Source organism: Hibiscus syriacus, unplaced genomic scaffold (genome assembly GCF_006381635.1).
Source record: "Hibiscus syriacus cultivar Baekdansim isolate YM2019G1 unplaced genomic scaffold, ASM638163v2 tig00117056_pilon, whole genome shotgun sequence".
In the NCBI taxonomy this organism is placed as follows: Eukaryota; Viridiplantae; Streptophyta; class Magnoliopsida; order Malvales; family Malvaceae; genus Hibiscus; species Hibiscus syriacus.
The window spans coordinates 4912834-5057012 of record NW_024063539.1 but is presented as its reverse complement, the minus strand read 5'-3'; the positions used below and the strand labels follow the sequence as shown (position 1 = coordinate 5057012).

General features: G+C 34.6%; 6 protein-coding genes, 5 long non-coding RNA genes and 4 pseudogenes across 12 annotated transcripts; 6 read left to right on the top strand and 9 right to left on the bottom strand.

Moving 5' to 3' along the window:
* Positions 1–25557: 25557 nt before the first annotated feature.
* Positions 25558–38809, top strand: LOC120197868 (annotated as a pseudogene).
* A 560-nt stretch (positions 38810–39369) lies between these two features.
* On the top strand, positions 39370–41414 carry LOC120197869 (protein Abitram-like). The gene is given in 7 exon segments (XM_039199266.1): positions 39370–39714; positions 39790–39838; positions 39923–40049; positions 40336–40406; positions 40486–40500; positions 40502–40556; positions 41057–41414. Coding segments are annotated over 7 exon segments (684 nt in total). The 5' UTR covers positions 39370–39488; the 3' UTR covers positions 41198–41414.
* LOC120197867 (UPF0496 protein At1g20180-like) lies at positions 41396–42962 on the bottom strand. Its single transcript, XM_039199264.1, has 2 exons — positions 42803–42962; positions 41396–42697 (listed from the first exon to the last, which is right to left on the bottom strand). The coding sequence occupies exons 1-2, from the start codon at positions 42834–42836 to the stop codon at positions 41646–41648; spliced, it is 1086 nt and encodes a 361-aa protein (XP_039055195.1). The 5' UTR covers positions 42837–42962; the 3' UTR covers positions 41396–41645.
* Positions 42963–52900: 9938 nt separating this feature from the next.
* LOC120198560 (protein FREE1-like) lies at positions 52901–65344 on the bottom strand. The gene is made up of 11 exons (XM_039199870.1): positions 65315–65344; positions 64556–64567; positions 62111–63058; positions 61790–61876; positions 61553–61684; positions 60614–60745; positions 60429–60494; positions 60229–60339; positions 53528–53654; positions 53185–53255; positions 52901–53092 (listed from the first exon to the last, which is right to left on the bottom strand). The coding sequence occupies exons 3-11, from the start codon at positions 63023–63025 to the stop codon at positions 53015–53017; spliced, it is 1719 nt and encodes a 572-aa protein (XP_039055801.1). The 5' UTR covers positions 63026–63058; positions 64556–64567; positions 65315–65344; the 3' UTR covers positions 52901–53014.
* Positions 65345–87964: 22620 nt separating this feature from the next.
* On the bottom strand, positions 87965–88468 carry LOC120198334. The gene is made up of 2 exons (XR_005523359.1): positions 88166–88468; positions 87965–88049 (listed from the first exon to the last, which is right to left on the bottom strand). It is a non-coding gene; the product is annotated as an uncharacterized LOC120198334 (long non-coding RNA).
* Positions 88469–95392: 6924 nt separating this feature from the next.
* LOC120198281 (60S acidic ribosomal protein P1-like) lies at positions 95393–98912 on the bottom strand. The gene is made up of 2 exons (XM_039199627.1): positions 98893–98912; positions 95393–95825 (listed from the first exon to the last, which is right to left on the bottom strand). The coding sequence occupies exon 2, from the start codon at positions 95812–95814 to the stop codon at positions 95473–95475; it is 342 nt and encodes a 113-aa protein (XP_039055558.1). The 5' UTR covers positions 95815–95825; positions 98893–98912; the 3' UTR covers positions 95393–95472.
* A 120-nt stretch (positions 98913–99032) lies between these two features.
* On the top strand, positions 99033–100375 carry LOC120198279. Its single transcript, XM_039199625.1, has 2 exons — positions 99033–99102; positions 99217–100375. The coding sequence occupies exons 1-2, from the start codon at positions 99090–99092 to the stop codon at positions 99726–99728; spliced, it is 525 nt and encodes a 174-aa protein (XP_039055556.1). The 5' UTR covers positions 99033–99089; the 3' UTR covers positions 99729–100375.
* On the bottom strand, positions 100271–101381 carry LOC120198283. The gene is made up of 3 exons (XR_005523350.1): positions 101171–101381; positions 100926–101075; positions 100271–100654 (listed from the first exon to the last, which is right to left on the bottom strand). It is a non-coding gene; the product is annotated as an uncharacterized LOC120198283 (long non-coding RNA).
* Positions 101382–102202: 821 nt separating this feature from the next.
* LOC120198284 lies at positions 102203–103801 on the bottom strand. 2 transcript variants are annotated; one of them, XR_005523351.1, is made up of 5 exons: positions 103497–103801; positions 103330–103409; positions 103133–103249; positions 102930–103042; positions 102203–102857 (listed from the first exon to the last, which is right to left on the bottom strand). It is a non-coding gene; the product is annotated as an uncharacterized LOC120198284 (long non-coding RNA). The 2 variants fall into 2 exon arrangements; XR_005523352.1 differs by having other exon boundaries at positions 103330–103401.
* Positions 103802–105997: 2196 nt separating this feature from the next.
* On the top strand, positions 105998–107367 carry LOC120198286. The gene is made up of 3 exons (XR_005523354.1): positions 105998–106082; positions 106705–106889; positions 107305–107367. It is a non-coding gene; the product is annotated as an uncharacterized LOC120198286 (long non-coding RNA).
* A 159-nt stretch (positions 107368–107526) lies between these two features.
* On the top strand, positions 107527–112659 carry LOC120198282 (annotated as a pseudogene).
* A 284-nt stretch (positions 112660–112943) lies between these two features.
* On the bottom strand, positions 112944–113309 carry LOC120198285. Its single transcript, XR_005523353.1, has 2 exons — positions 113264–113309; positions 112944–113169 (listed from the first exon to the last, which is right to left on the bottom strand). It is a non-coding gene; the product is annotated as an uncharacterized LOC120198285 (long non-coding RNA).
* A 16372-nt stretch (positions 113310–129681) lies between these two features.
* On the bottom strand, positions 129682–130584 carry LOC120198438 (annotated as a pseudogene).
* Positions 130585–131403: 819 nt separating this feature from the next.
* LOC120198437 lies at positions 131404–133726 on the top strand (annotated as a pseudogene).
* A 1905-nt stretch (positions 133727–135631) lies between these two features.
* LOC120198278 (thaumatin-like protein 1) lies at positions 135632–137075 on the bottom strand. Its single transcript, XM_039199624.1, has 4 exons — positions 136968–137075; positions 136224–136887; positions 135829–136052; positions 135632–135790 (listed from the first exon to the last, which is right to left on the bottom strand). Exons 1-3 carry the CDS (start codon positions 137020–137022, stop codon positions 135830–135832), a joined length of 942 nt encoding a protein of 313 aa, XP_039055555.1. The 5' UTR covers positions 137023–137075; the 3' UTR covers positions 135632–135790; position 135829.
* Positions 137076–144179: the final 7104 nt, after the last annotated feature.

Below are 144179 nucleotides of genomic sequence, written 5' to 3'. Positions count from 1 at the left end.
ACTAACAAACTAATAATATAATATATAACTTAAACTAAGACACTAATATACTAATATAATATATAACTTAAACTAACAAACTAATAATATAATATATAATTTTTTATAATATAACTTCAACTTCAACGAACAACCTAATATACGTTTAAAGACACTATCAAATTAATTAATATTTTTTTTATATTTAATAACTTAAACTAAGAAACTAATTAACTAAATTTTTATATAATATAATATATAACTTAAACTAATAAACTAATATAATATAACTTAAACTAACAAACTAATAATTTATACTAACAAACTAATTAACTAGATTTTAGTTTTACCCTAAACCCGAAACTAACAAACTAATAATTTCATATAATAAACTAAATTAAACAATAAAAAAATTACCTCACGAACTATGTTTGAGCCTTTATCTTCTTTTCTTCTTCTTCATTTTCTTTCTCTCGGCAAAGTTTATATGTGCTTATGCTTCTGGTTCTGCTTGTGCTTCTACCCTAAACCCCATATCCTTTATATAAAGCAACTGAGCGTTGGACAGAGTCATTAAATTTGACTGTTGAAGCAAATAATATTAGCATTGCATCATATAACTATTGAGCATTGAAAGGCTGCAATTGAACAATAATATTTGATGCATTTGGCAGCTAAATTAACGCTGCAATAACGCAACTATGGATGCAACACATACAGCTACGGATGCAGGAATCTCCCAGCTATGGATGCAACGCATGCAGCTACGGATGCAGGAATCTCCCAGCTAGAATCTCCCAGCTATGGATGCGTTGCTATGGATGCAACGCATGCATGGATGTAACGGAGCTTGGTCGCCGAGACTCCATGGCGACCTACCTACACGGCGACCTACCAAGCTCGCCGTGACTCCATGGCGACCTACCAAGCTCGCAGTGACTCCATGGCAACCTACACCGTTCGACGTGCATGGCCCATGCACAATTCCCACGTCCCATGCACAGCTCCCACATGCATCCCACAACTCCCCCATGCATGCTCCAATACTATTTGATTGCATGGCGACCTACACCTGCTACTTTGCAAAACACAACACAGGTCGCTCGGATGCCATAGCGACCTCCAAGGTCGCCCGGATGCCATGGCGACCTACGACTGCACTGTAGAATTCACCCCATTTCAACAATTAATCTGGGATGTGCATTATCTCGTGAATAAAAAAGTTCGAGAACATTATCTCGTGAATTCACCCCGAAATATCATCATATACGTAATAATTATTTGTTAAATATCATTTTTTTTATTTTTATCAATTTAGTATTTTTTTGACAAGACGCAGACCATCATCTGCTTCTTTGTGGGATTTTGTCTGAACTGATATCACGTCATGCAAGGCGTGAATGGTCATCCACAACTTATATGAGCTGGTGCCACGTCAAGATAGGTGCGGATCGCCATCCGCGCCTTTCTGGGTCATCTGACACGCGCACATAAGGCGCGGATCACAATCAGCGTCTTTCCTTTAATACATCAACCGTTCACACCTCCTACATTTATGACAAATTCGACTACCCCTCCCCTCTTCCTTCAAACACAACCAAACAGAACATCCAAAGCACTCTCAAAGCTCAAATTCTCTCATTATTCCATGTATAATTTTTTATATTAAGAAGGTAAAATATTTTTATTGTATTATAATAAATCAATAATTTATTATTTTATTAAATTTTATTATATTAACTTTTTACTAATTTTTTCAGTTATAAAATAAATGTGGTTTGTTACGTTTAGATGAACATCATATCTCGAGGCATTTTGTTAATATAGTAACAATTTTAAATTCTTTTTTAATTTAGTCATTGTTAAAATTGTTTAATATTAGTTTATATTTTAATTTATATAATATTTAAATTATGAGAGATATTGTATATTAGATTCATTCATTCTGGTAGAGATAAGAGTTCCTCTACGATGTCGACATTTAAGTCGAACAAGCTGGTAGTTGCATGGTTTTCCCTTAAACTTAAAGGTATCTAGACATTGAGGTCGAAGAATATCGCAGTTGAATGCCTCCCCTTGGAGCTTGAAGGCATAACGTCAAATGGGTATTGCACAGATTGTTGCGTCGAGGACATCTCCATATTCAGGTCAAAGAAATTGGCAGATGAATGCCTTCCCCTTGAACTGGACACGATATTTCCATACGGATTGTTTGTGGAGTCACCTCGGTACAGATCGTAAGAAGTTGCTTATGAATGTCTCCCCATTGAACTTGATGGGATGACACCATTATGTTAATTTCCCATTAACGAGATAAAATCATTACATATTACTTGAGTTTGGCTGTCAACTAGATCAGCTTGTTGAGTCAGTGTTGGGATTTGCGAAAGCTCGAATCAACAACCGGGACGGTTTACAAAGAGGGGTCGAAACGATTTTTGTGTTTAGGGAGTAAGGAGATTGAAAGATAGATAATTGCACATCAATTTATAGTGGTTCTACTTCTCAACCAAGTCTACATCCACTACCTTAGCTCCTCACCAAGGATTTTCCAACAAATTTACTAATTTTTTTTACAGGACAAAGAGATAACATTTACAACTCCCTAGTTTTTCATGAGCTAAACTAGAACCTTATCCCTAGCTTTTCAAGGGCTCAGCTAGAACATTTCCCCTTTACAAAAGGATAAAAGAAGTAAACAAATAAACCCCTTAAAGGTAGGTGTTTACAAGAATTAAGCTCATAAGAACAAAAATATTTACAAGAGAAATATGAAATAAGAATGAAAAACTATTCTCTTGTGTTTGATTGCTTGGATAGTTGTTCTCTTACTTCTTCAAGTGTCATCAGCTTGTATTTATAGCTTGGAATGTGTTTGAAGTCATATCTAGCCGTTGGGGATGTTTTGTAGCCGTTTTAGGATGATTTTTCTACACAAATAAGCTACCCATAACATGAGGTATTGGTACCCCTTCAAAGGGTATTAGTACACCTTCATTAAATTCAAATTAAACTAGTCGTTACTAGCTGTTGCAACCAGGGTGTATGGATACACTGCAGAGTGTATCAGTACAGTAGTGTATGGATACACTACAGGGTGTATCGGTACACTAATTACATTCGATGTTTAAGCAATTATAGGGGTATGAATACACTACAGGGTGTATCGGTACACCAGTGTATGGATACATTGTATAGTGTATCGGTACACTTTAGCATTTTTTCTCAAATCTGAATTTATTGGACTTTGAATTATTTTTGAAACCTTTTTAAAACTTTGAATAAATTCAATTCAAGTAAAAAAACATTTTGCCTTAAATTTGTTATATCGAAACATAATTCAACAATCTCCTCCTTTTTGATATAACAAAACATTTGAAAATTTGTTTTTGGCAAAATTACCCCTTAATAAAATGTTTAATGAAAAAGATATCAATTGTTACCAATTATTGGAAAATATATGAAAATGTTAAGCTCTCCCTTTTTCATTAAAAAATTGAATTTTTCAAACCAAACTTCTCAACTTTTTTGTTATATCAAAGATAATTCAATATTTGAAGTTCAAAATAACTTTGGAGAGTAAGTAGTAAATTTGACATTTAAAAATCATTTGAAAAAAAATCAAAAGCTCTCCCTCAATAAATGTATTCCAAACAAAATTTAGCTTTAAAAACATGCCACTTAAACAAAATTGAATTTCAATAAAAAATAACAAACATGTTTGTAGTACATAAAATTCAATGTATCTTAGTCTAAAATACTTTATGCAATATCAATTATTGAAATTAAGTGCATATGCATAAAGTCTTCCAAAAATGTTATGCATTTGAAAATTTTGATATCAATTGTTAGAGATATATAATTTTCATTTAAACCACATGCATAAACATTCAAATTTAGGTCAAAAATTTAAAATATGTAAAATCAAAGTATTTGAAAAATTGATATCAATTGTTAGAGAGATATCATTTACATTAAAACCAATTTTAACCAAAATTTTATTATGATGAACTAAAAATTCTGAAAAATCATTAAAACTTTAAAATGTTCATCATAAAACCTTTTTTTAACATACATGAGATTAAAAAAATAATATATAATCATTTAAAACAAAAACTCATGCATGATTAAAATCAAATGAGCAACCAAATAACCAAAAATAAAAGTATTAAGCTTAGAGGTTACTCATTCCTTTTTCATGTGTGACTGAGCATCTTGAATATCATCACGTTCATCACCATTGCTCCCACACACATACAAGAGACATTTAAGTGGATTTTGGTATCCAAATTGCTTTGGATCCTTGAACGTTAGTTTCAATGCCCCTTATTCCTTTCAAAACCTATACTTGTCTAATTTTAAAACGTTTTCCTTTCTTCAAAGGACAATTATGTTCATTGTGACCATGAAAATGACAATGTGAGCATTTTTGTCATTTCTAAACATAATAGGTTGTTTTTAGAAATTAATTCTTTTTCTTTTGTTATTAACTTTTAAATCAAAATTTACTTTTTTCTAAATCATTTATTTTGATTTTTGAAAACTCTAAATCATTTTGCAAAATTTCATTTTGATTTTCAAAATCAATTTTTACTTTCAAAATCAATTCATCTTTAATTTTTAGTTTTAAAATTAATTTCTTATATTTGGAGTTCATGGTCTCAAATCCCAAATACAACCTATTATAAGCATCTTGTAACTCATCAAAAGTGAATAAATTAAATTTATTTGAGTTAGAAGTTACCTCGAATTCTTCATGAGTGGCCATTAGACATACGTTGACTACTTTATCATCATTGGAGTCATCTTTATCACTCCAAGCTGCTACATATGCCTTCTTCCTGGAAGATCATTTCTTTCTTAGAAGGGGACAATCATACTTAACATGCCCCATTCTTTGACAATTGAAGCACACCAGGGGACTCTTCTTCTTGGTTGATTCATGCTTTACTACCTTAGAAGTAATGAATCTCTTTAACTCTTTTAAGAGCTTGACCATCTCATCTTCTTGTTCATCATTGTCTTCATCCACCTCATTACTTGAATTTTGATAGCTTTCATTGGTGGATTTGAAGGCAATGTCTACCTCCTTATTCTTCTTGTTTTTCTTTTTTTTTCATATTTTTCCTCTTCCTTCAACATGGTCTCATGAGTGAGAAGAGAACCAATCAATTTATCGAGAGTGAGAGACTTTAGGTCTCTAGCGATAATAGAAGTCTTCTTAGATTGTCACGAACTTGGAAGAGATCAAATCATCTTCCTTACAAGCTTCTCATTAAGGATTACTTCCCTAAATCCCTTGAGACCGTTGACAATCACAGAAAATCTATCCGTCATAGCTTTGATGTCTTCATTGGGTTTCATCTTGAAGTTCTCGTAGCTATGGTTGAGAAGACTTATCTTTGATTCTCTCACTTCGTCGGTTCCTTCATGAGTGACTTGAAGCTTATCCCAAATCTCTTTGGTATTAGAACAAGAGAACATTCTTCCATATTCATCTGACCCTAAAGCACAAAAGAGAATATGTATAGCCTTAGAATTTAGCCGAAACTTTTCTTCTCTTTATTACTCTAATCGTCGTATTCACCGGGTGGAGTGAAGTAACCATTCATGATTGATTTCCAAGCTCCAAGATCGTAGGCTCGAATAAAGTACATCATCTTATTCTTCCAATGAGCATAATTTGCTTCATTGAAGAAGGGTGGCTTGTTGACCGGTTGTGAATCCGTAATAGGTGAATCTTTAATGTAGTAAGCATCGAAGGTTGAAGCCATCTTTTTGTCGATTGCATCGGAAATCGATAGAGCTTATTCGAGGATCGTCTCAAAGATGTTAAGCTTTCTAACGAGACAAGATCTGATACAAATTGTTGGGATTTACGAAAGCTCGAATCGATAACCGGAATGGTTTGCAAAGAGGGGTCGAAACGATTTTTTTGTTTAGGGAGTAAGGAGATTGAAAGATAGAGAATTGCACAGCGATTTATAGTGGTTCGACTTCTCAACCAAGTATATATCCACTACTTTAGCTCCTCACCAAGGATTTTCTAATAAATTCACTTATTTATTCTTTCTTTTTACAGGACAAAGAGATAACATTTACAACTCCCTAGTTTTTCACTGGCTAAACTATAACCTTATCCCTAACTTTTTAAGGGATCAGCTAGAAACTTTTCACTATACAAAAGGATAAAAGAAGTAAATAAATAAAACTCTCAAAGGTAGGTGTTTACAAGAATTAAGCTCATAAGAAAAAAAAATTTATATGAGAAAGATTAAATAAGAATGAAAAATTCTTCTCTTATGTTTGATTGTTTGGATAATTGTTCTCTTACTTCTTCAAGTGTCCTCAGCTTGTATTTATAGCTTGAAATGTGTTTAAAGTTGTATCTAGCCGTTGGGGATGTTTTGTAGCCATTTGGTGATGATTTTTCTATAAAAATAGGCTGCCAATAACATGGGGTATCGTTACCCCTACATACGGTATCAGTACACGTTCATTAAATTCAAATTAAACTAGTCGTTGCAGCCATGGTGTATGGATACACTGCAGAGCCAGTGTATGGATACACTGCAGGGTATATCAGTACACTAATTAAATTCGGTGTTTGAGCAGTCATAGGGGTATGGATACACTGCAGGGTGTATCGGTACACCAGTGTATAGATACACTGCAAAGTATATTAGTACACTTTAGCATTTTTGCTCAAATCCGAATTTAATGGACTTTGAATTATTTTTGAAACCTTTTTAAAACTTTTAATAAATTCAATTCAAGTCCATAAACATTTTGCCTTAAATTTGTTATATCGAAACATAATTCCACAATCAACCCATAGTGGGAGCATAATGATATATCATGAACAACACGTACTTCAATAAATTTCACATCCATTTGTATATAGGTGTCTGAATAATGATTTTGATAATCAATCATCATAGCAACATTGTCATCGTTGGATAATTTGAACGTTGTATAAGTTAACGGAAATATTGCGGTTGGAAATCTATACTAAAGTGATGACAGTCTTCTAGTACTTCCAACATGAACATTCCTTGAATTTTTCGTTATTAATTCCTTTAGAGTTATGTTTCTCTTGAAGGATATTCTGACAAAATGATTTGATGCGAAGATGACGTCAGTTTCATCTTCCCGAATTTCTCCATCATAGTAAACAATAGTTGAAATACTCGTCATTCTGAAAGTTTGAAAGATTGAGAGTCTTATATTTGCAAAAACAATAGTTGAATTACACCTAATTAAATAAATAGTATATAAATTAAAATATAAACTAATAAAAAATTAAAAAGTTTCACAATAATTTAAATAATATAATTTTATATTGTAACTGTATCGGTAAAAATGTCTCGAGGTATGATTCCACTTTCTAATTTTACAACCGCGAAAAATAGTAAAAAAAATTAGTACAATAATTTTCTTCAAATAATCGTATGTAAAATAAATATAATATAATAAAAAATAATTTTACCTTACAATAAAAATAGAAAAAAAATTGATAGAGCAAAAATAAAAGGAATTGATGTGGTGATGTTTGCGTAAAGGGGGTGTTATTTATAGGGGATGAGAGGGTTTAAAGGCCTAGTTGTTCGGGTTGTACCAATAATGAAAAGCGCAGACGGTGATCGGCGTCATACGTACGCGTGTTAGAAACCCCAAAAAGACACGAATGACGATCTACGCCTGTCTTGACGTGGCGCCAGCTCGGTCAAAATTCTACAAAGGTGCTGATGATTATCTGCGCCTTGTCAGAAAGGGTGCTAGATTACTAAAATTAGAAAATTGGGTGCCTGACAGGTCATGGTGATATTTCTGTAAAATCGCCTAATTATAAGGTTTAAAAATAACACATAACTTTAATAAAATTGGTTAGCACGACTGAAAAAATTGACTTATATCTAATATATTAATTATAATGACATAATTGGTAAATTTATTTAATCGATAAGTATCAATACTTTCCCACAAATGCATATACTTTTGAATTAAAAAATAAAAATGAAAAGGCTACAAAGTATAATTATTTTCCACAAATATCGATATTTTAATTTTTTTTAAAAATATAGAAAAATAGAAGGTCGTAAAGTTTCAATATTTTTTCATAAATATCAAAACTTTCGAATTAAAAAAACATAGAAAATGAGAAACTGCAAAGTATATAACTTTTTTTAAAATAAATATCGACACTATGATATGATGGTCAATACTTTAATATTTGATGAATGGTAAAATATCGATACTTTTTCTATTATGTTCGATACTTTAACATTTGAGAAAGTTGAGCGAAATTAAAATATCGATACTTGTTTATTTGAAAAAATTGTTCAAGTTAAGATCGGAATCTACTTATTTAAAAATTTTCAATAAAATATCATTGTAAACATATTGATAGTGTAATAATAATTACGACATAACCAGTTAAAATAAAATAGGTGCAACCTATTACGTTAAACTAGCTACTGGTTTGTTTAAAGGTATAATAATAATGTAAATGGTAAAATAAAATAGACGCAAACTGTTACGTTAAACTAGCTATTGGTTTGTTTAAATGTATAATAATAATGTAAAAGGTAAAATAAAATAGGCACAACCTATTACGTTAAACTAGCTACATGTTTGTTTAAAAGTATAATAATGGTGTAAACGGTAAAATATTTACAACTTAACTGGTTAAAATAAAATAGACGCAACCTATTACGTTAAACTAGCTACCGATTTGTTTAAAGGTATAATAATAATGTAAACGGTAAAATATTTACAACTTGACCGTTTGAAATATTTTTTCTAAATTCGAAAGTATCGATATTTTTTAGTTGATGAGGGGGAGTTCATCAACTTTTTCAAAAATCTCGATACATCAGATATCAATTATCGATATTTTAATATTCATCAACTTTTTCAAATGTTAAAGTCTCGATAACAGTCATAAAAAAATCTAAAATTATTAAGTATCTATGTTGAGTATTAATAATTTCCTGAATACGCATCGATACATATACACTAAGTATCGGTATTGATAATTTTCATACACATACACTAAGTATCGATACTGAGTATAAGAGTTTAAATACTTTTAATCAGGTTTTGCCTCTCTTTTTTATCGGTTACCTTAGTGTCCGCTATTTGTGAGTACTATAAATGGGTGCGAATCTATGTGCAAGTATGCACAGTCGAATAAGTAATACATTGATAAGTGAGTATCGTCTCCACATGGATTGGAGGAAATCGAATAAGTTATATCAAAGCGCTTTACTTTGTCACCTAAGTAATGTTAGTGATGGTATGTACAAATGATAATGTTATGGCAAAATGAGATGGATGTTGTGGAAATGGAATGGTAGTGGTATGGTAACAAATGGAGATGTCTTGGAGAATTGAATTGTGTTAAGTGCAAACAGATGAAATTGTCAATGCAAAATAAAATGCAGATACATGATTTAATTGATATAACTTTGTCTTTCTCACACGACAAACTACAGTGGGAATGAGTGATAGGAGCCACTAAGAAAAATCTAAGTCTAGGAAATGTCTCGACAATACCTTTTTGCGGCATCATTAACATCTAACCTATAGCTCATGCACAACTCTTTTTAGTCGAATGAAATCATAGCTTTATCTCTAAGGTGGATTAGGCCTATTTACTATCTAGAACCCTTTGCTTATGTGGTTCCTCCCTAGTTTCTTTTAAACACTAAGGATATGTTACCTAGGTATTCTCTCGAACCCTAAGAATCTTCTAAGGAAAGGCTACTCTCGTAGCTCCTGCAACCTTAAAGCACTAAGCTTCATAAACAAAACAGATTATAGGATAGAAAAACAACCATTCATTGAAGTAAAACGTAAATATCCAAAATGAACTCCCACCAAATAGGATTAGTTCATGGTGGGGTTCGAAATAAGCAAGCATAAAGCAAGTTTATCCGTTCCTTACAACCCAAATGATAAAATATGAAAGCAAATAACAAAGGGAATGAGGAAAAGCCTTCGACGTGCACTGCCGGAGCTTCCCTCGGCCACCATGAATTGCCTCCAACGAACTAGCTCCTCTCGGACTCCTAGAACGCCACTCCCTCAGGCTTGTCACGGAGAAATTCCACGGCAAATAGGATTGACGGAGAAAGATGAGACCTTTTTTCTTTGACTTTTTAAGCTCAAAACGGCGTGGAACCAAAGTTTTTTTCATTGTGGCTTCATCCTCTATTTATATGAGAAAATTAACCCTAAGACTTGGTGTTGAAATTCCTAGGATACCCCAAACCATGCTTAATTCACGTGAGGATCGGGCAGAGCTGGCAGTGATCCAGCCTGGGTTGCTGGCAGAGTACCCGACAATATCCCGTTGCAGAGGGTTAAGAACAAACAGGATCTGCAGAGCAGGCGGAACGGTCAGCAAGATCGGCTGTAGCAGCGCTGATCCCTCCAGGCGGATCCTCGAGCCAGATATCACGGTTAGAGGTCACGTGAAAGTAGGGGACAACTGGCTTCAAAAATATATTCTTTCACTTTGTTCGCTCTCGAAATGTCACTCAAACTCGGCATTTTTATTTTGCTCAACATTCTCCTTATGTCACGACATTTCCTTTTCTCTTTTCCTGCACATCACCAAACAAATACCTTCCTCATAAAGCAACACCGTTTACAAAATAAAATGTCGCGACAAACCTAATTCCACCACATGCAACTATATGCTCCTAAATGCATCTACATGGTCCTAAATGAGCTATTAGACATTCAATAACTTAAGTGAAAAGGTCCCAAAATGTGACCTTTTCATGAAGTTATCACTTAGTTAAAACAATAACGATTACTTATAAGGAAGTAAGAGAAACCAAAGTATTGATATTCTCCGTAAGTATCGATATTTTTACAAATATATTTTAATGAAAATTTTTAAATAAGTGACTTTTGATCTTAAAATTTCATTTTTTTTTCAAATTAACAAGTTTTTTAAAATGGTAAAATATCGAACACCATAGAAACAATATCGATATTTGCTAAAGTATCAACCATCAGATCACAATAATATCGATATTTATTTTAAAAACAATTTCCATCCAAATATACAATTACATATTAAATCGCTACCGATTTCATTAAACAAAACTTTAACATTCCATATTGCAACTTACTTCTTTATTCACAATAATATTATTGAGCGCAACCTAATATGTTATATTTATTTATAACAAAATAATTATTTAACTTATTTTGTTGTCGTGTGATTTCTAAGTTTCCATCAGCTTAAATTTTAGTAACATTTTAGTGACAGATGATAATATTTATAACAAAACAAATAATTAATCTATTTTATTATCGTGAGATTTATAAGACCCCATCAACTTAAACTTTTGTAACATTTCAAGAGCAACCTAATGTGTTGATAATATTAATATCAAAATAAGCAATTAATTTATTTTGTTATTGTGAGATTTCTTATTCTTTATAATATTTTAGGCGCAACCTGTTATGTTATTATGGTTGATAATGTTTCTGGTAATTAACCTAAATTATTAAAGTTAATTTTTTTACCCATTTTACTTACAACGATAGCATTTCCGATTATTACTATTATTATTATTATCAACACAAATTAACATTTCCGGTGAAAACATATAATATTTTCGATAACGCTTTTAATCGAGCATACTATTTTATAACCGTATTTTAACCACTTCACAGCAGAACCTCTCCTTATGTATCTTTCTAATTTTTAGGTAAAAATGTCTCGAGTTCCTTTTTAGTTTGAGTAAATAAATTCTTTAGAAAAATAAGTAATTTAATTCTATTGTTTTTTAAAGTGAACAATAACAGTAATTGATTATGACATCAATGTTTTTAATTAATTTAATTTTAATATATATATATATATATATATATATATATATATATATAATATAAACTTCAAAATATATATTTTTACAATAATAAATAAAGAGACATCAAACATGGGTTAAGAAGTTGGAGAAGAAAACCAGTCCCCACTGCTGTCAAGTTACACTTCCATCGACTATGTCAACAAAGCTTGTACATTAAATCGATGAAGACCGACTAATACTTACATATATCCTTTGAAAGTTTTTCTTTTACTTCATATTGATACGTGGGAGATATATGTCATTAACTTTTGATAATTGATACAATTTTATCTTGTGTATAAAAAATATATTTTTTACATTTTTTTCTTTTTACTCCTATTGTGAGTGTCATGTCTCATAAATTAGTGGTATTTAATCCTCATCTGAATTATTGATATAATAATGAATTATTCCTATTCAAATTATTAATATGATAAAATTTAATTATTATATATATATATATATATATATATATTGATATTCTTCAGTAAATATTGATTAAGCTGATAAAATAAGATGTGTCATAATTATCCTTCGAAGAGAGAGAGAGAGAAGAATAAAATTGTTGAGATGGTAGGGAGGATGCCACGAGTAATAGAAGGACAAGTGTCACGTGATGTCTTAAGGGGGAGTTGTTGGGTTGGGTTGGGTTCGATTCAATGATTGCAATTGTTCAAATCTCATAGCTTCTGGTCCCACCGAAAATGAGGTCCTAAAACATTGCGATAAACGAAGCTACCGTTTCGAATTGTGTAAAAGCAAAAGGCAGCCGTTGCCTTTCTCTGGTTTCGATGCAGTTGCGTTCGTGGGGTGCAAGCCAGCGCGATTGCCGATCGTGTGGAGTTTGTTTTGGGACACCCCGCGCCGTTGTACACAAGTTTGGTAATTCTCCAGTGCGTAATGTGAATGGCTTGGGGGCCTGTATTGGTGGTATGACATGATAGATTTTTATAGAAGGTAGTGGAATGCATGTGATTTTTAGGTTTTTTATTTTTATTTAATGATAAAATTAGAAAAATATCATTATTACAAAAAATTGAAGAGGATGTTCTTCAAAATTTATTTAAGGATTTAAAGTAATTTTATGATGATTAATAAAATTGTTTATAGATAACAATGATTTTAATAAGATCATATATAATTATCGATGACTTTGTTCTACATTTTTTTAAATATAACAAGAATACATATTTATTATAAACTTATGTGAACTGAATTCAGTTTGAGATGATGTAGTTTCTTATGATTATACAAAAATTCATCTCTTGTGGATTGAATTCAATTTGAGATGACGTCGTTTCTTATGATTATATAGAAGTTCATCTTTTAACTGCATAAATCATATACATTTAAAAAATAACTTACTATCTTTTATATAAGTTCATATATCAAAGATATAACATTTACTCCCATTTAAAAATAATATAATTTGGATAAATATTTAATGTTATACAAATGCAATGCATAAAAGATATTGAAATAAGAATTGATCTCATATAAAAACCAATCATAATTTTATTATCAAAATATTTTATTTCAAGTGGTCGATCATAAACTTATACTTTAAAAAATAAATAAAAATATTATTTTTTAAATTTTGAAAAATATGAAAGAAACAAAAGAGTAATATAATTATCGATGTGAAAAATGATAGTTGTTATGATAGCATAAAAGATATTGAAATAAGAATTGATTTCATATAAAACAATATTAATAATTTTAATATGAAATATTTTATTTCTAGAGATCAAGTATAATTCAACAATTTTAAAAAATAATAATAATAAAAGTAAATATCATTTTTTAATGTTTAAAAACATTAAAAAAACGAAAATAAAATTGCTAAAGATGTTGACATGAGAATATATATATTTTTAACTAGTGGCTTAACTTTAGAAAAATAAAGGTCTCTAGTAGAGTTGTAAAGTTATGGAAATCGTTTTTAGTTTGAAATGTATTTTTCTTGAAAACCACATTTGTTTTGATAAAATTTAATCATCATTGATTATTTTAGACTACGAATGGTCAAATAGTCCTAAAATAATATTTTGAAAAGATATTTAAAAATTCGTTTTTCTTAAATGACAAGTTTAGATGTTTGGGTTAAAATCAAATAAAAAAAAATGAGTTTAAAAGTCGATTATGTGCGTGAAAGATTACAACACTCCATAACGTTAAAAAAATTGTATCTTTTTAAAAAGGTTTAATGTAAAAATAAGTACTTAAATTATACCCTAAATTAACTTTAGGTGTCTAAAATATTTTTCGTTAAAAATATATGTCTAACGTTTTCGACGTTACACTTTTTTTGTGCCTAGGCTGTAACAACCGTTAAATTCGGTCATTATCTGACACGTTTCATGTATATATATATATATATATATATATATTTTAAATCTTTAAAAGTTGAAATATTATTTAAAATTATTTTTTTAGAAAAAAAATCCCCTCCTCCCTTGTGCGCAATTTTTTCCCTCCCTAGTTGCATCCAAAACTATCCTCCATCGTTTCCATAAATTCCTAAAGTTAATTTAAGGTAATAATGATAAATTTAGGATTGAAAATAGAGAATCGAGTATTAGGTTTAGAGATTTAAGTTTGGATTTATAGATTTAAGGTGATTCGGACAACAACAACAAAGACAGTCAGCAGTGGAGGTTTGACAATGGGTAAGTGATCGTTCGACGATGATAAAGGTGATCGGTGATGATCGACAACAATTGATAATGAGGTTAAAATGAGAGATTTTAGAGTTATATATTTTTTAATTTAAATTTTTAAATAATATTATTAAGTTTTTTAATAAAGATTTTAAAAATACATATACATGACATTTGTCACGTAACGGTTTTTTTAACGATTGTTATAGCCTATGCACATAAAAGCCTAAATGTTAGAAACGTTATACACTTGTTCTTACCGAAAAATTCTTTAGGCACCTAAAGTTAATTTAGGTTATAGTTTGAGCATTTATTTTTGCATTAAGCCAAAATATAAACAAGACACGTGTCATTTAACGGTTTTTTAATGGTTTTTACTATGTAGTCACCTAAGAATTTAACTAAGCAATTGTTAGACATCTAAAAGTGTAATGGAGAAAACTTTAAGCACCTATTTTTAACGAAAAAATCTTTGGACACCTAAAGTTAATTTAGGATATAAATTAAGCACTTATTTTTGCATTAAGCCTTTAAGAAACTACATATTTTTAATTTTCAAAAAGGAGTTATAAATATGAATATGAATTTAATTGATGAATCATTAAATGAATGCAATATTTATTATAAATATAAAAAAAGTTAATAATAATATAAAATAATTAATAACAACAAATAAATAAATATAATGAGGTCTAAATTGTAGAAAGATATAAGTAAAAGGGTAAAAATAATAAGTAAAATATGAAAAAAATTAAATTAAACTACATGGAAGAATGGAAGGATCAAATATGTATTTTAACCATTAAATGGAAAAGCCCAAAAAATTACGCTCAAATGCCAGGCTCATTTGCTGTGGGTTGAAGACAATGGTTAAATTTGGGCTTGGGTTGAGCTTACTCCCTCCTTGGTTTTCTTAATCGGATCGGATCTCCTATGCCAAGCCTAGGCCGAACAGTTATCTACAAAATGCCGAGTATGTGTTCATCCAACAAAATTTGGAATTATTGTGGGCGGATTTTAAAAAAAGATAAAATAACCTCAGTGACAAAAAATGCCTTATAATATACGATTTTAATCAAATTTTTTTAGATTTGCCAAAATGACCAACTAAATCGCAATGCGATCGATAATTCGCAATGCGATCTCCGGTATCGCAAATTAGTTTCCAGATTCGCAACGCGATTCTGACTATCGCATTGCGATTTCCCAAATTCGCGTTGCGATTTCCCTAATTCGCAATGCGAATACGTAAATCGCAACGCGATTACGTAAATCGCAATGCGAATTAGGAAATGCGATTACGTATTCGCATTGCGATTTTCCTAATTCGCATTGCGATTTACGTATTCGCGTTGCCATTTTCATAATTCGCAATGCGAATACGTAAATCGCAACGCGATTAAGTAAATCGCAATGCGAATTATGAAAATCGTAATGCGAATACGTAAATCGCAATGCGAATCTGACTATCGCAATGCGATTTACATAGCGCCATTCGTATTAACGCGTATTTTTTTTTCAAATTCCAAACACGAATTTTTTTCTTAATATATCGGAAACTGAACCGTCCACAGTAATCACAACTCATAACCTCAAACCTAAAATCACAACACTCAGTCCCATCTCCATCTCTCACTCTCTACGGCGAAATCCGTCCCCATCTCCGAAGATTTCCGTCCCCATCGCCGACAAAATCCCTCACAACCATTCACGGTCAGAAATCCCTCACAATCATTCAGAAATGGAAAATCAACATCCGAGGGTTAGTTTTTTTAATTATTTTTATTTTGAAATTTTTGCATTATTTTAGGTTTTTCATATTGAAATTGATGATAAGTTTACTGGTAATTTCAATAATAGATTAACCATTTCACTTAGATTTCTTATTAAATTCATTCGATTGCTGCCAATACTATTAAACTATTTAGTATTTAACACTGTGAAGTTAGTATTTATCTTTGTTTTGTCTTTTGGTTGAAGTAATGCAGAAGAAGAATAGTTTCGAGAATGAAAATCGCAACGCGAAATGAAAATCGCTGCGATTTTCATTTCGCGTTGCGATAGTCATTTCCGCGTTGCGATTTTCATTCTCTCGTTGCGATTTTCATTTCAACCAAAAGACAAAACAGTGTTGCAAATTTTAGTTTCAAGAATAAACTACTATTTATGTTTATTGTTTTTGGTATATCTTCACAGTGTAGTTTTTGGTATATCTAACTTGGTATATTTATTGTTTTTGTAGAAATTTTTTTCGGCTTCATTGACATTAAGGAATAAAGTTAGCCTAGCCACTACAATTGCTTCGAAGCTTTCATCTGCACAAAGAAAATTATTTGAGGAAACCTGCTTCGGGCCATGGCTGAGAGTACAGCATCCGGGTGGAGATGCTAATTTGACCCATTTGTGGCTTCAGACCATTACTAGCGATCTACCCGACAGTATACAATGTGGTGAGGAAGAGATATGGTTTCATTTTCCACCGGCGTATACTTGTTTTGGGCGGAATGAGTTCTGCTTAATCACTGGTCTACGATTCAGACACGATGATGTAGGCCGGTACACTCGTCATATCACCCGCCCATCATGGTTATCCAGGGTTTTTCCTGATGAGTCAATAGAGAAGCCGAACTTACACGTCGACAACCTGAAGAAATTGTTTAATAAGAAAGATGGTTTTACTCGGATGAATGACGTCGATGTTGTCCGAGTATGCCTTCTACTACTTTTGTATGCCGGCTTTTTAGGCAGAGAGGCCATACAACCTATTCCTCAGGAGCTAATATTATTGGTAGAGGACCTAAATGCATGGAATCTATTTCCGTGGGGTTCGTATATATGGAAAGCTACCTGGACTAAGTTGTCGTCTGCCTTTGATGACCGCAAAAGTTTGCGGGGCGATGGGTCGAAATACACTTTGTCAGGCTTTGTTTGGGCCTTTAAGGTAAGAATTTCTATATAATGTTTTCAAAATTATAATTAATTATTTAACAATTACTAATGTTTGTTATTATATTGTTTGTAGATTTGGATATTCGAAGCTTTCCCCAACATGCGTACATATGTATTAAAAACCTCAAATGATATTCCTAGGGCTATTTCCTGGAAGAGGAAACGTCTGTTGGATTGGGAAGACTTAATACCATATGCAACAATAAATAATGTAAGTTAACACAAATACTATCATATATAAACAAGTTATTAATAGTAGACGTTTAACTTTGTTTGAGTTTTTATATTTTTAGGAGGCCAACACTCGATTAATGAGACTGACACCCACGGAGGCTGAGCTTGCCACTGATTGGTGGCAAGCTAGTCAGCATTTTCTTGATGGCACGAATGATGAGCAACCTCCACTTCCTCCACTTCGAGAGCCATCACCTAATCGACCCGACTATACACCTCTACAACGAGAGCCATCACCTATCCCGTCACATCATCGAGCCTCTTCTCTACCATCACCTCATGATAGGTGACCGGCAAAGATGCCATGACTTCTATCTCCCTGTTCTCCACCTCCACCTCCACGGGATGATTCAAGGGAGTTACGTGATGAGGTCAATGCCTTGCGTGAGGAGATCGGTACTCTACGCGATAACGATGGTGCATGGCGTGTGGAGGTGTCTACTTTACATGGTGAGGTTGCCGCTCTACGTGAGATGGTAGTATCGTTGCAGAATGAGGTTCATACTCTACACAACGAGGTAAGTTTAAGATTTTCCATATTTAACTTGATGATAAATTTACTCGTAATTTCACTTAGATTAACCATTTCACTTAGATTGCTTAGTAAATTTATTCGGTTGCTGCCAATACTGCTAAACTGTTTATTAACACTGTGAAGTTAGTATTTGTCTTTTGGTTGAAGTAAATTTATTCGGTTGCTGCCAATTCTGCTAAACTGTGTATTCTTTAACACTGTGAAGTTAGTATTTGTCTTTGTTTTGTCTTTTGGTTGAAAGTAAATTTGTTCGGTTGCTGCCAATTCTGCTAAACTGTGTATTCTTTAACACTGTGAAGTTAGTATTTGTCTTTGTTTTGTCTTTTGGTTGAAAGTAAATTTGTTCGTTTGCTGCCAATTCTGCTAAACTGTGTATTCTTTAATACTCTGAAGTTAGTATTTGTCTTTGTTTTGTCTTTTGGTTGAAGTAATGCAATCCATTCAAGTTTCAATTTGCAGAAGAAGAAGAAATAGTTTATTCTTGAAACTAATTTAGTAACACTGTTTTGTCTTTTGGTTGAAATAAAAATCGCAACGACAAAATCGCAACGCGAAACTATAATCGCATTACGATTTTTGGTTTCGCGTTGCGATTTTCATTTCGCGTTGCGATAGTCATTTTTCACGTTGCGATTTTAAGTTCCATTCTTCTTCTGCAAATTGAAACTTGAATGAATTGCATTACTTCAACCAATAGACAAAGACAAATACTAAGTTGACAGTGTTGCAAGTTTGAAACATATTTGCCTTTGTTATCTGATGTATTTTGTGAACTATGATAGAATAATGACTTGGGTGAATTCAATGCAAGTTTGAAACATATTTGTCTTTGTTTTCACTGTTTAAATATCATGTCTGTTTATTTACTGATATTTGTATTTAATTATTTAGCGGCCCGATAAAGTGGATGCTTTACGTCAGGTTTTTCTTGCACGACAGAGTTCACGCATCAGACGGCGTGCACGTGCTATTAAGTCTCCGTACACCCCAATAGTACGAAGACACCGCAAGAAGAAGCCCGACTCGCATGTCATCCCTCAAGAGTCCACTCCTATCGTTGAAGAGGCCCCTATCATTCCTCGAGAGTCCCCTCTCACCGTTCAAGAGGCCACTGTCATCGTTGAAGAGGTCCCTCCCACCATTAAAGAGCCCGATTCACATGGCGTCATATGTAGGATTCTTGAGAAACCCTCTGACGTGCCGGACATGATGGATTCAAGTTGGCTTTCGTATGAGTTACCGGCCAGTACCACACCGGTATCTGAAGTGGAGAGGAGACAACTACCGAACACAATTCTGGATAACACCCTTTGGGCTAAGACCGCAGTTGATTTTTATCTACATGAGCGGAGCCAGGGGTGTTTCACTGACATATGCAAGCTCAATGATGATATCTATTTGTTGCTTTATCGGTCTTGGTGGGGCGTATTATTAGGGGTCGAAGACAATGGCTATTTCGATGGAGGGGTAAGTCTTATATTTTTCTTATATTTCAATTTGATTATTTTTTTTAAATTTATGTAAGTTACTAATATATGTATTTTTTTGTAAAACAGCATATCGATGCGTGGGTGTCACGTCTTCTAATAATTAGGAAACTTAAGGAAAATAAAAGAAATACACGATATACAATTATACCGACGTCTTTTAACGTCGTTCACTTGAAGAATCAACTAGATGAATCATTTGCGTTGGGCAATGAACAAGCTAAACTTTATCCTGCATGGTGGGAGGTCGATAAGGTTAATATTTATTTTAGATTGAGTTTAAAGGTATTCATAAATAAGTGCGCAAATGAATGAATTATTACTTATGATTGCAAGTGTTTATCCCTATTTTGGAACGTAAACATTGGCTTCTCGTCGAGCTTCAGCTCCCATCCCTTAAGGCAATAGTATATGATAGCATGATAAATTACATATCATTGGCTGATTTAAGAGATATTATTAAGGGATGGAGCTCTCATTTGGCTAAATTCTTGGATGCGATAAATTATTGGACTCGTTCTGGAAACAAGAAGCCAAAGAAGCTCAATATTACAGTTAGCAGAGACGAGACCGCACCACAACAAACGAAAGGACCCAGAGGGGATTGTGGTCCTCTCGTATGCTTGGCGTTGGAGCGTTTGATCATAGGAAGTATAAAGTATCTACCTCCCACCGATAGAGATAGAGCTGCAGTAGGCTTGTGGTTTCGGCATTATATGGCTAGATCGATATATACGAGACGCTGCCTACCTGCATCCGCGTTATAAAAATGTTCATAAACAATTGGTAAGTTTATAGGCTTGTGGTTTGAAAATGTTTGGTTAAGTACCTAGAATTCAATAATTTGCTGTTTGTAGGTTTTAGATATGTAGAAAGTGTTGTTTGAGCAAATGTTTAGTTTCTGCAGGTTAATCTCAGAAGTGAGCTGCGTGAAAACGATGTATGGCTGCAAAAGTTGATTCAATAGTAGATGAGGAAATAAGAATTATTGTTTATTTTTTGATTGTTTAATTGATTTGTAAAAGATGATTTGTAAAAGTTGATTTGTTTAATTGGTGTGAACATAATTCTTATTTGTGCTTGTTTAATTGATTGAAATGTAATGGTTGATTTTGTTGATTTCAATATGCATTATGTTGAAGGCAAAAATGACTATCGCAACGCGAAATAAAAATCGCAACGACAAAATTGCAACGCGAAACTTAATTCGCGTTGCGATTTTCATTTCGCTTTGCGATTCCCTCGTTGCGATTTTCATTTCGCATTGCGATTCTCTCGTTGCGATTTTCTCGTTGCGATTTTCATTTCGCGTTGCGATAGACATTAAGATGATTGCGAACGTCATTTCCGTGTTGCGATAGTCAAATGAATGCCTAATAAGTGATAACAACTGAACATATCATAGAAATTTTCAAACTAAAGTTACTAATACATGCCTAACTGAAAATGTTAAAAGTTCACACATAAAATCCACATAATACAACGTTTGCATTTAAAAATCACCTAAGTTAACAGTCCCAAAAGGTGAAGCCGGTTGTGATTGGGATTTTAAAGATGATTGCGATTTTGATTGCGTTTTGCTTGACACCATATGAGCTTTGGATTTTGATAGGATCCATTTTTTGGTAGAGGAAAAGATGATTGTGATGGCACTGGTGATCCACATGTCAACCTTGTATGACCACTTTCCTTACACCGACTACATGTCGATCTCTTCTTCTTTTCACCCTTAGACGGTATACGATCGTGACTTTTTGGTCGGCCAGGTAGCCTTCTGTCCATGGCTGGTGGCAAAACTGTTTGTAAGTCATCAGGTATGTCCCACTCAGAAGGATGTGGAATAGGGTAGACAATCTCGCCATAAGTCTGCCGATATACTTCTGTAGTGTAGCAATCCATAGCGTATGCGCTTGAATCATCTTGATTTAGATGAAGAGAAACTTTTATAACATGGCCACACGGATAACCAGATGTCTGCCATTTCATACAACTACACGTCTTTGCATTTAGATCGACAAGCCCATTTAAGTTATTATCCAGTACTTCAAACAAAGTGTTTGAACATGGTTCAACTCTCCATGACGTTGACTTCACAACACGTTTCGTTATCTTTTTTTCTGTCCATGGTGTAACACGATGTTCCAATGTTCCTGTAAATTTAAATAAATAATACTTAGTAAAATATATGATAAGTTACGAATTTAAAGAAATAATACATGCATGGTTTCTTTTCTTGTAGTACCACTGTTGAATAGAGGCTCGAAAAAACTCCATTAACATAGTAATGGGTAATTTCCGGGAATGACGACTTAGAGCGTTGATTGATTCTGCACTATTAGACGTCATGAAACCATATCTTGCTCCAAGTTGATGTACTCTTGACAATCTTTCAAACCCGACATCTTCTAGTGTTTGAGCACACTGAGGCAAAACACGTCTTAAACAGTTTATATGCTTATTAAAATCCACTTCCCGATAAGCTTTTACAGCCTTCCGGTATGTCCATTTGTGATTTTTTATACCAACAGACCTTGATTTTAGATTTCTATACAAATGAACACAACAAAGTCCATGAAAAGCATATGGGAAACACCTTCTAACAGCGTTGTCAATTGAGTTTGCCCTATCGGATATGATTGTCAGATTGCTAATAGGACCTATGCAATCCCTAAGATTCCCCATAAACCATGTCCATGAATCAGAGGTTTCAGATTTTCCAACCCCGTAAGCTATTGGCAGTATCCCATTGTTAGCATCCATGGCTACTGTTAATAAGTTTACTCCAAGGTATCGACCTTTTAAATGTGCTCCGTCAACTATAATAACAGGGCGCATGCAATTAATAAACGAACGAATCTACAAAATCATATACACAAGAAATATAATCATTTAAATGTGAAATGCATGTAACTAACAAAAATGAGTCAACAAAATTATATTGATTTACTAACCGCAGCACCAATGGCGATAAACAACAACTCAAAGCATCCATCTCTATCTGTTTTGATATGAGTTACTGACCCAGGATTTTTCAGCTTTAAATTGTGACAATAAGCCGGCAGTTGGGCAAACGATGCTTCTGGCGACCCCCTTAACAATTCCAATGCATAACATTTGGCTCTCCAAGCTTGAGAATATGAGATACTAATCTTGAACTGAGCATTCATGTCAGTCATAATTTCATGTCCCCGATATACCCTACCATTCAAAAACATTAACTCAGCCAGAAAACCACCCAACACCTTTTTGTTTGCCTGTCTATGGTGAGGAAAAACTTGGGTTATTGAACATGTATGTTTATCAATAAAAGTCCTAACTTGAAACATTTCGCAATCTTTTATCCTCTTTGCAATCATACGCCACATACAGTTTTTGTCAATCATATACCTTGTTTCGAAACGATCTTTGCTTGATTTGTTAACTTTTAGTTGATAGTCATCTTCCACTCATTTCGTATACAAAGCTATCTTCAAGTCTTCCTTTGTATCAAAACAATCATCTTTCTTGATACGAATAATTTTTGTGTGACAATCAACTGCTATCTTTACCAACTCTTCTTCTGGTATCTGAAGTAATTCTGGCATATTCCAGTTATACTCTCGTGGCATTTTCTTCGGGGACTTTTCTTTGGGGATTTCTTCTTCTTCTTTTTCTTCTTCAGTGTTATATGAATTACAGAAAGGATGTTCAACATGTTCATTTACAGTCGTAACTTCCTCCTCATTATCATCAACAACATCTTCCTCGGCAACGGTTGTTTCATCATCAAAATTCGGGTATTGACCAATATTAAAATCATTACACGCAGGGTCTGTTTTTTCTTCTGAAAAATCATCAAAATCCTAGTATTGACCAAGATCAAAGTCTGGGTATTGACCAAGATCAAATTTCGAATACTGACTAATACTCACATTTTTTTTGTTGGCTCATCATCGTCTAACTGGTCAATACGAAAACCAGAATTTGGTGCTGAAAGTTGATTGGGATTTGGATTAGGGAAAGGTTGTGGGTTTTGAGATTGTGTTTGGTATTGGAAATGTGGTGAAACAATATTTGCTTGGTGATGAAATTGTGGTAGAACCATTAAATTTTGAGCATCATAAACTAGGGTTGAAAAACTTAGTTGATTACTACCCGCTACTGACCCAACTTCACTACTTATAGGTTCAACAACATACAATGTAACATCATCACTTGAAACACTAATGTAAGCAATGAATCGTTCAACATCTTCATTGTCGGTTAACAAATAAACTTTACCATTTTTCTGATAAGATAGCCTAAATCCACTTAGGGGCTCTAAATTCAATTTATTTGCAACACGTAACATTAGAGTTTCATAAGTTAACTTTTTTAATGACAGTTTTAGTTGAAGATTCATGGGTAAAGGCATATATTGTAAAACACCATGAACATTCTCCCATGACCCTCCAAAATACAAATCTATCCAAACATGATCAACATTAGATGATTTCATTATTGTAAATTAATTTACTAAACAAACGAGATGTGAAACTAAAACTTGTTGCTGGATGGAGAAGGATGTCGTTGGATATAGGAACGGATGTCGCCGGAGAGAGTGATAGATGGAGATGAAATGAGTTGTGATTTAGGGATTTAGGTTATGAGATGTTGCTGCTGCGTATTTATATACCCAAAACATTTGTGTTGCGAAATTAAAACCTGTTGCAAATTCAGAAATCGAGTTGCGAATTTGAAATTCAGTATTGCGATAATCAGAATCTCGTTGCGATTTACTAAATCGCAATGCGGTTACGTAAATCGCAATGCGGTTACGTAAATTGCAATGTGGTTACGTAAATCGCAATGCGAATTAGAAAAATCGCAATGCGAATACGTAAATCGCAATGCGGTTACGTATTCGCATTGCGATTTTCCTAATTCGCATTGCGATTTACGTATTCGTATTGTGAATTAGGAAAATCGCAACGCGAATTTGGGAAATCGCAATGCGATAGTCAGAATCGCGTTGCGAATCTGGAAACTGATTTGCGATACCAGAGATCGCGTTGCGAATTATCGATCGCATTGCGATTTAGTTGGTCATTTTGGCAAATCCAAAAAAAGTTGGTTAAAATCGTATATTATAAGGCATTTTTGGTCACTGAGGTTATTTTCTCTTTAAAAAAAAGAATATCGATGTAATGGTGTGGAAAAATTATTTTAGGATTTAATTAATTTGTTATAATATATGTGAAATTCATTGTTTTTATTAATGAGTATTATAAAATATATTAAAAAATAAATTTATTATATGAGTTGAAAAAAGTTAAATAAAACTTGTCATGTTCTTATGATGAGTTTTACTTATTTAGTATATTTTATAAAAGTTGTCATCTCCTCATGACAAAAATAATATTTTTTTTACTGCTAAATCCACTTAATAAGTTAATTATATATATATATATATGTGCACAATTAGAATCTTGTCTTTTATTCGGTCACAGTAATCCCATTAAAAGTGTGACGGATTAAGGGAATATAATGGAATCGGATGAACTGGATAGACGAAAGAGTCGGTTAGGGCCGTTTTAGAAGATATAAAGTAACGAGAAACATCTTGGAGAAAACGGCTTTAGGGCGTAGAAGAAAAGAAAAACAAGCTGTAGAAGAGGGCTCTCTCTTGGTTGAGCTTATTCCCCCACAATATTTACCTTCACTACTCCCCCTTAAAAAAATCTTCAGGTAATTTCCAGATCTAATCTCCGTGCTTCCTTTTCGCTTTTTCTTCTGTTTCTTCATTCATCTAATTTGAAATTTCCATATTTGTTTGTGGGCTGCTTATATTGGTTTTATCTTCTTCTTTTGGCGGTTTAAAGATGGATTGTTATCAGCGAGTGGAGAAGCCGAAAGCATAGATACCCATTGACGAGAATGAGATTCGGATTACCAGTCAAGGCAGGATGCGCAGTTACATCACTTATGCCATGACACTGCTCCAGGTTTAACTTTCTTTTTCTTCGTGTTTAATTGCTGCGTATTTCGACCTTTATAAGATTTGGGGCTTTGATTATTTTGAGAAATGTGTTATTTCTCAAGTGTCTGTAACCCTTCTGATAGGAAAAGGTATCGAATCAAATAGTTTTGAAAGCAATGGGAAGAGCTATTAACAAGACTGTGACTATCGCGGAGTTAATTAAGGTCATGTTTTAACATTTATCTATGTGAATGGTTTTATTCGTTGGTTGTTTATTTTTAAGGTGGCTGACATTTTGCTCCATTTACTTTTATTGCAGAAAAGAATTGTTGGTCTACATCAGATTACATCGATTGGATCTATGGATATAACAGATATGTGGGAGCCTCTGGAGGAAGGACTCATTCCGTAAGAACCATTTGGTTTCTTGTTGTTCATTTAATGTCGTTAATATACTTCGTTAGAGAAGTTTAGTAACCTTTGTTTATGTTGAAACATTTTGATATTTCGATATAACAAATTAAGTTAAATGGATTTTAAGATTTTCCAAATGATTTTCTAAGTATATTCGATATAACTATTCGAATATCAAAACATTACTCCAAATATTTCAAAAATCATTTTAATCCTTACTTAAGTGTAAAATTAAGTTTTAATCATAAAACAATTTCAAAATAATTTAGAAAGTATTTCGAACCAATTCAAAGCCAAAAATTCCAGATTGCTCAGAGGGAACCGATTCCCCCTGAATAGTTTTGCTCCGAGAATTCCAGTATGCTCGGAGGGAACCGATTCCCCCCTTGTACAACGGTCGAAATATTTGAATTTTACACTTAGGGAACCGATTCCCTATGAGAGGGAACCGATTCCCCACACGCTCCAAGCTGTTTTATTAAATGTTTTCACACTAAAACGGCTATAATATCTTCTCTAATCATCCCCAACGTTCAGAAGTGATCCAAGGTGTATTTAAGCAAGCTTAGAAGCCATTGATCAACAACAAGAAAAATCAAGCAACTAGAATCAAGAGAGAATCAAAGAGAAAGCATCAAACCTCAAGTTTGAGCATTTCAAGCCTATTTTCATTCAATATTCATTTTGCTTTCAAGAACACTTTTTGTGCTCAATTGTATTCATCTTTGAGTGTTCTTTTCTTTGTTCTAGAATTGTGCAAACATCTTACCTTGTGAGGTTTTCTTGTAAGTTTGCAAATTTGTAATCTTCTCTTTGAGAAAAGAGTGTTCTCAAGAGTTGGGGTATACTCTTGAGGGAATTGTAAGGTTATCTCTTTGGCCTCAAAAGAAAGAAAAAATTAGTGAATTTGTTGGAAAATCCTTAGTGTGGATAGCTAAGGTAGTGGACGTAGACTTTGTTTGAGAAAGTCGAACCACTGTAAATCGCTGTGCAATTACTTTCAATTTTCTGCAAAAGCTTCCACAAAATTTTTATTGCCAATTCACCCCCCTCTTGGCCAATTTCGTCATTCGATTAACTCAACAATTGGCATCAGAGCCTAACTCATTTGAAGGTTTAATCGCCTCTTGAGTCGATCCGGGAAGAGTTACATCGATTACAAAGTCATCAATGGCCTCCACTTCAAACTTCGACTCCGGTCTCGATTCGATGCCCGTCAACAAGCCTCCTTTCTTCAATGGAGCTAACTATGCCTATTGGAAGAATAGAATGATGTACTTCATTCAAGCAAGTGACATGGGAGCATGGAATGTTGTAGAAGAAGGATACATCAAACCTCTCACTCATCCAAGGTTGTGGAGTGAAGGAGAGACAAGAATGTTCCAGCTCAACTCCAAAGCCATCCATATTATTTTTTGTGCTCTTGGACCAGATGAATACGGAAGAGTTTCATCGTGTACAACCGCCAAAGAAATATGGGACAAACTTCAAGTCACACATGAAGGTACAGATGAGGTAAAGAAATCAAAAATTAGTATTCTAACGCATAGCTATGAAAATTTCAGGATGAAACCAAATGAAGACATCAAAGCTATGACGGATAGATTTTCAACGATTGTCAATGGTCTCAAATCATATGGAGAGATCATCTCAAATGAAAAGCTTGTGAGGAAGTTAGTCTACTCCCTCCCAAAATCATGGCAATCAAAGAAGACGGCAATCATCGAGTCTAAGGACCTATCATCCTTAACTCTTGAAGAACTTATCGGTTCACTCCTCACTCATGAGATGATGCTTGAAGATGAGGTGGACCTTGATAAAGTTGAAGAGACACCAAAGGAGAATGAGAAGAAGAAAAACATTGGAGTTGCTCTCAAATCCACAAAAGATGAGAGTGATTCTAATGATGATGATGATGACGAGGAAATGGCATTGTTTGCCAAATGGTTCAGAAAAATGATGCGACCTTACCGAGGAAGAAAATTCAAACGAAATGAAGGCCTCAAAGATGAACCAATAGAGAAGGACCCGATCATTTGCTATGAATGCAAAAAGCCAGGGCATGTCAAATATGATTGCCCACAATTGAAGAAGAAGGGTCAATCAAAGAATAAGCACAAGGCTTATGTGGCTACATGGAGCGATGAAGAAGGTTCCGATGAAGAAGAACAAGAAGTAGCAAACTTGTGCTTAATGGCATTTGGGGAAGATTCTAAGGTAACCTCTAACTCATCTGATTTTGATGATTTATCTTATGATGAGTTATTAGAGGAATATAATGGGTTGGCTTCGGATTATGAGAAATTATTTTTAAAATATAAAAATGATGTTTCAAAGTTGAAAAATGAAAATAAACTCATATCCAAAACCAACAATGATCTTGAAAGTAAAATCAAAGATTTACAAATCAAACTAGAAGAGTTTGAAAAGAAAAATTTAGATTTGCAAAATTTACTTTCAAAGGTCAATGATGATCATCAAAAGAAAATTGATGATCTTAAAACTTCTTTTGATAAAGTTGGAACAAAACGTTTTGAAAAAGGAGAAAATTCAAAATCCAACTTTGTTAGAAAAGATTTTAGAAACTACAATCATAGAAATCCTCAACGAACCTTAAATGGTAAAATCTTTAAAAGTATATGGGTTCCTAAAGGACTCATTACTACTAAAGATAAAGATATCCTACACAAATGGATACCTAAGGGGACTAGGATTTTGGAAACTAATGAATATGGACCCAAAAGAATTTGGGTACCAAAAATCAAAAATTAATCTATGTTTGTAGGGAAAGGAGCATTGCTACAAGGCACGAGAAACAAATTCAAATTCATGGTACCTTGATAGTGGATGCTCAAGACACATGACCGGAGACAAAAGCCGGTTCATAGAGCTTAACGTCAAAAATGGAGGAGAAGTGACTTTTGGTGATAATTCAAAAGGTCACATTGAAGGTATTGGTACAATAGGTAATACCTCTTCCATACAAATTAAAAATGTTTTATATGTGAATGGATTAAAGCATAATCTATTGAGTATTAGTCAATTATGCGATAAGGGATTCAATGTCTTATTTGAAATTAATGGTTGTAAAGTCATTGACATTGCATCTAATCGAATTATGCTTGTTGGTCATAGAATAGGAAACATTTACATGGTGCATTTAGATTCTATTGATATGACTAATTTATGCCTAGTTGCTAAGGATGAGCATGATAGTTGGTTATGGCATAGGAGACTAGGTCATGCTAGTATGAGTGTTTTGCAACGGTTAATTCAAGGAGACTTAGTAAGAGGGTTGCCTAAGCTTAAATTTGATAATGATAAAATCTGTGATGCTTGTGCTAAAGGAAAACAAAAATGAGTTTCTTTTAAATCTATTAATGATGTATCAACTAGTAGAGTATTACAATTGATCCATTTAGATCTTTTTGGGCCAACTAGAACTACTAGCTTGGGAGGAAAACAATATGCATTTGTCTTGGTAGATGACTATTCTAGATACACTTGGGTTCTATTTTTAAGTACTAAAGATGAAGCATTAGAAAATTTCATCACATTTTCAAAAATAATCCAAAATGAAAAAGGTTACTCTATCACTAGTGTTAGAAGTGATCATGGAACTGAATTTGAAAATCTTGGATTTATTGAGTTTTGTAATTCTAATGGTATTAGCCACAATTTTTCAGCACCTAGAACCCCTCAACAAAATGGAGTTGTTGAGAGGAAAAATCGAACTTTAGAAGAAATGGCTAGAACCATGCTTTGTGAAAATAATTTGCCAAAATATTTTTGGGCGGAAGCCACAAATACTGCTTGTTATGTTATAAATCGAGTAATGATTAGGCCAATTTTAAAGAAAACTCCATATGAAATTCTCAAAAATAAAAAGCCTAACATTAACTATTTTCATCCTTTTGGATGTAAATGTTTTGTTTTAAACAACGGTAAAGAAAATCTTGGTAAATTTGATGCTAAAAGTGATGAAGGAATTTTTCTGGGTTATTCCTTAAACTCTAAAGCTTATCGTGTATTTAATAAAAGAACTTTAGTTGTAGAAGAGTCTATACATGTTGTTTTCGATGATAATCCCCTTCCGAGGAAGGATTCTTCTGTTAATGATGATGTAGGTATTGTACAAGCAAATGACGTTAGACATGACGTTGGAGAATCATCATCAAAGGAAGAAACAAAAGATGAGGAAACTCATGATCCCCTCGAGAATCCAACCATTGAAGAAAGGGAAGTATCTTTTCCAAGAGAGTACAACTATGTCAAAGATGGTGAAATTATAGGTGATCCATCAAAAGGGGTAACTACTCGATCTTCTCTTAGAAATATCTGTAATTATGTTGCATTTATTTCATGCATAGAGCCTAAGAACATCAAAGAAGCATTAAAAGATGAACATTGGATTATGGCTATGCAAGAAGAATTAAATCAATTTGAGAGAAGTAAAGTATGGACATTAGTTGAAAGGCCTAGTAATAAATCTACTGTAGGTACTAGATGGGTTTTTAGAAATAAACTTGATGAAAGTGGTAATATAGTGAGGAACAAGGCTAGACTTGTTGCTCAAGGCTATACTCAAGAAGAAGGCATAGACTATGATGAAACATACGCTCCCGTAGCTAGGATGGAAGCAATTAGAATGTTATTAGCATTTGCATGTTTCAATGAATTTAAATTATATCAAATGGATGTTAAAAGTGCATTTTTAAATGATTTTATAAAAGAAGAAGTGTACGTGGAACAACCTCCAGGTTTTGAAGATTCAAATTTTCCGGATCATGTTTTAAAATTGACAAAAGCTCTTTATGGTTTAAAACAAGCTCCTAGAGCTTGGTGTGAAAGATTGTCAAATTTTTTAATTGAAAAAGATTTTTTAAAAGGAAAGGTTGACACTACATTGTTTTTAAAGAGAAAAGGTAAAGATTTATTAGTAGTTCAAATTTATGTTGATGATATAATATTTGGTTCTACTAATGATGTTCTTTGCCAAGAATTTTCTAAGCTAATGCAAAGTGAGTTTGAGATGAGCATGATGGGGGAGCTCTCATTTTTCTTGGGACTCCAAATCAAGCAAAGAAAAGATGGCATCTTCATTAATCAAGCTAAGTACGTCAAAGATATGCTCAAGAAGTTTGGACTGGAAAATGGGAAACCTCATAACACTCCAATGAGCTCTTCAACAAAGCTTGACTTAGATGAAGGAGGTAAATGTGTAGATGTTAAATTATAGGTCAATGATTGGCTCTTTGCTTTATCTAACTGCAAGTAGACCGGACATTATGTTTAGTGTTTGCTTATGTGCTAGATTTCAATCATGTCCTAAGGAATCACATTTACTAGCTGTTAAGAGAATCTTTAGATACCTTAAGGACACTCCTAGTTTAGGACTTTGGTATCCTAGAGACTCTAGTTTTAGCTTGCATGCTTTTTCTGATGCGGATTATGGAGGATGCAAATTAGATAGGAAAAGCACCTCCGGTACTTGCCAATTCCTTGGAAATATGCTGATTTCTTGGTTTTCAAAGAAACAAAATTGTGTTGCATTATCTACCACTGAAGCGGAATACATTTCAGCCGGTAGTTGTTGTGCACAAGTTTATGGATGAAACAACAACTTTTTGATTATGGAATTGAAGTAGGTACTATTCCTATCAAGTGTGACAATACTAGTGCTATTTGTCTCACTAAAAATCCCATCCAACACTCTAGAACTAAGCATATTGAAATAAGACATCACTTCATTAGAGACCATGTCACTAAGGAAGATGTAGTTCTAGAATTTGTTGATACTTTGCATCAATTAGCGGATATCTTTACAAAACCCTTAGACAAGGAAAGATTTTGGACACTTAGGAGAGAATTAGGTTTGACCAACCTATCTTCACTAAGTGTTTAAAATAATTTTAGCACTTTTAATAAATCTTGAAAAATGCTTATAATAATAATTTTTGATTGCATTCTTGCTATTAGTTAGGGGGAGTTTGTGATTCTTAGTGAAAATTAATTTTATGTTCAAAAATCGATTAAAGATTAATTTAATTGTTTGAACATAATTAATTTTTGATATATGAGTTGCCAATACCACTAGAAAAGATTAATTTAGCATTTTGTGCTTAAAAATTCGGATTTTAGCATTTTGGTGCAGAGGGAATCGATCCCCCCCTGAGGGAACCGATTCCCCCTTTGAAGGGGAACCGATTCCCCCCATAGGGGAATCGATACCCCCCTGGGGTTCTGTTAAAATCGAACAGAACACCCCAAAATCCCAAACCCTCATTTTATTATCTTTTCCGCCGTTCTTATCTCCTACACCCTCAAATCTCCATTTTTGCCTCAAATCAACGATATTAATCGGAATTTGCTTCATAAATCATCTTCTAAACCTGTTGGAATCATTAAAATCGTGCAAACAACATCTAAATCCCCTCAATCTTCATCTTTCAAGGTAAATTTTTCTAAACTCTTTATTTCATTATTTTTGAACATAGGATTAGTTTCAATTAGTTCTAGGTTGAAATAGTGATCGGGCATTGATTATTTAGTGATTAGAAACTAGATGTTACAACTAATTTCATCAAAAACACAAGAATTTTTCAATTTTTTTTAAATTTTCGAAATAAAAAAAATGTGTTATTTTTCAAATTATTGTGTTTTGATTAAATTATGTTGTTGTTGTTAAAAACTATACATATATTGTTTCTCAAAACCATATTTTTCAAAAGTTTTTCAAAAACTTTGCCCATTAGGATTGATTTAGAGAATCTTGAAATATTGAGGACTCATTTGAGTTTTGGGATTAATTGAATTGCATACATTTGTTTTAAAATTGCAGGTTATTCTATCTATTCCGATTTCCTTCACCATGTCAAATCCTAAACGTCCTAGGTCTTCATCTAGTCGTTCTAGTCGTCAACCAAATCCACCTCCAAATCCTCATTCTATTCCAATTTCTAATCCCAATCCCACTGATCCTAACTTGACTATCCAAAATTCGTGTTTCAATCATCCTGGGTCTAGAAATCACCGATTTTGGTATTATCAATATTTCGATTCTTACAAAATTCGGGAAGAACGTATTCCTTCTTGTCAAGCTATGTTAGCTATCGATTTTAAATATCTTCCCATTTTACAAGAATGGAAATTTGATAAACTATTTGATCTTGAACCCATCGTTTACCATCAACTTGTTCGTATATTCTACTCTAATGCCGTTTGTGTTAAAAATCAAGATGAAACCGAAAACTATAGGAATTCGTTCCTACCTTCTAGGACAATTCTTATATATTGACCCGACATATATAGCCAATACATTTGGATTAGATAATGATGGTATTTCGAATGAAAAACAAATTTTAGGTTCTCGTTATAAAAGAAGAGATAGTGCGAGTGTCTTAGACATACATGAGCGTTTTCTTCATCTAATGATTTCTTGGTGGTTTCGACCATCCGGAGGTCGTTATTCTACTCTTAGAGCTTTGGATCTTTGGTGGTTACATTGTTTCGAAAACCGTATTAAAATTAACCTACCTCAGATTATTTTTGCTGAAATTGTTGAAACCGTAAATCTTGTTCCTAACAAGAAACACTGTTCATCTCTAGTTTACGTTTGCTTTTTGAGTAATCTGTTTTCCAAAGCTGGGCTTAGAGTCGGTCTAGATGCCGTTTTTCCTCTTAAGAAACAAATCAATCTTCTTTCCTTAACGAGAGCGGGATGGGTAAAGAACAAAGAAACCGGTGAATGGGTTCGATCTTCTACTCCGGGAGCTAGTTCTTCACAAGCTCCACCCGAAGCTGACGAAGATCCCGAGCTTGAGCAATTAATGCAAGATATCGATGAAGCCGAAGATGAGCCTGATCAGCCCGAAGAGCAGCCCGAGGAGCAAGCACAACAAACGCATCAAATGCCTCCATATTTTCAATCCTTTATGGAGACATTCGATTTCCGATACGCTATCATGGACTCGCGCTTTTCCTCTATAGAGTCTCATTTATCCACAATGGGAGCTCAACAATTAGAGATTCTTCGGGAGATGCGTGCAAACAATGAATCAACCAACGCTCGTTTCAATGAACTAACTCATGAAATGGCCGCTATGCGAGCCCGTTTTCCTCCTACCGATCCGGATGTTTGATTATGTGTTTAGTTTTAAAACTTTGAACAAAAAGAATATTGTTTCAACATTTTGGATATTTTGGATTGTTTGATTTTGTGGATTGTTGGATTTTGGATAAATGAATGGTGTGAACTTATATGTTTGGTGTTTTATTCATTTTTGCATCATTTACATCATCATTAGCAATATGACCAATTTTTCCATATCACATTATTTATGAATATTGATTTATGAAACTAATGGCTAACCTCTCTTTTGATTGTGATCTTAGCAGCTTAAGCTTATAATTAATAAATCAATTGACTAAATGATTTCAAAACCTTGTTTTACAATGTCTTTTTGATTTAACAAAAAGGGGGAGAAGAATAAGTGTTAAATGTTTTACATGATAAAATAAGTGTTAAATGTTTTACATGATAAATTGAAGGAAGTGTTAAAGTAAGGGGGAGTAATTTCAAAACTTGATTTCAAAAATCTTAAAATTATTAAAATGTTTTGTTATATCAAAAAGGGGGAGATTGTTGAAACATTTTGATATTTCGATATAACAAATTAAGTTAAATGGATTTTAAGATTTTCCAAATGATTTTCTAAGTATATTCGATATAACTATTCGAATATCAAAACATTACTCCAAATATTTCAAAAATCATTTTAATCCTTACTTAAGTGTAAAATTAAGTTTTAATCATAAAACAATTTCAAAATAATTTTACAAAGTATTTCGAACCAATTCAAAGCCAAAAATTCCAGATTGCTCAGAGGGAACCGATTCCCCCCCATAGGAGGAACCGATTCCCCCTGAATAGTTTTGCTCCGAGAATTCCAGTATGCTCGGAGGGAACCGATTCCCCCCAAGGGGGTACCGATTCCCCCCTTGTACAACGGTCGAAATATTTGAATTTTACACTTAGGGAACCGATTCCCTATGAGAGGGAACCGATTCCCCCACGCTCCAAGCTGTTTTATTAAATGTTTTCACACTAAAACGGCTATAATATCTTCTCTAATCATCCCCAATGTTCAGAAGTGATCCAAGGTGTATTTAAGCAAGCTTAGAAGCCATTGATCAACAACAAGAAAAATCAAGCAACTAGAATCAAGAGAGAATCAAAGAGAAAGCATCAAACCTCAAGTTTGAGCATTTCAAGCCTATTTTCATTCAATATTCATTTTGCTTTCAAGAACACTTTTTGTGCTCAATTGTATTCATCTTTGAGTGTTCTTTTCTTTGTTCTAGAATTGTGCAAACATCTTACCTTGTGAGGTTTTCTTGTAAGTTTGCAAATTTGTAATCTTCTCTTTGAGAAAAGAGTGTTCTCAAGAGTTGGGGTATACTCTTGAGGGAATTGTAAGGTTATCTCTTTGGCCTCAAAAGAAAGAACAAATTAGTGAATTTGTTGGAAAATCCTTAGTGTGGATAGCTAAGGTAGTGGACGTAGACTTTGTTTGAGAAAGTCGAACCACTGTAAATCGCTGTGCAATTACTTTCAATTTTCTGCAAAAACTTCCACAAAATTTTTATTGCCAATTCACCCCCCTCTTGGCCAATTTCGTCATTCGATTAACTCAACAGTTTATTTACCACAGTTTGAAGACCACCAGGCACGTGTCAATGATCATTATAACCCTTTCGAAAAAAGAATTGAATACATCCTCTGTCGGGTAAGTTCCAGTACTTGTTTCTCTTTAAAAAAGAAGTGAAGGTCAATTGTGTTCTCTTTGTTAGTCATACTTGTTTTTTAATTACATTTTTATGAATGTTGGAAACTAAAGAATATATGCATATGGAAGGTTTTATGCTTCTAATGATTCTGGTTTGATGTTTTATTTGACATGATTCATGAATAACTTCCTCATTCAGGTACCAGCCTCCATTACCAGCTGATCAGGTGAAGGCATCCATAGAAATCGATCACGAAGGAGGTAGGATGCATTTCATTACTCGCAGTCCGCACATCCATTTGTTTTTGGCGATGTTGAATGACTATATTTGGTTTTTATAATTTCTTTTTGTTTGGCAGAGGGCTCTCCGAATGGCCTGGGTAGGGGCGGTGGCAGTAGAGGAAGGCCAAGGAGTAGAGGTACTGCCAATTTTGATTATTGATATGCATCCTGTTAGATGTTATTTTTTAGAGAAAATAACCTCAGTGATCAAAAATGCTCTATAATATACGATTTTAACCAACATTTTTTGGATTTGCCAAAATGATCAACTAAATCGCAATGCGATCGATAATTCGCAACGCGATCTCCGGTATCGTAAATCAGTTTCCAGATTCGCAACGCGAACATCGACTATCGCAACGCAAACTTCGACTATCGCAATGCGATTTTTCAAATTCGTTGCGATAGTCCAAGTTCGCGTTGCGATTTATTCCAAATTCGTTGCGATAGTTCAAGTTCGCGTTGCGATAATCCAAGTTCGCGTTGCGATAGTCCAAGTTCGTTGCGACAGTCGAAGTTCGCATTGCGATTTATTCCAAATTCGTTGCGATAGCCCAAGTTCGCGTTGCGATTTATTCCAAATTCGTTGCGATAGTCGAAGTTCGCGTTGCGATTTATTCCAAGTTCGTTGCGATAGTTGAAGTTTGCGTTGCGATTTATTCAAAATTCGTTGCGATAGTCCAAAATCGCAACGACTGGTGGTATTGCATTTGTTTCTTAAGAATTTTCTCTAAAAAGATAGTATTCGCGCGGACGTGTCGAAGACACGTATTACCACGACCACGACCCGAGACGGACGGCGGCGGCGGCGGCGCGCGAGAGTCCCCCTTGTCCTCTATCACTCAACAAGGAAGTGGGAAAGTCAAACATTAAATAACATTCTCAATAGTGTTTCCAATACTATGTGGGATTGAGCATTACCAACACTTGTTCCCAATACTATGTGGGATTGAGCCTTAAATAGTGAAATTATTTGTGAATTATAGTTAATGACTTTAGTATTTGTATGAAAAATATTTGTGGTTCGTTTAGTTTTCATGCAATTCTAATTTATTTTCAATTTATTGTAATTGCACGATAACAATTTTTTTTATTCTCGCGAGTGATGCAATTTTTTTTTAATGTTTTGCTTAAAATTGCAATAATCGCGATTGATTGTAGATTGACTTTTAATTATGACATATTTAATCATATAATACTAATGCAATTGGTTGTTGATTCAGTTGTTTTAAGGTGCATGATTGTTAATTGTTTCCTGAATAATCACATAGTATTGGAAACAAGTGTTGGTAATGATCAATCCCACATAGTATTGGAAACACTATTGGGAATGGTATTTAAGGCTTGGCTTTCCCACTTCCTTGTTGAGTGATAGAGAACAAGGGGGACTCTCGCGCGCCGTCGCCGTCCGTCTCGTCTCGGGTCGTGGTCGTGGTAATACGTGTCTTCGACACATCCGTGCGAATACTATCTTTTTAGAGAACTTCGACTATTGCAACGAATTTGTAATAAATCGCAACGCGAACTTGGACTATCGCAATAAATTTGGAATAAATCGCAACGCGAACTTGGACTACCGCAATGCGAATATGTAAATCGCAATGCGATAGTCGAAGTTCGCGTTGCGAATCTGGAAACTGATTTGCGATACCGGAGATCGCGTTGCGAATTATCAATCGCATTGCGATTTAGTTGGTCATTTTGGCAAATCCAAAAAAATTTGGTTAAAATCGTATATTATAAGGCATTTTTGGTCACTGAGGTTATTTTCTCTATTTTTTATTATGCTAGGGGCATGGACATGGTTTGGCATGGCTCTGAATTTTAGTCAATGTAATATGAGATTATTTTAAGCAAATATTTAGTTGTGTTTGTCAGGGAATGGTTTTGTCTCTGCTGAGTATGAGGATGGAGGTTGGGACCGAAGTCGTGGCTATGCTAGGGGTAGAGGTCGAGGAAGAGGATGTGGTGTCAGAGGCCGTGGACGTGGAGGATACAATGGTCCTCAGTTTGACAGGCAGCAAGATGATGACTACAATTATGAAGCCCCTCCCCAAGGCGGTCGTGGTTAGTTATCTGTTCTATTTTTCTCAGTTTTAATAAAATCTTAACATGTTTAATAGTTTTCCACATTAACTGTGGTATGCATGTCAATTATCACCAATAATATTGTACTTTGTTCCCCTCTTAACATAATGCAATTTGAACTATTTCGAACTTGGAGAATCAAAGTGCACTTGGAATACAAATAAAATGATGTAGGGCTTGAAGAAGTTAATAAGGAGATGCAATTATTGATTTGTTCCTGGCCTGAAATTTCTTATTGTCCGTCAATTGCAATAAATAAAACATTAAGCTATTAAACATTATGCCAGCTTTGGGAAGAAAGACGGTGAATAAACAAAGAATATAGTTTCTGATGGTTACTGAAAGACGGTGAATAGGCAAAGAATATAGTTTCTGATGGTTCCTTGATTTTCTCTTTGAAGGCCGTGGCCGTGGCAGGGGGTATCGTGGAAGGGGCCGTGGATTTAGATCTAATGGGCCACTCCATGCAACTGCATGAGGTGGTGTGTGGCAGTCCTTGAACGAAATGGAATGACGGTGTTGAATTCATAACCAGTCATGTTTATGGTTTTTTTTTGGCTTGTTCTTTATTTCTTCTATAGCGTTAGGTTTGCACATTTTTTTGTTCGTTGTTAAGTGCTAGCAGTTTAAGTCTAGGACGTGTTTGAGTTCGAGTTAGTGTTGATGTTCATGAGTAGACATAGAATAGTTGCATTTCAGGTTTCTACTAGTGCAGCGGCCGCCTCACACTATAGGAGGCAGAATGTCTTCTTTTTTGTAGCCTTAGCTTATATGTTTTGAACAATTGTAAACATGATTTTTCCCCTTTCCGTGATTTAACTGTTTGGTGCAATCAATGAACGACTATATGCTTACAATTTTATGAAAAACGATTTTCATCACCATGGATTTAATTTATTGAGCTATTTGTTAATGCCATGTTAAGTTTGAATCATTAAACTTGATTTATTTGAAATACACATGATTAGAGGCCTACATCATTTAGTGTTTGAGTTACGCATATTCAAACAACTAATGTTTATGGTAAAATACAATTGGATTGAATTTAAATTGTTTGAATTTTCAAAATGGAGTTGGAATTGACATGCTTAGGGCAATACTAATTAAAATAACGAATCCATATTTTAGGGCCCAAACAAGAACTCCAATCTCTGTAATCTGGAATAATAGGAGAGATCAGTGAAGAGAGCATACAACACAAAATTGAGAAGAAGAAAAAAAGTGAAAAACCCTCGCTCGCTCCCCACGTTTAATTCCATCAATGCCGGATATCATGCTCGACCAAGCACATAAACCGGAAGAAGCAGCCGTTCCGAACAACTTACAGCAACACCACAAACAAGACGAAGAACAACAGCAATCAGTAATAGGAAATGCAGAATATGAAGATGAAGAGTTACATAAGCTTCTAGTCCCTGACATAGCCCAACTTCCTCTTACTCCCCCATCTTCTGTTGAATCCAACTTTGCCTCTTACTTTGCTCCAGGTTCTTCCATTTTTTCCAATTCGTATTGAATTGTCTAATTCGTGTTGAGTGTCTCCTCTAATCAATTTTTTAAAGATTTTATGAAACCAGGGAACGACCAGTATGTTTATCGACATCCTAATGGGTAAGAATTCCAAAATTTCTTGGTGGTTTTATTGAAAGAATGGGAATTTTGAGTTGAATGAACTTAAGTAATCTAAATTTGTAGATTGTGTGTTGTTGGCTTGGCTTCGACCCACTCGGCATTTAAGGATAAAGGTGGGGTCTCTGCCGTTGATTTCAATATTGGCAAATCCAATCGCAGTGGTATGAAGGTCACCGGAAAGAGAAAGAAGGCAAGTCCCTTTTATTTCTGTAATTGATTGGAAAGCCATTTGATTATTGTTTTATAATCGAAATCCCTCTTTTTCTTTTTCTTTTTGGGTGGGGTTGGGCGGGGGGGGCGGGGTTTATGTGGTTTGTCTCTGTGATATTATTTATTAGTAATACGTTTAAATTGTGAAACAAATAGAGAATTCATTACCACTTTTTATTATGATTTCAAAGAGTTTAATTTCTTTCATGGAGTCTGAGCATTTAGCTTTGACAGTCTTATTGAAGTTAAATATGCTACTCTTGTAGAAAGCTCAACACTTCGAGTCCAATACAACTTTGTGCATAGTTTGTACAAATGATGGTTCATATATTATAAGGTGGGTATGATTATTTTCGCTCAGCTTCTCTCCCTCTCCTTGTTTTTTTTAAATCTAAACGAATAGCAGTTTCGCGCAGGTGTTGTGTTAAAGGCTCTTTTGGAGGTGAATGAAAGATTGATCAAACAGCCAGGCCTGCTTAATTCATCGGTGAGTATAACTTAGCTACTCTCTTTTTACTGGTTTCTCAATTCATGTGTGTTCACAAATTGGAATCTTGTGATTTGCGGTAACACGTCTTTGTCATCGCCAATACTTCATGTTCTCAATAATTCAAAAGGCATATGTTAAGATAAGTTGGTCAAGCATATAACCTACAGCATTGGTGTAAATGTCAATAAAGAGATGTCCAAATTTCTTCTTCCGAATCAGGATATGGAAGAGTGCGGAGTTATAGCTAGTAACCTAAAAGGCTTGTGATCTCTTTGTTACAAAGGTTGAGCGTGTTGAATAAAAGGTTATAAAAGAACACAGTTTTTGCTACTGAGTGCCACAACTACAATTGCTTAAAACTTCTTGGATAGAATCTTATATGGCTGTCTTATTGTGCGGAGTTAATTTGGAATTCTTTTAGTTCGACAATTTGTCTAAGTGTGGCAAAATTTATCCAGTTGTTAAAAAACCTGGATTTTTGTTATTGTTGTATGCAGGCAGATAGAGAAGGATACATAGCAATTATAATGCCAAAGCCAGCAGACTGGCATAAGGTCAAGGCTTCCTTGTTGAGCCTTGGAGAATTCAAGAAATTGAGAGAAGCCGGCTCTATACTTCCATCACATAATTCAAGCTGAAGGAATCCCTTTTTTTTTTTATAGATTTTTGCTGGGTTAAGTTAATCACTGTGACAAACTCTATACTTCTCCGGCTCTAGATTCCGGCTGGCTGAATTATGTAGCACTGCTCCATTTTTCTTTGTATTTCCTTAAGCTAAATAGTTCAAGAACAAAACTTTGTTTTGTTGTCCTGTCCCATGAAATGATAGAAGCAGAAAAGTAAGCCATTCTTCAACTTCTTGATCCAAATGATTAATGATGTTTACATTTAAAGTGCGCAAATACACACACTCAAAGAACTAACAATGGCTAAACTCTATAGCAGTCAATTTCTTTTACCCTGATAGCTGTAAAGCCGAAGAACTGACAAGCTTATAGCCTACCAGGCACATTAATTATGCCACGATCAATGCTTTAACTACACAAAAAGCATTACAAAGAATTCTTCATGAATGACAAAGCTAGTCTATGGCTGTGAATCAACTATTTCTTCTATCACGTGCCTTCTCGATTTGTTGATTGTGTGAAAACATAGCTTTGTATGTTCTTCAAGCTCTTTCAGTTGTTCCAAGAAGCTAGAATCGTGCATACGGAATTCTCTAACAACCTCCTTTAGTACCTCAATCTTCCCATTTCTAATGCACATATTAGCAATGGCTTTACGGTGCTCGATCTCGTCGTGTAGTCTCCATACTAGTCTACTTATGGTATCGAAATCGTTGATCAAAATGTAAATCCCTTTAGCTGAGATGTCAAGTTGCTCACCAAGTCTTTCCAGCAAGCTTGGGGTAGGTCCTTGCTTATGAGACGATGACAGGGTTTTCTTCTTCTTCCTAATGCAAATGAACCAGGCTACAAGCCCTGGTGCGGCTATAATTCCGAACATGCTGTGGAAGGCAAGTATCAGCAATGCAACCACAAGAGCTGTATGAGAAATTACTAAACAAAGACCTCCAATCTGTTTGGAGATTCTTTTCGATTTCGCTTTTCGTCTTATATTTTTGCATTTCGACGTAAGTTTTCGGAACAAATCCAGGTTATTCTCATGAATCTTCCGGAACTGCAACTGTGTAATGATCGACAACGGGTTTTTAAGCAATGCAAATCCAGTTAGCTCCTTAAGTATAACGTTGCATTGTTCATCTGAAAAATCCTGAACCCTCTTGCATAGCTTGATCACCTTTCGAATCCTCTGATAATAAACTCGCGTCTGGTGGATGCTTTTAAGGATTACTTCGCATAAATTACAAGCTTCCAAACCGGCTTCGAAGTAATCTAGAAGAAGGTGATGAACATTCAAGCTCTCTATCTTGTCCAACGTTTCTTGCCTCGGTTTAAGCAAGAATTCCGACAAGTTTATATGAACATTACCAATCGAAGACGTTGAAGGTAGTTTATCAAAGCCATGAACTTGACTCCACATTTCCACATAAGACTTTGTTCTAAAAGCTTCCTTATATTCTTCATTAACATTTGTCTTGTCACTCAAGTTATTTCCATTCTTCATCTCCGATCTGCCTGAAAACAAACAAACAAACAAACAAAAACCCACAACTTAAGATCCAAAAACCTGGAAAAAAAGAGCAAAACCCAGAAATCCATTCATGTTATAAACCGACTGACCTGATTTTAGCTTCGGAAAATTGATCATCTTCATCAAGCTTTTTCTTTTCTGGTTTTCTTTTTTAAAACTTTCTCACATAAAATCAGTTTGAATGAAATAGATTAGGATTTTGATTGTTTGATCGAATATTTATATACAGAGTTCGATGGCTTGAAGGGTTCGAAGAGGTTAACTAATATGAACAAATGACAGTTTAATCAGAGGGTGGAAAGCTTTATAGCTTTGATCACACGATAGCGTCGCTCGTCACGGTTGTTTATCTACGTGTAATGGCTTGGGGCTTGCTCTTATCATAAAATAGTGAGGCAAAGCTCGGAGGTTACGAGTTTTGGAGTTTGCTCGTACGCTATTAATTTGTCTAATTTTTCCTTTTTATTTATCCATTTAAAATCAGTATTAATAGTGTTCTTTAAAAAAATAATAAATCATTTTTCCTTTTCTGGTAAATCATGCTTTGAAATTTAAAGTCTAGCCCTATAAGTTAGATAAACGTGTTCTCTAAACTTACATTTGAAGATGCTGACCATTATTTCATTTATGCTTCAAGTTGAAGCTTTTTTTTTTTAATTGTAACAAAATTTAACTTTTGAAATAATTATTATTTCAATTTAAAAATGCAATAAATAAAGAATATATGATGAGAGCTATAAATATTGTATATGTGATATTTTACAAAATAATTATAAGAATATATATTTCATTACTGGTGTAATTTTCTTAATCCTTAACTTTTATAAGAATCGATAAGTATAATTGAAATGTCTTAGTTATACTTAATTTAATGGGAACATGCTAATTATAATGACTATAAAAAAATATTACACAGAATAATTATAAACAATTATCTGATAACTTTTCAAACACATTTTTAATTATATATATGACATTTTCATGCGCTTCAAATATTTGTATAATATATTAAAAGAATTTTATTAATGGGTATTTTAGTTATTAACGATGCTTTTAATATTATTATGTATTAAATATATTTTCATTCAACATTAAAATATGTTATGAAGTTGCACCAACTCGGTTCAACAATGAAGTAACATTAGGATATGTAGTTTTAGGGTGAAGTTAGTTTTATATTAGGGTTAGAATTGGATTATAAGTTATAATTTTATAATTTTAGAGAGACCGAAGAGAAATTTTATTGTATTTGAGCCTGATAAAATTTAATAGTGTGTAAAATTCGAATTGATTTTTAAAAAAATTAAATTTTATAATAAAAATAAATTGAGTTACTCGTATAAATTCAAATTTTTTATTTGGATTTTGAGCTTGAATAAAATTTAAATTTATAAAATTTAAATAATAAAAAACAACAATTAAAACAACATTATTTTGGTATTTAAATAAGTAATTTGATTTTTCTCTATTTAGTCATTGATTCTTTTGTTTCTTCAACTCCCCCTTAGTTTTAAATCTATTTTATGAGAAAATTTGAATCATATGTTCATCGACCATTATGGAATACCCATATAGTTTTAATTTCTCTTTTTGAAAATAAATTTTTAATTTTTAATTTAATCTCCCAATTTTTTTATGTTTTTCTTGTTTTTTCAATTCCTATTTTGCTTTCAGTTTTTTTGTTGATAAATTTGAACTATACGTTCTTCTATCAATGTAGAATACATATGCAACTTCAGTTAATCTTTTGACAATAAATTTTCTTATTTTTTAATTTAATTCCTTAACTTTATATTTTATTAATTTAGTCATCCGACCACAACTCTTTGCAAATTCTTCCTTAACATCAATTCATTGACACATTTATACCCACATCAATATTTCGTCATCAAAATATTTTATTTGAAAAATAATATTATAAATATATTATATAATTTTAGATGATACTTGCTTTATTAAATAATATTATAAATCTTACTTATAGGTGTGAAAAATAATACGAAGAAATATATTATGTATTATATGGTTAGAACCATTTAAATTGAAACTAATTAGTATCCATAACATTATAAATAATCGTATTTAAATTTGAACAAAAACTCAACAAATTAATTCGATTTGACTCAACTCGACTTGAATTTTTTAAAATAAAATCTAAATAACAAAATGATAATCGTAAATTCAATCAATTCAATTTTTTTATTTAATACGATCGAATATTCATCTTTAAATGAAACTCGTGCCAACCCCCGAATACCCACCAAAGATAACTACTAGAAATGATAAGTATTAACTTGAAGTTATTCATCTCTACCGATATAAACTACATCTGAAGTTACGAAATTATTATACGTAAACACTAAAGATAGAGTTCAAACCTTTTGCGCGGTTAAATAACCGTGATATGTTTTTAATTATTTATCTAAATATGAATTAAAAAACCATGATAATAGATTAAGATTATTTATGGATACAATAATCCACTATTAAGATATTTAATAATAATCTTATATGCAGGAATCAAGCGATCTTGATGGTAAAGGAATTATTGTTATTTTTTGAGGTCTTAGGTTTAAGCACTAAAAATATCAGGAGTGTGAGCATTCAATATCAAACGATTGAAAGTTATATTTAAATATATTCTATCTTGTATTTACTCTAGATTAATCAATAATAATAATAATCTTATATGACATTTTTTGACAGATTATAAATCTAATCATAATCCTACTTAGATGAGTGAGGAATGATTACTTTAGGGGAAGGAGAGAAAACCGACTAAATATGCTTACTTAGATAATTATATAATCTTATACGATATTGATTATAATTTTTTTTCTTTAATCTTAATTTCATTTTTCCTTGTTAAAAAATTAAAAGAGAAACAACTAAATCAAGCCCAAGTAAATCAAGAGATTAAGAACTTAAGGCTTCAATTTATGTATCAATTATCAGTCGGTTTTGTAAGATGATATATTAGATTTCTTAAGCAATATAAGGATTTTTTTTAACATTATGAATAGGAAAAACTGGATTGAAACGGTCATCTTCATAATAAATATTTATGGTGTTCGACCTGAATTAATCAATCGATAGATTGAAAACTAACAAGTGGACATACCAAATAGAGCTCAAATTTATGCAAGTATTTTTATTTCCTTTCTTTTGAGAAGGTGCTGCGAGTTGTTGAAGAAGAGATTTCCCCCAGCATGAAACAGTCGATATAATAAAACAAAACGCGCAAAGACATAACAAACTTTGCCGAAATTAAGTAAATGGTTGGATCAATTAGTTCAAACTTAGCACTCTACAAATTATTGCGTCTACTTCTGATCTTCTTAATTGGATTCGGACAAAATCTAGATTTTATTATATATCTTATTCTGAGATTAGGAGTTGGCCACGTAATCTATTTCTGTTTTATTTCGGTCCCACCTTAATAAATTTGCAGAAATCCAGGTTGAACTGTTAAACCATATTAATCGATTGACGCCCCACTCAATAATGAATTCATAATCTCCCCCCTAAACCCCAATCATCTGTGAACCAAATACATGAGTTAAAAATTAACAAAATCTTCTCTATTTCCAATATTTTTAAAATATATATTTTTTAAATTTTTGTATATTTAATTTGATTTTTTTTAAAATAGGTTATTTTGTTTTAATTTTAATTTTAAGATATAACATATATTAGATTTTTGTTAATTTCAAAATTAGATAATTTGATATCTTTCATTCTTCAATCATAATTTCATAATTGGTATTAATCGATATTAACGTAAGGGATAAATATATGATGTTCTGTTAGAGCGAACCAGTGGTGGATTTATAAATGTTTTTTTAGAGTTTTCATACATATTGCCGAAACATAATTTATTGAATATAGAAGGAAATTTAGATTTCAAGGTTGGACACAATCGATAAAAGAAAATTTAAATTTAAAGAGGTAAAAACATATTTTCAATATAAAATATAAGGAAAATATCTAAAATATATAGAAATTTAAAATTTTCAGGGGATGGCTGTCTACCCCTCACTCCTTCGATTCATGCCTGATTAATGTGTCAACTTTTTATCTATACACACCATGAATGGTATTGTTAGTCAAGTATCACCTTTTTATGAGTTGATTTTGTCAATCGCTTATTTTAATAATTATACCAAATTCTATCAAATAATGATAATAATATCTAATAAAGACTGAGATAATTATGAAAGGATCAATAAGACCGTAATCTCTTTTTCAAAAAATATTACTTTTTGAACATATCTTTTAAAGTTACTTTTAAACATATATATAGTCTTTATAAGTTTATTTTTTAAAATAATTTTTTTAAAATAATCCCTCTATTAATATAAAGATCAATTCGTTAATCAAAATAGGTTGTCACTTTACATGGGATTCGAAGTAATTGGAAGGGACTAGAAATACAAACAACAAAGAAACAAAACAATGATTGGGATACGAATGATATAAAAAAAGAACCGAAACAAATGATCGCAACTGAACCGAGAAAAATAAATAATAAAATGGACCTACTCCTCATGACTTGCGTTGGTTAGTTAAAGCAAAAGAGAAAGAAAGGTGTCCATTAATGGACCAACTGTTATGTATTGGGGATTTCTATAACATTCATATACCTACCCAAACCTTACCTTAAGATGGTGTTTGGTTCAAGGATTGTGGGATTTCCTTGTTTGGTTGGCCGGGAATCTCATTCCCGGTAATATTTTATTACCAATAGTAAATTTTTTGGGTATATTACCGGGAATGTCATTACCTCCATTCCCTTATGTATTGTAACATTACTGGCGTTTTGGACTAAAATACCCTTAAATTTTTATTTGTTTTTTCAAAAATATCATTATTCTGTCATTGAATAATAAAAATTCTACGAAGGTTAAATTACAAATTTATCCTTAAATTATTTTAGATTTACAAAAAAAATCTATAATTAAAATTTTATATGAAGTTCAGAGGTAAAAAAAATTTACCATTTCATTAAATATTTTTTATATTTTTAATTTTGTAAAAAAAATTATATAAATATTATGAATTTAATTTTTTAAAGAAAATATATAAATATTTTACAATTTGTAATATTATACAAATATATAATAAAGAAAATTTGGTCAAATATAAATTCCAATAATCTTTTATTCTTTTAACCAAACACGGTAATCTTACATTCCTGCTAAACCAACCAAACACAAAATACAACATTCCCAGTAATCCTATTCCCTGATAATCTTTTATTCCCACTGGTAATCTTACATTCCGTGAACTAAACGCATCCTAAAAACGAGTGGCAACATAATAATATGATGGATATTTATGGCTGTCCGACTGCCAACACATTGGATTATTGGACCAGAAACTGCATTTATTACCCTTTTATACGCATGCGTATTACACAAGGTTTTATTACATTCATTTTGGTACCACAAGTTTGATTCCATGCTTTATATAAGGTCGAACCAAATATTTGTTAAAAGAGATGGATAATTTATTGATAAATATTGAGTGTAATTCTGAGATACTTTATATTTTTAATGAAAGAAATTGAAATTTAAACTTTAAAAACATTAATGAGAGAAACAAACAAGAACAAACTCTAAACATAAAGCGTAAAATATGTATGAAAATATTTGAAAATAAAGATAAAAACAGATATTTAATAAAAAAAATTAGGAGTTTAAATATATTTCAGTTTAAGGTTTTTGATTTATAGCACATGCAATAATATTAATTGAATTAAAGTTTAATTTTAAAGATTATTAATTTGATTAATAATTCAAGTGAAAAATCATAATTAGATTTTTTAAGTAAGGTAAAAGGTTCAAATCATGAGGTTTACGAATGGAGCAAACCAAGTTAGGAAAGTCGTATTCGCTTTTATAGTACTTGATTCGGTTTAGTTAATTAATAAATCATTTACCGATAATTATAAAAAAAAACCCATAGGTATCTATCACCTTGATGGGATTTTTCCTTGATTTTTGTGGGGGCATTTGGTGATATAGATAGCTCAAGTGCTGGTTTGATTATGATATAATAATTGGACATATGGAACTCTTTCTTCGGTTTCCCTCGTGAGTTTGCTTCGTACTTATAACTCCTTGAATGTAGCCTAATTTCAAGTCCTTTCGGCTCATTTTTTCTTCATTTGTGAAAGATACTTGTAGCTAGGGGTGCACAAAAAATCCGAATATCCGAAAAAAAATATCTGAAACCGGTTTTAGAAAAAACCGGTTTTTTTTTAACCGGATCGGATTTTTTTAAATCGGTTATTTTAACCGGTTTGGAGAAAAAAACCTAGACCGATTTTTTTACCGGATAAAAAACCGGTTAAAAAACCGGTTTTTATCCGGAAAAAAAAACCGGTCTGGGTTTAAAAAACTAGCCGTTAATATAGCCGTTGGGGGGGTTTTGTGACCGTTTTTGACCGTTTTTTCTTTAAAAAATTACCATTTTACCACCCTAAACATGTATAAATAGGTTGGGGATGTATTTGGTTGATTACAAATTCCTCAAATCTTATTACACAACACTTAAACATCTCTCAAATCTTACTTTTGTAATTTTTTGTTCATCATGAGTAACACGGCTGAATCTTCCGTCGGGGGAAACCTTGAAGTCGTGAGAGTGATCGAACACACTCGAAACAAAGACATTTGGGATCACTACGATTTATGTGAGATGTCAAATGGCTCGAGGAGGGCGCGTTGTAAACTTTGTCTAAAGTTTCTTGCATCGGAAGGAAACACAACGTTGAAGAACCATTTGACAAAATCATGCAAGGCACTTCGCTCAAAATCGGATCCTAGTCAATCGAATCTTACACCGCAAGGTGGTGTTTTTGTTTACGACAACGAAAAATTACGAGAAGCGTTTACAAAGTTCGTGATTACAAAAGCATTGCCGTTCGACCACTTTGATGATGAAGATTTCACGACAACAATTCAACAACTAATGCAACCACGTTATACTCAAGTAAGTCGTACTACCCTTAGAAGAGATGCTATGAAAATGTGGCGTACGGCGAGGGAAAAAATGATTTTAGGATTCCAAGAACACCGTTATGGTGTGTCGCTTACATGTGACGTTTGGAGTTCCCCTCATAATACCGGAAATTCTTTTTTAGCCGTTACGTCACATTGGTTAGATCAAGATAATTGGCAAATGATGAAAAGAACAATCGCGTTTGAATTATTCGGTGAGCCGCATACCGGTGTTAATTTATTTACACTTTTAAAAAGGGTAATTTGTCTTTATAAATTAGAAAATAAAGTTTTTTCTATATCCTTTGATAATGCATCGAATAATACAAACGCGGTTCCAAGATTGAAAATATTACTTTCACCGATTTTAGACGGTGCGTTTTTTCATACCCGTTGCGTTGCACACATAATTAATTTATCCGTGCAAGCCGGTTTGGAGGTTATTGAGCCGATTAGATTAGAATTCAAAACAATGATAAAATCGGTTCTTTGTAACAACAACAAAAGACTAAATGATTATAAACGATTTTGTAAGTCCGTTAATAAAAAAGCTTTGGGTCCTAATTTGGATTGTCCAACTCGTTGGAACTCAACTTGGATGATGATGCATACTGCCTTAAGGCAAAGGGAAACATTGCAAACATTTCACGATCGGCTTTTCGAGAGGGGTCATGTCCCAAACATTTATCCGGATTCGAGTTGGGAAACTATAGCCAAAATAACCGATTTGCATGAGGTTTTTAAAAATGCAACAACTTTTTTATCCGGTGTTTATTACCCTACTAGCCCGTTGGTTCTTAATTAAATATTTTTGTTGGCTACCCGACTAAATGACTTTGAATTTGAAACCGAAGTTTTTCAAGAAATTGGCTTTGCAATGAAGGAAAAACTTTTAAAATATTTTAAGGTGATTCCCCCCATTTTTACTTGTGCCGCCGCTTTAAACCCAACGTTAAATGTCGGTGGGGTTGAAACACTAATTGAACAAATTGCGTTTGCTTTTAATCTAACCGATGATGAACCCAACTTTGTCCAAAACCAAATAAATTATTTTAACAAATGTTTTCGAGACATGTTTGCAATTTATTTAAATAAATACGGATCAAGTAGTGTAATACACGATCAAATGAGAATGAATGCGGAATCATCTAGTAGACGTCCAAGTAACATAAATTTGAATCTTTTTAACACTCTTGTAAATTCCCAATCCAAACGATCACGTACTACCACCCCAAGTAGCGAGTTGGGAAATTATATGTCATGCGATTTTCTATCAAAAATGACATTTGAAGAGTTTGAAAGTTTGGATATTTTGGCTTGGTGGAAAGAAAATGAAGCACAATTTCCGATTCTAGCCGCCATGGCCCGTGATTTACTAACCGTCCAAGCTTCTACGGTAGCTTCGGAATCCGCTTTTTCTGTTAGTGGCAGGGTTATATCGCAACGGAGATCAAGACTAAGTCCCGAGTTGGTGGAAGTATGCATTTGTTTAAAGGATTATTTGGATGGAGCGGCTCGTAAGCAACATATCACCACACTAGAAGATGCAATTGATGCCGATTTGGAAGCAAACTTACACATTGAAGAAGTCGAACTTGGAATATCCCCTCCAAACGAAGAAGGCGAAGATGATGAAGAAGAGATGGCAATGTAGTTTATTTTATAACTTTATTTCAATTATCGTAAACTTTGTTTCAATTATCGAACTTGAAGTTTTTAAGTATTTGAATTTATCGAACTTGGAAGTTTTTAAGTATTTGAATTTATCAAACTTGGAAGTATTTAAGTATTTCAATTATGTTGAGTTAATTAAGTATTTAAATTTATCGAACTTGAGGTTTGATGCTTTCTCTTTGATTCTCTCTTGATTCTAGTTGCTTGATGTTTCTTGTCTTTGATCAATGGCTTCTAAGCTTGCTTAAATACACTTTGAATCACTTCTGAACTTTAGTGATAATTAATGAAGATAATATAGCCGTTTAAGTGTGAAAACATTTAATAAAAATGCTTGGAGCGTGGGGGAATCGGTACCCTCATAGGGAATCGGTTCCCTAAGTGTAAAATTCAAATATTTCGACCGTTGAATAGGGGGGAATCGGTACCCCCTATGGGGGAATCGATTCCCTCCGAGCATTCTGGAAATCTCGGAGCCAAACCATTCAGTGAGGAATCGGTACCCCCTTGGGGGGGAATCGGTTCCCTATGAGTAATCTGAAATATTAAAATCGGTTTTTTTATAATCGGTTTTTTAAAAAAACCGGTTTTTTTAAAACCGAAACCGGTTACACCGGTTAGGATATCCGGCCCTCCAAACCGGTTAAAAACCGAACCGGTTATTTTATAAACCGGTTTTTTTTCTATGAGAAAAAACCGGATCGAATAAAAACCGATCCGGATCGGTTTGAAATCCGATAAATGTTCATCTCTACTTGTAGCAACTAGCAAGTCCTTTCGGCCCTTTTCAACGGAGAATTGTGGGTTAAAACACCTTCCAATCTCCTTAAATTTTAATTAAATCATAATCGGAACTAAAAATTAAAGTTGTCTAATCCATTACCGTCAACCTTAAATTTTAATTGAACCATAATCAAAACTAAAAATTAGATTTCTCTAATCCATTTCTGTCAACCTCAGTTTAGCTTATTACCGTCACCTTGTATTTAACACAAAATCAAACTATACTATTTTTTGAGATCAATGATCACTTCTTTCATTCATTAAAAAATGATATTTTATAACGCTTCAAATTTGGAATCTTATGAATTGTTTTAAAAAATAAGACTTTAATTTGTCAAAACAATGATTAACGTCAGTAACCAGAATAAAAGCAAATGACCATTATTTTAGTAATTATAACATGTCATAAAAACTCCATGATCAAAATGAAAACATCTTTAAAAATTCAATGGCAACCAACATAATTTACCCTTTAAACAATTCAAATACAAATTTAAAATGATTTAAATAAATTTATTGTCTTATAGAAATTGTAACACATTATTTGTAAATAAAACAAGCTATAGTAATTATTTAATTATGATATTTCAAATTTTATACAGAGACATGACCTGTCATCTACAGTGAACTTTCGTACACATGAGACTTGAGAAGATCAAGGATATCAAATAGGTTTTTTAAGAACAAAGAAATCATAATCACAAAAACAAAACCAACCCATTTATAGTTTATAATCGTCATTATTTTAAAAATAACCAGAACCCCAATAAGTATAATTAAATCAATAAGAAATTCATTGGGAAGATTAAGATCCTTCCCTGATGACAAAAAAGTCCAAGATCAATGGGCACTAACAAGGAAAGGATGCTGGCAGACTCCACATTCAATGGTTTCAGAACCTGAGCTTGGAACTTGGACCTGTAACCATTCTCAAATCAGCCACAAACTATATAAAACATTTGATGATATACTTGCAATCGAGATAAAGATTCTGCACATGGATTCCATACCTGCAAATGAACAGTGCAGGTAGGGCAGGCAACTTCCTTCATCTGTTGACCGGATCCATCATATTTCGAGCCTAACAAAAAAAACACCATTTAAGGCTAACATAATTGTAGATTTCTCCTAGCTACTAAATGCGTCCTAGAACTGATCCGATCGCGACTATTTTCACCTTGCCAAACTGGTTATGACAGTTTGATCGAGTGTGTTTATATTATTCAGGCAACACTTTCAGCTGGTCGTAACCACTTCCATATTATTATACTAATATAATTATGTACACATTTACGTATATGCAAGTAGCTTCTTTCACAGTAATGAAACAATACTGGAGATACAAGTAGTTACCTGATGATGCTCTGTGATTTTTTTCCATCTCCTCATGAAGCTTCCTAGCAAGATCCTCGTGACTCTGTAATCCACTAGGTTTACTTGCTGTTTCCTTAGCATTACTCATCCTCTGAGTCACTTCAGCCTACAATAAAACAATAAGAACTAATGTTAGCAATATTGATCAAGACCACTACGAATTTAAAAAACAATATTTATCAGGAAAAACGAAAAGAAAGGAACAAAAATATAACAATACAAACATTCTGTCCTCCGTTCAGCAAACAACTTTCCTTGAACTGCATATTCAAATCAATAGAAGTGCTTTATGGAAACATTTTAGTTTTCATGGCAAGGTGATTAAGGTGTTTACCCCGTTTGTTAATAGGAGACCTAACTATAAGGTTAGTACGTTTGCCTTTGTGCATTTTGCAAGTAAGGAGGATTTGCTAAAGGCAGTGGAGCGTATGAATAACGTAGTGATCGATGGGAGGAGGGTATTGGTGTCGATTGTTAAATATCAGAGGAATAGTGTTGCGAGGAACTTGAAGCGAAATATAGTGGTGGGGTCAAGAGATGCAGGTGCAGAGGAGTGCAAAAGGAAAAAACCAATACCCAGAGTGGATGATGTAGGGAAGAAGGAGCTGTTAAACAAGTTTCATGATGGTAGGACATATAAGGATATAGTATTGGGGGTGAAAAAAGTTGATGGCCAGCATATGAGTAACGTTGGAGACAAGAGGGAGGTGAAAAAGTCTCTGCAAGTGTTTATTCCAATGGAGGAGAGGGTATGGCTAAGGTCGTCTTTAATAGGAATTTGTAAGGGGATTTTTGAAGTAGAATTTGTGCAGGGGGCTTTAAGGTCTGAGGGTTTGTGGCAAGATGGGGATATGCAAAAAATGCATGTTTGATAGTATTTCATTCAGTGGAGGAGAAAAAAGCAGCGATGGAAGATAAGTGGGAGGAATTGTCCTTCTGGTTTGAAAGGTTAGAATCTGTTGTAGATGAGAATGGTGTTCCATTAACTTATTGTACAGTTTCCTTGATAGGTGTTCCATTAAATTGTTGGACGGTTCCATTCTTTACAAACTTGGCAGCGAGATGGGGCAAGCTAGTGAAGATCCAGGAGCAAACAGTTCAGAAATCGGATTGTAGAGTGGCACATTTGTTGTTGAGGGTGGAGAGTCCTTTTGATATTCCTTCTCAGGTCTCCGTCAATACGTATGGAAGATCGTTTACCATTAAAATTAAGGTGGAAGGGAGTGATGATTTTTTTCCTGTCTTGGATGATATGGTAGAAGAAGACGGAACAGTGGATCCTTGGGAGGAGAATTCATCGGACTGGAGCCAGCGGGATATTCAGGAAGGACAAGAAGAGCAGTTGGGGCAGCAGTCCTTGTCAAATTCACAGGACAGGGTTGAAGCATGGGTTCGGGGGGCTCAACAAGGAGATGATACGTTTATCGATGGAAATTTGAAAGGAAAAGTAGGCGTTAATAAAATGTTGGTTGGTGACTTTTGTTCTGAGGAGACAGTAGTAGGTGGTATTCCCAGTCAACAGGGAGTGTCAGAGGATTTTAATGAAGGGAGAGAAAAGGAGAGGAGCATTGGAGATATCATATTGGGCCAGGACACGGTTGCTCTAGAAAATGGGCTTAGTAACAGCATGGATAGGAGTCTAACAAATGGGTCTGTTCAAAGGAATTTAAGATCAAATATTGTTGCCATTAATTCTGTAGAAGTAACTAATGTTGAAGGAGCTGTTTTAAAGTTGCAGAACGGGTATGTCTCACCAGTGATGCGTCGTCATTCTGGGAAATACACGTCAGTAAGTAAAATTGAGAGAGGTTTTTATAAGAATGTATATTCCAGGAGGTGGGAAGTTAAGAGTTGTAATGGTAAGGAGTCTGAATCCTTTGAAGTGAATGAGATAGAGGGGGTGGCAGAGGCTTTGGAATGTTGGAATGTTTCCAAGTTATTGGGTGTGAAGTTCAAAGGAGGACAGAAAGCTTTTATGGACAAAATGGTTCCTATGGTTAATGAGAGGAACTCGAAAGAGGGAAGGTAGTTGTAATTGGGAAGTAAGGTTATTGTATGTTAATGATGGTTGAGTGGTCGATGTTGTCTTGGAATGTTAGAGGGTTGGGTAGAATGGTGAAAGCTCGAGCGATTAGGAGATTTGTTGATGAGAAGAAACCTACAATTGTATTTTTGCAAGAGTCAATACTGGAGGTTGTCAGTCATATGTTGGTGAGGAAAATGGGGGGTAAAATACTTACTGGTTCGACAATATCTCTTTCTGTAGGCTCTGTTGGGGGTCTAATAACCTTGTGGAATCAGGAGTTTGTGGTGAAGGATGTAGTCATGAATAGTAGATTTGTAGTAACAAAAGGGATTTTGGAAGGAGTACCAGGAAGCTGTTGTTTTATTAATGTGTATGGCCCTAGTGTGGATGCAGATAAAGAGATGTTTTTCAGGGAATTATTATCATTTTTGGATAATGTTGACTGTCCATTATGTTTAGGAGGTGATTTCAATGCAGTGTTGTCACAGGAAGAGAAAGAATGAGGGGTTGTAAATTCGGTAACAATGAATATGTTTAGAGGCTTTGTGAGTAAGGCAAATTTGTTTGATTTGCCTTTGTCTGGAGGTCGTTTTACATGGTGCAATAATCGGGAAGTTCCCACGTTTGAGAGGTTGGATCGGTTTTTGGTTGATCAGAGATTTCTAGTTTGTTTTCCAAAGATAAGTTACTCATTGCAGCCAAGGTCTATTTCAGACCATAATATTATTCTGTTGGAGAACAAAGAATGTAATTGGGGGCAGAAACCGTTCAGACTGTTTAATTATGTAATGGAGAAGGATGGGTTTAGTGAGATGATGGAGAAGGAGCTAGTTAAACTTTGTAAAGAGGAAAAAGGGAAGCCCATGTCTAAGGTGCTGAATAGGGTGAAGGGTGTGGTAAAGAATTGGCCTGGGAGGGGTTATTTAGAGTTACCGGGAAAAATTAGATTATTGGAGAAAGAAATTCAGGATTTGGAATTGGAAATGCAACAAGGTCTTCCTTCGATGTCAATGAAATCAATAATTGAAGCAAAAAAAAAAGAACTATGGGAGCTACAAAAGAAAGAAGAATCGATATGGTTGCAAAAATCAAGACTGAAATGGAGAATGGATGGTGATAAGAATACCAGATTTTTTCATCATAGTGTTGCAGTTAGAGGAAGAAGAAATGGCATTAAGTCCCTCAAGGTGGGTAATGAAGTAGTAGAAGATCCTACCTTAATTAGAGCTTCAGTGGTGGAATTTTTTAATGGTCTGTTTAGTCAGAATAATTCTTTGGAGGCTGAGGATTTAGATCTGGATTTTCTAAAATTATCGGTAGGACAGAGTTTAGCACTTGAGAAGCCATTTTCAGAAGAGGAAGTTTGGGAAGCAATTGCCAACTTGGACAACAACAAAGCTCCCGGACCGGATGGTCTGAATTTAGGTTTTTTTAAGAAATTCTGGTCTTCTTTGAAGAAGGATATTATGTTGTTTTTTAATGAATTTTATGTGGGGAAGGAATGGGATTTGGAGGTGAATCATTCATTTATTTCCCTTATACCTAAGAAGGATAATCCGGAGGGGATGGAGGACTTTATGCCTATTAGCCTTGTGGGAGGGTTATATAAAATCTTGTCAAAGGTCCTAGCTAGAAGATTCAGTTTGTGCATTAATGAGATAATTAGTCCATCTCAATTTGCGTTTATTCAAGGGAGGAATATTTTGGACTGTTCGTTTATAGCAAATGAAGGAATTGATTTTTGCAGGAAAAGAGGGTTGGAGGGGGTAGTCTTTAAGGTGGATTTCAAGAGAGCCTATGATTCGGTAGATTGGTTGGTTTTGTTGAAAATATTGGGTAAAATGGTGAAAAATGGTGCTCTTGGATGTATTAGTGTATGTCAACTGCTTCTATTTCAATTTTACTAAATGGTACTCCTACGGACATAATTCGCACTGAAAAAGGACTTGGTTGCTCGTTATCCCCCTTGTTATTCAATTTGGGCGGCGAATTGCTTCATTTGTTGTTAACTAAAGCAGTGGACATGGGATTGTTTTCGGGCTTTGAGTTAGGGGTTCAAGAAAGTTCTTTCAAGCTATCGCATTTGCAGTTTGCGGATGACCTTATTATTTTTTCCAAAGCTTCAATCCGGGATTTGAAGAATATTAGAAGGGTGTTACTGATCTATGAGTTATTGGTGGGACTGAAGATTAACTTAGTTAAGAGCAGAATTTTTGGAATAAATGTTGAGGAGGAGGTGCTAGCTGGTTGGTCTAATGAAATTGGCTGCTCTGTGGGTAATTTTTCAGCAGAGTATCTAGGATTGTCTTTGGGGTCCAAGAGAAACTCTGTTGCAATGTGGGAGCCTATAGTACAGAGGTTTCATAATAAGTTGACTGGTTGGAAGGTAAACTCTCTAGCGTTAGCAGGTAGGGTGGTGTTGGTTAAATCTGTGTTGTGCTCCCTTCCCACTTATTTCCTTTCTATTTTTAGAATTCCAAAAACTGTGTTGCAGAAATTAAATTCGATCATGGCTGCATTTTTATGGGGGGTTCGACTAATAGAAGAAACATACATTGGGTGAACTGGAATTTGGTCAGTAAGCCAAGAAGGTTGGGGGGTCTAGGGATTCCAAATTTAGCTAATCTGAATAGAGCACTGATGGGAAAGTGGGTTTGGAAGTTTGTTTCTGAAAAGGATTCTTGGTGGAAGAGGGTGGTTTGTTGTGTGAACAATTTGGATCTGAATTCCAAAATGTTGGGGAATTCTTCGACAGCTCGAGCCTATTGGATTTGGAGATGTGTGATTAATAACTTCTTTTCTAGTGATGACTTTGGAGATTGCATTAGGAGAAACTTGCATTTGAAAGCTGGAAATGGGCATTCTGTGGAGTTTTGGCATGATATTTGGTTGGGAGAAGTCCCTCTTAAAGACTTGTTCCCTAGATTGTATGCACTGTCGAATAATAAAGAGGGTAAAGTGGTGGAGTTTAGGGTGAACAGTGCAGCAGGCTGGGTGTGGGACATTCAAATGAGAAGAAATCTAGTGGATTGGGAGATTGAACAATGGTTGCAGCTGATTTCTATGTTGAATAACATCTCACTTTCTCTTGAGGAGGACGATTACTGGATTTGGTTAGGGAATGGAGAGGGTTGTTTTTCAACTAAGTCTTGTATTAATAATTTTTTTGATACGGCTGGTAATCAGGGGATTCAGGCTAAGTGGGACAAATATATTTGGGTCGGGATAGCTCATCCACGTGTTGAAACTTTCATATGGCAAGTTGTTCACCAGAGAGTGACGGTTAAAGAGGAATTGTTGAAGCGAGGAATGGCTGGGATTGAAGACCCTTTATGTTCGATGTGTGGCAGGTTTGTGGAATCTGTTTCTAATCTTTTTCTGTACTGTGAGGTAGTTTGGGGTTTGTGGGCTAGATTTGTGAATTTGTGGAATGTTTCTTTGGTGATCCCTAATAACATCTTAGACTTTATTATTATGTGGAATGATCTACAACAGAATTCCAGTATTTGGAAATTTATATTAAGGGCGGTGTTGTGGACTATATGGAAATGTAGGAATGAGGTTATCTTTATGAAAGGAAAGCTGGATGTGGTGAGGATGTTCTTTATTGCTCGATTTCGAATAGTCTCTTGGTTTGCTGCTAGTTTTGACGTTGTGCAGATCCCTTTCGACTCCATAGTGGGCGACTTAACTCTTGCTGATTCGATTGGTAGACAGAAAAAAATGGATCCAATCCTACTTGTTGGGTTCCTTCTCCAGACGGGTTCATAAAGATTAATGTTGATGGGGCGATGGTGAGTGGTTGGAATAAAGGTGGTATAGGTGGACTCATAAGGGACAACAGAGATGTGTTGATTCACTGGTTCTCTGATATGGTTGGGGGGACCTCCGATTATGGCAGAATTATTGGCGATAAAGAGGGGGTTGTATATGTTGTCTGATTCAGGTGTTGGTCTTAATAAGAGGATTATTTTAGAATCGGATTCAAGTAATGCTTTGAAGTGGATCAAGAATCCGGAACTAAGCTCCCCTATGTTTCTATCCTTGGTGAAGGAGATTGTTTCTATAATGGAAGGGAAGGATATTATGTTAAGGCAAAACTTGAGAGCTGCTAACTGGGAAGCGGACAGACTAGCTAAGGATGGTATAGGATGATCGTTAGGCTTTGTTTTGGTGTGTTAGGGTGCTAGACTCCCTTACATTTCTGCAGGGATTTTGTTTTCTGTCTTATGTAATTAGTGTTAAGTTTCTGTAGGAAGAAGTGTTTAAGTCTTATGTAATTAGGATTATGGCTTCTAAAGTATGATGTAAGGGACGGCAGTGTATTATTCTCCTGTTTAATAAAAGTAGTAGACACTCTTTTCCCTCTTTGTTTGTCCTTAATGTTACTATTGTAATATGGAGGGCAAATAGAGGGTTTTTAACGAGGCCTAATATTCTATCAAAAAAAAATAGTCATCCTTCACGACTCTTTCATAGGCCCGTCCCCTGAAGGAATGCTTTAAATTAAGGGCATTAGAGAAATACAGATACTCTACATGCTCAACCACATGTGAATACTATCTGTATAATATGTCCATATAATCCTGGACTATCACACATCAACACCTGATTGCTATGAAAGAAGATGGCGAGAAACTGATTGGTATCTTACCATGCATCGATCACAAACCCTAACCGGTTGAGCATCCTCATCAGCAGTTAAAGCAATTCTACCTTGGGTACACTTGTCACAGAAAATTTCCCCACAGTTCCTACAGTGGTGCTGAAAAGGAAAATAACATAAAATGTAAACTTAAATGAGAAATAAAGAAAAGCAGGAAACCCCTTTCCTAAACACAGGGAATAGCGAACCTTCCGCCAGAAAGGCCCAAAATCAGTTGCACATGCTATGCACTTGGAAACAGCTTCATCTGGGACCTAACCAATAAAAAAGATCAAGGAGATGAGCCCATTATGAAGAATTTAAATATGTTTTTATTTTACCAGAAATTTATGGGTGAAAAAAATATAGAACTTCTTGCAACTCTAAATTTTACCCAATGATCTTTCTCCTCAATGCCAGGCTTTATCCTATTCATCCAATCAGCAAACCCTCTCTTCTTTTCTGCAAGTTGTTCCGTAGTTTGTAGAGACTCAGGAGGTCGACTACTCCCACCCATTTCCTTGATCTGCAATAAAAAGGTGAAAGAATAAAGTCATCATGCAAAGGGGTGGAAATGTCAAATATACTAACCAGAGGACAAGAAATGAAAGTGTACAAAGAGGATTGAGATGATTCAACAACATAGTCTCCGAAGAAGAAAATATGGAGCCTTAATCATATGAAATATGTCTACAGCCTAGAGGAACCTGATAACAATATCTTCCATATGTTTCACAATGATAAAAGGCTCATTATAATAAAAAATTGAGTGCTGCAAACTCACTACAATACCTTGTCATTGCATACTCGTCACTTCTAACAGGCACTTCAAATACCTAACGGCAGTTTTAAGAGAAGCATCGTTGTTCTAGCAGATCATATTTTTCTTAGGCCACCACAGACAATACACTAGTATTCAACATATCCCTCTTGACTTGTCAACACAGATAAGTTCAATTTTGTGCACGTGTGTGTGTCATTTGCAAATAAAAAGAATTAATAACCAAATCCACATTCACTCGTTTTAATTGGTTGTAGTCTGTTTGCAACTACGATGAATTCATCCACAGCATTGACTCTAGATACCATACTATGAATCAAAAAGAAAAAGCAAAAACAACTCCACAATATATATGCAACTCAAGAGCAAAAACTTTTCTTCTAACTGAAGAAATGAAAAAGTATGAATTAAGAATATACTAACCACAAGTCCACAACCACTCCCACTAACCCCAACAGAAAAATTAAACAATCATGATAATATGAAGTCATACAAATTAAACAGTTTGAGTTTCACAAGAAATTAAGATAGTTACAACTCTACAACACCAACCTGTACAGTTGCAGCTGTTACAATATCCAGAAGGGTGCTTGTAGTGTAACTATTTGATTGCAATCTGATCCGTCTTTCTTCAAAGTCAACAGGGCTCTTGGACCAGAATGCAAAGGTAGATGAGTCTATGACCTGCATTAAAAGAAAACATAGTTTTTATTACAATGCACACATCATTAACAGAGAAATCACAGAAAAACATTTAGAGAAAAAGGAAAAATAAACAAGGCAACTCACTTCACATCTTCTGACGTTTTCAAGAGCATATATTCTCAACGTTATTCCGGTACTGGGATCAAGCATGCGAATACCATCTAAACCAATCTGAAACAAAAAAAAATTAAGCTAAATTATAAATTCAAAGTACTGGATGAAAATATCGACGACTAGCAAGCAGGACCATAAATTAGTAATATCAATGTGAACAACAATTCAGTTTAAATTCACGCATAATGCAACAATATAACCAACATACTTGAAAATCAAAATCATATGCCATGAACTTCATCTTTCCAACCAAAAGTAAATAAATTCCTACGATTTTCATTCAAAAATTACCTGGCAAAGTACATCCATGGGGCCATGTGCTCCGTCTTCAGACAACAACTTAACCCGAAACTTCTGGACCCCACTCTTCACATCTTGCTGGGTTTCAGCCTTCGGCACGGCCTTCACAATCTTAGCAGAAGCTGAATCTGATCCGCTCCATGAGTCCTTCCCAGAAGGGAAATTAATAGGCCGCCCATAATCATCGAATTGAACATAAGTCGACGAATTTGGAGCCGTGCCGCGTGCTCCATAGGGCTGCACTTGTCCTCCTTTATAAGCATAAACCCCAGCACCGTCATCGTATATTGAATAGTTATCCGATTGTTTACCATATAAATCGGATCCCATGTCAGGTCTGCTGCTGTAGTAACCTCCTCCGAATTTCTCATCCAAATAACTGCCACCGCCATGATCGAACTTAACTGAATTATCATAGGAGTTTTCATATGCAGGAGGGACAGAGGGCGCTGATGATCCTACTTGACCATATGCGGAGGAATAGTATGATGGATTAAGCGTGTCGATAGGCTTCGCCGGAGGCTGGCCATAGCCGGAGGCCATCTGATGCTGATCATGCGGCTGGTAATAAGGAGGCTGGGAGGACGGTGGCTGATAAGAAACCTGTGAATCATAAAGCGGAAAAGAAGGAGCCGCGGTCGACACCAGAGGCGCGATAGGTTGTTGATTGAAAGAAGATTGCGAATCCAGGGTAGGCGGCGGCGGAGCGTAAGAGGGAGCCGTGGGAGGTACGGCATCGGAATTTTGAGGATAGGCAGGATAATTTGACGGGTAAACGGAGTAATCAGAGGTAAACGGTGGTGCCGATGCGTAAGGCGGTTGGTAAAAGTCGGTGGGCGTAGGGTTCGGATTCGAGTTTGGAGGGTGAGGGTATTGATAATTGGAGCTAAAATCTCCTTGCTGCATATCTGATCTACGAAAATTCTTCTCTGTTTTGCCGATAGAGAAATTGCCAAGATGGTAAATTAATTCTTCTATTTTCCTTATGATTCGTATTTTGTGGTGGGTGCAAAGTCGAGTCGATGGGGACTCCAGAGGGAAGGAACCTGGGAAAATTATATGAGAAATTCAATGCTTTGATAAATAGGTTTGATGGACGCGTGGCGCGATTTTATATGTTTGAAGCGCGAAATTTCAAAGGACAGTTGATCAGCCGTTGGATTATATAATTTGAGGCAAATTGATATGGCCAATTGTATATCTTGCGGTTGATGGCGAATATTGTTGGGCCGTTCGGGCCTGATAAAAGCTTCTGAAGCTGAATAACTACCACTCTACGCAACGTTTTGCCTTGTACACAAATTTATTAACCAAAACTATTTTATTTAAAAAACTAATTTTTAAAATTTAAAATTATTAGAATTGAATCATATGATTCAAATTCAATTTTGAGTTCAGATTTTAAGTTAAAATCTAATTTAAATTTACAAAGTTTGAATATTTGAAAATTTTAAAATTAAACGGTGTTGTTTTGGTCTATAACTAAGTAATTCGGTTAGTTTATAATTTAGTCTTTAATCTCATATTTCTTCAATTCATCTTACGTTTTATATTATTTTTTTTATCAAATTTAAAACAAATACTCCTAAACCACAATAAAATAATTATTTAACTCCAATTCCTATTTTTGACAACTTTTCTCTTTTTGCAATTTAAATATTCAAATTTTTAAAATTTTCAAATTTTCCTTCGTTTTAAGTTAATTTTTTTACCAAATATAAACCATGCTCCTTTGTATGTAGTTTCAATTTTTACTTTGACAAAAATTATTTTTTTAATTTAGTCTTTTAACTTTTTATTTTATTCATTTTGGTCTTCGATTGAATTTTTTGTAAATTTTTTCTTTCAATCAACTCTTTTAAACCTCAACCGATACTTTGTTCTCAAAAATCATTATTAAAAAATAACTTATATCTTTTAATTTTACATGATATTTTACAGATAAAAAATATATATGAATATATATATATATATATATATATATATATATATATATATTATGATTAGAGAAAGTAGCTTAAACTGGAACATGTATCATAATATTATAGATAATTACAATTGAATCTGAACAAAAACTTTAATAATTGAATCTGATTTGACTTAAATTTTATAAATTTAACTAAAAAGTCCAAATAAAGTTTAAAAATAAAATAGGACTTGACAACTCAACAAAATCATTTTTTTATTTTCTTTGGATTAATCTAGAATAAGTACATGACAGTATTTGCTCAAAGATAATTTCCAATCTCTCGATATTGAACGCTCACACATCTATCGTCAATGGTGTTCAAATTCAAATCTTCAAGGATTATAACAATTTATTTATCACATATGCCACTTTGTTCATGCAATTTAAATAGACCTGATCGAATATTTACCTTATTCTTAGCGACACCCGTATTTAAAAGAATTATCCTTCAGACAAACTATTTTTAAAAAAATGAAAATCTATTTTTAAAAACTAAGACCCAATGTGTAAAACCTTACATGGTCTCCCAGATTTGTTGGGCCAGTGAGGTAATCTTTAACGGTGTACAATTAGTCTAAGAACCATAACAGATCATATATCTATCCATATTTGTAATAGATAATAATTTTAATGTATGAATTTGGAAATTATTCTTATCTATAATATCTAAATTCATAAAAAAAATAGATTATATATATATATAGTATAGAAACATATCATATATCTATAAATATCTAAATATATATTTGTAATTGTAGACACTCATTTTCGCTCGGAGTTATTTTGTTTGTTATATTTTTTATTATATATATATATGTATATGGTAATATAGTTTGTGAAAATGTTTTTGAAAAAATATAATATATAATTTTTTCAGAAAATGATTTTAGAAAATTTATATATTATATAGTTTTTTGAAAATATTTTGAAAATATAATATATAGTTTTAAAAAAACATTTTTGAAAAATTATATAATATATAGTTTAAAAAAATAATTTTTGAAAAATTCTATAGTATATAGTTTTAAAAAACATTTTTGAATAATTATATAATATATAGTTTTAAAAATAGTTTTTGAAAACTTATATAATATTTTTTAAATTTTTTTGAAAACTATATAACATATAGTTTTGAAAACTTTTTAAAATATAATATATAGTTTAAAAAAATATTTTGAATTATATATATTATATAAATTATATTTCGTATATTATTTTTTATTCATTTTATTTATTTTAATTCATTTCATTTTTCTTTTCCAGGTCTAATGTTTTGGTCTGGTTCAAAGTGGTCCAACAACAGTCCAAGTCCAACCAGAACGGGCCTGAACCAGCCCACACAGCTAAGGTTTTCACGTTTGGAATCGGAGCTGCATAGGAGAAACAGAGGGTTCCAGAAGCCTCAAGCCACAAATGACAGTCAAGAGACCACGCACAACGGCGCGAGATTCTGGCCGGGGAAATCGGGACTGACCCATCCCGAAATCCCCGCCAACAGCAAGCACGTTACCATGGTAATCGGAGATAGCCAACGGCCAATGAAGGCTTATAAATACCAAACGGAACCACCGTGACAAGAGGAGGAGATACCGAGTAACAACAGTAAGCCAACCATCAACACACAACCATTAACAATCAGTACCCAAAATCGACAGAGAACACAATCGAATCAGTCACAAACCACACAGAGAGTGACCACCAACACAGTACACAACGAGAACACGACCACAAACATCAACAGCATCTACAAACCCACGACAATACACAACAATAAGCCAAACGGGAGAACGACCCACACAGCAAATCAAAAAAACAAAAAACCATAACACAAAAATACAAGCCAAAGGCCGAAGCCTCTCAGTAAACAAACCAAAACAAGCACGTAGAGAAACTACAAAGCCAAAGGCCTCGGGAAAACAAAGGGACACCGGTGAGAGGGGTAAGAAACTGAAGCTTACACTTTAGATCTACACCATTTGGAGCGTTTTTAGGAGAATCGGGCTTCGGGATTGTGTTTGGGGGGTAGATGAAAGCATTCGGTGAAGGTTTTATCTTTTCCGGCCACCGGAGGTGGCGGTCGAAGCGGCGGAACGGCAACGGACTTGAGATCGGTAGACTGGCCAGCCGAGGGGAGAGTTGGGAGAACTCTCTCCTTTTTTTTAGTTTTGGGTTGCAAATGAAACAAAAAAGCATTTTGTTGGTGTATATATATAGACGAAACTTGTGGGTAAATCGCGTCTTAAACCATCCCACCTTAGCCGCGTTTTACATCTTGGTCCCTTTGGGGGCCAAAATAGATATTATGCCAATTTATTAGCATGTTTTAATAATCTAGTTAATATACCGTTTCAGTCCCTCAAACTTATCCATTTCTTTACACTTTGGTCACTGAACCATTCATTTTAGTTTATTTTAACTTTTATTATTAAATCTTATTCTATTTTTAATTTAGCCACTTTTGTTTCTTATTTAGCCATTTCCATTTTAATTTTCACGTTTTGATCCTTTTTTTTGTTTTTAAACTCTTTTGTTTCTTTTCAAAATTTAATTTAATTTGCTTTTGTTTTTATTTTGTTTTTTTGTTTATTATTATTATTTTCTTTTATGAAATTTTAGCTATCTTTATTTTATTTATTTAATTATTATTATATTAATATTTTTCCTTTTTATTTTTTGTTCTTACAATCTAGCAATGTTTTTGACATTTTAGGGGAACTTTCAATTAATCAAAGGTAAGTAATTCGAATCAAAGATTTCTTAGATTTTAATTTAAATTCTTAATTTTCGCAACTGAAGACAACCGAAAAATTAATTGGTACCGAAAGGGCGGTTCAAGGGTGTTAATCCTTCCTTGCCCGTAACCGACTCCCGAATCCGACACGTTTATGGTAAAACGCAGATCAGGTAAGATGGTGTCCGACCCACCTAAATTCATTTTAAAGTAGTCGGTGGCGACTCCAACCCAATTAATCCAAGTCGAAGCCCAATTTTGGGGCCCAACCGAAAGGTGGTTCCGACAGCTTGGCGACTCTGTTGGAGACAGGTAAGTGAGTCAGGCCGAAATTAATTTTCGGTTGTCTTTTTTAGCGAAAGTTATAAATTTAAATTTAAATTTATTTATTCGATTCTAATTATTTACCTTTGATTATTTTTTAAGTAAATAATTATACTGATGTTTTTTTAATGATTTCAGATTTTTCAAAATTGTCATCTCTAGCTCTATACCCGAGCTCCGAACCCTTTTAAGTGGGGGTAAAAGCAACGCCTTCGTGTGAATTTATTCACCGTATGGGCCTAGCAAGTAACCTTCGGGATTCATATACCATATACCTTCGTGTGAATTTATTCTCCGTATGAGCATAAGGGATTGTTTCCTCTCGAGTTTAACTTAGTCCACATAAGCTTGTAATAGGCTTAGGACTAAGGGTCTGGCAAGCCTATGGGGGCACCGGCAAGAAGAACTCGAGTACCTTTTTTTAGAACATAAACTGGGAGAGTACAGGGAATTAGAGCCCACCCCAAAATCTCATTCCAAACTCTAGGCTGCTTTGATTTTATTTCCTGCTTTACTTTTTGTTTAAAGTATGTGAACTAGACAAATATGCGGTTATGATTTGTTTGAAATTAGCATGCGGGATAGAGATCATGTCCGGGTAGGAATTAAAGCATGTTGGGTAGATATCATGTGGGCTAGGATCTTTCATTTACCTCACTAACCTTTTTTTTGTTCTCTTTTATTTTGTTTTCATCATTCACATCATTTAAAACGAAGTGTTGATCCACCAAAAACGTGTTTGTTAAACATGAATAATCTGCATTAATGGACAAATGGGTTATAATACAAAGAGATAAAAAGCTCAGAAGCCCAGTCGTAGTCAAATAATACTTAGAGGCAAAGGTTGCAGGGCAATACGGGGAAAATGTTATTGACCCGGAGAGTCCTTTCGAAAACTGCGAGAACAAGATGGTGAAACCCTAGCTAAGCTGGAGACCATTATTGATAAATTCAAGAAACAAGTCGATAAACTTCGGATGGAGGGTTCCGATGGCACTTTCGTTTGGAACAAGCTCGACATAGAGTGAAAGCCGGAGATGCAGTCATTCGAGACCTTTTTTTGGGACAAGCAGCTCGTCACCTGCACAAGTTTAGCCAAAGGAACCAGAATGGCTCGATAGGATATTCAACCGGGAAAAAGGCGGAAGACGAATCAACTTGTCAAAAGCTGTGCGGGATCTATACCATCAAAAAGTTTTCTGTCTCTTCAGTCGTAACACTTTTGTCACCAATAAGGGTTATTCAGAATAACATGCACATTTTTTTGATCAATACCTCAAACATTTCATGCATCATGCATAATGCATTTAGACATTTTGCATTTTGTTATTTTCTTTGCATTAACATTAACTAACATATACATGTCTCATCAAAAGGAGCAAATACTGGATACACCGCCTCAAGCGTTAGACACACCCTATCCGCATAACACCCGTTTGAAGAAGAAGATGATGAAAGCCAGAATTACACAAATCGAGGAGAATATGTTGAAACTACAGAAAGAGCTAGAAGACAAGATAAACCAGAGCAGTCGAAATACTCTGGAAACAATCACAAAGAACCAGAAGTCCTTGGTTGATCAGATCGTTGCCAAGTTGGTTGGCCTACAACAGACCAGTGGGCCTTGGGCAGGTTCATTGGAAGGGGTAACTATACAACCTACCCCGCAAGTGGTTATCTCACCTGAAATCTTACCAGAACTTCGAGGGGACTCATCTGCTACAAAAACGAAGCCCTCGTCCTCTATATTTAACCCTAAGAACAATCCGGGTTATTACCATGTACTGGATTTGGACGAAGAGGACAAAACGAAGAAGATGGAGGAAAAATCAAACAATTGGAGGACCAAATGAAGGTAGTTAAATGATACCATGACTACCATGGAATCGATGTTGCGGAACTCAGTATAGTCCCATACTTGGTTCTTCCTCCGAAATTTAAGTCCCCGGAATTCGAGAAGTTTGACGGGAACAGTTGTCTATCCGCTCACATCACCATGTTCTGCTGAAAGATGACAGGATATGGAAGAAACGACTAACTCCTGATCCACTGCTTCTAGGAGAGTCTGTCGGGCTCAGCCATTCGGTGGTACAATCAGTTAAGCCGATCAAATATCAAGACCTGGAAGGACCTGGCCAAGTCATTTCTGGAACAATACAAGTATATCAATGACATAAGGCCAGATCGAGTTATGCTACAAAGCATGGAAAAAAAGTATAACGAGAGTTTCAGGCAATGCACACAAAAATGGAGGGATTTGGTTGCGCAAGTTCATCCACCGTTGGATGAAAAGGAAACCCGAAAGCTCTTCGTACAGACCCTGAAGGCTCCATACTTCGGGCACCTGGTTGCGATCACGTCAAGAAGCTTTTCAGACTTGGTTATGGCCGGAGAAATGATTGAGTCGACCATAAAGCAAGGCAAAATTAAGGATGAGGAGGCCAGTAGGAAACCTCCTATGCAATAGCAGGATGGAGAGATTAACAACATCAGCCATGCCAGTAAAGGTATTACGATTTCCAAACTAAAATCAACTGCAGCTATACCGTCAGGTACTTCTAAACAAGATTCCAGAGAACCAATGAGGGAAAGGGAACATTTTGACCCTATTCCCATGACCTACAAAGAGCTTTACCATCAACTTCTTGACACCCATGTAGTGTCACCATACCTGGTGGAACCCATGAAGCCCCCATACCTCAAATGGTATGATGAGAATGCACATTGTGAATATCACGGTGGTGTCCCAGGGCACACAATTGAGAACTGTTACACATTCAAAAAAGTCGTACAGAAGATGCGTACTGGATCGACTTTAATAACTTGGGGACATCCAAGTGAGAAATATCATTTCATCATTTGAGGCATTCTGTTTGAACTTATTTTTTTTTCACTTTTTCTCAAGTTTTTGTAAGAACATTTGAATCAATTAATGTTACTTTAAAGATGTTAAGCAATGAATCACATTTGCAAATTTGCAATTCTTTGAATATTATTTGAATTAAGAAACTCTGTAAATGGTTCGAAGTTACAAAGTAACATGATTTAAAATAAGGACTTTGACCTTATCTAGAATATACCATCAAACACCGTACCCTGCTCTTGCAATTAACCAATATAACATTTTCCCTTAATAGGTACGGACAACATGGGGCATCATTTGCATATGACAATTACTATGATTTTCGTTTAAGACGTTCAATGATGATCATTATCTTTACAGATGTAATAGTCATGTAAGTGAATCTAGTTTAGGTCAGTTGCTTGAAAATTGAACTATAAAGATGAATTTTTTGACTTTCAACAACACCTAGACTATAACAGGTTCTTCTTGACAATCTTAAAAAATTAAATCCATAAAAACTGAGCTATTCCGCTAAGGCAATTGGTTATAGAGGAAACTCGAAAGGCTTGGCTTTATGAATAGATTGCGTTAAAACCATGACATTGCTTGGACACTTGGCAACTCGGTGTTTGCTCCACTGCTATTGTCAGGCTGAAGACTTTGTGATGAGATGAACCCTTCAGTTAACATGATAAAAGTGATTATAATATTAAGCTTTCCCTCTAAAGAAATTGGTTAAACGCCCCGGCTTTATGGATTCAGCTAGTCAGATAACGACAAATTAAATCAAATTTATCTAAGCAAGAAGTTTCGGTAAAATGGACTAAGGGAGTTGAGAAACATCTGTAATAGTCAATTTTACACGAGCACTCAAGGATTTCATTTTTAGACCGATATTTCTGCACTACCTTTGTAACATCCTCAATACCGGGTTAGTGACCCAATTGTAAAGTTTCAGAATTTGGTGACTAAAGTATAAGAATGAAATAGTTCAATGATTATTGGATGTATATGATGAAGGTTAATTAGTAATTATTAAAGGAAATTAAGGGTTAAATGGTCATTTGACCAGAAAGATTTTTATATTTCTTTTTAAGGTAATATAAACGTGGGAATTTGGAGAAACATCCAGAGTTATCTTCTCCTTTCTTCTTCTTCATACGTGGGAGAGCAAGGCAAAGGTAAGTTTAATTTCAGTTGGTTAATTCTTGAGTTTTAAGCTTAGTTTTGATTCTTTGGGTATTAAATAAGCTTAAGGAAAGCTTATATGAGATTTAAACAATAAGATAAAGGAATTTGCAATATGAGTTTTAAGATGAAATTTTGATATGGTATGGTTGTTGAAGTTTTATGGATGAATTTGACTTGTCATCAATCTAATTAAGAAGTATGAAGTGTTAGAATTGGAATTAGAACACATTGAAAATTTGGTATGATTTTTGAATCTCATATGGAAGATAGGATTTTGAGGTTTAAGATGAAATAAATGAATATAGATTGGTTTAAGTATGTGTACTAGAGTTAAGAATGAAAAGGGGATGATATATGAAGTGTTTAAGAGAAAATGAAGTAATTTTCGGGATGAAAATATGATTTCTGGGCAAGGGGAATCGGTACCCATTCAAGGGGAATCGATACCCCTTCAAACGAACAACATTTCCAGAATGTCATTAGGGAATCGATACCCCCATAGTAGGGAACCGATTCCCCCTAAAGGAAAAATGTGCATATTGGTTTAATAAGTTCGTTTAAGTTGCTAGTATCTAATTACAAGGTGTAGGTATCTAATAATTGTCTTAAAATGTATAATTATGTAGATTCAGAGCCTAAACGAGTTCCGGAATCATTGACAAGTAAGATCGATAAAAAGGGAAGATAAGAGATTGGAATGGACTAGTGAGGCCAGGTGAGTGCATATTAGTATTATATGATGTTAAATGGAAATAGGACTTGCAACAAGTCTATTTCCATAGTAAAATGCATGAATTCATAAATAGAAGTATATACGTATATGATTTATATGTGTTGACATGTTATTGTATATATGTATTATATGGTTGATGTGAATATGTGATATGTTATGATGATATAAGAATCTCTTACAAGATATATGATATGAAAATATGATAATGAGCTATGTGAAAGAACTATGAGTTATATGGAAAATATATGCGAACAAGATATGACATCTATGTTTATATAAAACAATGCAAGGTGATATGAGCTGTGTGAGATATGAATATAAAATCATATGAGAAGTGAAAATAATTACATGAAAATAGACTAAGTGATTACATGTATATGTGAAAGAAACTATATGATACGATCTATGTGATTACATGCAACATAAGATATTAGATATATGTTTACACATACATGTGGTATGTGACAGAAGAGAAGGAACATGTGATTATGAGATCAATGATTACACGTACATGTGATACGTGACTGGAAAGAAAAGATATGTGTTTATAAGAGAAAGAATATGAATAAGTAATGTGAACTGTTATAAATGATAATGCCCATGTTATGTGATATGAGAGCTAGGGGTATAGTTGGCATGCCAAGGGTCGAGGGTTTACCTATGTTCTTCGGGACATATGGACTGTTTACCTATGTTCTTCGGGACATATGGACTGTTTACCTATGTTCTTCGGGACATATGGACTGTTTACCTATGTCCTTCGGGACATATGGACTGATTACCTAGGTTCTTCGGAATCTATGGACTGGTCCTTCGGGACATTGATCGAGCTGTGGTGACAGCATGTGTGCACAACCTCAATGTACTCACATACCTTAAGTTCTCACTAGTGTACATGGGCTAATAAAGTGATTAAACAAGCATACTGAATGTGATATGTATACGATGGGTTTATAAGTGGTTTGAAATGTGTTACGTGAACCATATGATGTTGTGTGTGTATAGTGTTTGATTGAAAAGGTTAACAATAAAAGTATGTGATTATATGATAAACTGTTAATGATGAATTATGTGTATGTATGTATTTACTGTAATTAATCTGATATGATTTTATATGATACGAAGAATGCATGGAATTGGTATAACATGATAGAACAGAACATGCATGTATTGATATATGTTATGAAGTGCATTATAAGTCGTTATGCCTCACTAAGTCTTCGACTTAGCGTGTGATTGTTTCACACGTAGGTTTCGAGAAGAGTAAAGAGTAATGCGGAGCAAGACAGATCAGTTTTCCTTACCAAATGTCAGATAAGAAAATATATGTACTGTTTATAGAGTGTAGTTGGCATGTAGTCTAAAGATATAAATTGTATGAACTCTGATACATTTTGTAAACGTTTTGAATAAGTTAAATGTTATCAAAGTTTTTAAATTACTCACTATTTTATACGAATAAATGTTTGAAAAGTCAATGTGACACTTCGGACTCGTATCTGGGTTGGATAGGGGTTGGGGTGTTACAACCTTTGTTAGAGAAGCCTACAAAACTTGAACAAACGAAATATTTTAGAGGACCAAAATAAAAGGTCTAGTAATTGATCATGCTAGTTGCGTCATTTTGTCTGCATCCAATTAAAATGCCAAGCCAAAGAAAAAGCATGTTGCGATATTTTAAAAAAATGACATTTTGGGTTACCAAAATCTTAGAAAGGATGTCAACCTAAAGCCAACTCATCCATTTGAACATTTGTCGAAGAGCTGTAACTCTGAAAGCATTAAAAGAGCTCTTGATTCATTTGATATTATGTGAACTCACGTTTACAATTTGATTCAATTGCGAACAATATTTTACAACATTTTTATCATTTTCCCTTCTAAAACAAGAAAAAGGAAAAAACATATTCAAACAGAACAATCTCAGATATGAAAGGTCTATAAAACCAAAGCTCGCAAAGAGAATGGGGCACGAGCGGTTACAAGGACCAGATTGGAAGACAAAGCACAAGACTTCGTCCAAGAGATAAAACATAATTCATTCATATTGCATGCAACTTAGACATACATAGGTGCATCACATTCATCATTTTAGCACACAAGATTTTTGCAGCGTTTGGAGTCAAGTTTTGACTTCAGGATGAAGGATACTCGATTCGAAAGCGCCTTTAAAGATTGATGGTGGTTGCTTGACTCAGCAGCAAGAAGCTACACCTCAGCTGACTTGACATATCTACAGATCTCAAAACTAATTTCAGATAGGTTCGAGAACCAATTCAGATCAAATCTAGTTCAACTCAACTCAACAATGAGTTGCATATTACCAGTTAATGTCTTCAGGCCAGATTTCAATTCCACGACGGAAGATATCCGGCTGACAGAATTCATCAGTGGAATTTCCTGTAAAAGGGAAGTCATTCAAAGATCGTCTCATTTGGTTTAGACTCGCTCAGAGGAACCACCTGAAGAACTACGACCGGCTTAGACATGTGAAGAGAAGCCATTTTTTAAAGACAACTTTTGCAATATAGCTCAAGAAAAGAAGGGCTATTTGCCAACCAAATACCTTCGAGTTCGACCACGCTCAGTTCCAAGGCACATCATTTGCAGCATAGCTTAAGTCGAGAAGGGCTATCTGTAAAAGACCCTCGAGTTCGACTACGCTCAACTTTGAGGGCACATCATTTACAGTATAACTCAAGGCTATAAGGGTTATCTGTCACCAAAGACCTTCTAGTTCGACTACGCTCAGCTCCAAGGCATATCATTTGCAGCATAACTTAAATCGATGAGGGTTATCTGCCAACCCAAGACCTTCGAGTTCGACTACGCTCAGCTCCAAGGAACATCATTTGCAGTATGACTTAAGTCGATAAGGGCTATCTGCAAAAGACCTTCGAGTTCGATTACACTCAGCTTCGAGTGCACATCATTTGCAGCATAACTCAAGGCTAGAAGGGTTATCTGCCAACAAAGACCTTTGAGTTCGATTACGCTCAGCTCAACGGCACATCATTTGCGGTATAACTCAAGGCTAGAAGGTCTATCTGCCAAAGACCTTCGAGTTCGACTACGCTCAGCTCCAAGACACATCATTTACAGCATAGCCCAATACCAGAAGGGTTGTCTGTCAATAAAATTGTAGAGTTCGATTCCATTCAGCTCGATGACACCTCAATCACACTACTGTCCAGTTGCAATCGAAGTTTTCAAGTCGAGAAGAAGACTCGGGTTAACGTGCCTTAGTGACAAGAAATCGTTTTTCGGCAGCGTAGCTTAAGTCGAGAAAAGCTATCTGTCAACAAAGACTTTTCGAGTTCGATTCCATTCAGCTTGAGGGCTTATCAACCACATGCTTCAACTCCATATTATTTCGAGATGGACTCGACTTCGCGACGCAAGGGTCACCTGCAACTCAAATCCGACAGTGAGTTATTCCTAATTCAAATCAATTGTCAGCTCTACCGAGCGAAAATTTGTGTCATTTTATATTTGTCCTGTTTTTCGTTCCACAAAAAAGGATAAAGAGGGGCAGCTGTAGACACTCATTTTTGCCCGGAGTTATTTTGTTTGTTATATATATATATATATATATATATATATATATATATATATATATAGTAATATAGTTTGTGAAAATGTTTTTGACAAAATATAATATATAATTTTTTCAGAAAATGATTTTCGAAAATTTATATATTATATAGTATTTTTAAAATATAATATATAGTTTTAAAAAAAGATTTTTGAAAAATTATATAATATATAGTTTAAAAAAATATTTTTTGAAAAATTCTATAGTATATAGTTTTAAAAAACATTTTTGAAAAATTATATAATATATAGTTTTAAAAATAGTTTTTGAAAACTTAGATAATATTTTTTAAAACATTTTGAAAACTATATAACATATAGTTTTGAAAACTTTTTAAAATATAATATATAGTTTAAAAAATATTTTGAAATATATATATTATATAAATAATATTTAGTATATTATTATTATTATTATTATTATTTTATTTTAATTCATTTCATTTTTCTTTTCCAGGTCTAATGTTTTGGTCCGGTTCAAAGTGGTCCAACAACAGTCCAAGTCCAACTAGAACGGACCTGAACTAGCCCATACAGTTAGGGTTTTCACGTTTGGAATCGGCGCCGTATAGGAGAAACAGAGGGTTCCAGAAGCCTAAAGTCACAAACGGCAGTTAAGGGACCACGCATAAAGGAGCGAGATTCCGGCCGGGGAAATCGGGACTGACCCATCCCGAAATCCCCGCTAACAGCAAGCACATTACCATGGTAATTGGAGATAGCCAACGGCCGATGAAGGCCTATAAATACCAAACGGAACCACGGTGACAAGAGGAAGAGATACCGAGAAACAACAGTAAGCCAACCATCAGCATATAACCATCAACAATCAGTACCCAAAATCGATAGAGAACATAGTCGAATCAATCACAAACCACACCGAGAGTGACCACCAACACAATACACAACGGGAACACGACCACAAACCTACGACAGTACACAACAGTAAGCCAAACGGGAGAACGACCCACACATCAAATCAAAAAAACAAAAAACCATAACACAAAAATACAAGCCAAAGGCCGAAGCCTCTCAGTAAACAAACCAAAACAAGCACGTAGAGAAACCACAAAGCCAAAGGCCTCGGGAAAACAAAGGGACACCGGCGAGAGGGGTAAGAAACTAAAGCTTACGCTTTAGATCTACACCATTTGGAGCGTTTTTAGGAGAATCGGGCTTCGGGATTGTGTTTGGGGGGTAGATGAAAGCATTCGGTGAAGGTTTCATCTTTTCCGGCCATCGCAGGTGGCGACCGGAGCGGCTGAACGGCGACGGACTTGAGATCGGTGGACTGGCCAGCCGAGGGGAGAGTTGGGAGAACTCTCTCCTTTTTTTTTGAGTTTTGGGTTGCAAATAAAACAAAAAAGCATTTCGTTGGTATATATATAGACGAAACTTGTGGGTAAATCGCGTCTTAAACCATCCCACCATAGCCGCGTTTTACATCTTGGTCCCTTTGGGGGCCAAAATAGATATTATGCCAATTTGTTAGCATGTTTTAATAATATGGTTAATATACTGTTTCAGTCCCTCAAACTTATCCGTTTCTTTACACTTTGGTCACTGGACCATTCATTTTAGTTTATTTTAACTTTTATTATTAAATCTTATTATATTTTTAATTTAGCCACTTTTGTTTCTTATTTAGCCATTTATATTTTAATTTTCACGTTTTGATCTTTTTTTGGTTTTTAAACTCTTTTGTTTCTTTTCAAAATTTAATTTGTTTTTGTTTTTATTTCGTTTTTTTCTTTTTTTATTATTATTTTCTTTTATGAAATTTTAGCTATCTTTATTTTATTTATTTATTTATTATTATATTAATATTTTTCCTTTTTATTTTTTGTTCTTACAATCTAGCAATGTTTTTGACATTTTAGGGGAACTTTCAATTAATCGAAGGTAAGTAATTCGAATCGAAGATTTCTCAAATTTTAATTTAAATTCTTAATTTTCACAACTAAAGACAACCGAAAAATTAATTGGTACCGAAAGGGCAGTTCAAGGGTGCTAATCCTTCCTTGCCCGTAACCGACTCCCGAATCCGACACATTTCTGGTAAAACGCAAATCAGATAAGATGGTGTCCGACCCACCTAAATTCGTTTTAAATTGGTCGGTGACGACTCCAACCCAATTAATCCAAGTCGAAGCCCAATTCTAAGGCCCAACCGAAAGACGGTTCCGACAGTAATATATATATATATATATATATATATATATATATATATATATATATATATATATATATATATATATATATATATATATATATTGATATCGTTTAAGTATCGAATTCGAGTCACCTTATATGCAAAAATCTCCAATAGAAGACTCATTGACTAAATTTAGATATGTGACCTAGGTTTATCTGGACAAGATAAAATTTTGAAAACTGAAATGTAAAAAAAAAAACTAAATGTGTTATATAAATTGTCATCCTTAAGATTACCCGGTATGACATGGCACAGGACGGTGAGACTAAGATGACATCAGGAAAATTTGATCGTATCCGTTCACGTATATCTCCACTCGAACAAAAGCTGGTCCACTGCCGGAGAATAGTCGAATACATCAAGGCTAAGTTAGAAGAGATAAATATTAATATTTGGAATAGATATTATTTAATAATTATTTTGAGTAAATTAAAAATTAAACAAAAGGGTTAAGGAAGGCAACAGGAGGGATTTATTTTAACGAAAGAAAGGAAACCTGGTTTGTCAACTTTCGTGGGCTGGTTTTTTTTGAAGACTTGGAAAAAATAACTCTCCCATCTCGTTTTCCCATGGCCCATAAAGGAAAAAAACAATAAAATAAAGAGATTCTGTAACCCCCTAGACCCGGCCTATGCGTTTCGATTAAGTCTAGTGGATCACATTATGATTATTAAAGACATTTTTCGAAACCGTTATTCCATCAATATAAAATCACATTATAAATAACATGAAATTATAAACAAATTATACTATCAAAATCCAACTCGTAAATATAGTACCAATAAATAATAATTTAATTTAAACACGTCTTCAAATTCAATATCACAATAAACCGAGCAGTATTAGCAAAAGAGTTATCATTATAAAATCCGATATTTTAAAATAAGGTCCATGTCACCAAAATAAAGTCAACTTGCCAGATAAAAACATTACAATTTGATTTACTTCAAGAGATATGTTGATCCTCCAAGTGCTCGAACCAAGGTATCTAACCAACAGTATCTGAAAGGGGAAAACATTTTCAAAAGGTGAGCTAGGCTCAGTGTGTCCCAACATTTCCATAAAATCACCATAGGTACAAATCATAGTCCAGTAATCTCACAAATTCGTAAAAGAGTTTAACTTTTTGAAATCATAATTTAAACCCTTTTTCTGGTACACCATCAGTAGTTCCCAAAAGTATTTTCCATATAGCTTACTTTATGCACATAGCAAAAAGAAAGCCGACTTAAGGATAGGCTATGAAGCTTGTATCCTTAAGCCCAAGTCAATAAGTCCATATAGCTTACCCTAAGCACACAGCAAAGGAAAGCCGACCTAATGAAACATCTTGGGGCCCTCAAGAGTCACATTAGGCCCAGTTAGCTTGATCAGAGCTATTCCATCGTATTTCAATTCCAAAATTCAATTGCACCGTGACATAAATTAGATAAATCCAAAAACATGGTAATCATATACCATTTCAAAACAAAAATTAGATAGCAGCCATATTCCATAAATTGTCACATTAAATTGGTGCATCCATAAAACAATAGCCAATGAATTCGGTGTACCACATATTAAAACCAATAAAACAGTTCAATAATAAGTAGGGAACACACCTCGACAATAGGTTCAAATAGCAAATTTACTGATTGCTGGTTTCACCACGCTCTGCTACAATTTTCGAACGGGTGAATACTGGCACACGTGGTTTAACTGATCTAGAAGAGCTGGTTCGAGTTGTCGAACGATCCGGAGAGTCTCTTGTACCTTCAAACAATAATATTTATCACTCTCAAATCCTATTTAATTGTTCAAGCTAGTCTTCTTAAGTATATAAGCATTTTTCGAGTTTGACTATCAATTTGGGGTATTTCGAGTCTGAATTTGGCCAAACGGATTGCGGAAACGGAATCAGGACGTCGAAAAATATAAAGTATGACTTTTCGGAAATTCAGATTCTTGGTCAAAGTCAAAGTCAACCACTTTGACCGTAGATTTGGAGACCTTCGGGTTTGAATTTGGCAAAACGGACAGCGGAAATGGATTTGGCACGTCGAATACTATCAGGATAGGTATACTCGGAAAAGATTTACGGTCGTTTAAGGGTCGGTCAAAGCCATTTTAAGTTTTAGTCAAAGAAAGTCAACGGTCAACGGTCACGGTCAACGGTCAACGGTCGGGTCGGGTCAACGGTCGGTCAACAGTTGGGTCGGGTCAACCCGGTTCAGACCGGTCAAACCGGTTCAAAACTGGTCAAACCAGTTTTCCAGCAGCTCACTCTCCCTGCGGCAGCGCGTGCGGCGCGTGAACAGTGCCACGGTGTCGGAAAATTCCCGAAAAAATTTCTAAAAATTATTTTGAGCGATTTCGAGATACTTGCAACGATCGGTTCAAATTTTTGAACGGCGGAGAGCTCGTATTTCAACTCGGCCGAATCTTTGACTGCTCTACCTCCTCACGCGCCACCGTCGACGGCGAACAAGGTTGACACCGGCGGACTCGCAACGACACAAGGAACACGATGATGCAGGAGGTGTCGTAAACGGAACAACGATCGGCGGTGAATTTAAGTTTTTCCCGCGATAGAGCTAAAAAAACGACGATGCTTTGACTGAAAATTCCCGACGTTTGGCAGCGTTTCACTTCAATTAATTTGAAGGGTTTGTTCCTCGCTTGATGATGAACACAACGGTGGTTTCAATTTTACGATTGGACGTCGAACGGCGTTGGAATCGGGCTTGGAAGTAAGGGTACGGGAGGAGAAAAACTTAAGCAATTTAACATTTGTGGTTTCTGATTTGAAACCAGAAACACGCTTAAATCACCAAAGCTGCCGACACTTTTAGGATAAATTTAGGGCTTGGTCCGTGAATTTCCTTTAACTCTAAAACAAGCTCCAAGTTTTAAAATATTTCAATTTAGTCCCAAAAAAATTTACCAATTTTCACAATTAACCTCCAATTTCAATTTAATATTATTCTAAATTTTTCCGGGTTGTTACAATTCTCCCCCTCTACAAGAATTTCGTCCTCGAAATTTACCTTATGAAAATAGATGAGGAAATTGAGTCTCCATTTACTCCAATGTCTCCCAAGTAGCTTCTGAGGGGCTACGATTACTCCACTGAAATTTGACCATTGGAATACGCCTATTCCGAAGAACTCGCTCATCTCTTTCTAAGATCTGAATGGGCTCCTCTTCATATGACAAATCAGGTCTCAGGTCTACTTCTTCAACCTGAATAATGTGACTTGGATCTGGATAGTATCTCCTCAACATTGATACATGAAAGACATCATGAATACGACTTAGCTCAGAAGGCAACTCAAGCTGATATGCAACAGGTCCTACCCTCTTCAAGATACGAAATGGTCCAATAAATCTTGGACTCAATTTACCCTTACGCCCAAATCTCAATACTTTCTTCCAGGGTGAAACTTTCAAAAGACCTGATCTCCAACCTCAAATTGTATATCTTTCCTTCTCTGATCTGTATAAGACTTCTGCCTATCAAATGCCTCTTTCAAACGGTCACGTATCAATCTGACTGTGTCCTCCGTCTCTCGCACTAACTCAGGTCCCAACGTTTTCCTATCACGCAACTCAGTCCAACAGATCGGAGTGCGACATTTACGCCCATAGAGTGCTTCATAGGGTGCCATACGAATGCTGGTCTGATAACTGTTATTGTAAGCAAATTCAGCCAAAGGCAAAAATTTCTCCCAGCTACCATGAAATCGATTACGCAACCCCGCAACATATCCTCAAGTATCTGAATCACTCTCTCAGATTGACCATCAGTTTTTGGGTGAAAGGATGTGCTAATCCAATCTTGTTCCCAAAGCCGTATGTAGCGCCTTCCAAAATCTCGAAGTAAATCTCGGATCTCGATCAGAAATAATAGACAATGGAACACCATGCAATCTAACAATCTCTGAAATATACAATCTTGCCAGCTTGTCCAAAGTATAATTTACTCGAACAGGAATGAAGTGAGCTGACTTTGTAAGTCTGTCAACAATCACCCAAACTGAATCTTTTTTTCGAAGGAGTCATAGGCAAGCTAGTAACAAAATCCATAGTAATACGCTCCCATTTCCATTCAGGAATCTTAATAGGCTGTAACAAACCTGATGGATGTTGATGTTCTGTCTTAACTTGTTGACAAGTCAAACACTTCGCTACAAAATTTGAGATGTCCTTCTTCATGCCGATCCAATGATACCTCTCTCTCAAATTCCGATACATCTTATCTCCACCGGGGTGCATAGCATATAGACTACTATGAGCCTCAGTAAGGATAGTCTGTCTCAACTCAGCATCATCAGGCACATAATACCGACCTTTGAAGCATAGAACTTCATCCCGGTCAAGGGCGTAATCTGAGCTTGTCCCCTGCTCTACTTGCTCAAAGATGGGAAGCAAGGAGCTATCAAAGGGTTGCTTAGCCTTGATCTCAACCAAGGTCGGCTTAACTTGCAATTCTGCTAACAAAGTGCCATCATCATATAATTCATCCTGGCCATTAAAGATCTCAACTCCGATACCGTCTTTCAACTCGAAGCATCCGCTACAATGTTAGCTTTACCAGGGTGATAATCAATCACACAATCATAATCCTTCAGAAGCTCTAGCCAGCGCCGTTGTCTCAAATTAAGCTCCTTCTGGGTCAGGAGATACTTTAAGCTCTTATGATCCGTGAAAATATAACACTTCTCTCCATAAAGATAGTGTCTCCAAATCTTCAAGGCAAAAATCACTGCTGCTAACTCCAATCGTGAGTAGGATAATTACACTCATGAGGTCGCAGCTGACGGATGCATAAGCCACCACTTTACCTTCCTGCATTAAAACACAGCCAGTCCTGAGTGTGAAGCATCACTATACACTGTAAAATCCTTCCCGGACTCTGGTTGAATCAACACCGGTGCTTGAGTCAAAACCGCCTTTAATTTCTCAAAGCTCTCCTGTTGTGCCTCGCCCCAGTCAAACGGCACATTCTTCCTTAACAACCTTGTCAAAGGAAGCATGATCGAGAAGCCCTCAACAAAACGTCGATAAACCAGCCAAGCCCAAGAAACTGCGGATCTCAGATACGTTCTTAGGTCGTTTCCAATTCATAATAGCCTCTATCTTGCTGGATCGACCTGAACACCTCGCGCAGAAATAATATGCCCCAGAAACGACACTTCTTGAAGCCAAAATTCACACTTGCTTAGTTTGGCATATAGACGATGCTCTCTCAAAGTCCGCAGAACGATCTTCAAATGCTCGGCATGCTCTGCCTCATACGAGAATAGATCGAATATCGTCAATGAAGACCACCACAAATTGATCCAAATATGGTCGGAACACCCGATTCATCAATCCATGAAAGCTGCAGGAGCGTTCGTCAAACCAAAAGGCATCACTAAGAATTCATAATGACCATATCTAGTGCGAATAGCCGTTTTTGCAATATCTGATCCTTTAACTTTCAATTGATAATACCCCAAACGAAGATCAATCTTAGAGAATACAGTACTCCTCGCAATTGATCAAATAAATCATCAATCCTGGGTAGTGGGTATTTATTCTTGACCGTCATCTTGTTCAATTTCCGATAGTCAATACATAATCTTAGCGACCCATCCTTTTTTTCACGAACAGAACTGGGGCTCCCCATGGTGAAGTACTATGTCGGATAAATCCTCGATCGATAATTCTTGCAATTGGACTTTCAACTCTTTAAGTTCCCTTTGAGCCATACGATAAGGTGCCATAGAAATAGGTGACGATCCCGGATAAGTCTCAATCTCGAACTCTACCTCTCTATCAGGAGTAACCCAGGCAACTCCTCCGAAAAACATCAGGAAACTCGCTAACTGTACGAATCTCCTCGATCGTGGATAATGCACCCTTGTGTTCAAAATACAAGCAATGAAGGTCTCATCCCTTCCGGATCATACGATCATTTCCATCGCTGAAACTATATTGGGAGAGATAGCCGCGACGTTCACCAATTAACATAACGTCCGGCCATCAAAAGTTTTCAAAGTAGCTATCTGTGCTCGCAATCTAGATTTACTTTGTTTTTAGTCAACCAATCCATCCCAAGAATTAGATCGAACTCCTCTAAAGAATTTCTCCATGTCCTCAAGAGGACAATGCCGAAATACTTTATTTACTAATACCGCTTGTCCTACTGGACTCGTAACTGTAATAGTATTTTCAGTGTTCTCAATTGAAATCTGAAGGTTCGTGATACCGAGCTCGATACATAGGAGTGAGTGGAGCCATTGTACGATAATGCAAGTATTGATAGAATAACTAGTAAATGTACATTCAATAACCTCCGGTTTATCTATGTTCTCCCGTATCTAGTGGCATAACCCAAAGTTGGCTGTCTAGCCTCAGAAGCTGTTGGCCCTTATTTTGATGAGGGGCTCTACTTTCTGTCCTGGACGCTGATTCTCGAGTCTTTCCTTGACTACGATCTCTAATTGGGGTCTGTACTGTAATCTGAGAACGCACAGGAGTCTGGAGTGGTATGCTCAAACAAAGTTAGCTGAGGACAATCCCTCCGATAATGACCACTAGATCCACACTGATATCAAAGACCCATCTTCTTACGACACTCTCCTGTGTGTTGTTTACCACAATACTCACAAAGGAGTCCATGATAATACGACGAGAAACCGTCCGACTTGCCAATTAACGGTGAGGATGCTGCAGGCCTAAACGTGTATTGCTTCTCCGAGGGGCCAAAGTACGAGTCCTCTTCCCGGACTGTGCTGATGACTCAATATTAGTCGCTACTATGATCGTGTAATCATGCCAATACCTGTGGCAGAAGGCATATTCATTGGGGTCGTAGGGCAGGATCACCTAACGAGGTGGGGGATCTACTCGTATCCCATCGATCGGTCTGCAAATCTAGCCACTCGATCTCGTCCACGGCTAGTTTGACGACCACGTCTAGCACTAATTTCGATTGATCTCAATTTACTCCAGAAGATGAAATTAAGGTTAGATCAGCTTGAAGTCTCGAACATAGTTAAAAATCTTAATAATTTTGTGACATGGCCTTAGTAACCCGTTTTGTAAAATTTCAAACCGTATTTTCAATGTGGACTCATACACAGTCCGAGGGTTAAAAACCAAAAGCTCTGATACCAATAAATGTAACCCCCTAGACCCGGCCTATGCGTTTCGATTAAGTCTAGTGGATCACTTATGATTATTAAAGACATTTTCGAAACCGTTATTCCATCAATATAAATCACATTTAAATACATGAATTATAAACAAATTATACTATCAAAATCCAACTCGTAAATAGTACCAATAAATAATAATTTAATTTCAAACACGTCTTCAAATTCAATATCACAATAAACCGAGCAATATTAGCAAAAGAGTTATCATTATAAAATCCGATATTTTAAAATAAGGTCCTGTCACCAAAATAAAGTCAACTTGCCAGATAAAAACATTACAATTTGATTTACTTCAGAGATATTTGATCCTCCAAGTGCTCGAACCAAGGTATCTAACCAACAGTATCTGAAAGGGGAAACATTTTCAAAAGGTGAGCTAGGCTCAGTGTGTCCCAACATTTCCATAAAATCATCATAGGTACAAATCATAGTCCAGTAATCTCACAAATTCGTAAAAGAGTTTAACTTTTGAAAATCATAGTTTAAACCCTTTTTCTGGTACACCATCAGTAGTTCCCAAAGTATTTTCCATATAGCTTACTTTATGCACATAGCAAAAGAAAGCCGACTTAAGGATAGGCTATGAAGCTTGTATCCTTAAGCCCAAGTCAATAAGTCCATATAGCTTACCCTAAGCACAACAAAGGAAAGCCGACCTAATGACACATCTTGGGGCCCTCAAGAGTCACATTAGGCCAGTTAGCTTGATCAGAGCTATTCATCGTATTTCAATTCCAAATTCAATTGCACCGTGACATAAATTCCATAAATCCAAAAACATGGTAATCAATACCATTTCAAACAAAAATTAGATAGCAGCCATATTCCATAATTGTCACATTAAATGGTGATCCATAAAACAATAGCCAATGAATTCGGTGTACCACATATTAAAACCAAAACAGTTCAATAATAAGTAGGGAACACACCTCGACAATAGGTTCAAATAGCAAATTTACTGATTGTTGGTTTCACCACGCTCTGCTACAATTTTCGAACGGGTGAATACTGGCACGTGGTTTAACTGATCTAGAGAGCTGGTCGAGCTGTCGAACGATCCGGAGAGTCTTGTACCTTCAAACAATAATATTTATCAGTCTCAAATCCTATTTAATTGTTCAAAGCTAGTCTTCTTAAGTATATAAGCATTTTCGAGTTTGACTATCAATTTGGGGTATTTCGAGTCTGAATTTGGCCAAACGATTGCGGAAACGGAATCAGGACGTCGAAAAATATAAAGTATGACTTTTCGGAAATTCAGATTCTTGGTCAAAGTCAAAGTCAACCACTTTGACCGTAGATTTGGAGACCTTCGGGTTTGAATTTGGCAAAACGGACAGCGGAAATGGATTTGGCACGTCGAATACTATCAGGATAGGTATACTCGGAAAAGATTACGGTCGTTTAAGGTCGGTCAAAGCCATTTTAAGTTTTAGTCAAAGAAAGTCATGGTCAACGGTCACGGTCAACGGTCACGGTCAACGGTCGGGTCAACGGTCGGGTCGGGTCAACCCGGTTCAAACGGTCAAACCGGTTCAGACCGGTCAAACCGGTTCGAACCGGTCAAACGGTTTTCCAGCAGCTCACTCTCCCTGCGGCAGCGCGTTCGGCGCGTGAACAGTGTCACGGTGTCGGAAAATTCCCGGAAAAATTCTAAAAATTATTTTGAGCGATTTCGAGATACTTACACGATCGGTTCAAATTTTTGAACGGCGGAGAGCTCGTATTTTAACTCGCCGAATTTGACTGCTCCACCTCCTCACACGCCGCCGTCGACGGCAAACAAGGTTGATACCGGCGGACTCGCAACGCACAAGGAACACGATGATGCAGGAGGTGTCGTAACGGAAAACGATCGGCGGTGAATTTAGTTTTTCTCGGCGATAGAGCTAAAAAAACGACGATGCTTTGACTGAAATTCCCGACGTTTGGCAGCGTTTCACTTCAATTAATTTGAAGGTTTGTTCCTCGCTTGATGATGACACAACGGTGGTTTCAATTTTCGATTGGACGTCGAACGGCGTCGGAATCGGACTTGGAAGTAGGGTCGGGAGGAGAAAAACTTAAGCAATTTAACATTTATGGTTTCTGATTTAAAACCAGAAACACGCTTAAATCACCAAAGCTGCCGATACTTTTAGGATAAATTTAGGGTTGGTCCATGATTTTCTTAACTCTAAACAAACTCTAGTTTAAAATATTTCAATTTAATCTAAAAAAATTTACCAATTTTCACATTAACCTCCGATTTCAATTTAATATTATTCTAAATTTGTTACAGATTCTACCGAGAAAATTTGGTGCCCGGTATAATGAATTTCTTCAACCTGCCTAGATAACTCCAGATTCAAGGACTTGCCCAGGCTTTCATTTTGCTCTTTTTACAGCTCCTATCATTTCAATGGATCATACATTGGATAAAACAAAAATGAAAACAATTAATGGTGACGCTGGGAAAGTTCCATTATTTTGATAGTTTCGTTCGCCGGTTGAACAATAACAGTACACTGTTAAACCTAAAACAGAGCTGTCATCCATTTCTCGTGAATCGAAATCAATCTCATTAAAGAAATTTAAGCTTTTAAAACATGTTATTTTCCTTTTCGGGAGCAATCCAAATCAGGAAAAAGAGCAATTAACCCAGAAAAGGCAACTAGAAACGAAAACACATGATGACAGGTCAAGTATGAACGAGTTTCCTTTTCCTTTGTTAAACCCAAAAAACCCTTATGCTCCCTCCTTTACAGATTTACAGACGGACAAGAAACGAGCAATGGTTCGCAAGATTTGCACGAGCAAAGGTGTATGCAAGGCAAAAGGACAATGCATGAGCCCCTGCAGTTGCATTGTTTACAGCTATTTTATGTCTCTTTCTCTTCTTCTTGTTCTTTTTTGCACGAGCCACGAAAAATGGATCCTTCATCTTCAGCTGAACTTTCCATAACTAATCTTTGCTTAGATCCATAACCATTGATTCATTGGCTTCTGCAAGTGTTTTCCATGACTGGCTTTCCATTCCCACTCTTCTCAAGCGTGCTTCAAGCTCCATTCTTTTCTTATTGCTCGTGCCAAGTCTTCTCTTTGCCGCATCAAATACAAGGCTTTTGTTTCGATACTCTGAAGCAGGACGGTTAACCTCTCATTCTGAGTTTTTAGAACACGAAAAATAGAATTTCAGTAAAACTATATGAAACAGTTGACAATTTGACATAAATGATGGAGTTCTCACATGTAACTGAAGAAAGAAATCAAGTTCCTACCTTTGAATCTCCAGTTGAACATCTAAAGTTGAGAAACCGCCACGGAAGTCGAGCTCTGAGTGTTTTGTTGAAAAGGAACCTCTGGAGATTGGACCCAGTTTCAAATGAAGGAAGAATAGGCAAAAGCAAACCCGTATTTCTAACCAAACTGTGCTTGACCAGCCATAATGACTATCACCAAGCATTCATCTTTGTCTAACCCGAAATAAGCAGACAATAGTGAAAGAAACCCGAGGATGATTATAAATAGAGCGGGGGAAAGTGGACAGAAACGTATGAGAGAGATACAAAGACGACGTAGGCATACAGATTTTCTGACAGCAGGTATAGAACTATGGCTGTATTAAGAGATTTTTTGGCGAAGAGAAAGTATGAAAGAGAAATTCACTGGATTGGGACCTGAAAGAGCCGGACGTTATAAAGACGAAGGAATCAAATGTTTGGTGAGTTTTGTCATTTTTTGAGAGGTTGAGAAAAAAAATTGATCCGAATAGTATTGATTAATATTGATTTTAGTTTGAGCATTTTACCAATATAATTATAACGGTTATAGATATTATATGTTTAAAAATGTTTTAGTTATTAAAATAAAAAATAATAAAAATGTTCATAAATATTTTACACAATTATTCAAATTTAAATCATTAAGATAACAACGTAAAATTTTATTATTGAGACTACTTAAAAAGTTTTATAATAGTTAGTTAAATTAAAAAAATATGCAAAAGCTACATAATTAAATGAATAGATTTCAATCAATTGATTAAATTTTAAATTATTCAAAAAATTTAACAATTTGTTAATTTTAATTTAAACAACAAAAGTAGAAGGTTTCAATATTTATTTTAAGATCTCATCTCCATATGCACGATCTTCGAAGTTTAAAAAGATTGATGGGTTTTAAATATGAAAAATTTATTTTAAGAATTCTGAGCCATTACTAAGATCCAGGTTTATAATTGAAAACATATTAAAATTTAAGCCTTGATAATTTAATTAACTAATAAAAATTTCTTAAGAAAGAATTAATTAATTTTAATAGAAATATTTATTTGTTATCCTTCCTATTTCAAGGCTTCACATTGATTAATTCAAACGATCGTTACACCCTTGATTTGGTGAGTGTGTCTCCCAACATAAATTTTTCTCATACTTGAGCGGTATTAATAAAATATTTTAATATTAATTCAATCAACTAATTCAATTAAAATAAAAATAAGCACGATTCCATATTTATGTGCCGTGTGGCCATGTTTATGTCGTTGGATTAATGGGCTTGTGTGATGGGGACTAGTTGTCTGGGCCAGAAACGTCACCGCATCTGTGGTAAACCCAGCTGCCAGTCAGCCTGGGGAATCAGGATCCAGGACCCATCTGTGCTTTGGAACTATTATTATAATTTCTTTTCGGGTTTTTATTTAAAATATAAATTGGATGTAATAATGGATAGATTGCCATAAAGTTTAAAATGAATAAGAAACATAAATCTTAGCGACCATCATAAGAATTTTGATTGAAGTATTGGAAATATTAAGAGAAGATATTAACAAAATTCATCTATATTTCGATTTTAAATATTCATGAGCCATACAAATCAATAAGAGAATGTTGTATAACGCTTGGTGGAACTGCTGAACCATAATCGTATTTGAAACTTGGTTGGTTCATGGTTGGTGGGATGATCGTGAGAGATTTTCACGTACCACATTCGCATGTTGAGACCATTTATGAGTAATTTTTGGTGTTTATTTTTTACAGGGGAACCATCATGGTAAATAAGAGAAGACCAGAGGTTCATAAGTACCAAAAATTTAAAAACTAAGGGTTTATTTAGTCATAGAAAATATAAATTATTTTCTTCTTCATAGAAAATAGATAAATTTGAAGTGCTCAATAATCATTTAATACATTCTATAATAATTCATTTTGTTTAACGTATTCCATCAGGGCCGGCTTTGGGCAGGGGCAAGAGGGGCACCTGCCCAGGGCTCATAATTTTGATTTATATTAATTTATTATATTTTAATAAATTAAATTAAAAGTATGGCCCATATATATTAATATATTATTTTTTATATTAATGCAAAGGCCCCATAAATATTAATGTTCAATTTTAAATGATTTCTTATCATAATCACGAGGGCCCATTACCATAAATATTAATATATTATTTCTAATGCAAGATGACTCATAAATTAGTATAAATTAATGCTAGTTGAATTAATTTTTTTTGGATGTTCTCATCTATAAACGTTAATGCAAGAGCCAAGGGCCCATAACAGTTACATAAATATAATATATTATTTCTACATTAATGTCAGATAACTCATAAATATTAGTGTAAATTAATGCAAGTTGAATTTAATTTTTTTGGATGTTCAACGTTAATACAAGAGCCAAGAGGGCTAACAATTACTTTTTTTATTTCCTATAAATGATAGGAGAACATTGAAGTAAAATCAATTTATTTCTTATTGTTCTTAATTTTCAATTTCTCATATTTCTCACAATTCACAAACACAATTACTTATCATCAATTGTGGTCATTGAAGATATTTTAAAATAAGTAAGTTTGTGTTTCCAAATTCTTTTATTTTTATTTTTATTTTTATATATTTTTAATTATAGATAAACTTATTCTATTTTTGTTTCATAAATTTGGATATGAAATGTCAAACGTGTATATGCAGATACTTCATCTTCCTTCTAAGTTCAATCATTACGGTGTTGCGAATTTGGCGTATAAATACTTCGATCGAGGATCTTCCCATTTACAGGTGTTATTGTTCTTTTCTACATTAGTTGCATTGTTATATAATGTTTCCTAAAAAACATTTGTCTGGTAGTGAAAAAAAAACAAATAGATGATTTAATAGAATTACAAAAGGGAGCTCTTGATAAATTCTTTAAAAATAGAGTAGGAGAGTCTTCTAATGAAAATTTAAATGATATTGCTGAGAATTTAAATAATTGATAGTTCTTCAAATGAGTCTAATTTAAATGTCCATAATCATGCACAAAACGAGTCTAATGTTGAAGATGTTGGGATTGATCAACACTTAGTCCCTACTGTAGACATTTATGATCCTAGAAATTGGGGTAATCTTGATAACAAATCTAGAGATATTTTAGTTGAAAAGGGGCCTATAAAAGAATTGAATTTGAAATTTCCCTTAGCCAATAATTCTAGGCATTTTTCATATGCTTATTTTCTAAAAGTTGAGTAATTGAGAGATTAGCGATAGAAAATGGTTGGTCTATTCTAAACATGTGGACAAAGTTTATTGTTTTGTTGTAAATGTTTACAAAAAAAAACAATAAGAGTTATTTAGCAAATGATGGATTAAATGATTGGAAGCATATTAGTGAGAGACTCGAACAACATGAAAATAGTATTGAGCATATGACTAATATGAATATTTGGAGTGAATTAAGAGTGAGATTAAAAACTAATCAAACACTTGATAAAGATTTACAACAAGGAATTTCAAAAGAAAGAACGTTGGAGGCAAGTTTTAATGAGAATAGTTTGTGTTGTAAAATGTCTTGCTAAAAATAATTTAGCTTTTCGAGGATCCAGTGAGAAAATTTACGATGAGAAATAATGGAAGTTTTTTAGGATTAATTGAAATGATTACTGAATTTGATTTGCCTATGCAAGACCATATTAGGCGTATTCAAAGTGAAAATATTCATTATCATTATCTTGGTCATATCATTCAAAATGAACTAATCTCTCTTGGCTCATAGTATTAGAACTTCTATTCTAAAGATCATCCAGAAGGCAAATTATTTCTCTGTTATTCTTGACTGTACTCTGATGTAAGTCATTAAGAACAAATGACTTTAATAGTGCGATGTGTAAATATGTCAAACAACAAAGTAAAAATAGAAGAGCACTTTTTAGAGTTCTTGAAAGTGGATGATACATCTGGATTAGGGCTTTTCAATGAATTAGTAAATATATTGCAATCTAGAGTTGAACGTTGATGATGTGAGGGCCAAGGATATGACAATGGTTCTAATATGAAAGGAAAACACCAAGGTGTTCAAAAGAGATTACTTGAAATAAATCCTAGAGCTTTATATGCCATGCGCTTGTCATAATCTTAATCTTTCTCTTTCTGATATGGCACATTCTTGTGTTAAAGCTATTTCTTTTTGGGATTGTGCAATATATTCATTGTTCGCAAATTCTACCAAAAAGTGGAAAATTTTATGTGATAATGTTCCGGAAACTGTGAAATCTTATCTGATACTCGATGGGAAAGTCGAATTAAAAGTGTCAAAGCTATTAATGTCATACTCCTAAATAAGGTTAGCTTGTTACAATTATATGAATATTGTGGTAATGATGCAAAAGCAAAAAGTGAAGCAGAAAGTTTAGCTAGTGCCCTTCAAGATTTGAATTCTTACTGGAATGGTTATTTGGTATTTATTTGCTATCAACACGGTAAGTAAGAAATTACAATCTAAATCAATGTGCATTGATACTACCATAAAGGAGTTGGAAGGTGTAATGTCATTTTGAAAACTATAGAAATTAGGGGTTCGAAGCTAGTATAGATATTGCTAAAGTCTTGCATTAGATATGAAATATAGCCAATTTTCCGACTAAGCGTCGTATTTTTAGAAAAAAAAGACAATTTGATGAGAATGACCATGATGAAGAAATTCAATCAATAGAGGAGTATTTTAAAGTTAATTTTTTGTTGTTGTTGTGATATGGTGCTCGCTTCTTTGAAAGATAGATTAAACAATAAAGATTTTTGAAAATTATTTTGAATTTTTAATTAATTCTACAAGGTTGAAGTCATTGGATGACAATAAATTAAAAGAATGTTGCAATAATTTTAAGATTTTTTTTTCTCATTTGTCGGATGTTGATGTAGATGATTTTTTTTTTCTGAAATGAAAGTTGCAATTGACTTTGCCAAATGTATTCATGTCAGCGCTTGAAGTTCTTGAGTTTGTTAAAGCTAGAGATTATTATCCTAATGTTTCAATTGCTTATCGAATCTTATTAACACTGTCGGTAACGGTAGCATCCGCGGAAAGAAGTTTTTCAAAGCTGAAAATATTGAAGATTACTTGAGGTCAACAATGTCACAAGAAAGATTGAATGTACTCGCTATGTTATATATTGAGAAAAATATGTTAAAAAGCATTGATGTTGACACTATCATCAATGATTTTGCATCAATAAATGCTCGAAGGCAATGTTTTTTATAAATATTTATATGCTTAAATATGTTTTTGACATTTTTGATATTGTAATGAATTAATGTTTATTTAATTTAATAAAATTAATTAAAATTTTATATTATATATTTTTTAATTCTTTTAAATTAGGGTCTATTTTTTAAATTTTACCCCGGGTCAAGAAAAAGTCAGAGCCAGCCCTGTATTCCATAATAGATAATCACATTTTAATTTTGATATTCAATTTAAACAATAACTAAAGATATTTCTTGTTGCTTTTGATCATTTTATGCTTATAGTAATTCATGCAGATTTGTTAATGCAAATTGCAATCGGTTCGGTCGGGTTTATTGTAAGAAAATGTAAGAAATTGATGAGGAAAAGAGTATCTACTAATATTATACTCATCAACGCGAATCGAGAAAACTGCAGCATGCCGCCACAACGGGGTACTGCTGCCGGGGATCTCGAGTAATATGGCCCGAACTGTTCCATTTTTCGTAGCCTATAATTAGTGGTGAATTCAAAAATTTAAGAATGAAATTTTAAAATTATATATATATATATATTTATTTATTTAAAATAATGTGTATGCAATTTTTTTTCTTAACACATTAAATTCAATAATTTTTTTTAAAATAATGGGATATACTTAGCTCTCAAAAGGTCTTAGTGCATCCGTCCCTTGGTGTAAATGAACCAAATTTTAACAAATAAAATTATGTTCATGCTTATTTGTTTAATTTTGAATATGTTCATGTTTTGTTTGTGTTTTTTAAAATTTTTAATATTGTGTTCGTATTCGTTTATTTATTTTTAAAAATATTTGTGTTTATTCATTTAATGTTCACGAATATTATCATTTAATGTTTACAAATGTGTTCATTTGATGTTCACGAACGTGTTCGTTTAATATTCATTTAACGTTCGTTTATCATTCGTTTATATGTTTTAGTTTTAGATTCAGTCTTTACAAGTTAAAGAAAAATGATAAATTACGATACTAGTACTTAAACTTCTTAAAATTCATAATTTAAATTTTAACTTTTATCACATGTTCAATTTAGTTTATATTTTCACCAATATTTAAAATGTAAAAAAATGAAAAGAAAAAGAGAACCGGATAAACAAAGTTTGCTCATAAATATAAACGACGATTCAATAAACGGGTTTGTTCGTTAACATAAACGATTCAAACACACCACTATTCATGTTCGTTCGTTTATTAAATGAAAATAAAAATATTCATATTAATTTATTTAACTTTATAAACAAACTATTCACCAAACAATCATCTAAGTTCACGTGGCATTTTCTAAGCCCACGAATCAAAGCTATTCATATTAATTCGACTCGAACTCAAAACCTTTAACTGTAAGCTCAACTCAACTCGAAAACTCGCGAGCCTAAAATTTTCAAACTCGAAAGATAATATTAAAATTCGACTCGAACTCGAAAAGACTTCAACTCAAACAAAAATTCAAGAGCTCGAAACTTAAGCCGATTAAAGCTCGATTTAGAACTCAATTCAAGCTCGATTTGGAGCTCGATTCAAGCTCGATTTGGAGTTCGATTCAAGCTCGATTTGGAGTTCGATTCAAGCTCGATTTGGAGCTTGATTCAAACTCTATTTGGAGCTGGATTCAAGCTCGACAGGTTAATGTTGATTTACTGAAAACCTATCATATTTTTATACACTCACTTTACCCCTTATTCCCTAGGAATAACCGATGTGGGATATCAACTCACAACTAACTTTTTGCTTCAAGTCTCCGATCAGACCCCTCTTCAGTCGCACCTCCCTCCGCTACATGGTTCCTGTGTCTCTAACTTTTTTTCTTATCTTCTTTCATTGCTTCTTTAATTTTAAAAGAAGAAGATCTGTATTTCAAACCATTGAACCACATGAAATGAAGCACTTGAAAACTTTTACAAATGCGTCAGACAAGGATTGTATGCATAACAAGATTCAAACACGCAATTCTCAGAAGAATACTCAAAACAGCCAAAAACTAACACAGATAAAACTCAAAACAACAGCTACTGTCAAAGCTTAATGCATTAAACGAGTAATGAAAACCAAAACAGGAATTGAAAGGATCTTTCTAATCAAACAAACCGAATCCCAAATCATCATCGCTCTCCTCCTCCGGCTCTTCCTTCTTCTTTTCCTCAGCAGGAGCAGGAGCAGAAGCACCACCACCGGCTGCGGCAACGGGTGCAGCGGCAGCGATCGGAGCACCGCCGCCACCAGCACCAACATTCGTTATGAGATTCTCAATATCACACTTCTCGAAAAGCTTAGCGAACAAACTCGGCCAGTATGATTCAACCGAAACATTTGCAGCTTTAACTAAAGTTGCAATCTTCTCAGCGGTAATGGGGACGCCATCGTCATGGAGAATCAAAGCAGCGTAAGAGCAAGCAGCTTCACTAGCCGAAGACATCGTTTCAACTGCTAATCAAAACCCAGTCTGAGAGATAGAATCTAGGAATGGGCAGAATCTGAGCAGTCGCTCTTCGAAATTCAGGGCAAAGTGTTTTTCATTGCTTCTTTAATGTTTTATTTAATTTCCATCTCTTATTTTCATTTGCTTCAGTCAATAGCTGCCGCTTGCCGCAAAGAAAGAGAAAGCTGAAGGGCAATATTTTTATATGTTGTAAAAATGGAATATATGCTCGCACATTTCCCTTGAATTACTATTAATCCAGGAACAAAGTTGAAGGATTTTGTAGTAATCTTGGAATCAGACATGAACTTTCAATCTGAAATCGCTAAGCTCTGAAAAAAGTCAAGGAGTACGCGAAGCAATTTCCGACCATCGGTTTTGAGAAGGAAAAAAATGAAATACAAGGACTAAGGCAAGGTTTGCCCGTTCTAAAGAAGTATGTGAACTGTTGTTGTTCCTACACATTGTTGGTTTGATGTGTTGTAAAACTAATTATGAATTAGACTTTGTATTATTATTATTATATATTATTGTTGTTTTAATGTGATAAACCATTTAATTATATATTTTGACACTATTATTATTATTATTATTATTATTATATTATGTACTATTGTTGTTTTAATGTGGTGTACTATTAATTAAACCTATATAATATTTATAAATTTTTATAATATATTTTTAATCAATTATTAATATTATATCAAATAAACCTACATAGTATTAGTTATACGTTGAAATTCATTTCTAAAAACACGAATTAATAAACATCATGAAGATTTTAAAAATAAAATAATGTATTTATAACACAATCAACATAAATTATTAATATTATCTAAACATAAGTATGCAAATGATTTATTTAGGAGTCATATAACATCATTTTGCATAATTTGTATGTTATCTTCATGTGTATATAACTTAACCCCTATCACATAATCGAATCAAGGGCTTAGGGTTTAGGGTTTACTATTTATTGTTTAGGGTTTAAGGTTTAGTAATTAGGAATTAAGGATTAGGCTTTATGATTTAGTGTTTAGGAGTTAGGAATTAATGTTTAGGGTTGAGGGATTGGAGATTAAGGGTTAGGGGTTAGGTTTAGAGTTTAAGAGTTTAGGGTTCATTACAAATACATTAAATAATCGACTTGGTACTGATTTATGAGGTAAGTACAATATAGTATCTTGATATTAAATGCTCAAACACTTTATATTTATGATATTTGAACCCGAAACCTCAAAATATAACAACAATTTAAAAATAGTTATTAAAAATATTATCAGGAATATATAAATATTTGTCATTAGATAAATAATTTTATTAATTTAAAAAAATATAAGAATATTTATTCAAAAATAATTTTTAACCATTTTCAATTTTTATATTGTTTGACTGTTTTTTCTTATTTTTTATTTTATTTTTCTACGTTGTCAAGTACTTGTGCAGTAAAAAATTAAAAAAGAAAGAAAAAATTCAACCAAACACGTTTAATTTAATGTGCTTAATTAAATGAGGTTTTATTTTTCTTTTAGTAATATATAATGTAACAATTGGACTTTGGCTGGTTAATTAAAAAAATTAAAATTTGAGGGTAGTTGTATTATAAAATTTTTAATATATTTTTAAAATTTTATAATTATCAATAGTGTATTTTTAATATATTTTTAATAATGTAATTTTAAAAAATCTAAAATTATAATACAACATTTTTTTCGAGCTGCTCACGAGCTTTTCGAGTCGAGTATCGAGTAGCTCGTTTCGGTTCATTAAGAACTCGAGTCGAGCTCGAGCTCGAGTCAAGTTCATTCGATCTGAGTATTTATCAAACCTTGATCGAATCAATCTCGAATAATTCACGTCTCATTTACAGAACTAGAGAGAAGTAACGAGGTTAAAAATTTATTTCGAAAAGTTCAAAATTCAAACCGCACATAAAAAACGAATAAAAAAAACGAATACAAGTGTTTACGCAACTTGATAGCGAAGTTACCAAAGACTAAGGAACTTTTTATAAATCGGCAACGAGTGGAGGGTAGTATCGGTAAACATTTGAAACTTCTATCTGACGTAGTAAAGTCCGTCGAACCCTAACTTTCTCACACTATATAATGCCAACATCGCTTCATAAGATTTAGAGATCCGAGGGAAAAAATATAGTTTTTAGCCGCCTTTGTTACGCTTTTTGAGGCGGAAGATCTTAAGAGAGCTTCTGGATCCAAGTTTCTGGGTGCTGAACTGTCTTGGTTTTAACGACTCTAGTTTTATTTAGAAAGTTCTTGGGATTTTCGAAAAGAGAAAGCCGATAATGTCACGTTATCCTTGCCCGCGACCTGGGCATTTAAAGCAGGGATTGCTCGAATCACTAAGGTTTGTTGAGCAACAGTATTTGTGGTTTACACTTTTGATGCTGAACTGCATGCGATTGCGATACTTGATTATGATTTATGTTTTATATTTGTAAGTAAAACGTAGTCGATTTACTTGTTATGTAATCATGAACGACAAAGATCTGTACGTAGACCCATTGTAGGCGTTCAAATAGATTCCCTCAAACTCTTTGAGTTTTTGAATAAAAATATCTGTAAAGAAATTATTGTAGTTTTAATATATAAACGGAGCTGTGTTTAGGGTTTTGGATACCAAAAGTGTTGTAGTTAAGCATATAATAATACCCTTTGGTTTAGGGTTTTTTGGTTAAAAGAGCTCGTGTCCTTTTGAAGATTGGGGCTTGATTTGTATATGATTGGGAATCTGTGTAATTGTTGTCTGATTTATCATTGATAAAGTCCTATCACAATACGAAATTAGACCCTACACTTCAGTTTTATGATGATGTTTTTTGGTCCTCCTATTTTGATTAGGGCTTGATTTGTATATGATTTGGAATCTGTGTAATTGTTTTTGTCTGATTTCATTGATAAAGTCTATCACAATACGAAATTAGACCTACACTTCAGTTTTATGATAAGAACTGTTGTTATTTGGTCCTCCATTGTGTGCCCATCTAAATTCATATTGTGTTGTGCACAAAGCTCGAGAGAAAAAATATTCTGCCAAAAACAGAACAGAAATTACAGAGGGAGAGGAATGATAGGAAGGCAAATGATAAAACTCAATGTTCCAAGAATTTATGAGCTTGATGATTTCAAAAATGGATTAATGATGAAGACCAATTGGAGAGAAGTGATCTTACCGAAAAACATGAGCCACCAGTTTGCTACATATCTGAGCAAACAGCCACAAGAGGAAAAGGGAAATTCTATCTATAGTGAATGCAGGTTGAAGGTGAGTAGTTCATCACTGTTATTTGATTGGCTAAATATGCTTACTGCACTAGGATTCTTAGTGCGCGTATGTATAAATATGTTGGGATGTTGACTTGTGTTGTTCAATGTACAGGGAAGAAAATAAAGATCAAATTTTCCTTGAAAAATCCTGGGCGATCTAATGCATTGATTGGTGAAAAACCATCTTGCTCTAGCAATGGAAGGGTGGATTCTAATCAAGTTCCCGAACAGAACTGTGTCTTGATGATAGAAGGAAGAAGCAAGGTCCCTCTCCTTCCAAGCTGTTCTGTTGCTCTTGTGTCTGAACAGAAACATGGGCTTGCAAGGAAGGAGCAATGCGTCTCTTCTTCTAGAACATTGTCCGAAAGAAAAAAGATTTTTAAGGCTGCGTTGCTATATAAAACCTTGCTTGAGGATTGGTTGCCTCCTGTTCTCCAACCTGAGCTGAATGATGATGATAATGGTGGCAATTGGCTTCTTCCTAGAAACCAGCTTGGGAAACTTGTGGCCAAAAGATTTGATGTCAATGATGTTCCATGTTGTGCTAGTTTGATTTCATGGCCTCAGGCACAGTATCTTCCTGAGGGTGAGATTTATGCATTGCCTTATACAGTTCCGTTTTGATTCCCCTATGATGTATCGATTGGCGAAAAACTATCTTGCTCTAGCGATGGAAGGGTGGATAATAATCAAGTTCCATAGTTTGGTTGCTTTGGTGCCTGATCAGAAACTGTGTCATGATGATTGAAGGAAGCAGCAAGGTCCCTCTCTGGTTCCAAATTGTTCTGTTGCTCTTGTTCCTGAAAAGATACCGAGGCATGATCTTGCAAGGAAGAAGCAAGGTACCTCTTCTTGTTCAGGCTGCATTGCAATATTAAACCTTGCTCGAGGACCTATCTGAGCTGAATGATGATGGTAATGGTGACAATTGTCTTGTTGTTCGGGAAACCTGTGGCCAAAAGATCTGATGGCAATGATGTTCCATGTCATTCTAGTTCAATTTCATGACCGCTGGCACAAGATCTCCTATAGGCTTAGATTTATGCATTTGTTTTTACAGTTCCGTTTGGTTCCCCTTTGTAGAGGGCAAGTTATATTTTTGCTTCCTTACAAAAGAATATTTACGATTCATCGAATTGTAGTTTCAGGGACACGTGTCATTGGTGGAATTGAGTTTACAATGCTCAATGCCCTGGTTGTTCACCTTTATTTTTTGGGCCAACTCTAACATGTACAATGAGGATTTACTAATAGAAACGAGATATTCTGCATTTCATTTTTGGCATTTGATTGTTTCTCTATATTCATTTGCATCATTGCTCTCTCTTAAGGTGTTCTTTAAGCATTAAACGACGTCTTCTACCAGTTTTGCATCTTCGTGTCTGATTTTTGCTTTCAGATGTTGAAACATCATCACTTAATGGAACCGAAGGATAGGTATGTAGTTTGCGAAGTCCATCATATTGCTGGTTATTGTGCACTTTCATATATGCGGCATGGAAATCATAGCCCTCTGTTGGTTCCTTCTGTCCTTGCAGTACTTGCAGTATCTGAATGGTAAACATTTATGAATCAGTGGAATGTTTTTAAGCACCAAACAGACTGAACTGAATCAAGTACCAGGAGATCTAGCTCTTAACTAGAATGATTGAAAAATATGTAATAAAAGGCAAGGCTTTTGATTTATGGAATTAACTAATCAAGCGGGGTCGGCATTGGGGTATTGTCGACCACCGCCCGCTGGTCAAATTGGTATCAGCTTATGATATTCAATCCTTTCAAGATCAATCAGACTTGGATACAAACGGCAAGAGTGCCCACCTGGCTCACTTTTGGACGGTATACATCCAACTGATTGAGGCAGAGGGTTGCTGCGAGAAGCATTCTGTGCATTTGAGCAACGTTGAAATCTCCGTCTAATACCGGATCCACAAATCCTTGGATATTCCTTCTATCTAATAATGCCCTGGCCTGCGTTAGATCATAATTTTGTTATTTAATTATTAACGGATCTGAGGTTTCTAACATCCTTAACTAGTGACAAATTAGTACAGAGTAAGACTTACCCACTGAATCAAGCTCTCTTGTTTGTCCACAGCTTTTGAACTAACAGGTCTCCTTCCTGACAGTATCTAGAAGCACAACGCCGAAGGAGTACACATCGATCTTGTCACTAACCCTTCCTTCCATTAAATACTCAGGCTATGTATCCAAAAGTTCCTACCACAATGCTATCAATCATGCTGGTTGAATCCATTGGTCCCCAAATGGCAAGTCCAAAATCAGATAACTGCAAGGATAAAGTGAAAAAAAGCATTCGAGGTCAGTAAGCTTGCTACTTCATTCAATTAATCTTGTGATGGGTACCCAAAATGACTTGAGTTCATACAGAAGATTATGTTGAATTCCAATATTATCATTGGCAAAGGAAGAAAAGAGAGGGGTGGCCTGTGGTTGAAAATCATCAGAGAGAAGAATGTTGGATGATTTTACGTCTCTGTGGATAACAGGTGGCGAGCATTCATTATGCAGGTAGTTTAGAGCCTCAGCAATTGCTATGGCTATTTTATACCTGACCTCCCATGGCAACACATATTTCCTGCTCTGACCTTTTGGTAAAGAAGTACAATGAAAAACTTGTAACTCCGTTGTATTTTTTATCTTACGAAATGCAAAGAAACCTTGAGAGTTATGTAATACCATGGAGAATTCCTCTAAACTCCCTCTTGGAAAGAAGTCATAGACGGAGATGTGATAGTCATTTTCAACACAAACTCCAATAGGGGCGTATATGCTTATTTTTCAAGGAAGAAACAATATCAACTTCTAAGATAAGTCACTCCAAGCCTCTTTGTACGATTTTATAATTTTAGCAGCCACTGGCTTGCCACCGGAAAGACCCTTTGTATACATTGCTGCATCCTCCCTCTCCGATCAGTTTTCTGTAAGATAATCAAAACCGAGAAAAGACTTCAAAACAAGAACAAAAGCTATGCGTCTCCAAGCCTTCAAATTATATGTATATGCTTAATTCCAAAAGAACTTGTGTTGAAAGATAACCTGGAGAGAAATGGAAGTTGCTTGCTTAAGCTCCTGAGGTGAACTGCTTGCAACGAAGTGCCAAGTTGTTCGGCATCTTTCTTAGTGCTGGCAAGGAATTTTCTATTGTACGCAATTGTCATATTCCTTTGATTCAATAGCAGTGTTCATCGCCCTCTCAACCATTGGCAATGACATCTTTGTAGATTCGATTCTGATAAACAAGAATCAGAAGTAGTGGAAGCTGTAATGCGGAGAGAGGCCAACCATGCTTTGGATTTGGTTCCGCATCGTTTGTGTTCGAAGAAACTGAATCTCCTGCACCATATTCAATCTTGTGATTGTCATTGAAGCTAGTTTGATTCGAATGCAAAGCAATCTGGTCAACAACCGAGGTAACTCGATCAGGTAGGCTCATTATCCCTTCCACAACAGATGTATCCCTACTTTCATGTTTCTTTAACTCTTGGTTTGCAGGAGATTTTCTTCGAATAAGGCCAACCAAGGAAGGGTTTCTGTCAGTTCTCTTTGGATGATAGATATCGAATTCAAGAGAACGGCCTTGTCACTATGATTATCATCACTTGCTAAACCGGAGATGGGAAGAAACGGAGGAGATTCAACTTCTTCAGACCGTGATTCCTGATCTGCATGTCGTAATATAGCACTGCTTTTATCGAGATACAAACTCAGGTGTCAAATTGAACTTGAAACCTACAAAAACCAATAGAAATAAGAAAGTACTCAAGAATCAAAACGAATTTGACATATCCCTTTGGTTCAAACCTTGTGAATGGTGAAATGGAAGCATTTCGAAGATTATCTTTCCCTTCTCAACACTCAGAAGAGCAGTAATTAGCAGCAATCGATGTACACTATAGCCGGCATATATCCACTTCCTAAAACACACACAAACAGATTTTTTGTGCTTTAACATCAAAGGAAATAACTCCAGGGTTAACTTCATCTATAATAAGTCAAAAACTTACCAGGAAGTCTCCTCTGGATTTCTTCCTATAAATACAGTCATGGCTGCGCAACGCTTAGCTATCTTCCTTACAACTTTTCGCCTTGAACTGTTTGTGAACTTGCATAGCTAAGATCGTCTGAATTCAATCAAAAAACAAATAATGGATTAATTTGAAGAAAACAGTGTTAAAAGGACAAATTATTGTAAATGAAATACCCTTTTCATTCTATCGAATCCCCTGCGAGTTTTCCTGCACTCTTTTGTCATCCAGCTCCAGCAAATGAAGGTCTAAAAAGCTATTATCAATTAGAAAGAAAATAAAGTGGAAGAAGATGACTACATTTATACAGTTTATTGGATAATCAAAGCAGTTGAAACAATACCTGTATCTGGAAATACATAGATTGAGACCAAATCATTTCGGGAAAGTGCAGATTTTACAAGCCCGCCAATCTCTCTGTTTGCTGTAATTTCCGTCTTAATCACCATCGTCGTCCAAATTCACTGTTCTTCAAACCTTCTTATTATTGACTGATTCTTTTTTTTCCAATTCAAAGAGTCGAGCAAATACTGAAGTTTATATAATCTCAAAGAAATTTCTCAGATATTTCCTTATTTCATCGAGAAGAGAAAGGAACGGGGAACATGTGAGACTGATAATTCATTCATAAAAAATTTAAAAAATAGATAATTTGGCTATGTGGGTAAAAAAGCTATTAAGAAACAATGAATATTTAAAAAAAATTATCTTATTGATCCATCTAATCATCTGTATTTCCAACTAAAATTCAATGATATCACGTTTGACCTTTTTTTTATTTATGATTTTAATAACAAGTGTAGCTAACTTCACCAACCAAGGTTAACATTAAGCAATTGCCGCCACGTAATCTGATTAATCGAATAATCAAACGTGGAATCGTAATCGTATTGCTTCTAGGAAGTCACAGGTCATCCACTTGACCCAAATTAGATTTACCTCCGGCTTTAGCAGCAGCCTCTAATCACCCTACCAGCCAATGCTTGGGGATGAAAGTTGATGTCATCTTTAAAATTGCATATAGTTTCTTATTTAATATTATACATAAATTTTATGTTATTAACATCATGATCAATGTGATATATCTTATATTTATATGTTTATGTAAATAATTATATTATTGATAAAAATAATAATTTTATTTATTTTCTAAAATATATAATTAAATTTTAATATACTAGATTAAAATTTGTGTATTATATAACTTATGAATCATTTTGTAAACGTGTATGTTTAAGAGTAATTGAAATATTAACCCGTATGTCCAAGAAATATTGGTCTTAGATACTTGCCTTTTTTTAGTAAAACAACGCCACTACATTAATGAAAATTAATTGAACATTTATAGGGGTAATAAATGATTAGAATTCAAAGGGTTTGGAATCGATCCAATTCTATAAATAACCCAATTACCTCCTTTTGAATTCAAAGGGTTTGCAAAAGTTGGGGCCCTATCGACATCGTTAAAACATCCAAATTCGCTTGCTGCTGCTGCCCGGTGGTCTCTCCTAGTTGCTCCTTGTGTCAAAGTTAATGTGGATGCTTGAGCTAGTCGCGGATGCTATTCTTATGTTAGTAGGGAAAATACACATTTTAAAATTTTTAATTAATAATTTTTTTATTGTTTGTGTCCATCTAAAATTTTGTCTATACTTATCTTATGTATAAGTCGTGATTAATACATATATATATATATACACACATACACACACTTACATTAAATATTTTGAATCCACTATTGTTTGTACTTACAAGTAATAAAGTGTGTTAAGAGGTGATTGTTAGAGATAATGGCTAGATATTGGGTTCATGAATTAAAATGGAACAATTTTTTTATTAGGTGAGGTGAATACAATGTAATATTTGTTTAAAGGCTCAATTATTTAATATTGAACGCTCATACACCCCTACATGCATGATGCTCAAACCCAATATCTAAAAAAATAACAATAATTCTTTAATCACTTAAGTCGTTTGATTTATGTTAAAAATAATATTGAATTTAAAATTGTATATTGAAACATTTATATCAATGGCCACTAGTATGAGACAAAAACAATACATTTATTGGCATATTATTAACTACCTTGATAGATGGATTAAATTGATTTATTTAATAAAATTAATTTGAACTGATCTCTATAATAATAGAGATATCAAATCGATCCGTTTAATAGTATATTAATTAAATTGATATAATCCCTGTAATAGAAGGACATGAAAGGTACTTTAACCAATAAAATAGGGATTAAATCCGCGAAACGAATAGTACGGGTACGAATGGTGAATTCAACCGTTTAGCATTACATCCAACTATCCAAGTCCGACTATGCATTCCATATAAGGAAAGAATATAAATTACATAATAGAAAATAAATAAAATTGGAAAACCTTTAGAGAACGAGAGAGGAGGGAGAGAAGTATGTTGAACGGAACAGAGGACGAAAGAATGGCTGGCGGAAGGAATTGCCGGCATTCAACACTACGCTTTTTTATGCATCGAGCTTTGGTATCTCCAAAATCTTTCTCGTTTTCCTTGAATTTGAGCGGATCAAGATCCCCGATCCTCTTTTATTAGTGCTGATTGTGGATTATCTCTTATCTCAGGATTCTAATAATCTTAGGGAAGCTCTCAAGTACTCCGTTCAGATATTATCGGAGCTCCGGACCTCCAAACTCCCTCCTCACAAATGCTATGAGCTTTGTAATTCATTTGTTCCTGTTACTTTTGATTCATTACTTGCCGTGTTTGAAATTTTTAAGTTGTGATTGATTTTTTTATAAATGCTTCTATGATTGGAATTCAGATATGCGATCTTTTGATGAATTGAAGAGATTGGAGTTGTTCTTCAAAGACGACAGCAAACATGTGTCTCCGTGGTTGATCTGTACGAGCTTGTTCAACATGCCGGCAATATTTGCCTAGATTGTAAGTGATTTTTATTCTTCAAATTTAATAATTAATAGCATAATTCTCTGTATATTTGCTTAATATGAAAGCATTAAACAAAAATAAATAATCATCCAAATACTTGTTTTTTATTGCATTGAGCCTTTATCCACTTAAACCCTTAAACATTTGTACTTTCAGCTAATTGAGCCCTCCTAGTCCTATATGAAAAGTTGATGATGGTTTTAACCAATATCCGTCTGATCAAGGCTCAACTGAGTGAAAATATATATTAGAGTATTGAATTCCATTGCAATAAAATGACATGGCTAATTATTTCATTTTACTTTATGGACCTTTTTAGTATATTTATGCCTTTTTTGTATCATTTCAAATTCCAGACAATATGGGCATCCATTCTCATTCTATTTAGCTATGGTTCTTTTACCCAAAATTTTTGAACCTGTCATCAAAACGGGACTCTAGTTTTTATTAAGAAAAGGAGGCAGGAAAACTACAAATGTGCTTTGTGCTGGAAGTTTCTGCTTCGGCACTAGATAAGCTCCAAATAGTTAAAATGATTGTAACGTGAATATGAATATTCTCGAATATTAGACTTTCATTGTCATTGTATATGAAGTTCTAGTTGGCAATCTACCAGGTATCTTCTATGTACGGTAGGATCTATCTATATCAAATCCAAGGAGGCTCTTGCTAAGGAAGTTCTTAAGACCTTGTGGAAATGTGTCGTGGAGTTCAACATCCTATACGTGGACTTTTTTTAAGGAGTTACCTTGCTCATATAAGTCGAGATAAGTTACCAGATATTGGTTCCAAGTACGAGGGGTGAGATCTCTTGCTTAGTTTTTCTTTTCCCACTTGAATAGAAATTTTCATTTCAAAGCTGTCCAATTCAAATTTCATGGCTATTTTATTTGGAGTAGATATGTAAGTTTTTAGTTCTTTCTCTTCAAATATTTGAAGAAAATAAAACAGTTAGTAAGCAGTAGCTTTTGTACAGTTCCTGTATGAGAGCTCTGTTAAAACTTTGATTCTGTTCTATTTTTATCTATCATAAAATATTGCTGAATCTCTATAGGAGCTGATGGCTAATTTTCTTAGAATAGAGTGCATGCAGATCAGTGAATTATTATTGGTGTGTCTAAATTAGAATATGCATTTAGACACAAAATAATTTGGAAACATTTGTAATTAACCAACAAATTAACCAATGCTAGGACATGGTTCTGTCTTCCTGCAGTGATGCTGACACTGTGATGGATGCTGTGGAATTTGTGCTGCAGAATTTCACCGAGATGAATAACTTTGGGGGCGAATGCAGCATCAGGTTTATTAAATATCTGACTCTTATTTTGTTAAGATACGCCAATGCACCACAGTACTTGCATGCCATAAAGTGAAAATAAATTGTGAGAGCATAAATTTTGGCCATGCAGGTGTCATGGTGTTGTGAATCATTCATACTCTTTGGTCATCCTGAGTTGAAGCCTTCAATTGCGATTTCTTGTCTGCAGGGAGCTGGTAGAGTTAGAGAGAAGCGGGAAAAGGAAAGGAGCGAACTTCAAGATCTTGTAATATCGATAATCTAAAATTTCTGATTGGATAAACTCTGATGCTTTGTGTTTGATGCCCATCGACGAAAATTAATCCTTCTGTTCTGAACTTTCTTGTTAGGTAGGGAAAAACCTCCATGTTCTCAGTCAGATAGAAGGGGTGGACCTTGAGATGTACAAAGAAACAGTTCTTCCCAGAGTCTTAGAGCAGGTAATTTTACTTCTTTCTCCACTGCCCCCCCCCCCCCCCCAATCTAACAAGTCAGATGTCTGTAGCATTAAAAGATTTTATATGGTTCTTATACAGGTTGTCAATTGCAAAGATGATCTTGCCCATATTATCTTATGGATTGCATAATTCAGGTGTTCTCTGATGAATATCACTTGCAGACACTTGAGACATTGATGAGTGCTTGCTCCCAGCTCCAGGTGGGTGATGCAAATTGATCTTCTTATTGTATCGGGCGTCTTTCCCTTCCTTCCTGGGCACGTAACCATACCTTTTAACACAATTGTTAGCTTTAGGCTTTATTCTAATTGCCCCATTATGGCATCTTTGCGACGAGTGTCCCACTTCAAGGTTTTTCTATGATGCTTTCTGTTTGTCAATATTTACATAATCTTTATGTCAGTATGTGTAACTAGAAAATATAGTGACTGGCTACTATTTTCCTGTTATCAAGAACAGAATTGCACTGCCTCCGGCTGACTTATTTATTATTTGCTAGCTAATATGTTGTTCCAGTTGGAGTTTTCACTACCTAATTTCCTCTACAAGTCTAAATTCATAAACCTACTGCATGTTTCACACGGTGAGCATGCATTGTGGTATAAATAGCCTAGTAGGACAGGGTCTTCTGCTGTATGCAACACTCTCCTAATGTTTGGGTGAATCTTGTTCATGGAACCTATTTTTTGGTTCAGTGCTTAAGTAAATTTAATCTTTCAATATTTTAGGGCACTAACCTCAACAAATACAATTTCCTTATTTTATAACAGCCAACAGTGGATGTCAAGACTGTTTTGTCTTGACTAATGGACAGACTTTCAAATTATGCTGCTTCAAGTACAGATGTAAGTTATAAGCATAACAACTTCTATTCAGCAGCATGCTTTTGCAAGAGGTTGAGTGAACTTTTCTATGCCAGGTATTACCTGAATTTATACAAGTAGAAGCCTTCTCAAAGTTGAGCAATGCGATTGGGAAGGTAAATCAGCTAGTACTCCCATGCTGAAGTTGCAAATTACCATCATGCTTGTTTCAACTTTATAAAGTAATTATTCAATTTAAAATGTGAATGGTTTTACATAACCAAGTCAGGTTACGGCCCCTGAACTTACCACCAATATTTATGTAGATGATGACCCCTTATCTTACCCCCTCTTTTACTTCCCCGCCAGTACCCAAGTGTTTTTATTTTTGATTCAATGGCAGGTCATAGAAGCTCAGGTAAACATGCCTGCTGTTGGAGCAATAACTTTGTATGTATCTCTTCTTACATTTACACTTCGTGTTCATCCTGATCGACTTGATCATGTGGATCAAGTGCTGGTATGTTTCATATGAGGACTCTATTTACATAATATCTCCTATAGTACTGCAACTTTGGCCATGCTATTTTTATGGCATTGATCATTGGCGAATGTATCAGAATAATATTGATTGTTCTTATTGTTGATTTCTAACAGGGAGCCTGTGTTAAGAAGCTCTCTAACATACCAAAACTTGAAGATAGACGGGCAATGAAACAAGTGGTTGCACTTTTGAGTGCTCCACTGGAGAAATACATGATAGTAACAGCCTTAACACTTTCTAATTATCCACGTGTAATGTACCATCTTGATTGGAACAAATAAAGTCATGGCAATGGTTATCATTCAAAGCATCATGAAGAACTACTCTTGCATTTCAACTGCAGACAAGGTGTGCCTCTTCAGTCTTCTTCATCTAACTGTATCAACTTCTTTGTTGAAGAAACTGATATTTCTTTTTGTAGGTTGAGGTTTTGTTTGAATTAATAAAAGGACTCATTAAGGACATTGATGGTGCTGATGTGGAAGAGGTGCATATCAAATCTAGAATTTTCCTGCTATTCTATTAAAATTTTGATAGATTTGAGTTCATTACTTTTCATTGCCCCCTTTCCTGATAATCCAAGTTAGATTGTTCTTCTCCTGTTGCTCAGTTTCCCTATCATGTTTTTTGTGGATGTACATAAGTTATCTACATTTCTTTCTTGTGATCTTCATTTTTTATGTATCTTGCAATAGCTTGATGAGGGGATTTTAAGGAGGAACAAAATTCGGTTGCTCGCTCATACACATGCTTTATAATGATGAACCAGAGGAAATGTTGAAGGTAAGTTTTTCAATGTTTCTTCTTATGCTAATTTTATGCTCAATACCAGGACATGGTCTCCCATCACAATGTATGAGTGCAATAGTATTATAGGATATGAAGATGGAACTTCACCATCTTCTAATTGTGAGTTGTGACAGGTTTCATGCCTCTTCAGTCTTCAATTCCCATAATATGTCATAGCTGTGGCATATTTAGGATAATTTCTTGTTTAATTTCAATGTTTTCTTTTAGTTATGTTGTTTATGATTGATCCAAATTATTTCCCCTCTGAACGTATATAATCAACTGCCTTCAGATTATATGTATTGTGAGGAAGCATACTATGGCTGGTGGACCAAACGCCTTCCCTTTACAGTTTCTTCACTTGTTTTTTCAGCACTTAGGGTATGTTCTCCTTTTCCATATTGTTATGTACTTTTGTCTCATCATTTTTCCATCTACTACAATGAGTATTTAATGCCTATTAGTCAAAATCTAGAAGATTATACATGCAGGCTGCTGGGTTTTGAGTGTAATCATTATTTCTTATTAGATTCTTTCCCCTCATTCACCTATCCACTTTCTCCAAGAAAAACCTGGTTTTTTTTTCTCATACATATTAAATTCAGATTTATTGAAACAATTGCTAAAGAAATGAAATATTTGCATAAACATTGTATTTGTAGCATATATTGTTCAGACTTATTGTAGCGTGCTTATGTACAGTTGGTTAGGCAATTGCAAGGTCTGGAGGGGGATATAGTGGGAGAAGATATGCCAGTGACACCTAAGAAAATTTTCAGCTCTTGACAGGTTTCTCTATTTACATGGATTTTAACTGTTTCTTCTGCAGTGTTCATACTCTTATGCATGTATATCTCAAATATGCAAAGGATCACTCTAATAGTTCTTTCAGATGATTGACTCTCTATCAGCTGTTCCATCATCGGAACTTGCATTAAGGTTGTACCTGCAATGTGCTGAGGTAATCTCGAGTCTTGACTTATACCAAACTACTGCATAAAGTCGTTTGTTAATTAATTAAACCTCGAAATCCTTTTGGACAAAAACAAGTTTTGTAACTTTAAGAACAAGATGCTATTTTTCTAATTGGTAGTTGGGAAAATGCATACTGGGATAAATAATGCCGCTCACGAGAGTGAGAGATTTCTGATGAACAGTTTGCTTATAAGAACAATCAGCTTTATTCCGGCAATCTTGCTGCCACGACTGATTATTTCACGAAGTTTTTATGTAATTCCATACATTTGCGATAAATATTTTTGCTTTAGATGATGCGAAGTTATTGTCATATAAATCTCACATCATTATGACAGTTTGTTGGCATTCAACCATGATGATATTGACAATACAAGCATCATGAACAGTGCTGCAGACTGTATTTGGTTGTATTCCTTTTTTATGAAGGGAGCCTTGGATTTTATTTTGAAATTTCTAACCTCTGTTTTGTCCTTTTTCTGTTTCCTTTTATCCAGGCGGCTAATGGCTGTGATCTTGAACATTGCGTATGAATTTTTCACTCTGGCATTTGTATTATATGAAGAAGAAATTGCGGTAATTGACTACACTGATCAGCTAACGTTGAAGTCAGTCTAACATACTGTAGTTTTCTAATGTTTATTGCTCATAGGACTCTAAAGCCCAAGTGACTGCAATTCATCTGATAATTGGGACACTCCAGAGGATGAATGTATTTGGTGTTGAGAACCGAGATACTTTAACGCACAAAGCCACAGGAGTAATGTTGCTTGCTCCTTTTCTGATTTATTGTGCTTCATTGAACTGTTTATACAAAACTTAAATGTCTTACTTTGGTCAGTATTCAGCTAGGCTATTGAAGAAGGCTGATCAGTGCAGAGCTTTATGCATGTTCCCATCATTTCTGGGTTGACGATCAAGACGGCATAAAGGATGGGATAGGTGTGACCTCAAAGCTCATTCTCTTTGATACTTCCCTTTTTCGTAAGGATGGGGATAGGTGTGACCTCAAAGCTCATTCTTTGATACTTCCCTTTTCGTTGTTATCTTATCTTTGTATAGACTAAATTCCTTCCAAAAGTAAGGAACTAAAAAACATGTGGGCGAGGTTGCAGTGTTCTGCTTTGCCTAAAGCGAGCTTTGAGAATCGCAAATGCCGCTCAGCAAATGGCGAATGCTGCTCGAGGTAGCGGTGGGCCTGTTACACTCTTCGTTGAGATTTTGAACAAGTCGGTGCTTAGAACTGTACCGGATCAAAACTTTGCTCATAGTACACAGCTTAAGCTTTTAGATTATAATCAAGTGTTTTGTGTTTGAGTTTTCTTTTAGGTACCTCTATTTCTTTGAAAAGGGAATCGGCAAATCACCAGCTCCGCAATCCAAGGCCTGATAGAATTAATTAATACGAGACACAGAGTGATTCCACAAACCCTGATATCATTTCGGATGCTTTCCTTGCCAGCACATTGCGTACATTCAGTTCCAGAAACAAAAAGGCGGCGTAGCGGGTGAGAAATTCGAATCCATTAAACTTTAAATCCTTGAGTAAAATAGGGAATCTATGCATGACAGGCAAAGATGTGAAAATGGGATTTATTCTGGAGTTGGAATTCATGTTTTTTATTATTACGTTTGTTCTTTTTTATACCCCGCCGTTGCTTATTTACCTGTTTGAGGTGCTGGAAATGCGCCAAATCTTTTTTTTAAATAATAAAGCTATAAAGAAACATTTTGTTATACATATTTGCAGGATTCTTACATATTTTAAGATCTTATTTTGCATTTACTTTAGATATTTATTTCATAACTAAATTTTAACACTACATAATCGGAGAAAAAGCTCATAACTAAAACAGCCAAATCTTAATATCATCTGAATGAAAATTCTACGACCCATGCCATTAACAATACTTTCTCATCATCAATCTTATAGATCTGACAGTAAGTAAATCACAAAAACGAAAACAGAAAAACACCTGATTCTTCTTCCTGAAGGAACCCCAACAATGTCAGCTTAAACTTGAGAGAATATACACGATGGCTTTGCTACTTCTTTGAATGTTGAGCTGACAGTACAGATCTATATTTGTCAGACTCGAATCTTCCGTCAATCATAATATTGAGCAACCACCATGTGCCTTTTTCTTCTTCTTTTTTTCTTCGGAGGTTGTAGCACCACCGTAATGGCTGCATCAAACACTGCCTTCACGTTCTGAATTAAAGTTGTCCCACAAGATTCCATCAGAAAATGACTTCAAACCCACATTTTCAGCTCAAAAAATACAGAGATGTAGAGAGCACTTAACCTCCTGTGTTTTTGAACTACACTCGATGTAGGCAGGAGACGTTATCAATTTACTTAAGAGAAAATAACCTCAGATGACAAAAAATATCTTATAATATACAAATTTAACTAATTTTTTTTTGGATTTGTCAAAATGACCAACAAATTTGCAACGCGAATTCCAATTTCGCAACTCAGTTTCCAATTTCGCAACGCGAATATATAAATCGCATTGCGATTTTCCAAATTCGCAACGCGATAGTCAAATTCGCTACGCGAAAGTCAAATTCGCAACGCGATAGTTAAATTCGCAACGCGATAGTTAAATTCGCAACGCGAAAGTCAAATATTTTTACGCGAAACATAATATTAATTTCGCAACACAAATGTAAACAGTATTATCGTAAATCATCTCTAACCTAAAACCCTAAAGCACAACTCAGTCCCATCTTCATCTCTCACTCTCTACGGCGACATCCGTCCCCATTTCCGACGAAATCCGTCTATCTCCATCTCTCAGAGCAACCCTCACAACCATTCACGGTCAGAAATGGAAAATCAACCATCGAGGGTTAGTTTTTTTAATCTCTTATTTTTATTTTGAATTTTTTGTATTATTATTAGATTAACCATTTCACTGAGATTGCTAAATTCATTTGGTTGCTGCCAATACTGCTAAACTGTTTAGTCTTTAACCCTGTGAAGTTAGTATTTGTCTTTTTTTATCTTTTTGTTAAAGAAACCCTAAATCGTAACACCAAATTCGTAACGCGAAAATGAAAATCGCAATGCGAAACTAAAATCGCGTTGCGAATTTAAGTTTCAGAAACTTCTTTTATTCTGCAAATTGAAACTTGAATGAATTGCATTACTTTAACCAAAAAATAAAGACAAATACTAACTTCACAGTGTTGCTAATTTAAGTTTCAAGAATAAACTACTACTCTTTATGTTGTTCTTTAACCTGCACTAAACATATATGTTGTCCTTTTAAATGTTTATATAAGTGCTTACTTCTGGAATGTTATCTGATGCATTTTGTGAACTATGATGAAATAATGACTTGGGTGAATACCGTGCTAGTTTGAAACATATTTGGCTTTGTTTTCATTGTTTAATATCATGTCTGTTTATAGTGTATAATAGGAGTTTTTGGTATATTTAACTGTATGTTTATTGTTTTTGTAGAATTTTTTTTCGGCTGCATTGACCTTAAGGAATAAATTAAGCATAGCCACTAAAATTGCGTCGACACTTACACCTCTAAAAAGAAAATTGTTTGAGGATACTTGCTTCGAGCCATGGCTGAAAGTGCAACATACGAGTGGAGATGCTATGTGACACATTTGTTTCTTCAGACCATGACTAACGATCTACCCGAGGGGATACAACGTGGTGATGAGGAGATATGGTTTCATTTTCCTCCGGCACATACTTGTTTTGGGCGGGAGGAGTTTTGCTTAATCACTGGTCTACTCTTCGGACACGATGATGTAGGTCGGTACACTAGTCATATCGCCCGCCCATCATGGTTATCTCAGGTTTTTCCTGAGCTGGCAAAGTCGAAGCCGAGTTTACACGTCGACGACTTGAAGAGATTATTTGATAAAGATGGTTTTACTCGGATGGACGACCTTGATGTTGTTCGAGTATGCCATTTATTACTTTGCATGCCGACTTTTTAGGCAAAGAGGGCAGACAACCTATCTCCGAGGACCTAATATATTGGTAGATGACCTAAATGCATGGAATATGTTTCTGTGGGGTTCATATCTATGGAAAGCTACCTGGAAGAAGTTGTCGTCTGCCTTTGAGGACTGAAAAAATTTGCGGGGCGATGGTTCTAAATACACTTTAACAGGCTTTACTTGGGCCTTTAAGGTAAGAATTTCTATATAATGTTTCCAAAATTATAATCAATTATTTAACAATTACTAATGTTTGTGTATTATATTGTTTGTAGATTTAGATATTTGAGGCTTTCCCCAGCATGCGAACATATGCGATAAAAAGATCAAATGATATTCCTAGGGCTATTACCTGGAAGAGGATCCATATGTTGGATTGGGAAGAGTTACTCCCATATACGACGATGAATGATGTAAGTTAACACACAAATAATACCATATATAAACAAGTTATTACTAGTACAAGTTTAACTTTGTTTGAGCTTTTATATTGTTAGGAGGCCAACTATCCATTACAGAGGCTGAGCTTGCCACTGATTGGTGGCAAGCTAGTAACCGTTTTTTGATGGGACGGATAATGAGCACCCCTACTTCGAGAGCCATCACCTAATCAAGTCGATTCTACAGCTCGACACCCGGAGCCATCACCTGATCGAGCCTCTTCTCCACCTCCACCATCACCTATTATATCACATCATCGAGCCTCTTCTCCACCATCACCTCATGATAGGAGACCATCAAAGAGGCCACGACATTTATCTCCATGTTCTCCACCTCTACGGGATGAGTTAGGGGAATTACGTGATGAGGTTGTTGCTTTACGTCATGAGGTCGGTACTTTACGTGAAGATAATGGTGCATGGAGTGATGAGGTTCGATCTTTACGTGGTGAGGTAGATTTTTTACGCGATGACAATGGTGCGCTATGCGGTGAGGTATCTACTTTACGTGATGAGGTTGCTGCTCTACGCGAGATTGTTTCATTGTTGCAGAATGAGATTCATACTCTACGCAATGAGGTAATTTTGTTTAATACTATACTAAAAATGCAAATAACCTTTTTTCGACATTATTTATTTATTTATTTACTGATTTATGTATTAATTTATTTTCAGCGGCCCGATAAGGTAGATGCTTTACGTCGGGTTTTTTTTGTACGACGGGGTTTACGCATCAGACATCGTGCGCGTTCCATTACGTCTCCGTTCACCCCACTAGTGCCAAGACTCCGTAAGAATAAGCCCGATGCACCTATCATCATTCAAGAGGCGCCTCATATCGTTCAAGAGGCCCCTCTCATCATCGAAGAAGCCCCTCCCACCGTTCAAGAGGCCCATGTCATCGTTCAAGAGGTCCCACCCGTCGTTCAAGAGCCCGATTCACATGACGTCATATGTCGACATATTGATAAACCCCCTCCCGTGCCTAATATGATGGATGCGAGTTGGCTTTCGTATGTGTTACCGGCCAGTATCATTCCTCAGCAGGAGATGGAACACTACCGGAAACAATTACATATAATACCCTTTGAGCTAAGACCGCAGTTGATTTTTATCTACATGAGCGGAGCAAGGGGTGTTATTATGACTTATGCCAAATCGACGTTGCTATTAATTTGTTTCTTGATCGGTCTTGGTGGGGTATTTTATTAGGGGTTGAAGATAATGACTACCTCGAAGGGGTGGTAAGTATTATATTCTTCTTATATTGCATTTTGATTAAATTTTTTTTAATTATTAATAAATTCACTATATTTTTTTATAAAACAGCATATTGATGCATGGGTGTCACGTCTTCTAATAATAAGGAAATTGAAGAAAAGAGGTACTCGATGGATTATTATGCCGACGTCTTTTCATGCAGCTCATTTGAAGGATCAGAGAGATACTTCATATAAGTTGGCTAATGGAAAAGCTAAACTTTATCCTGCGTGGTGAGAGGTCGATAATCTTAGTATTTATTTTTGAATATTTTAAAGGTTTTCATAAATTTTATTTGATGTGCGCAATTATTTATAATTGCAGGTGTTTATCCCTATTTTGGAACATCGTCATTGGCTTCTCGTCGAGCTTCAGCTCCCATCCCTGAAGACAATGGTATATGACAGCATGTTGAATTACATACCATTGTCTGATTTGAGAGATATTATTACAAAGGGATGGAGTGATCATTTGGCTAAATACTTGAATGCGATTGATTATTGGACAAATTCTGGAAACAAGAAGCCAAAGAAGTTCAAAATTACAATGATCAGAGACGAGACTACGCCACAACAAACGCAGGGAGCCAGAGGGGATTGTGGTCCTCTCGTATGCTTGTGCTTGGAACGTTTGACAACAGGAAGTATACAATATCTACCTCCCACAGATAGAGATAGAGTTGCAGTAGGCTTTTGGTTTCGACATTATATGGCCAGATCGATATATGCGAGACGCTGCCTACCTGCATCCGCGTGCTGAAAGTTGTATAAATAATTGGTAAGTTTGAGCAAGTGTTGTTAACATATATACTCTTTAAATGGTTTGAAAATATTTTGGTTTGAAAATATTTGGTTAAGTACCTAGAATTCAGTAATTTGATGTTTGTTGGTTTTAGATGTGTAGAAAGTGTTGTTTGAGCAAATGTTTGGTTTCTGCAGGTTAATCCTGAAGTGAGCTGCGTGAAATGTATTGTGTATAAACAACAGTCTGGGGTACACTGTTTTCTTTGTTTAATTGAATTTTACATTGAAAGTTGATTTGTTTAATTGATGAGAAAATAAGATTTTTTTTGATTAATTGATTTGTAAAAGTTGATTTGTTTAATTTGATTTGTAAATAAGAATTATTTTTTTGCTTGTTTAATTGATTTGTAAAGTTGATTTGTTGTTTCTAAAAAATTCAATATGCATTATGTTTGAAGGCAAAAAAGACCTATTGAAGGTACAAATTCGCAAAGCGAAAGTCAAATTTGCAACGCGATTTTCGGTTTATGAATTTGACTTTCGTGTTGCAAATTTGACTATCGCAACGCTTATTTCGCGTTGCGAATTTGACTTTCGCGTTGATCGCAACATACAACATCAAGATATATAAAACATCAAACACATTCCAAGCTATAAATACAAGTTAAGGACACTTGAAGAAGCAAGAGAACAACTATCCAAAAAATCAAACACAAGAGAAAATCCCAACATGATCAACTGAACATATCATATCAATGTTCAAACTCAAGTTGTAGATTTTGATTTCCTTTTGTTTGGCATCATATGAGATTTGGATTTTGATTTCCTTTTGCTTTGCACCATATGAGCTTTGAATTTTGATGAGCATCGTAAGTATTTCAGACTTATGATTTGGGCAGTACTCAGAAGCATTTCAGACTTATTATTTTTGTTATTATTAGAAGTTGTAGCCCTCAATTATCGGGATTTTTAGTTTTCATTTGTTGCATTTCTCGTATACCACCCAGATCATACGCCCAAAACGTTTCTGACGCTTTAAAGTTGACCAAAAAATATGATGGTCGGGATTTCCCTCGCGTTTAAAGTTGAAAAAAATTATACATACAATATAATCAAACCAAAACATACATACACAACAAATTTATACATAACAATTTCAAATAATGTACCCACAAAAATGAAATTAGTCCGATGAAAAATGGTTATTTCTAACGAAGTTCGGAACATTATTTTTCCAAATAATGTACCCATAACAATGTTCAAATAATGTACCCACAACAATGTTTAATTGATTTATTGTTTAATTTTCAATCTGCATTATGTTGAATGTAAAAAATACATGTTTAAGGTAAATTCGCAACGCGAAATAAGCGTTGCGATAGTCAAATTCGCAACGCGAAAGTCAAATTGGTTTGCGATTTCACGTTGCGAATTTGACTATCGCGTTGCGAATTTGTCTTTCGCGTTGCAAATTTGACTATCGCAACGCTTATCTCGCGTTGCGAATTTGACTTTCGCGTTGATCGCAACATACAACATCAAGGTATATACAACATCAAACACATTCTAAGCTATAAATACAAGCTAAGGACACTTAAAGAAGCAGGAGAACAACTAGCCAAACAATCAAACACAAGAGAAATTCCAACATGATAACAACTGAACAGATCATAACAATGTTCAAAGTCAAGTTACTAATGAATGTCTAATTGAAAATGTATGCATTCACACATAAAATACACATAATACAATGTTTGCATTTAAAAATCACCTAAGTTAATAAGTCCCAAAAGGTGAAGCCGGTTGTGATTGGGATTTTGATTTTGATTGCGATTTTGATTTCCTTTTGCTTGGCACTATATGAGATTTGGATTTTGATGAGGATCTATTTTTTGGTAGAGGAAAAGATGATTGTGATGGAACTGGTGATCCACAGGTCAACCTTGTATGACCACTTTCCTTGCACCGACTACATGTTGATATCATCTTCTCTTCACCCTTAGACGGTATACGATCGTGATTTTTTGGTCGGCCAGGTAGCATGCTGTTGCGTATTGCGAGTACTATAAAATTATACGCAAATAATGTGCAAGTATACACAATCGCAAAAGTAATACAGTGATGAGTGAGTATCGTCTCCACAGGGATTGGAAGGATATTGAGTAAAATTTATGCACTATTCTAAATTAATTAAGTATAGCTAATGGTATTCACAAATGATTATGCAGAGGTAAATGAAATGTGTATGAGTAACAAAAGAAATGTCATGGCAAAGGAAAATGGTAAAAAAAACAGTAAATAAATAAAAGAAGATAATCCTCACGTGACAAGCTTTCAATGGAATGAATGGTAGGGATTGATCTAAGGATGTTAAACTTATCTCTCAGGCATATTTAAGCTATCTGGTCGTTACTTACTCGACAAGACTTTCCTAAAATATTCTCACAGGAACCTAATAGAATAGGATGCCAAGGCATCTGCTCTCACTCAACGATGTTGGACAGCCTACCCTATTGATAAAGACACCCTTTTTAGTCTTTGAAATCCTATCCTAGTCTCTTCCGAGATCTAAGGGATTAGGTTATAATACTCCTAGGCTGGTTCAAAGCCCCTTGAAAATACTATAACCCATTGCTTATGAGGATCTTGTCTTGCGTTTCTTCCGAATACTTACAAGTATTTTTAGCTTAGGATTCTTCCGAACACCTAACCTTCATCTAAGAAATGGACATTTTCATGCCTCTTACAAGCCTAGATGGTGAAGCATTCATAAGCAAAGCAAATAAATAACCAAAATAAACTTAAACATACCATTAAAAATAAAGTTTAAACATCCATTAAACCAACCACCACCAAATAAGTTAGTTCATGGTGGGGTTCGAAATATTCATAGAAAAATCCATAAAATATTTGTTCCAACAGCCCACAAATAAAATAAATAAAATAGGAGCAAAGGGAAGTGAGAAAGAGCCTTCGACGCGCGCCACCGGAGGTCTCTTCGGCCACCACGAACCACCTTAGCTCGCTAGCTCCTCTCGGCGCCTAGCTCACCACTCCTTGAAGCTTTATCAATGGAGGAAAACCCAAGGAAGAAGAAAGGAAAAGGGAAAATAAAAATCTGATTTTTCTACTACAGTATGCGTCTCCTTTCTTCCACACACACTCTCTCTTGTGAGGTGTAATATATAATAAAAATATCTAGGGATAATGATGATGTTGTTGGGATATTGTTGGGTGCAAAATACCCCTCATACCCCTAGAATCACATGTTTTGCATGAACCTTATCCTCCAGGTGTCAGTGGTCCCCTAGCAGGTTGTTACAACCATCATTTCACGTGCAGAGCCAGCTGTCCACGTACAACTGTATATTTTGTCGTTTTCTACGCCAGAAATGAAATGCCGAGGCATTTCAATATGCTTCAGCAACGTGTGATGCCGCGGCATTACTTCCCATGTCGCCTATTTTGCTTGTTATTTTCTGCACATCACTAAAAACCACACCTTCCTCCTCATATAGCACCTTAATAAAATAAAATAACACAACCACCACAAATGCAATTATATGCAGCTACATATATCTAAAATGACCTATATGTACCCTTAAACAAATAATAACTTAAGTGAAAATGGCCTTAAAAATAGTCTTTTTACGGAGTTATCACACCCCCAAACTTAAGCTATTGCTTGTCCTCAAGCAATGGATAACAATTAACACAATCAAAATGTCATGACAATTTTCAACAGTAGGACAACAAGACAAAATTTGAATTTCAACCCTAAAAAAAAAATTGGCTTCAACATACTTGACATATCAAGAATTCAAGTACTTTTCCCTAGGTCAAGATCCTTTATGGTGTTGTGTGTGATTGATTGTATCTAATCTATACTTAACGAATTTAGGCAATTTCTAATTGAGTTCCCTAGTTTCGCCATGGCATTTACTCATTCATTAAGCACATTTATACTCCCTTTTCATTTAGTACACATTTTTTTTCTTCACTTTTTCATTTTTTTACGCTGCTACGAAGGGAGTCAGCTTATCACACCTACCATCCCACACTCTAGGTGAAAGGGAGCATACCTTCCACCCCCAAGCTAGTCAGACAGAGTCATCCCGTGACTACTTTCATTCACTCATATGCGCGTGGCTCCCATTTATTAAAGGGAGTTCCAGGCAATGCCACGGCAAAGAGGAGTGTCCCTCTACAGCTATGCCGAAGCATTTATTCACGATTAAACAAAATTCAGAGATAAGGAGTTTTTTTTAATTGATTTATCATTTAAGCATAATACCATATTTTAATGCCAAGGCTAACCAGAGTTCTTTCATAAAAATTTCGTAAGTTCATTAAGTATAGAGAACATACAAATCATGTAATAATAATTCACAAAGCATCAAGCCCTAGAGTCAGTTCTATCATTCTCAATAGTCATTTACATTCAATTTCTAGCCTAAAAAGTTCATCTTCATCAGGTATCATCAAAACATTTCCATCTAACTGTCCTACCATTTACTGATGCCATAGCATAACATTATGCTAATATTATCATGCACATGTTCTACAAAGAACACTACCTCCCCCAAACTTGAGAGAAGCATTGTCCTTAATGCTGAATAAAAACTAAGTTAAACTAGACTACATGCTATGTGATGCGATGCAATTCCATGCAAGGTACCTTGTCTTCCTAAGATGGTGATGGAGTCGCGCTGGCAGTGCTAGTAGTATTGCGTCTGGTGCACTTCCTCAGTGATGTAGGGCTTTTGTCAGGATCAGAACTGGGTTCAGCAGCTGGTGTGCTAGGGCCTTCAGTGTTCTTAGATGTTGAGGTCTCCATACGCCCAACAGATGACTTCAGACGTTATCTAGTCCATGTTGCCTGGGTTAGCATCATCTGGCTTGGGTGTACTGTCTTGCTGAGTGACATTTGCAAATGTCGTGGCATCCTCAAATGATGGCAAGATCACGTCTAGGATGACGAGAAGATTATAAGCCAAACGTGGGAGCATCTCCTTGTGAACAGGTGCCATGACTGCATCTTGTTAGAGCCTCAATTACATCTAGATTTGCCGTGGCATATTGGTTTGTGAAGTTCCCTCGTGAGATTTCATCATATTCCTCCTCCAAAACACCATTCGTCCTAAAAAGAACTAATATTAAAAATAAAAATAAAGAAATAAAACAAAGAAAAACAAATAAACACTCATGAAAAAAAACAAAACAAAACTTCTAAAACATAAATTAAAGAGAGTTGAAGGGATGCAAACTCCAAAACATCATGAATTGCTATGGCATTTTTGTCGCGTTCGATTGGAGCACCAGTATAGACTAAAATGCTCCATATATATAACAGCGCCACATTCAGTGTAAGTCGATAGAACCCGATCTGTAGGACCTTTGCAGTAGTCCTCTCTCCTCTTGAGTGTTCTCCACATAAAGCTAATTTGTGGTGAAATAGGATCTCTTTTCGCTCCCCGTTGCCGTGGCATATTTTAATTGCTTGGGTAGTAAAGTCTTTGAAGAACTAGGGGTCATCATCCTGCATCCACTTGTTCTTGCCCTGGCTATTCAAGTACGGAAGCAAAATACCACTAACGAGAAAATTGATAATGTCAGCATACCACGACAATGCCGTGGCAAATAATAATTTCTCATCAGGGAATTTAATCTCCATTTCATTCCTTAGTTCTTTCACACTTTCTAGCCTAGAAAAATGGACAACTACTTGGAGTTTAGGATGAGGAAATTCAATGAAATCCAAAGGTTCAAATTTCGTACCTGGTCTAGCTATGAGTAAGCTAGACTGACCCTTCTCTTTTGAAATATCCTTAAGCTCATCTTTGTCTTCTTCATTGAGCTTCAAGTAATCACCAATGCCTGAAAAATTGCCTTGGCAAAATTCTGCAGCTTCCCTTTGGTCATCAACTCCTGCTAGTGGGGGTTTTTCTTTTGCCGTGGAATTATTTTTCTTGTCATCATCGGGTTTACTCATTGAACATCCAGTTTTGTTCTCCAGCGAATGTAAGTCCTCTTGCAATTGAGACTCTTCATGCACAATCTCATAGCTAGGTTCTTCTAGTGTTTCCCCCCCAAACTTAGCATCTTTGTAGATCTGAGTGCCACTCCCTAAGGTGAATGTACTAAATTGCTCACTGCCTTTAGCCTTAGTGACTTCAGTATCACTAGGCAATCTGTCTGGTTGGTATTCTTGTAATGCCGTGGCAATATGACCCACTTGCATTTCCAAAGCTCTCAAAGACAAATTATGACTTTGCAACATTGCCCCTTGGCTTTGTAATTCTTCATCTTGACTCTTAATAGATACATCATGATCTTGTAATAAAGCCTTTGTAGTTGCCATAAAGTCTTGCATAGTGGCCTCTAGAGAACTTGTATTAAGAGAATATGTTGTCCCCTTATTATGCCATGGCATATTCGTTCGCAAGGCTGGGGGCTCATCCATATACTGCTGCTGAGCGAGATGACTGACATTAAAAGCTCATTGATTTTCCCATGAGAAATTGGGATGCTGACTCCATCCATTGAAGCTTCCCACATAGTTGATGGACTTTTGATTGCTCGAGCATTCACATTCATGGTGATTGCCTTGGCATAACAGACATGCCAAGCTATCAACCTTCACTTCTTTCACCTCCTTAGAATGTTGCAAATTCTTCAACATATTGGTGATGGTAGAGAGTTGGGCCGACACTGAATCTTCAGCTTCCAATTTGAATGTCCCAGATGCCTTTCTTCGAGTTTCAAACCTTGAAGAGGGAAATTGGTAATCATGGTTAGCAATTCGATCAAGAATGCCAAAAGCCTCTTCAGGTGATTTGTCAAGCAAAGTGCCATTTGTCCAGGCATCTAGCATCATCCTCGTGGGTGCATTGGCTCCATTGTAGAACATCACGACTTGAGTCCAGTCGTGGAATCCATGGTTGGTACATTTACGAAGCAATTCTTTGTAGCGGTCCCAACACTCATGCATTGACTCGTCATCAGCTTGGTGAAAAGATGCTATAGAATTCCTAAGATTGTTGTTCATATTCGGTGGATTATGCCGTAGCAAAATTTTTTTGCACAATTCAGCCCAAGACCTTATCGAGCCGAAAGGTAATCCATTGAGCCATGCCCTGGCATCATCTTTCAAAGAATATGGAAATAACTTCAATTTCAGCACATCTTCATGCACACCTTGTTTTCGAAAAGAGTCACAAACCTCCAAAAATTCTCGAACATGTTGCCTTGCATCCTCATGAGGAGCACCACCAAACTTTCCAATCAAGTCCAACATGTCGAACATAACCGGTTTAAGCTCGAATTGGGTTGCCTGAATCTTGGGAGGTATAATAGCAGGTTTTAGGTCATCCAAGGTAGGAGATAAGTAATCTCTAATAGTTTGTGGTCGAGCAGTATTCCCAGCATTTGGAATTGTCGTGGCATTTAGAACTGCAGGATCCTTCACTTGATTTTGAACAACATGAGCCTCAGGTTCTATATGAAATAATGGTTCTCTGGGTCTTTTACGTGTCATGCGACAACGTAACACCTGAAAAAGGTAAACACAAAAACAAGTAACAATGTATAAAGAAAACAAATAAAACGGTGCAACAACTAAACTCAACATCGCCAATTGCCAATCCCCAGCAACGACGCCAAAAACTTGTTGCGTATTATGAGTACTATAAAATTATACGCAAATAATGTGCAAGTATACACAATCGCAAAAGTAATACAGTGATGAGTGAGTATCGTCTCCACAGGGATTTGAAGGATATTGAGTAAAATTTATGCACTATTCTAAATTAATTAAGTATAGCTAATGGTATTCATAAATGATTATGCCGAGGCAAATGAAATGTGTATGAGTAACAAAAAGAAATGTCATGGCAAAGGAAAATGGTAAAAAAAACAGTAAATAAATAAAAAGAAGATAATCCTCACGTGACAAGCTTTCAATGGAATGAATGGTAGGGATTGATCTAAGGATGTTAAACTTATCTCTCAGGCATATTTAAGCTATCTGGTCGTTACTTACTCGACAGGGCTTTCCTAAAATGTTCTCACAGGAACCTAATAGAATAGGATGCCAAGGCATCTGCTCTCACTCAACGATGTTGGACAGCCTACCCTATTGATAAAGACACCCTTTTTAGTCGTTGAAATCCTATCCTAGTCTCTTCCGAGATCTAAGGGATTAGGTTATAATACTCCTAGGCCGGTTCAAAGCCCCTTGAAAATACTATAACCCATTGTTTATGAGGATCTTGTCTTGCGTTTCTTCCGAATACTTACAAGTATTTTTAGCTTAGGATTCTTCCGAACACCTAACCTTCATCTAAGAAATGGACATTTCCATGCCTCTTACAAGCCTAGATGGTGAAGCATTCATAAGCAAAGCAAATAAAGAACCAAAATAAACTTAAACATACCATTAAAAATAAATTTTAAACATCCATTAAACCAACCACCACCAAATAAGTTAGTTCATGGTGGGGTTTGAAATATTCATAGAAAAATCCATAAAATATTCGTTCCAACAGCCCACAAATAAAATAAATAAAATAGGAGCAAAGGGAAGTGAGAAAGAGCCTTCGACGCGCGCCACCGGAGGTCTCCTCGGCCACCACGAACCACCTTAGCTCGCTAGCTCCTCTCGGCGCCTAGCTCACCACTCCTTGAAGCTTTATCAATGGAGGAAACCCCAAGGAAGAAGAAAGGAAAAGGGAAAATAAAATATGATTTTTCTGCTACAGTATGCGTCTCCTTTCTTCCACACACTCTCTCTTGTGAGGTGTAATATATAATAAAAATATCTAGGGGTAATGATGATGTTGTTGGGATATTGTTGGGTGCAAAATACCCCTCATACCCCTAGAATCACATGTTGTGCATGAACCTTATCCTCCAGGTGTCAGTGGTCCCCTAGCAGGTTGTTACAACCATCATTTCACGTGCAGAGCCAGCTGTCCACATACAACTGTATATTTTTGTCGTTTTCTGCGCCAGAAATGTCGAGGCATTTCAATCTGCTTCAGCAACGTGTGATGTCGTAGCATTACTTCCCAGCTCGCCTATTTTGCTTATTATTTTCTGCACATCACTAAAAACCACACCTTCCTCCTCATATAGCACCTTAATAAAATAAAATAACACAACCACCACAAATGCAATTATATGCAGCTACATATATCTAAAATGACCTATATGTACCCTTAAACAAACAATAACTTAAGTGAAAAGGGCCTTAAAAATAGTCTTTTTACGGAGTTATCACATGCTGTCCATGACTGGTGGCAAAACTGTTTGTAAGTCATCTGGTATGTCCCACTCAGAATGATGTGGACATGGGTAGACAATCTCAGCATAAGTCTGTCGATATACTTCTGTAGTGTAGCAATCCATAGCGTATGCGCTTGAATCATCTTGGTTTAGATGAAGAGCAACTTTTATAACATGACCACACGGATAACCAGATGTTTGCCATTTCTTACAACTACACATCTTTGCATTTAGATCGACAAGCTCATATAAGTTATTATCCAATACTTCAAACAAAGTGTTTGAACATGGTTTAACTCTCCAAGACGTTGACTTCACAACACGTTTCGTTATCTTTTTTTCAGTCCATGGTGTAACACGACGTTCCAATATTCCTATTAATTTAAATAAATAATACTTAGTAAAATATATTATAAGTTACGAATTTAAAGAAATAATACATGCATGATTTCTTTTCTTGTAGTACCACTGTTGAATAGAGGCTCGAAAAAACTCCATTAACATAGTAATGAGTAATTTCCAGGAATGACAACTTAGAGCGTTGATTGATTCTGCACTATTAGACGTCATGAAACCATATCTTGCTCCAAGTTGATGTACTCTTGACTATCTTTCAAACCCGACATCTTCTAGTGTTTGAGCACATTGAGGCAAAACACGTCTTAAACAATTTATATGCTTATTAAAATCCACTTCCCGATAAGCTTTTACAGCCTTCCAGTATGTCCATTTGTGATTTTTTATACCAACAGACCTTGATTTTAGATTTTTGTACGAATGAACACCACAAAGTCCATGAATAGCATATGGGAAACATCTTCTAACAGCGTTGTCAATTGAGTTTGCCCTATCGGATATGATTGTCAGATTGCTAATAGAACCTATGTAATCCCTAAGATGCCCCCATAAACCATGTCCATGAATCAGAGGTTTCAGATTTGCCAACCCCGTAAGCTATTGGCAGTATCCCATTGTTAGCATCCATGACTACTGCTAATAAGTTTACTCCAAGGTATCGACCTTTCAAATGTGCTTCATCAACTATAATAATTGGGCGCATCCAAGTAATAAACGAACGAATCTACAAAATCATATACACAAGAAATATAATCATTTAAATGTGAAATGCATGCAACTAACAAAAATGAGTCAACAAAATTATAATTATTTACTAACCGTAGCACCAATGGCGATAAACAGCAACTCAAAGCGTCCATCTCTATCTGTTTTGATATGAGTTATCGACCCAGGATTTTTCAGCTTTAAATTGTGACAACAAGCCGACAGTTGGGCAAACGATGCTTCTGGCAACCCCCTCAACAATTCCAAGGCATAACATTTGGCTCTCCAAACTTGAGAATATGAGATACTAATCTTGAACCGAGCATTCATGTCAGTCATAATTTCATGTCCCCGATATACCCTTCCATTCAAAAACATTAACTCGGCCAGAAAACCACCCAACACCTTTTTGTTTGCCTGTCTATGGTGAGGAAAAACTTGGGTTCTTGAACATGTATGTTTATCAATAAAAGTCCTAACTTAAAACATTTCGCAATCTTTTATCTTCTTTGCAATCATACGCCACGAACATTTTTTGTTAATCATACACCTTGTTTCGAAACGATCTTTGCTTGATTTGTTAACTCTTAGTTGATAGCCATCTTCCACACATTTCGTATACAAAGTTATCTTCAAGTCTCCCTTTGTATCAAAACAATCATCTTTCTTGATACGAATAACTTTTGTGTAACAATTAACTGATATATTTATCAACTCTTATTTCGGTATTTGAAGTAATTCTGGCATATTCAAGTTATACTCCCGTGGCATTTTCTTCTTTTTCCTTTCTTCGGGGACTTCTTCTTCTTCTTTTTCTTCTTCAGGGTTATATGAATTACAGAATGGATGTTCAACATGTTCATTCACAGTCGTAACTTCCTCCTCATTATCATCAACAACATCTTCCTCGGCAGCGGCTGTTTCATCATCAAAATTCGGGTATTGACCAATATCAAAATCATTACATGCAGAGTCTGTTTCTTCTTCCATCACATCATCAAAATCTGAGTATTGACAAAGATCAAAGTCCGGGTATTGACCAAGATCAAATTTCAAATACTAACTAGTACTCACAATTTTTTCTGTTGGCTCATAATCGTCTAACTGGTCAATACGAAAACCGGAATTTAGTGCTGAAAGTTGATTGGGATTTGGATTAGGAAAAGGTTGTGGGTTTTGAGATTGTGTTTGATATTGTGTTTGGTATTGGAAATGTGGCGAAACAAAATTTGCTTGGTGATGAAATTGTGGTGGAACCATTAAATTTTTGGGTTGAAGAACTTAGTTGATTACTACCTTCTACTGACCCAACTTCACTACTTCTAGGTTCAACAACATACAATGTAACATCATCTTCTTGCAAAACACTAATGTAAGCAATGAATCGTTCAACATTAGAGTTTCATAAGTTAACTTTTTTAATGACAATTTTAGTTGAAGATTCATGGGTAAAGGCACATATTGTAAAACACCATGACCATTCTCTCATGACCCTCCAAAACACAAATCTATCCAAACATGATCAACATTAGATGATTTCATTCTAAAAATTGTAAATTAATTTACTAAACAAACGAGCTATAAACTAGATATCATCACTAACTTAGAGAAAAACATACCTTTATTAAGTTGATAGTTGATAATTTGAGAGAGAAATTATTGAAAAATTATATAGAAATAAAATTATGTAAAAAAAAATAGAGATGGGGAAGGATGTCGTTGGATATAGGAATGGATGTCGCCGGAGAGAGTGATAGATGGAGATGGAATGAGTTGCGATTTAGGGATTTAGGTTATGAGTTGCTGCTGCTGCGTTGTTATATACCCAAAACATTTGTGTTACGAAACTAAAACCTGTTGCGAAATTAAATTCGCGTTGCGAATTTGACTATCGCAACGCGAATTTGAAAAATCGCAATGCGTCGTATATTATAAGGCATTTTTGGTCACTGAGGTTATTTTCTCTTTACTTAATTCCTCTCCCTTCAAAAAGAAGCAATGCATGACCAATAATCTAAAAATATAAGTGAAATACATTCTCATTGGAGAAAAAAAAAAGAAATACTAATCTGCAACTATGGTACCTGAGCCGTGGAAATGGGCACTGCATTAGGATGGTCTATAAAGAATTGCTGATCATCTCGGAGATGTAGCGGAAAAGAGTATAAAACATTAGAACATGTCATGAAGCAGAAAGAATTTCAGGAACACCAGTATAAAACGTACTCTGTTAATCTGAATTTTTTTTTCCAAGTGCTTAAGTAATCGAACCAATCACGAATCACAAACATGGTCATGGCAAGCACATGTAAGGATGTTAATATCCCGGGAGTAAGAATCATACCGAGTTTAGTTCCAACAAGAATTATTGGAACATCAGGAGCATAATGCTTTAGTTCAGGAATCCACTGAAAAGGAAAGAAAGAAAACACATGATCAGTATAAACATGACATTATAGACAACTCATTCTGCACGAAATTATTGTCTCAAAGAATGAAATTCAGTCGTTAAACCTTCTTGGCAACATTTTCGTAATTGGCCTTGCTGATGAGAGAAAATGCAAGAATAAAGACATCTGCCCCGCGGTAGCTCAGTGGTCTTAATCTATTGTAATCCTCCTGACCTGTTCCAAGACAATAATTTCATCATAAAAAAAATAAAAAATAAAAGGAAGATAGCACTCACGCTCAGTAACAGAAAATGTGCTTGTGCGTGTGTGTATGTATTTACAAGCCATTCCAAATTACCTGCAGTATCACATAAACCTAAATTGACAGTGCTTCCGCAACAACATTTGCACTGAAATTGTCGAAAACAGTTGGGACATAGTCCTGATACCATAAGAGTTGCAAAGAAATGAGTTTAAAGAAAATCAGTATCCAAGATCACATAAACCTAACGCAGTACATTGTGTTCCAATCCTAGTTTTAATTGTAATGGAATAAAGTTCAAATTGAATGTTAAGGAGATCTTGTTATACTTGATCTGCCTACATTGTAATACATTAAACCCTAATCTTGACAGCATTTATAAAAGGCAACAAAATTTCCATAGAAATTTCAAAGCTGTAGATAATATAGTAGAACAAAGCTCACTAGAACACTATTAAATTTAAAACATTCTTATTTTATTTATCCTAAGAATCAAATTACATAAATAATATTCAGCTCTCTCTGTTTTGATTCTTTAGCTATCTGAGAAACAAATAGTAAAGATAATCATGCGATCATGCAACAAAGATCCGAAAATTGAAGCTCTGAGGATACTTGGAATGAACCACTGGGCCGTGGGACAGAGATTAGATTGCACCTTAGGGATGAAGCTCAAGAGTACTTGGAGGAAAGCAAATTGAAGGTTAGTGTAGTTTGTAGTTTCTGTCTTGTTTGTTTTCATTACTTTTATTTTAGTTATACCGATTTTATTAGGGATTTATTTGATCTATCGTGTCACCATCCTTTGTATTGTTATCTTCATGAATTTGTGATTTTATGTTTTTATTTCTGCTTTGCCTTTTTAAAACATGTTAACAAAGCATGCTGTGGTTGTCATCTGCAGGAATTGGTGAAGACATATTCCGAATTCATCAATTTCCCCATCTATATCTGGGCAAGTAAAGAGGTTGATGTTAATGTTCATTTAAAGCTTTCTGGTGCCATTTTATCATAATACTGTACGAGTGTGCATGTTCTGATCAAAGTATTTGGTCTCATTCTCCTTTCTTGCTACAAACAGCTGATAGCACTTCTTCTGAGGAAGGCGAAGATGAAGATGCTGATAAAGGGAAGGATGACGACACTGAAAAGAAACCAAAGAAAAAGACAGTGAAGGAGACTACTTATGAATGGGAACTTCTGAATGATGTTAAGGCTATATGGTTGCGCAGCCCAAAGGATGTGACAGATGAGGAATGCATAAAATTCTCACTCTCTAGCAAAGGTAATTTGACATAAATTTCCTTGGTCCAGACTGCTGAAAACACCTTGGAGAAGTTACTAACCTTTATTGTTGTTTGTTTGTGTTGCTCTGAAGGAGTTTAACAATGAAAAGCCCAGGGCCTGGAGCCACTTAACCGCTGAAGGTGACGTTGAATTCAAGGCTGTCTTGTATGTGCCTCCTAAAGCTCCTTATAATCTGTATGACAGTTACTATAAAGCTAAATCCAACTTGAAGTTGTTTGTTAGACGAGTTTTTATCTCTGACGAATTTGATGAGCTTTTGCCGAAGTTTCTTAGCTTTTTAAAGGTAATCGAAGATAATTTCAAGTTACTTTAAATTACTTCAATAAGCACTTTGTTTTCTTGTTTTCCGATTGTGTTAATTATTGGATAACCTATTGAGTCAGGGTATTGTTGATTCTGATACTCTACCACTCAATGTGTCTCGAGAGATGCTACAAGCACACAGCAGCTTGAAAACAATCAAGAAGAAACTCATCAGGAAAGCCCTCGATATGATACGCAAAATTGCTGAGGAGGATCCTGATGAGTCCAGTGGCAAAGACGAGAAAGGTGTTGTATAATTGCTTCTTATTAGTAATTACTTCAAAGTCAATTTAAAAATACTTCACCCCAGACTGAGTCCCCTTTCAAACTGAAACTCTTTTATTTGAAGTTATTTATCGGTTAGTGATTGAAGCTGAATATTGATGTAAATGCAGAAGCAGAAAAATCTGGAGATGATGATGAGAAGAAGGGCCAATATACTTAGTTCTGGAATGAATTCGGAAAGTCCATTAAACATGGTATCATTGAGGATGCATCCAACAGAAATCGCTTGGCTAAACTCCTTAGATTCGAGAGGTATACATTTTTCAGGTTATCTTTAATTTCTTTGGAGAAATTTTCCTTTTCTGCCATTAATATCATTAATAATGTATGAATTGCAACGCAGCACTAAGTCGGATGGAAAATTGACTTCACTGGATAAGTACATATCAAGAATGAAATCGGGGCAGAACGATATCTTCTACATTACAGGAACGAGGAAGGAACAGTTGGAAAAGTCTCCATTCTTGGAGAGGCTTAAGAAACAAAATTACGAGGTACTGCAAAACATTTCTATTAACGTTAGATATTTACTTTGCTTCAAAACCATCTTTTTAAGATCTTCTTACCTTCTACTTATTCTATTCCTTATTATGTCTGTTTGTATTGCTTTATTTTGTTTCTAATGTCCTTTGTTATTTCCATGTCATTTTTTTACGGATCCCGTTGACGAATACCTGATGGACTATGAAGGAAAACAGTTCCAAAATGTGTCCAAGGAAGGCCTAAAAATTGGAAGCACAAAAAGAACAAAGAACTCAAGGAGTCATTTAAGGAACTAACCAAATGGTGGAAGGGTGCAATTACCACTGACAAAGTTGATGAGGTGAAAATAAGCAACCGTTTGGACAACACTCCTTGTGTGGTTGTCGCATCAAAGTTCGGTTGCAGCGCGAACATGGAGAGGATCATGCAAGCTCAAACCCTATCAGATGCTAGAAAGCAAGCATGCATGAAAGGCAAGAGGATCCTTGAAATCAATCCAAGGCACCCTATCATCAAGGAGCTTCGTGAGAGAGTTGTTAAGGACCCTGAGGTACGAACATTTAAACCAGAAATATCCATGTCGAATGACACCATGTTCGATAGGCATTAATAAGTTTCCTTGTTCTTGTTTCATGAATTATAATGGTTCAGTTAACTAACTTGACGGAATCATTTACTGGATCTTCAGGATGAGGGTGTGAAGCAAACAGCTCAGCTTATTTATCAGACAGCTCTGATGGAGAGTGGCTTCTCTTTTCCCGACCCCAAAGATTTTGCCTCACACATCTACAGCTCAGTTCAATCTAGCCAAAATATCAGTCCTGATGCAACAATTGAGGAGGAGGAGGAGGAGGATGTAGAAGAAACCGAGACAGAGTCCGAGACAAAAACAGGTTCGAGCACTCTAAAGGTTGAAGCCGAACCTGATAAAGATGATGCAGATACCGACTCTTCCGATCTCAAAGATGAGTTGTAGACTGCCTGAAGCCTTAGAGGTATTTGGTCCCTCTCAAGTGAATCCAAAGAAACTGCATTATCATGCGCATTTCAATTCTTCAAACTTTGATAAAAGAAAGCACTTGATGGTAGAGTTAATGTATAGTCGCCAGGAATTTTGTCTTCAGTTGCTGCTCCAATTTGATTAGAGTAGGTATTATTTATTTTAAATTAAATATATTAGAATAATTTTGTGAATAAATTAAAATCTGATATTAAAATATTCGAATTCGACTTGGTCCGTTAAAACATCAATGGGTCTTTGTGGTCTTCAAATCAGGCTCTGTATTAAAATATGCCCAAACAGTATGACACTAGCATTGCTGGATAATTGTTTTCTTTTTTCTTACTTATTTAATGTATTATTCTGAAATTCATTTATCCAAATAAACAATCCCGTGCTTAACCAACTATGATGGAACTTTGGAAGAAAATAAGGCTCTTTTTTACAGTTGCAAAGCACACTGAAACAGTTTTACTTTTGACAAATCAAGATTCCAACATTTCATGATACTACTATTTTATGACAGCCAAATCCACTCATAATTTGGCTGTCCAAAGAATAAACAAAAGAGGCAGGCACTACCAAAAGATTTCTTAAAAGAGGCAGATTTGATTCGTTAGAGATTATTGATTTTTCTTTTCTTTTCTTATATTAGATTAGCTAAACATACCATTATCTTAATTGTTAGGTATGGCTCATAAATATACCAGTAAAGAGGACAGGAGATGGAGCGGAGTGAGCGAAGCGAACATCAACTGTCCTTACAAATAAAGTCTCGTTGTGGGGTTACGAATTATGTGGGTTGGGGGTGCGGGGGCGCAGCCCCCGCGGTACGATACAGGGTTAATTTTGTAATTATGTACCAGGGTTTTCTATTATAAATAGAGATGTAACCTAGACCTAAAATATCATTGAATAAAAACTTCTAGCGCCGCCTAGGCACCGAGGACGTAAGCACATTGCCGAACCTCGTAAAATTCTCGTGTTCTTTTGTTTTCTTTACCCGTTTTCGTCAACATTAATCATAAACCTCTCTCTTATATTTTATCTGTAATCAAAAGACTGATTCTGATTCGTTCAATTTTATACCATTCCGCGGATAAAGGGTGCCACTTTTCTTCTTCTGAAAACGTCCAAAGTTTGTGGCCCTCTTTCAACTTATGAAGATTCAAATTTTTACTTTAAAAAAATGGATTTATTTATGTTATCATTAAATTTATCAAATATAATTATATAAGTTCGCATTAATATTTATAATTCTGATTCAGGATATTCTCTTTTATCTATATATTTTTAACGAAATTTGTTAAAGCCTATCCGCGGGGAAAACTGTCCCTGCATTTTGGTAAAACGGGGGCTTTGGCTTTTTGACCACCCCAGTCGAGCTGTTTTGAAACCATGGAAATGGTAATGCACATTCTTTACCATTTATAAATAACCCTAAAGGAAGAGTCACTTTGTTCATTCAATTGTAGGTGCAGAAACTAAGAATTCATATTTATATCACGGGCCGAAACTTTGAAGTTGGAGAGTATGCATGTCCATTAAATTATTTAATTATCAAGGCCAAGTTGCAAACAACTTTGATTCCCAATCAAACATGCCTTTCTTTTATGTAAAGATGACAGATGCAGAAATGAAATGAAGATTTTTATACAAAGAAAATATGCAAGAATGGGCAACAACATACCCAAATAAATATTTTAAGAATACTTTATTATCACGGCAAATTCTATATTAAAGATATCGAACTTATAAAATTTTCGAAGTTAAAACATATTGTCAATAAAAAATATAAAAAAAATATCTAAATTATATAAAAATTTAAAAACTTTAGAGATGGTCCCTCGATCCATCTTTATCCATCATAGAAGCGAAGCTTGTTGTTCCAGCACAGTAACAAATTAACTCTTCATATGCCTTCTAGATCAATTAAAAAGAGTAATAATAATCTTGTATTTTTAAATACATGGCCTGGAAAATTGGGCTTTTACAATCTGGATTTGGAACCCTAAATTAATCTTCCATTTAAGCTGTTCAATAAATAAGCTGCTTTATTTAGTGTTGAGATTATAAAATCTAAGAGAGGAATACAATGGAAATCGCTGAAGCTAACAATGTGATGTGCAAAACAGCTTCAGAAAGTGAGTTGGAAGACTCCCCTGTAAGTGAACCTGGTAACCATGAACCATTGTAGTCAGTAGGAACCTCTCCTGTCCCTGTAATAGAGCCATATGCTGTCCCCGTTGTCACTGTTGCGCCTCTCGTCGTCGTTACGACCGTATTGCTTGCAGATTTTTTACTGTGAAGGAATAAAGTTACAGCAAATTGAAGGCTTTTCAACATTGATCAGAAAAGGAGATTCTGATGGAATGAAGTCGTTCCATTTCAACAGCTTTTTTCATGGATTCTCAAATCTCAATCAGAAAAGACATCGAAATAAAAATTTATAGGAGTATGAAATAATGTATACCTTGTTGATGAAGGGCAAAATGTAATCGTATAATCAGCTCCCGTACATGTAAACGTACTCGTAGCATCATCATACGCGTAACTATATGCCTTGGGGCAAGCCATTTTGAACATCTCCGAATAGACAGATGGTTTACATGCGTCGGGTGTGGCGTACGCGCCACTGCAGCAATACTCCGGCGTTCCAAATGCCTCGCATGAACTCTTACATGCCACACCGGAACCGACCCTTAACTCTGTCGGACACTGCCGGTTCAAGTCATTGATGCAACCAGTTGACAAGCACGTGCCTGAACCATTGCTCGGCTCTACGATCATCGGTATGTTGTAGCCATCCACTAAGCTAACGTCATAGAAATCCTGGGTACCGGACCCTATGGTGAACTCGGCTAATGTAGCCGGTGGAGTTGCGCCATTCCCTTTGCATTCAATTTGAGTCGAGCCACAGTCACCAGTTTGGCAAGTGAATTGGCCCGTGGTTTGGTCCGATGTGCATCTGGTTCTCCCCCAGAATCTACCGGACCAACCCGGTGGTGCCGGTAAGGATCGTGATCCACCGGACGGTAGCTCGAAACCGGTGCTATCTAGCTCGGTTTTGCCTAGGATACCAGGCCAAACCGTGTAATCACATTTATTTACAAGTGTAAATGTAGCCCCTGAAATCCCTGTATATATAAATGCAGGCTATGTTAATAATGTCGATGCTATGTTCTATAAATGTTGGAAGAATTCTCAAAAACCTCACCTTGAAAGATTGAGATCAGAGTCAATAAACAAATGTAAAATATCAGAAAATCCATCTGGAATGAAAAATGTTGCTGGAGAAAGTTGAAGGGTGCATTTGCTGGAAGATAAAAGATTGTTTCAATGGCGTTGATCGGAAGATCATCAACAAAGATGGCAGAGAGATTTTTATGTCATCTGATCTAAACTTACAATACTCACTCTCTCCATGAATGTTAATATATAGTATTTTAATATAGGGTAGTGGACGTTGGAATAAAAATGAAATCTACTGCTGTATAAACCCAAAAGAATGACTACCTAATTTTACTAGGGTAGTCAAAAAGTACCAAATTCATTTGCTGCATATATATCTACTTATATTTTATAAGTTGGTAATGTATAATTTCAAATCCTTCAAATTCCTAGAAGTTGTGGGTTCGAACACAAACGATTGCAATGGTGATTAAAAGTTCATTGTCAAATTATTGAGAGTATTTAGAACGTAGATTATTTTGTAATCACCTTAGTTTAATAAAAAAATTATCTATATATAAAAAATTATTCAGTAATCTTAATGATAAAAAAATATTGTTATTTTTAAAGATTTGAATTTTAGTAGTTGCGTTTGTAGGATGCATGTGCACGATAATATATTAATAAATTTTATAAACATTAATATTATGCATATATTATACAACTTTAATCCTTAATTAAAAATTAAATTAAAACTTTCACTTAAATACATGTTTCATCTTCCAAAAAATTAGGAACTATCATTAATCTTTGTGTCTCTATTCGAATCTATATGCAATATTGATGTAGGATAGGAGACTGAGAAAGTCAATTTGACAGATTATTTCGCTAGCGGTTCTGAATGCATCGACAAATTATCGTAAAATAAGATATAACTATACAAGATCATCGACCTTTCTTTACCAAGAGATGCATCGTATTGAATACAACACGGATGTTAAAATGTCATAACGATAAATAAAATCGTATCAACAAAATACATGAATAATCGTGTTATAAATACGGATAAAAATAAATGAAAAATACAATATTTAAATCTTTTAGTTAAAAGGAATTAAAGATAAAGTTTAATGAATCGGGGTCAATGGAAAGAAATGAAGCAAAACTTTAAAGGTTATCGTCTTCTTTAATCTTTATCATCTGGTTGAGGTGGATCAAGTGTAATACATATATTAACCTTTTGTTTCCCACTTAAGCTATCTCGCTTTTATAAACATGCCTAAAATCCCGTGGGCTACCAATGTGAAAAGAAATTATCTTTTTCTTCCTTTATTTTTTTCCTTTTTATCTTCGGTACTCTTTCCTATTCTTTCTTTTCTTTTCTATTTTTAACTTAATTAGAAGATAATATATATTTGTATAAAGTTAAGTAAATAAACATTTTTCTCTAATTAATATCTTAATAATTTAATTATTGATATTTACGTTCATTATAAGTATAATAATATTGATAAATTTAATAATCGAATTGGTTAAATATCAATTGTAAAAGAATAATATAAAACTCACTTAGTTTTATACTAGTGTAAGTTGTAGTTATATATAATTTAAGAGTTTTAATTTCGATCATTAAACTTAAATAATTTCACGATAAAACAAACGGATAAAACTTTTATGTTTTATACGTTTGTTTCATCGTGGAATTATTTGAATTTAATGATTGAAATTAAAACTCTTAAATTTGAGGATAATTTATTTTTTTCTTCATTTTTTATTATTGATTCCGGTCTTCATTAATATAAAATATGTAAAATTTAAAAGTTTTATATTGTGTCAACGAATTCTATCTCTCTTTATATAGAGAGATAATTACTCAAACCGTCCCCTAGCTGTTAGGATATTTGTTGTTCTCATAGGTACTGTTTTCAGAATTTGGATTTAAGAATGTTGATTTATTAGATATTAAATATTTACTAGTAAAATAATTATTGAATTATTTCTTTAAATTTATAGATTTATTAGATAGATATTTGGTAGTGAATTTAAAATTATAGATATAAATTAAAATTTAATAAATTTATATTATGTCAATTATACATTACACTGAATCTCACCTATTCATTCATAATATATACATTTCATTTTTATTATTTTCGAAACAAATGGAATTTTTAAAGTCGTATTTTCGTAATTATGCATTGTATGAAACTTTTAATTGGAAAGACCATAGATATCTTGTTATTGAAAAAGCAGCGTTTCATGGATCGAGAAAATGACTCCCCTCCCTATGATCTGTCATGACGGTGGTCGGTGGGAAGAATTGCTTTGTCTTTCAATTTATGCCATCATTGTTTACTCCTTACTAGATTTGTGCCATCAATTTAGCAAATTACAACTACTATTTTAATTACTTAAAATTAAATGATATAAAGTTTACCGAAATATTGTATTAAACTCATTAATTGGCCATGGAATTTTTTAGATCCATTAATTCATTAAGTAATTAAGGATGTTTATACTATCTTATCTTACACGAATTTAAATTTTGATATTTATTTTTGAAATGTAATACTTCTCTATTTAATAAAAGAAATAATAACATAATCTTTAAATAATTGGTGTTATAATTAGCAAATTCTATTATAAACTCACTGGACGTACTTACCTCATGTCTAACACGTGAATTAAGATAGTTTTTATATAGATACTTTTTTATATAAATTATAAGTTTGATCGCATCGTTTTAATTTTGTATAATTTTAAATGTTAAAGTTTAATAAAATTATATTTTAATTTGATAAAAACGAATATATGTTTAGAAACTTTCAAATGAAGCCTATTCAGCGACTATGATGCTACAAAATAGCTTAAACGAAAATTCAGCGTCGGGAGTTGAAATTACTTTTCTTCTTGAAAGTAAACAAATCCTTTTATGATGTATGGACTAAAAATGAAAAACTGAGAAATTTTTTCATTTAAAACAACGAGGCAGAAAGCTCTCGAATATGCATGGCCATGTCTCATAAGCACATGCCAATGTTTTATTAAAGTGAAATGTGCCTACGTTTTGCTCATGTGGAAAGTTCATACTCTCTTTTTCATGTAAAGAAAAATCCGAACTTTCGTGCCAATGTAGCAACCATTCTCAAAAACCTTGAAGTTAGATTATTTAAAAAGATAATTATGGGTAAAATAAATATGATTAAAAGTAATATTAAATTGTACATGAAAATTTTAGAACAAAAATTATAAATGAAGGAAAGAAAGTCACTATAATGTTGATATTATAAGCGTGTGAGATTATAAATCCTCACATAAATTCAAATATTTCGTTTTTGAATTATCATAAATCATATTATCTGATGAGAAATAAGTTTAATATTTTAATGAGTTTTCTCTAACACAAATTTTTACTTTTAATCAAAAGCTAATAGAAAGAGTATAGTCTTTCAAGGATTAAATTTGCGGCAAGATTCGTACCGCGGGAGTGGAAGCCTTATTCCCTGATTGAGATTAACGATAGGCTTTGACCTGAGAGTCTTCACATTCGCTATAAATCCTCTTTTTTTCTCCTAACAGATCGCACTCAATTTTGTTGAGTCAAATTAAAATAAAATTTAGATTATAAACTTTAACATTATTTATATTATTAGAGTTGTGAATTTAAACACAAGCATTACTTCTAATTTAAATGTTTGAAAAATATTGTCAACAATATCTAAAACAGATGGTTTAAAAATTTCAGTTGAAATCTTCCATCTCACCTAGATTGTGGACTTGTGGGAATACCCATTAGGAGTAAAATTCATCTTTTCCTCCTCTTAAATAAAAAATGTTGAAAAAAGATTATATGTAAATTTATTTTTTCATATTATAATTAAAAACTTTGTGGGCAAAAAAGTGTTTTTAAGATACAGTACCCTTATAAAGGTTGAAAAAGTTGGCAGCTCGATTGGGGAGGAACCTTTGTCTATAAAATTAGAGCCTACCAAAACGAGCAGTTCACCATGAATTTAAAACAATTTCTTGGAATATAATTGGGATTTTTATATGATTATTATCATCTATTTAGAATTTATAAACGTAATTAGAGAAGCTTTGTGCAGCTATTTCACTAGTTTTTTCATGCGTCCATTAGCAGCGGAAAGTTGAGCAATTCCAGCTGGCGGTATCTACATAGCCTACCTGCCTTTTATATTATCCATAACACATAGAAAGTTGCCAACTTTATCATCACCTATCGCACTTATCATATGGCACGATGATCTCCTCATTTTGGTTTGCACCTGCATTTCAAACATAATACAAATTTGAAGAATTTAATCTACTTTACATCAATATTTATGGTGAATTATAAATAGAGGTGTGTATTTTCAGATATCAAATATTTAAAAATTCAAATTATTAAAATTATAGCTCATATTCGATTCAAAAAAATTAGAATATTCGAATTCGAACATAAAATTTAATCTGACAAAATTTCAGAATTTAATTTTATATTTTGTAACTTTATACATCTTCTATACCTCTACTATATATATATATATATAATTATACACACATGATAAACAATTAAATATCTTAATTTTATTGGGCTAGAAAATTAATGGGTTGTCTACTTATTGGGTTAGAAATGATCTAAACTCTATAAAAGTTTAACTTTTATCGGATTTTTGAATAATCTGAAATTAAAATTTAGAAAATCAGTATTCGATTCGATTATTTATTTTTTAATATTTAATTTGAATTATTTGAAGAAAAAAAATGATATCCAAATTTTTTAGTTTGGATCAGATTTTTTTTGCACACCTCTGATTACAAGTAGATGTGGGTATTAATATTTATATTTTAATTATGAAATCATTTTACTTTATTTTTTAGAACAGTAAAATTAAATAATTTATTTAATTGCTTTTGACATATTGTCCATCGCGTAAAGTTGTATATAGGTAATTCTTAATGCTTATCCATATAATTCCTTTTTTCCAATCACTTTCCTTTTCTTCCCCTCGTCTCACCTTTCTGTTCCTTTAGTGAGGGTTTGCGTCATACCGATATTATATTTTTGAAGACTCGGGTAGAGGTATTTTTAGTCTTTTTATTTTCTGTTTCTTTTCCTTTAGTTTATCATTTGTTTATGAGATAGTCGATATCTGTCGTATGAAATCCATGATAAGTGCTCAATAAAGTATGTAAGAATTCGCAGTAGATTAGGTTGACAGGGCCAGGCCAATGCCGCTGTGCATGATGATAATCATGCCATGTTCTATAAGGAGGGAACCAAGAAACACAACTTTTTATAGGCAAAATCATCAAGGAATCCCCCATTATGTTTAAGTTCAGAGCATGGGTGTAGATCAACATAACGTTTAATGAACTGTTTTTCTAATATCTATTTTTGTTCGTTTATTAAATTTAATAAACGATTAAGAACAAATTTTTTATGTTCATCTAATGAATAAACGAATACGAGCATATGTGTGTTTGATTTGTTTATGTTCACAAACAAGTTCGTTTATCGAATCATTTATAATTTTATTTACCAATTCGTTTACTCATATCTCTTTTTTCTTTTTTTACATGTTAAATAATGGTGAATATATAGAATAAATTGAACATAAACTTTGGAGTTTAAATTGCGAAGCTTAAGGAACTTAAGGATTAATTGCATAATTTTACCATTTTTCTCTAGCTTGCAAATAAATGGATAAAGAGTCTCTGTTATCTAGCACTAAAATAAATATGTTTCAGAACCGTTCGCGATTGTTAAAGAATATATTTGAGAATGTTAAACAAACGAACACGAACACCTTCAAAAATAAATAAAAAATACGAATATGATACTGAAAATTTAAATGAATACGAACCAAACATAAGCACCTTAAAAAATAAACAAACGAACACAGACATAATTTTATTCATCCAAACTTTCATTTATATTCCTCTTCTTTAAACCTATGATTTCATGCACATTTATATTTATTAAATATAATCCGTTAAACATTCATATTTATTAAATATAATTTTTATAATGATTGTTTTTTAAGCAAATGGATTGTTTTTTTCAATTAAAACACATAATAGATTTATATATTTGAGATCAATTTCATTATTCACCAAAATAAAGTGATTTTGGATTTAAAATACATATATATCCTTATTCATTATCCCTAAAATAAAATGAATTCATATCAATGATATACGAAAGTCAATATTCACATGCATTTCAGATTTTCTGCAAATATAATTAGAATAATCATATAAAACATGATCCGAAATTATATAAAGTAAATAGAATGTTTGCAGATATTCGAATATTCATTAATCATTCCCATCCCTCCATGAAACGCAGGGTTTGAGTTAAATATATGCTCTATTCATTGCCGTGGAAAAAAGAGGTCAAAAAAGGAAATCTATATGACGTGGATGCAACTGTGACAAGAGGGAAATAAAGTTTATTTAAAATTCTGAATTTATTTTTTATTTGTAAATTATTTGAAAAGTATTAATCAAATTCAAGTCATTTTTGTTTATTTAAATTTTTAAAAAACTAAAATTTAAATTTTAAATAGAAGATCAAATATCTAATCTACACAAATCCGAATCTATTTAAAGAAAAATGGTCGATATTAGAATCTTCTTAGAAATAAATATATTATTCATTTTATAATCTGGATTATTGAATTCGGATATTCAAATCCATAATTTACATCTTCATAAATAATATGAATTTAAATAATAACAGCTACTCTCCAAAGATTACTAACTAACTCAGCAATTCAGTAGCGTGGGAGTTTGCTATGGAGAGATTTATTAGGTCGATAAGTGATGAGTGGAACATGCATGAGAACCTTATCCTTGAAGGGTGAAGATCGTTTGTGAGCTTTTGGCCTATTGTCTTTCTACCCTGGGTTTTCGGTTGTTTCATTTTCTGGTATGCTGCTCTCTGTTTTTGGGGTTGGTATTTTTGAAGGTCTGTGTAGGTTTGTTTACATCTTGGTTTGGATCCATATGGCTAGCTGGGGTTAGATGGCGTTCCTTTGTCGGTGCACTGATGCTAGGTTGTAGGTGCTCGATTTTTCCTGTCTTTGGGTGGTAAGCGAGTATAGTTACTTCGGTTCCTGTTGCTCGGTGTTTGGCATTGTAAGATCCATGAGTTTCAATTGGTAAACTTTAATGTTTTTCAATGCTGATGCCGGTGGTTGGGGAGATTCTCTTTTATCAAAATTCATCCTTGCATTTTGCATTCCACGGGCGA

Excerpts from the sequence above, each read along its gene's own strand:
- LOC120197867 (XM_039199264.1), bottom strand. The coding sequence starts at position 42,836 with ATGAAGATGATCAATTTTCCGAAGCTAAAATCAG. Across the intron at positions 42,698-42,802 it reads TTTTCCGAAGCTAAAATCAG|GCAGATCGGAGATGAAGAAT; the intron begins GTCAGTCGGTTT and ends GTTTGTTTTCAG.
- LOC120198560 (XM_039199870.1), bottom strand. The coding sequence starts at position 63,025 with ATGCAGCAAGGAGATTTTAGCTCCAATTATCAATACCCTCACCCTCCA. Across the intron at positions 53,256-53,527 it reads AAATCACAGAGCATCATCAG|GCTCGAAATATGATGGATCC; the intron begins GTAACTACTTGT and ends TTTTTTTGTTAG. Across the intron at positions 53,093-53,184 it reads CCTGCACTGTTCATTTGCAG|GTCCAAGTTCCAAGCTCAGG; the intron begins GTATGGAATCCA and ends GAATGGTTACAG.
- LOC120198281 (XM_039199627.1), bottom strand. The coding sequence starts at position 95,814 with ATGTCTTCGGCTAGTGAAGCTGCTTGCTCTTACGCTGCTTTGATTCTC.
- LOC120198278 (XM_039199624.1), bottom strand. The coding sequence starts at position 137,022 with ATGGATTTTCTGATATTTTACATTTGTTTATTGACTCTGATCTCAATC. Across the intron at positions 136,888-136,967 it reads TCTGATCTCAATCTTTCAAG|GGATTTCAGGGGCTACATTT; the intron begins GTGAGGTTTTTG and ends TTATATATACAG. Across the intron at positions 136,053-136,223 it reads TTTTGCCCTTCATCAACAAG|TAAAAAATCTGCAAGCAATA; the intron begins GTATACATTATT and ends ATTCCTTCACAG.